Source organism: Amia ocellicauda, chromosome 17 (assembly GCF_036373705.1).
Source record: "Amia ocellicauda isolate fAmiCal2 chromosome 17, fAmiCal2.hap1, whole genome shotgun sequence".
NCBI classification, from domain to species: Eukaryota; Metazoa; Chordata; class Actinopteri; order Amiiformes; family Amiidae; genus Amia; species Amia ocellicauda.
Genome location: NC_089866.1, coordinates 14,869,615 through 15,007,891, shown reverse-complemented (window position 1 = coordinate 15,007,891; position 138,277 = coordinate 14,869,615). Strand labels below are relative to the sequence as shown.

Here is a 138,277-nt window from a genome sequence, read left to right as displayed (position 1 = left end):
CTAAACTATTGTCACCCCCCCCCCCCTAATTTATATACAATTTAATCATGTGCAGTATTTCTAATTAAAAAAAAAAAAAAGTATAAGATGAATTGCCTGGTAGATTTTGGGTCGTAGTCTGTCCTACTGTGGTAGAACAGTGAGGGTTGGATCTGACAATCGTGGTTTAATGCACTGGGGCAGAATATTTTTTTCGTTATAAAGACCCTTTTATACGGAAAGGACTCGAGCATTTCAGATGGTGAAGCCCAAATGCCACATTGGATGAAACGGTGTAATTTCCACGTGTAACTAAATTAAATTCATACAAACGCACAAAATAAAGCTCTGTAAATATAGATGTGTTCGTTTTAGAACTGTTTTTCCACAGCCCATCCCAGCTTGGTCTTGTCTCGTGTTGGTTCGTCCATCTCCCCCCCCCCCCCCCCCCAATTTGCCAAACTGTTGTGCCCACTCTGGGTCACAGCACTGTCGAACTGGACTGGACCGGGCCGAGCTGCGGTGTGGTGTGAATCGTGTGCGTAAAGGACCTGACGTTTTGTACATGCAAACCTTAAGTGCCTGGAGATGGATTTCCCTCCACTTTTCTAACCTTGTTTAACCACTCCCTATGGGAAACATCTCTTAAGATCAGTAAGGTGGATTCCTGGTGGGCTGACTGTTGTCGTTCGTTGCTCTGCATCTCTAGGTCTTTGTTTTGGACAATGTGCACCTACAAGTTTACTGTGGTGGGTTTTAGTTTTAAATTTTCACTGTGCAGCACCAAGCCCTGCTCTCAGAGGGGCCACAGGGTGGCAGTGTTGCTGGGGCCCTGTAAACATTGAAATATTTAGCCAAGGGTTCCAGTTGGTATGTTTTGAGATCCGGAGAAGCCAACAAAAATGGGACCATGCGAAGGAAGAGCAAAAACAGTTCTTGTAGCCAAAGTGAAATGCTGTGTTCACAGAAATAGTTATGTTATGCCAACCACAGTGATTTTAAAAGCATGTGAAGTGTCAAGAGTAACATGTTGCCGCTAGAAAATTTGGGTTCTGCAGATCTAGGAGCATAGACTGCGGGCTTTACGGTTTAAATAAGTGTTTTCCTTGAACAATGTCTTCGAAGTGATGTGGATGTATTTGCATACAACCCTCAAATGTTGGTTACCCTTATTGCAATTGGAAAGCAAGTTGCCAGTATTGTGCTGCTCTGCGCCTGGTCCTGTTCTCCAGCGAACTTGTGTATTTTCAATTTGCGAAACTCCACTGAAAATAAACCTGGCGATTGGTTTACACAATTGCACTAAACCATCAGCTTAGACCTATTAGTATTAGGATTATGTCCTCTTTATTTTGTATCTTTTGTACTAATTTATTTGTAATGCAAGATTCCAATGTACTGCAGCTCATAATAGGAAACTAAACTCGGCAGAAGTGCGTGCATGAGGCAAGATCCCCCTGGGGCTGCGGCTTGCTCCTGGAGAGCCCAGGTCTTGCACACCATCTATAATCACCAGCGTTTAATCACCTTTTGGGGAAAATTGTTTTTTTTGGGGATCAACTGCTTGATTATGAGCAGCACTGCTTATTTTCCATGCACAGCAACAGTTTCCTTATTACTATTGCATGGTTTCAAACTGGATCTTGCCAATGTGGGGTTTACAGGGATGTTTTAATTTTTAGATTTTTGTAGTCTTAAGAGTGTAGAGTCTTCCCATTGTATATAGGAGGGGGTATGTTGGACATATCAAACAGATATGTCCTCACTGAAAAGACTGCTGACCTCCATTATGCAAGAATCTAAAACCACTAGAAATGCACAGATTGAAATACTCAGCCCTCACCCCTTCCCTCTTTTTGATGGGGAAAAGGGATGTCTTCATCTTCAGTTTTCATGTTCTGCAGTTTATTCTCTTTCAGTACCAGGACTGTGGCTGTAATCAAGCTACCCTGTTTTGCACTTGTACAATAAAATGGGAGTATTCTTGCCAAATTGAAGGGTGTGGTAGTTTTCCTTTTTTTTTTTTTTTTTTTGTGTAATTGTATTGTATGTGTAAACCGGTTTTGTGTCCCACTGCCACTCCCGCCCCCTCTTGTTCAAAATAAACTACACTTGATGTGCCTTCAGTCTGCTGTGCATTTTGTGTGAGCGTGGCCCAGTGCAGTTGTGTGTGGAGAGGGTTGCAGCAGTAACTGGTTGTTACTACGTGCCTGCATTCTAAAGTCTCTTGTTCCTTGTGTTTACAACCCTAGTTTCCAGACCTCATTTTGCAGTTGGTCTATTACTTCCATATTAAATCTGGTGTTTTCCTGACTTCAAATGGCAAACAAGTCCAGCGCTACAAGTTTACATTGCAGTGATAGGGTGGGGGGTGCTGAAGGGATGCTCAAATCAGATGTCTGCAACAATCTTTCATTTAGTTCAGGTTTAATGTGAAATGGATTGACTGTTTATGGAAGAATAAAAGCTGTACCCAGGCAGCCACTGCAGATCGACACTACTGTTCTGCACGCTGCCAGTGGCAGACCCATCCTCTCATCTTCCCATCTTTCACTCTTTTGGGTTCGCTAAAACCAAACTTTAATTCCTTCTTATAAAACTGAGAAGTGAAACCTGCCAATGCATCCACATGATTATTAATACCGTGTTGGGACATGGACGGCTCCAGTATAACCCCAACATCTCCACGACTGCACAATTTGATGCAGCAGCAATTGCTGTTGTGGGGCCAAAACATGAAAATACACCAAGCCCTTCTCAAAGCTACTTTTCAATTAAGTATGGTCAAGCCTAGCCATAAGATTGTGCAATGCAGAGAGAGAGAGGGGAATAAACTCCAAAAGCAGTATTTGATTGCAGGTTTATTTTAAAAAGTACAAATGTGTAATATATATATAAAATAAAAACATTGGTCAAATTATGTCATTCATATTCTGAGGTAGGAGACTTAACTGGCAAGTCCCTTGAATCACCAGCTACCCAATGCAATACCATCTCAGTGTTAAAACAAACGCTACATCCAGACTCCCCAGAGAGCCATGCAGCAGGAGAGCGGAGCCACTCTCTCCCTTCAGACCATCCTGCAACCATGGCATCCATCCTCTGCTCCCCGCTGTCTGCAACAGGGTTGTTTTCTTCCTATTCAGGTGGCTGATTTGTGAAAGGCGCTATATTAACAATTGACAGTTGGATTTTGGGAGCAGATGTGTGTCCAGAGAGATGCAGTTTCGAAGCTCAAGTAGAACGAACTGTCTATCTTTTTACATAAACAGTATGGACAAGCAGCCCATGCATCCTCCCAGGCTCCACTGCTGATATCAGCTCAAAGGCAGCAGTCTTGGAGACGAGCTTCTTTAAGAGGTACAGGGGGGACAAGCTGTTTTTGCAGTGGTTTGGACTGGATATTCAGGGGAAATGTGTGGGGGGTGGTGAGGAGAGGACCTGCCCCTGCCAGAGCAGAGATCACAGGACTGCAGCCAAGAGCTGAGGGTACAAAACCACCCCCATTGACTTCCGCTCCCATTTTGATTTGATTGTTTTCTTTAAAATTGGCAGTTATTCATGATTTTCCCCACTTCCACGTTCCAATGTCACAAAGCTCCACACTGTGCCTGTCCTTCACCCCCCTTTCCTGTCCTCACCCTCACCATACCAATTAAGGTACTCACATAAGGTAGACTCACCAGGAAAAAGATAATATTTATATATAAAAGATTATTATTATTATTTTTTTAAATCAGGAGGATATATAAACCACATTTCTGGTTATTTGACTTGAGAAAAACCTGAGGGAACAGGGGCATTGGGATTTGGGGTGTGATTCCATCGCCTTTTATAAATTTCGTGTGCACTTCTCAGTTTTAATAAACAACTCTTTAAAAAAAATAAAAAATAGAGGAATGTAGTTTAAGAATTGGCAGTTTTGTAGTTCTCATTTTTTTTTTTAAAGGCACTTTTCTACATTTGGAGAAACAGAATACTAAGATTAGTAGGACAAAATATGGAACTATATACAGGTCTCTCAACAATATACCAGTCACCAGTAAGAACGTCTTTGGTTTAAGTTTTTGGTCTTATTTCTGCTCTATTCAGTATTTGCGAGCCAGAACTGGTCGACCCGGTCCTGCAGATCCACATTGTCCCTGGGTTCTGTGCTGAGCAATTTGGCCATTCCAGTTAAAAGGTTAGGGGGCTCAGCTGGAACACAACACAAAATCTCCAAATCTCCGCTCTCCAAATACAAGACAAAACACAAAAGATCACTATTGTGTCCTGCTCTAAATGTCCTCATCCAAGTCCTTGTATACATCGTCCATGCTGTCACAGCTCTCCGTCTCACTGCCGCTGTTAACCTGATGCCCTCTCCGCTGGCTCAGGTGCTTCTCACAGTGCTTCAGGAAGACGCCCAGCATGCAGAAAGTGCGTCTGCAGACTAGGCAGTGAAACAGCCGCCTCCTGTCCACACAGCCTGCCCCAAAACCCCGCTCCTCTCGCCGTTTCTTCTCCTCCTCCTCCTCCCGCTGCAGTCGTGGTCGCCGTGGCATCCCTCGGGAGACCCCCACCCCCAGCGAGCACACGCTGCATAGCAACAGCCCTCCCCTGCCCCCACTGCCCTTCCCCAACCTGTGGGGCTCTTGTGCCGGGGCGGGAGACTGTTCTGAGCTCCTCTGCGATAGCAAGAGGTGAATCTCCTCCTTCTCCTCTTTCTCCTCCTCTGCCTTGGTTTCTTCACTCCCCCATTTCTCTTCGTTCAAGGTCTCCTCCTCCCCTTTCTTTCCCTTCACCTCTTCCCCCTCCCCCCTTCTAATCCCACTCTTCTTTGGTGGGTTCAGGTGGATCTTCCTGTGCATATACAGGTTGGGGAGGTGGCGGTAGGCCTTGGGACAGAGGTCGCAGGCAAAGAGCTGGTCCTCCACTCCAGGCAGCTGCACCCTCGGTTTGCAACCTCCTATAGTGCAGTGCTGCAACAGCAGGGAGCGGTTGCTGAAGGGGGTCCTGCAGGTCAGGCAGGTTCGGGCCTCCCAGCACTGCTTGGCACGTTCCTGCTGCTGGGGGTGATGCACACGGCTGTGGGTGTAGCGCGAGGCAGGGTGCAGGAACGTCTTGCTGCAGTAAAAGCAAGGGAATGACTTTCTCTTCTTGGCAACAGCCACCTCCACCTCCTCCTCCTTTCTCCTCTTCCCCTCCTTCACCCTCTTCTCGGCCCTGCTGGACACACTTTTCCCCCTTTTCCGCTGGTGCTGCTCACGGTGCTGGTACAGAGCGGACGCGTGCTGGAACACCTGGTCACAAGAGCGGCAGGGGAAGCGTTTTGTTGTTGCACAGGTCTTTGTGGTCCTCTCAGGCTTCGCGGTCCTCTGCTCCTGCACCTCCTTCTCCTCTTTTTTCGTCTCCAACACCTCTTCCTTGCAGAGCCCCAACTGTTGCCGGCACTCCCTCGTCCTGTGCTGGAAGATGCTTAAGGGGTTTCTAAACCCCTTGGGGCACTGGGCACAGGTCTTGCTTGCTTTCCCATCCTCCCTCTTTCCCTCTCCCTCACTCCGGACCACGCCATGTCTCAGTGTCACGTGCTCCCTGAGCCCACGGGACGACGCAAAGGCCCCTTGGCAATGTTGGCAACTGTACAGACCCTCCCTCTGTGGCTGCACTTTGGACAACACCCTCTCCTTCTTGCTAGCAGCCCTCTTACTGCCCAGCTCCCTGCACTTGTGTCGTGAGAGGCTGGAGGGGGTATAGAAAACCTGGGGGCAGGACCGGCAGGGGTAAGTACCCCTCTCTCCCACCTCTTGCAACAGCCAATACCCTGACGTCTTCCTCTCCTTTTCCTTCTTGGGTACCGGGGCGTGAGACTGGCGCAGGTGGGAAGACAGGCCAGAGCTGGTCTTGAACTGCTTGGGGCAGCAGCTGCACTGATGGAAGCCGGTGGCTGGGGCTTGGTGGGGTGTGGGAGCTGCAGGAGGAGAAAGAGAAGGAGCGGGTGTGAGAGGAGGGGGAAGGAATGCGACAGCAGCAGCGGAAGGAGACACCGAGGCACTGCCGTGGAGTGGGGAAGAGTCGGGTGGCGGCGGGGGCAGGGCAATAGGGGAGGGAGTGGCCTGCGGTGTTGACATTGTCGGGGCGACCGTCTCGGTCACCGCCTCCGATTCGGGATTCACTGTCCTCTTCCTCTGCCGCCGCCCCCCTGCTCCGCACCCGGCCTGCTGGTGCCACAGCAGCACAGCCTTCTCTGAGAAAGCCTGGCCACAGCGTGCGCAGGCATAGGGCCCCTCGTCCGTGTGCCGCCACTGGGGCCCAGACAGCCGCTCCCCCCCCGGCCTGTAGCGCCTCTCCCTCCGTGGGGGCTGGAGCCGGGGCCGCACTCCCTGGGCCAGCCTGGCTCTCCCTGCTCGCCGGCTCTCCGCAGGCAGATTCTGGGGGTCCTCGGGGTTGGCGTGGAGCAGCAGCAGGTGGGCGGCCAGGCTGGGGGCGCTGGGGAAGCTCTCCCCGCAGATCTGGCAGTCCAGAGCACCCCAGTGGACCCTCTGGTGCACCTGCAGGCTGGAGAGCAGGGCGAAGCGGCGGCCACACGTGCAGCAGCGGTGGGGCTTGCTCAGGCCGTGCGCCCTCTGCTGGTGGCCCAGGAGCTGCGCCAGCACTGGGAATGCCCGCCCACAGTCTTCGCATGGGAACGCACCACTCGAACCCAAGGCTGCCCCCGCAGACGCCACAGCACCACCCCCACTGCCCCTTGCCGGCCCCCCCAGTTTGGCCCGCTGGGAGAAGGCGGAGGAGTCCGAGCTGCGGGAGGTCAGGTCAGGCTTCAGAGGACAGCCCTGCGTGCGCCCCCCTACTCCGGCATCCATGGTCACTGTGCAAGGAAGCACAACATAAGGGGTCGGTAAGGGGGTGCTACTCCCTCCAACACCACTACTCCTAGATCTTCCAAGTACTACCACTGCTTTACTACTACTACTAGGTTAGTGGGAGGCTATTAACTGAAATATTAAAAAATAAAGAACACAACACAACCACAAGGTTTTGAAATGGTAGTCATGGTTCTGTAGGTTTGCTCATTCAAACAACAATATGTATCATTCATCAGCTAGCAGCAGAGCCAAGATTAACAAAAACAAACCCCACCATATACACTAAAGGTGCGTGTGTGGAGTGTGGGAGAGCGTGCGTACACGTACACGTACACGTACACGTACAGACACACACACAGTCGCTCTTCCTACTCCGGGAGGACCCGCACCCCCCGCGACTGAATGACCAACTTTGGAGAGAGAAGGAAGAGCCGCCGTGCCTGCCTGTGCACTCGCTCCCTGCTTTGCCTTCACTTACCCCGCACTTCACCCCAGCACCCAGCTCCCCCTCTCTTCGTTTTGTTGTATTTTAATCGATGGAAATAAGGCGTTACAGCCGCTACAGTCGTACCAAACACAGCTGCTTTACTCATACATTGTACAGTTTAAATCACGTAAGTCGACACAACGATGCAGATCCCCGGATTCTGTGGATTGAATAACATTTGGACACGAAACCGCCAGTAAAGTCATGCAATACATACATTATTACCATTAGTACTAGTATTACAACTCCATATTACTATAGTATAATCTCTTTTAGACTCAACTGCATGAAATCCAAAGTTAAGTGAACGAATTTTCTTACTCTTTTTAAGCGACACTCTCGGATCAAAACTCAAAGATACTGCTTACATGCAAGTTTGCTTCAGAGCATGAAGTTGTGTGCTTTTCCCCCTGGATCCCGCACTTCGTCTCAGTCTCTGCCCGGGCTAAACACACACAACAACCATGTGTCTCCAAAACTACTAGAGCAGCCAAACAAGCCTTCTGTATTATATAGCGACTACACTTCCCACAATGCAACGCGGGGAACCGCGCGTTCTGCTCCATGAAGACAGGGCGATATATTCAAAAACAATATATGTATTATTTTGTTCTAACATGGACAATTACACTACAAATAAATAAGCCAGCGACAATGCAAGAACAATCACATATTCGTGATATTGAGACTACGTCCTTAAAATATTATAAGAAAGAAACCTAATTTTTACAAACCTTTGTTATTATTACTACACGAACAGGACCTGGAGACGTGTGCCCTCCGCCTTCTGATTGGCCTGCAAGTGTTTCCGGTTTAAATTTGATTTTACGGAGGCGGCTGGATGGGGATTTGTTTCAGTGTTTAATTGTATTGACTTATTTTATTTTAAAAACTTGTAGGTAGAATAATTCACAGTAAGTACACACTGACACACTGATATTACTCGTATCATTATGTTGTTTAATACTATTATTTTACTTTGATTAACTTGGATATTATGGTCTTCTGATGTCAACATCCTGTGCAACCTTTCGCACAGACAGAAGTGTCTTATTTGGGCGTTTGTTTCTGTGCAATACCTTAATATCATTTTGAAAATGTGCTGGCTGCTATTAATCCTATATATTATTACTCATTATAATGTAAATAGTCGTGTGGGTAAGAAACACATGATGTAAGAATTCAATGAAACGGAAGTTTATACGAATCATGTTGACTGGCGATGTTCTTGTGATTCAGCTCGGTGGTGTCAATCGATCGGCATCACGAAGCGCTTTACAACAAGTCAACTTACTATTGTCGGCTGCGGTAGTAAAATAAATAGATGATCATGCTGCAATAGATTTACTGTAGAGTTATGGTAGACTGGTCCAGTTACAGTATGGAGTGGCAGTAAAGTGTGGTAGAGTAGTCATATTCTAATAGTGCATTGTGTTGAAAGTAGAAGAGAGAAATATCTGAACTGTTTGCTTCCCTCCCTCTAGTTCTCACAGGAGGCAGTCTGTCTTGGTCCCCCTTCTCTGTCACGGTCCCTGTCTCTGATGGAGAGCATGGAGGAGTTTGACCGGGAGTGTCCCATGGTGAAGTCATTCTGCCAGCTGCTGTCCACCCAGGAGTTCGAGCAGCAGGGGGCATCGTACACACAGCGGGCACTGGCTGAGCTGTTCTCCACCATGGAGCGCCAGCCTGAGCTGTGTGAGCGTGTCATCCGCAAGAGGAAACAGGCCGAGCTGGAGTGCGGGCGCCTGGGTGGGGTCATCAAGGTACAGGTACTGACTGACTGATACGCTGACTGACTGATGCTTTGTCTGACTGCAGGGGTCACTGACTGACCCTGAAGTGACCCTGCGACAGACTGACTGTCACTGTCTGTACGTGAGTGACTGTGGGTTAAAATGTGAGACTGACTGGACTGTCCTGTTAGTATTCAAATTCAAGTATCTGTCCCAAATCGTTTGCAAGGGATTAGTTTAAAATTCCTCTGTGTGAGACTCTATGAGCAACACATTTACACAGAAGTCAGGTAATTAAATGTGCTATTGGACAGACAGACAGACAGACAGACAGACAGAAAGACATACAGACTTCTGAGCTGAAGATCCAGTTCCTGCTTGTGGGCCTCTGACTGGATCGGTAGGTTTGACCTATACGAACCCTGCCGGGCCGTGCATCATCCTAGCAGGGGGGGAGCTGTAGTGTTGTGGGGCACAGCTGAAGATCTCCTAACCCCCCCTCCCCCCGCAGGCCAAGTTCTTCTCGGCGGTCGAGGGTCAGATGAACCGCTGTAACACAGTGGATGCCAAAGAGCTGAGGGAACGTGTGGGGCAGCTGCGGCAGGAGATGGAGAAGGTGCACCGATACGCACAAGGTGACTAGAGGGAGCTTGGGACGGGGGGGGTTTACACTTCCAACTGCAGCATAATTGTTTTTTGCAGTCAGTCCAGATTGCAATTTGTGATTCATGTTTTAGATTTTCAGTTTGTTCCCAGTACACTATTTTAGACATTTGTTTAGTTGCAATGCACTGCACATTCAGCGCTGTGTGGAGAAGTGATGAGGGCTAGGCAGGGGTAGTGTTGAGCGTAGGTATTTTTCCCAGAATGCACTAGGGGCATCCGCAACTGTGTAAATGGGCTGTACTATAAGTTCCTTCAGATAAGTGTCAGGCACACAAGTTATTATAATAATTTTATAGGCAGCTCCATGAACCCACACATACAAAAACACTTTCTCATGGCTTTGTTTATTCTTTTGATTTTGGTCTCTTTATTTTCCACAAAGAAGCGAAAAGTGACAACAAGAGATCCTCCAAGCGTCTGGAGGAGAGGAGGCACAGAAACCTGCTGGGGGTGTTGACTGAGGGAGGGGCCTCACTCCCTTCCTCACCAGCTGGAGCGCCCCCAGCTGCCCCTCCTCCTCCTCCTCCTCCTCCTCCTCCTCCAGCCCCCCCCCTGCCCAATGCTCTTGTTCAGACTCCCCTGAGAGACCGGACCAACGTGCAGCAGGTGAGACAGCGTCTCGTCTCCGCCTGTTTGCAGCTGTGGTTTGTGTTGATCGTTTGCAGTGTCATCTCACTGGCCCATTGAGTTGTTGTTGTTAATGGTTTTCCCCCCTTGGTTTGGCTTTGGTCCACTCCGTATTTGCATGCATTTGGCTGTGGAAATTGGGGCAGAACCCAGGAATCCGACAACACTAAACGATTTCATTTTACTTCTACACGCTCTTGACAACTCTTTGGCAACTGAAAACGATCCTTCTCCCTCTCTCTCCCTTTGCAGCCTCACTTTCAGGTGGCTGCGACCCCTGACCTCCTGGCCAGTTACGGCCTCTCCCGACTGAACCGCGGACACGACAGGTGAGAGAGTCGTCCGGGACTTGTGTGGTGTTTGGTGTGTGTCTGTGTGTATCTTGTTTATGTTCCTTAACTTAACTGTCTTGGACTCGGGTTTCCCTCCAATAGCGAGAGAAACCTTTGTCCAGCAGGGGGCTTTTTGAGCTGTATCTGACAGTCTTTCTTTTTTCCTTGCAGGGAGCTGATCCATCAGGCCAGACCAGACGAGACGGGGAGGTGCCGGTTGACAGAGCTGCAGAGTCCTGGGTCCTTGGAGCGGTCCGGAGGCCGAGGCGAGTGGAGATTGGGACGGACCGGGAGCGACAGGGGACCTAGCCAGAGGGGTCGGAGGACTCCTCACGGAGTGGGTCCCATCCAGAAGCCCGGCCGACCATCTACCCGGAGCCCGGCCTGACCAGGACTGCTCCCCGCTGACGTCATCAGCCAGGATCCAGGAGAGGCCTCGGATTCCAGGGACCGACCAGGCCGATCGGCAACGTCCCTGAGGGAGGCCTCCTGCAGCCAGGGCCCGGACTTCTCCCCGCAAGGCCCGCTCCCTGCAAGAGCCCCGGAGGTGGAAGCTGCTCCCCAGCCAGGTGGACTTGCCCCGACCTCCGGATTGAGAGCCTCCCGACCCTTCTCCAAGGTAGGAAAGTGCAGCATGGCCCAGCGAACCGCCGGTGTGAGGCGCCATAATGCGGTGCGCTTCAGCCGTGAGGCTGGAGCCGAGACCGCGGCCCTCACCCGGCTGGAGTTCAGCAGGTCCGTGCTGCAGAGGGGCCTGGGCTTTGCCCCTTCTGAGCTGAACTGTGTGGTAAAACTGCCTGGACCTAGGGACGTGTTCGAGGTGAGCTTTAAGAACCCTCAAGTGCTGGAGAGTTTTTGGAACCTGTATAGGAAAAAAAAAGACAGCATGCCCCTGAATGACTTTGTGGTCGACGCCCTGACAGATAGAGAGATTAAAATTGTAACTATTCAGTTTTACAATGAAGCAGTGGCAGAGTATGACGTAGAAGTATGGCTGAGGAGACACTGTGAGATCCTGTCTGAAAGTAGGAGAGTTAATGATGAGGATGGGGTCTGGACCGGTGCTCGGCGGTGGCAGGTGCGCCTGCAGGTGGAAGTGGCCGCCATCGGCGGAGTACGCCATCTACCAAGCACCGTGGTTTTAGGAGCAAATAGGGGGCTTGTCTTTTATCATGGCATGCCCAAATTATGTAGGAACTGCGGGGCCCTGGGTCATTTAGCCGCAGCCTGTACCGTTGTTAAGTGCAAGGTCTGCGGCGGGGAACATCAGACCAGGGCCTGCAAGCAGGAGAGGGCCTGCAACCTGTGCGGTGGGGGAGGGCACCTCTTTAGGAATTGTCCCTCCTCCTATGCAAATAGGGCGCGGGCCCTCGGGGGTGGTGGAGAGAGAGAAAATCAAGTGGAGGCTCCTCCAAAGGTTATACCCCAAGATGGGGGTAGAGAGGAAACAATCCTCAGGAGCCTCATAGGCTCCCTCTCTGACTCTGGGTCAGAAGTGGAGGCAGAGGGAGAGTGGACAGTGGTAGCGGGGAAGAGAAGGAGGGCTGAGAAGAGGAGCATGGGTAGGGGGGGTATGATGAAAAAGAGGATTCATTCTGCAGATTCTCCCCCCCCTGCCGGCTCCTCCCCCGCTCCAGAGTCCCCTCCCTCAAATTTTTATACGCCCCACTCTGACTCCGGAGAGGAGAGTGGTGGGCCTTCTCCACTGCCCCGAGTGGGCAGCCTGGTAGATGAGAGGCCCCCTAGAAATAACATTCCTCCTGCCCCACAACTGAGACTCTCCCAGGGGAGGGGTCAGGTATGCCCTCCCGGCAGTAGTGGGAGAGCCGCAGGCCCTCAGGAGACGAGAGTCGGCGCCAGTGTCCTTTCCCAGAAAGACATCAGGGACGTGATGGCAAGGTCACTGGCGCTGGGGGAGGAGGCCTGCGGCGGCAGACAGCCGGGAAGGGAGAGACCACCCCCTCCCCCACCATTAGTTAAAAGAACGACTAGCGGGGTCTATACAGTTTTCTCCCCAGTTGTACATAAAGCCTCTGCCCTGCCATCTGTTCGTCGGGCCTCGGCCTCAAAGGAACCAGGGAGAACCTCCAGCACCACGGGCCCTGAGCCCAGTGGAGTTTTGCCCGCCTTACCGGGTGGCGGGAGCCGAGCCCCCCCCATAGTCTTCCTAGAGGATCAAGCGGTGAGGCAAATGATTGAAATGATGGGTGCTAGCGCTAAGCTAGGTGAGGGAGAAGAGAGGAGTGGGGAAGAGAAAGGTTTCTTTACATGATTGTTACGGAGCGGGTAATTGCCCTCACAGCCATTATGGCATTAACCATTATTTCAATTAATGTGAGGAGCATTGCTGAGGTGAAAAAGAGGACCGATGTTTTAAACTCTCTGGCTGGAATGAAGGCGGATATTATCTGTTTGCAGGAGTGCGGCATCCCGTTCCAAAAAGAATACAAAGATCTCCGGGACACTTGGACCCTAGGAGAATCCTTCTGGTCGGGGTCCAATGTGTCCCGAGCGGACGGGATTGCCGTACTCCTGAAAAACCCCTTCTTAATAGTTAAAACATTCAAGGTTATAGAGGCGGGCAGACTGGCCAGCCTCGATTTTAAATACAAGGGGGCTGTATTGAGGCTGGTCAATGTCTATGCCCCCACCAGCCAGAGAGAGAGAGTCCTCTTTCTCCCTCAGCTACGCCCGCTCCTGATCGGCACCTTGCCAGTTATCATTTCAGGTGATTTCAACTGTGCTCTGAGGGATGTAGACCGGAGTAAGCCCCGCAACGATAGATCCAGCAGGGACCTCGCTGCGTTCGTGGAGGACTTTGAACTCTGCGACGCAGGTCGGGACCTGGTCCCCTTGTTCACCTGGGTGAGTTCTTCTGGCTCCTCCTTCTCCAGGATAGATCTCGTCCTCCTCAGCAAGCCACTGGAGAGGACCGCCATGTCTTCGGAGGCGGTCTTCTTTTCAGACCACAGGCTCCTGACGACAGAGGTGCTCATTCCGAGCACACGGGAGTCGGGGCCTGGGGTCTGGAAGCTCAACACCTCTCTGCTCGATGACCCTCGTGTGATTAAGACCTTTAGCAGACGCCTCGAGGAGTGGAGGACCCTGAAGGACCTTTTTGATTCTCCCATAGAGTGGTGGGAGATGATGAAGAAAAGAACCAAGGGCTACTTCATTCAGCTGGGGAAACGGAAAGCTCGCGAGAGGCGGGCGAGATATTCCCATCTAAACGCCCGCCTCCAGCGCCTGAGTCTATTACAGCTCAGAGGCTTCGACCTAGCTGAGGAGGTGGCCCGGGTCAAACTGAGTCTCTCCGCCCTCTATCGGGAGGAGCAAGAAAAGATCAAGGTCCTTTCCAGGGTCCGCATCATGGAGGACGATGAGAAATGCAGCCGCTTCTTCTTCAAGAAAACGAAGGAGAGGCGGCCTGCAATGTCCTCCATGATCGACTCCTCGGGGCAAGAGGTGGAGGGCAGAGAGGCTGTTGAGACAGTGGTGCGGGATTTCTACAGGGAGTTGTACGACCAGAAGGTGGTGGATCAAAATCTGATCCATCACTTTCTGTCCCTGTTGGAGTCCCGCAATGAGGGGGACGAGGAGGAGGAGGAGGATCCAGAGATCACCACCACTGAACTCTCCCAGGTGATAAAGAGTCTTAACTCTGGAAGGACACCGGGTCCCGATGGGATCCCTGCTGAGTTCTATAAGATCTTTTGGGAGGTGCTTAAGGAAGATCTGGGCCAGGTCCTGGGGTCGATGTACAGAGAGGGCAGATTGGCCCCTTCGATGAAGAAAAGTATCCTCTCCCTTCTTCACAAGAAGGGAGACCCAAAAGATCTGAGGAACTGGCGGCCAGTCAGCCTCCTGTGCACCGACTACAAGATACTGGCCAAAGCACTGACGCTCCGGCTGCAGCGGCCACTCCCTCAAGTCGTGGGTCCCGACCAGGTCTGTGGTGCCCGGGGGAGATCGGCGGCCGACAACGCCATGCTGCTCAGGGATGTCGTGGCCTACTCGAACGAGAGAGGGCTTCCCCTGGTCCTAATCAGCTTGGACCAGGAGAAAGCCTTCGACAGAGTGGGCCACGAATACCTGCAGCTCGTTATGGAGAGGATGGGTCTCGCTCTTGGCCTGAGGAAGTGGGTGAAGATCATCTACAGCGGCCTAAGCAGCAGGGTCCTTGTGAACCGCCACCTGACCGAACCATTTCCGGTCAGGTCGGGGGTCCGGCAGGGTTGTCCCCTGTCGGCCCTGCTGTACGTCCTCTGCTTGGAGCCGTTCATGCAGGCGATCCGCCGGGACGTCCGGGTGACAGGTTTCCATCTCCCGGGTTCCGGCGGAGAGCAACTGAAGGCCCTGGCCTATATGGACGACGTGGCCGTGGTCTGCACGGACGCTCCGTCCGTGGCCAGGGTCGAGGAACTGCTGGACGGCTTCTGCAGGGCGACGGGGGCCGCTGTGAACAAGGCCAAGAGCGAGGTCTACCTCTCCAGGGCATGGCCTGTCGGCCGGGGCCCGCCGACCGTGTTCCCTGTGAAGCCGTTTATCAAGGTTCTGGGGATCACGATCGACGGGACCAACACGGGCACCCGGAGCTGGGAGGAGGCCATAGCAAAGGTCCAAAGGAAGATCCACGGCTGGAGCACAAGGACCTTGACGATGGCTGGTAAGGTGCTGGTCGTAAAGGCCATCCTCTTCCCGATACTCCTCTACGTAGGAATGATCTTCCCCCCAGACAAGGTTATCGCAAAACTAGTGACCCGAATTATATTTCGGTTTGTCTGGGGGAGCAAAATGGAGAGGCTGAAAAGAGTGCAGATGGTGAAGGGTACCCTGGATGGAGGCAGGGGGGTCCCGGACGTTGTGCGGCTGATAAAGGCGCAGGGGCTGGCCTATGTGGTTAAGAACATCCAGGCTGCTGGCAAGAAAGTGAGTTTCATGAACCGCTTTTATTTTGCCAGCAGCCTGAGACCATTCGGCCTCTGCGCCATGGACAACACCAGGCCGCACTCGTGGGATCCCCCGCCGTTCTACAGGGCGCTCCGAGCCTTTGCGCTCGAAGTAGGCCTCCATAAAGTCGTGCTGGCCTCCTGGGATTATAAGACCATCTGTAGTCAGATGAGATCTGCCCAGGAGACCAGCCGGATAGAAGATTTCCCTCCCGAAACCTGCCGGTTTATCTGGGCTAACGCTACGCACGTTTGCCTCACGAACACGCAGAAAGATGTCTCCTGGATGGCTGTGAGTCGGTGTCTCCCCACCCGAGTGTTCATGCACAGAAGGGGCATAGCTCCTTATGACACCTGCCCCTATAAGGGTTGCTTGGGGAAGGAGACGGAGGCTCACATTTTTAGTGAGTGCCCCTCCGCCCACAGGGTCTGGCTCCTGTTTTCTCCGTTCCTCCACAGGTTCGCCGTTCCTGCGCGGGCGACCGCCCAGCAGATCCTATACGGTCCGGCAAGGGGAATTTCAACATCAACCCTGAGGTGCTGGTGGCGTGTCGTCTGCGCAGTGAAGCAGGCACTGTGGGAGGGACGGAACATCTGTTTGTTTAATAAGCAGGAGCTGGACCCGATCGTCATCGCGCGGAGGGGCATGGTGTTTGTAAAAGACTACGTCAATCTGGAGGTCCATCAGAGGGGCAAGGAGGAAGCCTTTAAGAACTGGCGTATACAAGATCTGGGGGAGCTCAGGATCCCATGATGGGACCCACCTCCGGGGACGGTTAGTTCCCCCTGCTGGAGCCCGAGTCCAAGATCTTTTAAAGATCTTTTAAAGATTTTATGAATGATTGTTTTTAAAAGAAGATTTTAAATAACAAATCTTAATTGTTTTTAAAGACTTAGTTGTTTTTAAATCACAATTGTTTAGGGTTTCTGGTATAGTTTTGTTATATTTTGTTGTCAGATACATTGACCGTTTTGGGTTTAATTTAAAATGCATTGGACTTTTTTTGTTTGTTTTTTATTTTTTCCTTTTTAATTGTTTTTTTATTTTGTCTAATGCATTTTCAGTTATTTTCAATGTATCTGACTCTTTTGTTGGTGTGCAATTTTTTGCTTTTATCACGTTTTGTTTATTTGATTTGAGCACGTTTATTTTAAAGTTAATTGTTTTAGTTTTGTTAAAATCACAAAGATTTTAAAATTTTTAAGTGATTTTAAGGATTGATATGTCAATGTTTTTAATCATAAGTATTAAAAATCGAATTGTTTTTATTGATGAAAAGAAAATACTAAATCCAATAAAATAGTATTAACTTAACTGTTTTTAAAGATTTAGTTGTTTTTAAATCACTAATTGTTTAGGGGTTTTTTGGTTTAGTTTTGTTATATTCTTTTGTCAAATACATTGTCCGTTTTGGATTTAATTTTAAATGCATTGGACCTTTTTTGTTTGTTTTTTATTTTTACCTTTTTAATTGTTTCTTTATTTTGTCCAATGCATTTTCAGTTATTTTCAATGTATTTGACTTTTATGTTGGTGAGCAGTTTTGCTTTAATCACGTTTGTTTTGTTGTTTTGTGCACATGTTTATTTGAAGTTAATTATTTTGTTTTTTGTTAAATCACAAAGATTTAATTTTTTTTAAGTGATTTTAAGAATTGATTTTAAAAGTTTTTAATCACAAGTATTAAAAATTTGAATTGTTTTTATATGAAAATGTAAAATACTATACACAATAAAACAGTATCTTGTTTATGTTCCTGTGGTTGTAGTATAGTTTCTGTGTGGTGTGCTGTCTGAAGGCCTCGCTGTGCTCTTGTGTTAATGATCTGTTTGTAATCCAACATTAGAGCAGATGTACTGGATATGTATTTATTAATTAATTTACTTGTTGCATATGAAGAGCAGCTGTTCTGCTGGGTTCTGTTTTAAATTATTGCAAGAGTTGCATTCTTTACCAGCTACATACAGTATATTTATACAATATTTAATTGTATGTATTTTTTACTTACTTATTTACTAACTACTAACTGGCTTGTGTGTTTGGCTTGTACTGAACATCTGTCCTGCATCTTCTGCAGCTGGGCAGATTCTCACAGCCCCTGCGTCTCTGTCCCTCCCCTCAACATCCAGCAGGAGTTGTTGGCCTGTGACCCCCTGTCCAGGCTGAAGGCGACTGGGATCGTGAGGTACAGTGCCACACTACATGCAGGGAGAAATTACAATTAATGTGCACCCCTGTGTGAAGGGAGGAGTTTGATGTTTTGGGCAGGGCGGTGACCAACTGATGTAATGTACCCAGGCTCAACCCACTTCACTGGCACCCACTGGCAACCCACTTGTAGCCAATCTTGAATTCTTCCAGGAACGTATCTGATTTAAATAAATTAGTGTCTCTGCCCATTTCTATTTATTGCTCTATTTATCTATCTATCTACATCTTGTGTGGCTTTTAAAAAAAAAAATCAGTTGCGCACCTATGCAGGCCTGATTCAGATTGTGAAGCAGTATGTTTGTGCTGGAAATGGGCAAATAGTGACTTGGACCAAATAACAAAGACCCAGTTGTTTTCTATGTTATTTGTTGATTTTATCCCCACCCCCCATCTCTTTGCCACATTGAACTGAGAATACCTTTGAAAAACAGCATTTTTCATGTGCTGTTTTTTTTTTTTTTTTTTTTTCTTGGCGGTAGTTTTTTTTACCGCTACGCATGTTGTGAATTTGCATGCCAGCAGAATGAGCTCATAACCCACTCTGAGGTAGGCCGGGTACAAAGGCCCGTTACATAATGAACTGGACGGGACCCAATGGTTTGTTTTTTTCCTGTGCAGCACTCTGCTGAGACCACGTGTCAGCGGGATGACTTGGTCCTGTAAAAATAAACACATCAGGGAAGTCAATTGAATAAGAGCACAAAATCCTGTAAATGGATTATAAAAAAAAAACCGATTACTCTATTGTTGCCAGTTTCTCACTGATTCTAGATTAGGGTCAGCAATGAAAGTACAGTGGGTCTGAATCTTTTCAATCAAATTTGATCATTTTGTTCTGCTTGCATTCAGATCTCCAGGCGGCACTCCCGTGGCCACACCCAGCAGGAGACGTCCAATCCGGGGCCAGGACAGCTCCCCCGCCTCCGCCTTCAATACGGCGCTGCTCTCCAAGTTCCGGAATGCCCAGAGCCCCTGCCCCCCGGGCCCCGACTCCCCCCGCTGCAGCTACAGCGACAGCGACAGTGAGGGCTCTGGGTTTGCAACTCCTAACTGCTCTCCCTCTCCCTCTTGAAACCATCTGTGTCTCACCCTCTCCCTCCTTCATTTCCTGCTGATTTTCGTGTTCTCTCTCTGACTCTCCCACACTTTGTCTGTCTTATGACTTTCTGCTTTTGAAAACTCCACTATGTACTGAGAGGGCGCTCTCTGACACTTTAGAAATGTACTTCTATGCAAAAAAGTTTTACCAAACTATACTGTTAGGCTAGCAAACGTTCTACTGTTATGTACCAAATTGTTTTCTCTTAAATTGTGTATTATTTTGTAAGATTATTTTTTAGCCAAATAATAAAAAAAAATGTTTTTGGAAAATTGACATGGAAATGAAATGTATAGTCAGGTGTATTGGTGCCCTGTATTAGTATCTGTTAGCGCTCAGTCCACCTGCAACATGTGTAACTGCTGGACAATGGCTAGAAGTAATATTATTCATATTTTATCTTAAAACCAAAGACTCGAATGAAGTGCAAAGAGGTGAGGTGTATTGGGGGATTCCAGCTGCTCTACAGTAACTCACCTGACAATTGACTGCAAAATGAACTCTGTTGGTTGTTAGTGAAGCCAGGAGTCTGACCTGCGGTGGCCAGAGTCCAAAGGAGGGGGGGGACTCAGTTTAACTTGGCCAGTCTGCAATGGTGATTCTGCACAGCGTGTGTCCTGTGCTGTGACCCATATTTCAGCGGCAGGATACCACAGCTCCTGGCTCTCGGAGCTTCCCAGGTTGTTTCCCTACACAAGAAAACTTTATTTTATAGTTTCCTACTTACTTCTATAACTTCAATTAAAATGATGATACACAACATAAACGGAGTGAACGTGTTTGCATGATTTCATTTATAGCGTCTCCCACCTTCCCCACGCCCCTGTGAAGTCACTGCAAAATGTGACGCTGCTGGTTTAGGAAGCGATAGAGAGAAATGCTCACCACTCGGTACAAAAATAAAAACTATTTTATTGCAAATATACAAGTGTATTAGTGTTAAAACCGTCTCAAATAGGAGGGGCCTGGGTGACACTCAGTGAGATGGGGCAAAGTCACTGAACTGCTCTCCAAAGTGCAACTGTCTGTCCTTTCTGCGCTGCTGTCTGTCAGGGGGATTGCAGGTGGGCGGCTGTGTCTGTGCTCGGGTCAAAGGGGCAGGAGAGTAGGCAGCACCTCCCCGCAGCGGCCGCTGACCCTCACGGCGGCCAGGTGGTCTGCCCTGGTGGGGCCGATGTTGAGGATGGCGATGGGGATTTTGGCTTCACTGGCTGCAAGCAGGAACCTGTAGCCAGAGTACACCTGAGGAGCCAGGATACAGATGGACAAGCACACTGTCAAGACAACTGAGCATACACCTCCTTTCCCAACCTGTTTTTACAATCAGAGGCCCAGGGCTGAGGAAGCACTGCCACCAGGCCTCCAGTCCTGGGAATCCAGCTGATAGAAGCAGGGAGAGTCGATTCTATTAACTGGCTCTATTAAGACCATTAACTTTGAATTAAAAGTTAACTGGTTATAGTAAGTCCAGGAACAGGTGATTTAGCGTGTTCAAGTAAGATGAAAACCACCAGACACTGGGGCTCCCCCACTACAGAAACCCCTCCTTTCCCCCACCGGCCCGACCCGTTTCCCCCCTCACACCTGCAGCGAGGACCCAGCCACCAGGATGGCATCAGACTCGGCCAGCCTCTGGTGGACCAGCTCCACAGTGTTGCGGTCCACGGTGTCACCGAAAAACGTTACGTGGGGCTTGAGCATGCCGCCGCAGGCCTCGCAGCCCGGCACACAGAAGCTGCGCACCTCCTCGTCCCGCAGGAGCACGTCCCCATCTGGCGCCACCACTCCCGCCTCTGCCGCCCAGCCCGGGTTCAACGCCGCCATCCGGGTCTGCAGGGCCTCTCGCGGGGAGAGCAGTCCGCAGCCCAGACATACCACCCTGCAGAGGACAGACCGACAGACCCAGGCAGGGATGTGAACATGCGTGTGTCTGGAAGCATAATGCAGCTGCTATGAGGCTGTGAGAAATGTTTCTCATCCCTCTCCCTTCGTCCCCTCTCTCTCTCAATCTCGATCCCTCTTTCCCACCTGTGTGCGCAGCCGTGCAGCTCCGTGAGCCTCCGCTGCCCGGCCCGGGAGTGCAGCGCGTCCACGTTCTGAGTCACCAGCCAGTGCAGCCGCCCCTGCCGTTCCCAGCTGCTCAGCGCCAGGTGGGCCGCATTGGGCCGGTGCACTGAGAACTGGGGCCAGCCTGTGAAGTTCCGGGCCCAGTACCGCTGCCGGGCCGCCTGACTGCGCAGGAAATCGGCGTGCTGGACAGGCCGGCGGTCGGTGCGTGCGTACAGGCCCACCGTCTCTGAGCGGTAGTCCGGGATCCCTGATTCGGTGGACAGCCCGGCGCCAGTGAGGACCAGGAGTTGACGGGACTGGCCCACGAAGGCCTGCAGGCTCTCCAGTGCGGCCGAGGCGGGGGGGCCACTGGCCGGGACAAAGTTCAGCGGGGGGGGCGGTGCCACAGAAGAGGAGCTGCAGAGACGGTGGGGTGAGGCCAGGCAAGGGTGGAGGCTGGAGATACCCCCACTTGTCACTCGCGGCCAAGGTGGGAGCCTCATCTACAGCGCAGACCGAGAGAGGCAGAGACACAGACACATGGACAAGATTTAGATCAAGACACACATTTCAGGTGAGGAGCTGACAACACCCCCATTGAGATTGAGAGCCAGCCAGCAGATACACGGGGACACTGCTGCCTGCCACTGTCGTCACATATGTCAGTGTGAGACACCCCGGGTACTGGCGAGCAGCAGCGTTCAGAGGGCAGCCTTACCCATCATAAGGGGCACAATCTGGTGGCACACAAAAAATACTGCCTCTCACAAGCCCTGGCGCTGTTGGGTTCTTCCAGCTCCATAATTAGATAATTGGATTATAATGACTGCTGGCACCCAACACACCACACACACAGTAGTACCAAGACGTTGGGGGGCCTCCAGATGCTGAGACGAGTACTGAGAGTGGGATGGTAGGATCTCACTGAGAGGCAGGTGGCGAAAGCAAGGACTCGTTCAACCGCTTTTCACACGCTAGACTACTCTTGACCGATTTATAATAAACAAGCAAGGGACTGCGCCTGCGCAATAGATTACACAGCTGCTGGTGTTAACGCGAGCAATCGTGCATGTAGATAGAATTATATATCGACATACAGTCACCCACTGTTACTGGCAGTGTGACAGACTTCAGAGTCACTGCTATGTAATAATGTAGTTGACTGCACTGTGCTGTGCTGTTTTGGTTGACCTTACTTACGCAACCGGTTACATACATTTAGAGTTGAAGACCACGGCCCAAAGTAAGACAGTATATCATGCGCTAACATACCTTATTAATTTGCTATGCTGCACATGTACTGCATGACGTACGTCCTAGTTCTTGGAAACAGTCGTGTCTGGGTCTGGGTCTCAGTGCTGAAGAGCTCAGGGACAGACCAAATAGGAAGCTGAACCCGTCTGTCAATTGCATGCCGGGAATTGCAGTTCGGAAAATGTGCGTGTGTGCCGTGCAAGACCTGTGACCTGCCGCTCGGCGTCCCAGCAGTGATTTACCCAAAGACACTATCTATACGATCTGTGAGCTCGTTGGTTACACACGTGCAGGACCGGAGTTTATTCTCACCCAAGATGGCGGACTGAAATCTCATTGTCACGCACAGGAAAGTCCTCTGCGAATGTTAGATTTCTACGGTTCTTTTTTTTTTTTTTTTTTTTTGAAAGATCGGAAAAGGAAGTGCAGTCGACGTCACGTATCCAAAATGTCTGCGCCCGGTGTAACAATGCGATCATGGGAAGTGGGAGCCTGAGAAGTTAGTTGAAATTCAGCACAGTTTGGATTAGATTACATTGATATTCAGGTAAACCGGTATTTGCTATTATTATTGTTATTATTTCAAATTCGCAACCCGCCAGTCAGGTGTTCACGTCTGATGCATGTTTCTAAGAAGCGCTTAGTTTGCTTTGATATTTTTATACAAAGTGTGGCACTACAAAGCGCCTGCGATCATATTATTTCTGTGCCACACAGACACGCAGTCCCAACACGCCTGAACAGAGACATGTGGAATAGACTATATAGGTACATAATTACCTCTTAAAGACGCGATTACTAACGAAAGACGTTTTTGTTAATTGCGTCTTTACTGTCAAGTGAATAAACGCAGTGTGGGCTTTAAAATCCCGTGTTGGCATTTTGTCCCCCTGGCACTGTCTGAAGAGCCTCGTACGTTTAGTCATGTATTCGTTCATTGCTAATTTCCAGATGCTTAATTTTTGACAATTGAATAAGCCTTTTTATCTCTCTCTCACATATATATAGACAAACAAACTTATTGGAACAATAATACAAATAGACAAACGTGACTAAAATGAGTTAGTCTGTACAAACATAACTTCTTCAAAATTAGATCGTTCCTTGGGGTTTTACCATCTTTCACTTTTTTTTTTTTTACAGCAGATGGCAGACTATTATACAAATGTATAAGAACCAAAAATATATTTATAAACTTCTGTCTATCTGTCTAACTGCTTGCTTGCCAGATGGACACAGGCTGACTGAATTTGCACACTGCACGCAGCCCCGGGTGGTTGGATTGTGGGTGTCAGGGCTGCAGCACTCATTCTCTCTCTCTCTCAGCATGCCGGTGGTGTGCAGCGGTTGTGAAGGGAGGCCGGCGGTGCTGAAGCGACCCAAGACAGGCCACTCCCTGTGCCGGGCCTGCTTCTTCTGGGCCTTCGAGGAGGAGGTGCACCAGACCGTGTTGTCGGCCCGGCTTTTCCGACCTGGCGAGCGGGTGGGCATCGGCGCCTCGGGGGGCAAGGACTCGACCGTCCTGGCGCATGTGATGAAGGTGCTGAATGAGCGCTACAGCTACGGCCTGGAGCTGGTGCTGCTCTCTGTGGACGAGGGCATCACCGGTTACCGCGATGACTCCCTGGAGACGGTGCGGAGGAACCAGCAGCAGTACAGCTTGCCCCTGGAGGTGGTGTCCTACCAGCAGCTGTACGGCTGGACCATGGATGACATTGTGCGCCAGGTGGGGCGGAAGAACAACTGCACCTTCTGCGGGGTGTTCCGCCGACAGGCGCTGGACCGCGGTGCCATGATGCTCAAGGTGGACAAGATCTGCACAGGTGCACTGAAGGGGGTGGTGTGGGCAAGGGTGGAAGAGGCTAAGTCAGCCCCCCCCTCACCGAGGAAGTAGATTACTATTTATAAACTCACTTGCTTCTGTCTAACCCTGCCCCCTTCCCCCACACAGGTCACAACGCGGATGACGTTGCAGAGACGGTGCTGATGAACGTGCTGCGTGGTGACATCGCCCGTCTGCGTCGCTGCACCGCCATCATGACGGGCGGCGGGGGTGAGGAGGGGGTGGGGGATGGAGGAGTCATCCCCCGCTGCAAGCCGTTGAAGTACGCCTACGAGAAGGAGATCGTGCTGTACGCCTACTTCAACAAGCTGGACTACTTCTCCACCGAGTGTATCTACTCTCCCAATGCTTACAGGGGCCACGCCCGCGCCTTCCTCAAGGACCTGGAGGCGGTGCGGCCCAGCTCCATCGTGGACGTCATCCACTCGGGGGAGAACCTGTGCGTGGGGGTTGGCGTGCGCATGCCAGTGCAGGGCAACTGCACACGCTGCGGCTACATCTCCAGCCAGAAGCTGTGCAAGGCATGTGTGCTACTGGAGGGCCTGAACCGTGGACTGCCCAAGCTGGGCATTGGCAAGCACCAGCGCCTGCATGACAAGATCCTGGCGCAGGAGCCACTCAGTGAGAAGGAGGAGAGGAAGCTGAGGGCTGTGGACTTCTGAGTTCTCATTTCTGGACTTAACAATTCTAAAAAAAATACATACTTTTTTAGTGCATGCAGGGCTTCTTCTGCAGTGACTCCCAGCCCTGGTCCTGGGGACCCTGTTGTCCTGCTCTTCTCTGTTCTAGCCCTGTGATTACAAAATCAAACTTTTAGCTGAGCTTTTTAATCATTTTCAAACCATGGGGGGGAATATGACATGATGTAAGGCACATGGATTCTCAAAAGCTAAGTTAAACTATTTAAAAAGTCAAATTAAAGCAATTGATTAGCTCTATTAAATAAAAAAGCAGTAGGACAGTGGGGCTCTGGGCTGAGAAGTGCTGTCCTACAGCTCTAGCTCACAGTCTGTACCTGTATGCTGCTTCTCTCTGCTTTACAGCTTGCAACTGTGATCACCTGCACAGCACAGAGCCCCTGCAGCGCTGCCTGGGACAATATGGGATTTTGTTGGTTTGTTCTCAACGCTGAGTGGTCTTGCTGTCCATTGTGATGTTTTCCACTGCTCTTAATTATTACTTTTGTTTTATTTTAATTTTATTTTTTAATACCATTCTACAAGATTTAACATCCAGCTCTTCTTAGTCGCCCCAGAGAAAGGCATTGGTGTAAACAAACCAATAAATACCTAAAATACCAGTAACGACACATTTGATATTTGAGCACCTTTTTTTTTGGGGGGGGGGGTGTTGAACGTCCAGCACATACATGCAACAAACAGAGGATTGTTCAGGTCACTTCGTGTTTGCCCATTTCACCACCCCGCCCCAACGGTTTCCTTTAAACGTCTCCCCTATTTTCATGCTTCAGTGTTGACAGCTGGGCCCTGGCGCTTCTGCCCCTCACAGCCACTGTTGGGTCACCCGTGACACTAACCCACCCTGCCGCGCTGGCTGCGCTCTTCTATTTTGAGGCGCAACTAAAGACGCTGCAACCCAGCAGAGGCATCAGAACTGCTTTGCACCGTAAATCGTGATTGTGATACACGCATAAGTATCTTTGCAAACAGAAAATATGGTTAATGGGCTGCGGTGGGGGGGGGGTGTGTGCGTAACATGCATTTTCAGAGAAAGAAACACGGACACTGTTGTTTTATGTAACCCTCCTTCTAGTGCATGTCCATATTGTTAGATTTGCCCCGCTAGAGGTCCCTCGTACTGTTCCAGCTATCCCCCACGTTTGCTTTTGCAGCAGTGCCCCCCCATCCATGAGTTACTTTAGCTGGAGCTGGCGGTGACGAGCCGCGCGTCCCCGCCCCCGCCTCGGCAGCGTGCTGCGCGTCCCCAGCACTTAGAGAAACTTCTGCGCCTGAAGACGCGCAGCGACACGGGGCTCCAACCGCAGAAAACAGCGCCTCGGACAGCCGCCCCCCAACACCGGCCCGCCTGATCCTGCCCAGCCCAGCGCGGGAGCCATGGATGACCTGGGTGAGTGTGCGGCGCGTTTGGTTGCGGGGCGGCTGCGTGTCCCGTCGCCGTCCTGCGGGGAGGCGACCCGACACGCGTGAGACGGGAAAGCTGGCGGCTGCTGTCGCCGGCGGAGCCCAGCGCGGAGAAATCGCCTCTTTGCTTTTCGTGACTGACCGCCGCAGAGCAGGAGAGGCTGCAGGCCGCTGCGGAAGCCTGGGTTTAGAGTTGGGGAGGTAGCCGGTGGGGAGAGCAGCGGGGAGGGGGTCGGGCAGCAGCGCTGGGGGGTTAAAGTGGGAGCACCAGATTTCCCCTGCTGCTCGCACTGCAGCCACCCACCCAACACGGCTCTCTCACCGAGTCGTCTGGCCTTTTCCCGTTTTCCGTGGACAACGACGGCTCCCGTTTTCCCTGCTGTGCTTTTTGAGTTATGTCAAGAAAAGGAATAAAAATAAAAATAAAACAACTTTAAAAGTGAACTTTTTTTTCTCTCTTCCCAATCCCAACTTCACTCCAGAGTCCCTCCGTGCGCCTCGTCCGGGCTGCGGCGCGTTTGTTATTAATGAGGGTTTAAACCTGTCACTTTATACCCTGTGGTAGTAATGCCGTCCAGCCTTATTGTGATCATTTAAACAGCGAGTCCGTGTGATTCCCGCCTCTAATGCATGTTTTACAGCCCATTCAACTACAGCACATTTCATAAATAATAGATGCACAGGGACTTTCGCCCGAAGGCATAGTTTTTTCCTAAAGCAGGCTTGAACATGTTCACTGGGTGCTGGTGGGGGATATGTGTGTGTTTTAATCCAGTAAAGTGTTTTACATGGAGTACACACGGTAACTTTGAATAGTTTAAAAATCGTGAGGGCGACCCGATATAGACTGAGCTGTGTGCTGTATGTCACAAAGGGCGCATTGATCACCAGAAAACTGCTTATAAAACATGCCGCAGACTTCAGCAGCCTGCTTGTGTGTGTGTGTGTGTGTGTATTAGCGGTTTAAAAACGAGACGAGCACGTCTTGCATGGCCGGTGCTGCTGCTCCTGGTTCCCCGTGTTGTGGAGTCTGTGCGACGGCACGGTTAAAGTATGTGGCCCGGGGCTGCGACTTTGTGCTCGGTGTCTGAGGCGCGGAGGGAGGGGGTTTATATGAAGGCAGTTTTGTGCTTTCGGATCTTATTGATGTTTATTTTATCACCAGGTGTTACTCCGCAAAGTCATCTGCTATATAATAATTAATAACGATCATGTTTATAAGTTAAGAATTGCTAAGCTTGCAAGATGCACGGTGATATTTACAGAAACGTATTAAATACAAAACGAAGTTAACTTTTTTTGATGATTTTTTTTTTTTGCCAGTTAAAAAGGGGGGATGGGGCAGGTAAACGAGAATTTCTCCAAATGGTTCCCCGTTCTTGTTTGCGCATTTTACTGCACTTTACATATAACTTAGACTGCACTTTATTATGTCTACTGCACTTACTAATAAGTGCCTTATGTATAATAGTTCACTTTTTAGGCTTCTGGTTTAATGTTGTATTCTGCATTTGCTTACTTTTACTGTTAGCCATGCAAACATTACAGAGGCTGGCCTAGTGGAAGTGCATAGCGCGGGTGTGGTGGTGCTGAGTGGGTCTGCACGTACTTTTGTGTAGTAGATGTGTTGATTCAAAGCAACAGTCCAACGAACAACCAAACACGCATTCATATTAATTAACCATTTGGCTTAAGGGGGGACAGCCGTTGAACTTGAGTCTTACAGGCTGTTGTGCCATTTGTACTTGCATGGCAAAAACTCTCATCCCTGATTATTACAGGTCTGGCAAACATTTTAGTGGACTTCCTTGTCCATGCGTTACACCACACAACTGTATTGGTTTAGGGAAGTCAATAGACAATAGCCCGTGTGTGGCGTCTGCAGGTTCAGACATATTTCTATAAACCTTGTTTGTACTCATTAAAATAAATGCATGTTTAAAGTAATTAAATTAACACATGGACAGCACTGCTGGTAGTATTGTATCTGTGTACACAAGGACTTTACACTACGGGATCCAGATTGTGCTCTGGGAGACAGCTGTGTTAGGCACTGTGAAAGCCGGTGTGCGCACTGGGCTGTGCGGCAGGCTCAGTGTTAATGTGGTAATTGCGAATGGCAGGCAGTCATATGTGCAGTTTTAAAACAGTATAGGTCACCTCAGCCCACCCCCCTCCAGACTCCCCAGCCCAGAAATAGAAGGTAATAAAGTTTGCAGGCTGTTAAGTGTGGTGCGGGGGGTGGAATCTTCAGCCGACATTCGTGCTAGAATTGGAAACGTGGAAAGGGGGTGCTGACTGAGTGCAGAGCCTGGCTGCCATGTTAAAATGAGCCACCAAAAAAAAATCCTCTGTGACAACATCTGAGATCAGTGCTGGTGTTTGTGCCTGCTCTTTTTATGCTGTGTGTTCTGTATTTACTGCCTGTCTAAGCTGCCTGTGTTTAGAGAGGGAGGTACCAGCTACCTTTTAAGACCCCCACCTCTCCCTCTACCCATATCTCTCCCCTTAAACTCCCTCCCTTTCCCTCTCTCTCCTCCACTCCTCTTTCTCTGCAATAGAGGGAGGGATTTCAGAGTTCTAACGCATCTGGCCAGCTGTGTGCATCAAAGCAAATCAGTGGCCTCCACACGCCTGCATTCCTAAACGATTTGAGCTGTATCTCTGTGTGTATCATCATATGGGATCAGTCTGTGAAAGTAGTGCAAAATAAATGAACATGACTACACTGGAATTCAATAAATGCATGCACATGTGCATAAAGATAGGTCCAGCTTATTGTACAATTAACTGTAAAAGTGCAGTATTGTCCTGCTCTGTGCTCCCCTGGGAAATCCGTCACACTGACGCTTTTAAAAGGCAAAAACTTCTTCTCAACTACTCTCTGTGCACAGCAACTGGCCCTCCCTCCCATACACATTTCTGTCAGTCTTGCCATAGAAAGTTTTTTTTTTTTTTTTTTATTGGAGCGTTTTCCTCCATCACTTTATTTTTTCTCTCTCCTGGGCTGGGGCATCACTAGAGATGCCTGGAATAAAGGATGTCTTTGACGAAACCTCCATTTCTTTCTTTCTCTCTCCTTCCAGTCCCCTTCCATCTCTGGCCCCCTCTCGTGCAGCCCCTGCCGAGTGCTGCTGTCCTGCCATGTTTGATGCTATAGTGGCTCTGACTGGAAGTGACATCTTAATGTTGCGTGGCTAGACTGACGCGTTGTTTGAACCTAATGTGGTTTAATGACCTGCACTGTCAGGAGATGGGTTTCTGCACTGGCACGTGCACGCACACCACGGTTGTGTTACAGATACATAAATGGATCAAAGCTTAATGCAGCCTTTCGACCTGGTCCAGGGAGGGATCCAGTATAGGACTCCTTGTGTATATTCATTTAATTCAATTCCCTGAGGGGGTGGGGGTGGGAGAGGGTGATTTTTCAAGTCTTGGCTTAAGAGAAACAAACCAGTGCAACCGTACTGGTGGATGCTGCAGCTCCAAACTGGTTGGAGTGAGACAGACAATGATCAACAGGCAGGGAACTGTACAGTAAATTTAAACGATGATAAGCAGCTGCAGTGCTCCTCCAGCAGCGCTCCCCCTTGCCATGACTCGGTATGTTGTGCCGGGACTTTATTTTTAGCGGGGAGGTGTTGTTTTGAAGGCACAGAAACATCCGCTCTTTGTTGTGTTTAGAGCAGCCATGATTAGAAAGTAGAACTGAGGAGAGACAGAGTAGGGCCTGACAGATGTATTGGAGCACCAATATTATCGGCCGATTATTGGCATTTTTACAGAAATATCTGTATCGGCACATTCTTGCTTTGTTTTTAAACTATCATAAAATCCTTCATCAGGCTTCCGACAATAAATATATACATGTTTATTTTGTTGTACAGTCATTACTGTAATTATTTACCATTATTTTTTAACATGGTTATGGTGCTTTAGTTTTCGCTGGAAGCTTCTGACTCCACAGTGATTCTCGTGCGCTGCGGCGCCGCACACACACTACACTTCTGAGCGCCGTAGTGAAACGTGGCTGATAAACCAATAAATGTGTTTTTACTAAAATCCTCATAACCAATACAAAGTGATTTTGAAAGCTGTGCTGCATTTGAATATCCATCAATTTCTCTGACGGGGAGAGAGTTGATGGATCCATGCTAGAAAATGTCTGCATGCATGCATGTTATGTTATGCATGCTAAAAAAAAAAAAAAAAACGGCATAATCGGTAATTGGGAAATTTAGCTTCCTGATTATCGGTATAGATAATAGAACAAGTGAATCGCTTCTCTTTTTGATATTTAGGTGTTCTTTCCATCCTCTTTGAATCTGTTCAGTTTGCTCATAAACTTAGTAAATTCTTCTCTTTTCTGGCAGACTGAGGTCTTCGTTTCAATTTTATTACCCTCCCTCAGGGTCCCACCACCACCACCACCAAAGAGGGCAGAGAGTGTTGAAGTGAAGCTTCAGTACAATACAAAGAAAGTGTCTGTGTGGTTATTTCTATCTTGTAGCAACTTGTTCTAATTGTAATATTCACTTCAGTTTCTGCTCACACTTCTATACCCCCAACCCCACCAATCTATCACAAGGACTTGCTGACCTCGGTGCACAACTTGCCAACCTTCTGCCAACAGTCAGGCTCCATAGACACCGACCCTGAACAGGCGCCCTGGACTGAACACAACCGCCAACAATGAAGATAGAGAGAGATATCGGAAATATAAACGGCAGTGTCTCTCGCAGCTCTAACCTGGAGTGACCTTGTCCATTTGTACTCGATTTGTAAGGGTGTAAGTTAGCATAGCCAGCCTGCCCCATGTGTCCTTCAACCAGGCCGGTGCACTGGGAATTTAGAACACTTTGGTGAAGCCAGTTAAATATCTGTGCCGTATATGGAGCACCGGGTTCTCAAGTGTTAAGCAGCCTGTGACCACCGTGCAGTGTTTCGGCCCAGAAAGCACCAGAAATGGTTCCTAAGCCAGACAATAACAATGGGTGGATTGATATTCATTGAGCGGGCTGCAGGATTCGTTATTCGGAGTGACAGAGCCAGTGAGAGCATGTTCAGTTGTGTCCACCTTGCCCTGCTGCTGTGGCGTTGTGTCCAGGAGGCTGTGCTGGACGGCCATGAGCTGGCAGAGAGCCGCACAGAGCCAAGTTTAATTAGGGACTTGTACTGGAAGCTTTGATCTTGATGAACATCCCCTCAGAAACCAGGCTTTCTGTGTGTGTGAGTTTTTGCACAGCAGAATATTACTGCTTCGCAGAGCGTTACCCTTCACACACCCGCACTGCACCCAGCGCACATAATTACATTTAAAATCTGCTGTCCGCTCACGTCACTGCTCTGCTCTCCCTACTGTCTCCCTCCCCCCCTCTCTCAGTACCCCTGCTGTATGGGATCTCTCGTCCCCCGGGCTGGCACGTCCCTGCTAGCTGGGGGCGAGTCAGTCGTTTTTCACACCGCTTAAGAACGCAGTTCAAAACTTCCTTTTCAGGGCAGAGTTTCTTCTGTAGTTTCCTGTAGCGTCTCTCTCTCTCTCTGCACAGTTCTGGACTTCACACCTTATTATTTCCAGTTAAACTGTGTTTTGTATCTCTGTCTCTCACTGTGTCTTTGACTAACTCTCTGTAAATGTTTTAGTCCTCCTTTTGGTGACATGTCTTTTGACATGTCACTGCCCTGCCGAGAGTTTGATTGAGCAAAGACCGTGACCCTAAATGACTTGAAATAATGGGCCATCAAATTCTCATTTTAGTTTTAGTTTTTGTTTCTTTTTCCAACTCCCCTAAGAAGTTTGATGAATGCGTGCAGTTAGTGTGGGGAGCAGTGGTTTAAAAGTACACAAGTACAAAGAATCCGTCGATAAATTACAACAACCACCACACTTTTTTTTTTTTTTTTTTTTTAATCTAATTGGCGAGTAAGGGCCTTGAAAATAGCTCCTTCACTCCGGCTGGCTGGCTGGCAGGCAGACTATAATTAACCTGAAGATGGAGTGACACCGGGGTGTGAGAGTGAGATAAGTGCTGTGTCTTTTGAAAGTGCAAATGCAGCACTCTGCAGGACTGGGAGCAGCCGCTCACTGGGCCACTTGTATGCACAGTTTATTGTGTGCACAGCCTATGCACACAGACAGCAGGGGCCAGAGTACAGCCTCATGCAGTGTGTGTGTGTGTGTGTGTGTGTGAGAGCTCTTGGTAGGCCTTGGCAGAGTGATGTTTCCACAGGGCAGTGAAGGGAGCCCATTCACTTCACCCCCTTCTCTCCTGCTGCTCATTCATAGCCTTTTTTTTTTTTTTTTTCCCTCTCTTCCTTACTTTGAATTCCCCCCTTCCCCCCTGTCTGTCTGCACCCTTTCTGGCAGCAGCAGGGTCCAGCTTAGCGGTCAGAGTTTGACTGAATCGACTCTGAAGAGCTCTATTCACTTTCTAATAAAGGGCTTTATAGTGTTCTGGGCTATTTTTTTGACAGGGCTGGCTCCAGTCTGGGCCCTATACTATACTATAGTCCACACAGTGCTGGCTCCAGTTTTTGCCCTATATGGACCATACATCATATCCAAAGTTCAGGGGGGAAGAGTGGAATAAAAAGAAGGCGGCCGTTGAGCTGACCCACTCACAGGGCCCTGCTGTAAAAATAAATGCATACCAGTGACGAGCAGTCCTGTGTTCCAGTGTCACAGCTCTGGGTGTTGGGGCTAAAAATAATTGCAAGCCAAAAAAAAAAAAATACAGCAACAGTTTTGGCATTTTAGTTTCCTCTTTCCTCCTGGCTTCTGCTTTCTCAGAGGGGCTGCTGTGGATTGGCAGAGCAGAGTGCCAGCTCTAGTCTTGCAAATCCAGGCGTGGACGACATGTTGGGGATGTGCTCTCACGTTCCCACTACTAACGTGGTGGTCAGACCTAGGGTCACTGCAGGAAGTCCCCAGCACTGCAGCAGCTCTCGCCCTGACACCGCTTCTGCTTTCTACTGCGTGAGGAAGTGATGGGGAGCATGCACTGTGATGAGAGAGAGAGAGGGATGGAGAGGATGATGGAGAGATTATACATGGAGAGAGAAAAGGAGTTAGTCAGAAAAATAAATGCATTTCTAAAGATCAGAGAAAAGCAGAAAGCTGACTTGTTGGACAGTTACGCACACACCCTCTCCTGTGTATTAAGACAGTTTAGCTGTAGTTGTTTTTTGTTCTGGGAGAGAGATGCTGCCCCTTCTCTGCCAGCTGTGAGGATGAGCAGCCAGCTGTTATTGTGCATTCTGGGGAGACAGGGACGAGAAGAGCATAGAGGCTGAGATGGATACAAGGAGAGAGGGAGGAGATGAGAAAGCAGAGGCAGAGCGGTGATGGCATCGCTTTAATTTCTGCTCTTCACTTGTGCACAAAGTTGGGCCGTGGTTCTCTGCACTATTGGCAGTAGAAGTGTTTATTGGTCAGTATTCACTCTGGTGCACTTGCAGCTCCTGCGCATATCTTTTCCTTATAAGTGCCGGCTTGCTCGTGCAGAGAAAGGCGTTACTCGGGGAGGTGGAGCACGCTCTGGGGCCTCCCAACTTGTCTTCTCGCATGTGCTCCTGTTTCCGAGGAAAAACTAAATCTAAAGTTTCCAAATTGATCTGCTGCCTTTAGACTTAGAGTCAGGGGACTTTGTGCTTATTTTTCTTCTCTGAGTGATTTTATCTGGTGGAGATATTTGTTTGTTATAGGGAGGGAGTTGGAGGAGAGGGAGGTGAGCTGCTTGGGAGGCAAGAGTGTGAAAGAAGGGAGAAATACAGACTTGGAGAGGGAGGTAGGAGAGAGAAGGAAAACGGAAGGAAGTTAGAAATAGTTCTGTTTCTGGCTTCCTGGCCCCCTATCCTAAACCAGTAAGAAAACGGATCAACTAAAAGACCCCAAAACTGCGATGCTGCCCAATGTTGGGCTCGTACACAGACAGTCTCCCAGACCTGGAGTCAGTGCCACCCCCTCACTGAGGCCTGCATTTTATTTGTCAAACAGCATATTGTCCTCAGCATTGGACACAGTGGAGTACCGTACAATAATGTATTTCATCCACCTTGTATGTCTATCTGTCTGTGTGATGTTATGCAAGAGAGACAAGAAGCTGCAAATGGATACAATCTCCTACACATATAGTGTGACACTTGTACACTTTAACACATAGTCTCATACTCTGTCACACATGCGCACACAGTGTCACACTCTTGATGCACATGCAGACACGCATTGTGACTTGAATGTTCTTCCATCATTCAGTGCAGAAATTCCAAACTTTATGCAGCCGCGATGTTGCAGTAGTGCCACACGGGCCAGCCGGCTGACAGGCTCCTGGATGTCCCGCTGCCATACCATGTAGTTCTCTTCAGTTTGTTGTTAGTTGATAAATTAATGTATTTATTTTATATTAACCTCTTAATTCCAGGCATGTGAGTGTGAGGTTCAGAGTTAATCTCTCCAATTGTTTCTCCCAGTTGAATGTGTTCAGTGTTAATAACTAATAGCTGTAGTGGTGTCTGTGCTGCACTGCACTGCGCTGCCCTGAGCTGTGCTGCGCTGCACTGCGCTGCGCTCTGTGGTTATGGGCTCTTGCTGGTCACAAGGGGTGTTGTGAGTGTCTCTGGTCAGGTGAGGGTGCACACAAGCTAACTGCTGCATCTGAATTCGTCCAAAAGGTTCCAAAGGTGAAAATTATTTTAGCAGAAGCCAGTATCTCTTCATGAGCAATATTGTTCTAACATAATTATTCAGTCTACACGCAGGTCTTGCATATGGTGTTTCTATATGTTTTAGATCTATCTATGTAGTTGTGAAGTTGTCCGATCATCATATTTTCAGTACAAAATAGTTTTTTTCTGTTCGTGTTGTTCTGCTGATGAAATGAAGACCATACCCCTCCTATAGATCAGGGAGAGTCTGCCCCAGAAGCAGCCTGTGTATTGCATCACACACTCGCTGCTGCAGTCTGAAGGGCTACCGTACTGAATGACAGGCTGGGCCTTTACGCCTGGCCTGCTATACTGTGTGTGTGTGTGTGTGTGTGTGTGTGTGTGTGTGTTTTTAAACAAAGCGAGGCAAAGTACAAAACCGTTTAGTATTGATTTTCTGTGTGTACTACTCTTCGCTCTCATCTCTACTTCCTGCCTCACAGATGCACATCTAATAGACATTATCTTTTATCTATTATATTTTAATTGTTTTTCTTTCTGCTCTTTTCACTTTTTTTCTTTTTAAGGAACGGTACTGTGAACTTGTACATTGGGTCAGTTACAAATATTAAAATATGAAATACAGCAAAGCAATCGCTTATTGTTTTCTGGACGGATTTTGACACAAGTAATAAAATTGAACCATGCTACAGAATAGAAAATGGACGCGGTGTCGTTCCAGAAGTGTGGTTCTTGTTGTGGTCCTGTTTCTGGTTGGATGATGGTAGTGTGAAAAGCAGCCCCTGTGTGTGTTGCTGGATTCTTGGTTTCCAATTTGTGAGAGTTTTTTTTTTTTTTTGTATTATTATATATTCCTGAGAGGAGATTAAAGCATCTCTGAGGGATTAGAGTTGAGGATGGAATGCATACCTGTCTCAGTGTGTGTCTGAGTCTGTGTGGAAAGCTGAGAGAGAGAGACACACACACAGGGGAGAGGACTGACCCAGAGAGGGAGCAGATTGTGCACTTGGGCATGGTGATTAATTCCCAGGAAATTGAGATGGAAGGAAATACTGGGAAACGCTGGGAGATTTAATCCCAGGAGCACATTGAGGCATAGCAGATATCCATGTGGCCAGCTGGGGTCTGACAAGGTCTTTGCAGAAGAGAAACCTGTGAGATGGGCCCATGGGGGTCACAAAGGACACAGACACATGATGATGCACATTGTGGTGCTTGGGAGGAAAGTAAAACCAATAGCCAACACTTTTAACTAATATATATTTCCTGTAACTGTACTCCGTCACAGGCTGGGGTCTTTAGGATCTAGTTCTTCAGGTGCCTGTCTGCCTGCTAGAGAGAGAGAGAGAAAGAGAGGGGGAGGTTTGGAGAATGTGATGGAGGAAGAGAGGATTTGAGAATAAAGGACGAGACTTAAATGGATTAAAAGGAACAAAAAGAGAAGTCTGTGTTCTGCACATAAATCACAAATGTCACCATCATCCTCCGTCTGCCCCCTCCCTCCCATCCAACATTTACCCCACTCAAAAGCAACCTAACCCCGATCACTGTGATCCCACTTCAACACAACAACAATCTATAAAAACACAGTAACAAGTAGTGCAATACACACATTTCAAAAAGAGGCAATACTACCATTAAAACCCAATAAAACAGAAGGCAACCATACAACAATCTCACACAGCACTTGTGTTTCCAATATAAATTCAAACTAATTAAAGCAGTTGGCTTTTGTGGTAAGTGGCACTGAGGGCCTCCCCCATCTGCAGAAATGGGGACCAAAGAGACAGACACACAAGGTGAAAGACGGTTGGGAGGGGAGAGAGGCTGAATGTGAAATTTAAATAAATTCAGGTCGGAGATGAAGGGAGGAAAACTATGAGATTCCTAGAACAGATTTTCTTTAGGTGTTTTGCAGCTGCCTGTGCCTGGGTAGTGCTTGAGCATTGAGCCAGGGTGCACTTCATGACAACTCATCTGTTTTTGTTTTTTTTACCCTGTTCAGTTTCCTCTGATTGTGTGTTCTTGGCTCACTCCTAAAAAACTTAAGATATAAACCAATGAGAGAAACATGTATAATTCGAGACAAATGTGAGGGACTCCAGTTCCACACACTGCAGTTATCCATCACTCCATCTATCACTCCATTGCTTCATCTGTCACTCCATCATCAGTGTGCACGTGAGAGCACACAGCAGGAGAGGAGAGAACATATCTGGGTATCCAGGGCTGAATGTCAGCCTCCTCTCCAGCAGCTTTCATTAGCACCGGTCTGTAGGTACCGGTTCAGTCGAAGGTCTCGTTATCGCTGGCGGCTGTGCTGGTGTCCCTTAATCTTTCTTTGCGAAAGGGCAGCTAAACTGCAAACTGAGGAATTTGGTTACTTCACTTTTTAGTTGTTGATAAAACATTCAGATCTGGAGAGGTGCCTGTGTAATTGAGGGAGGAAGTGTGGAGAGGAAGCAGCAAGGGTCAGTGTGTCACAGATTTCAGCCTCTGTGATTCACAGAGGAAGGTGTGGTATCCATGTGCTTCCCCTTGCTCACTTCCTGCTCTTTCTGCAGCCTCCAGCTTTTAATGCTTTTTTTAATGGTTTTGTTAAAGTAACACAAACGATTAGGGCCTATCTAGAAAGCCAGCTGAGCAGCCAGCTGAGCACCCACCAGAGCAGGATGTAATAAGAATTCATTTTTATTGATTTATATGTTTTATACACCTTCATTTACCCCCAGAGAGCAGGGCAATATGTGCATATTTTGTTTACATGCACAGAAGAGATCTGGTTGTGGGCAATCTGGTGTATGGAGATTTTAAATGGGGAGAACTCCACAGGGGGGGACAGTCCTCCACACCAGAAATGTGCTGGACATGCCCTCCTCTCTGAAACGACCAGTCACTTGACGCAGATCCCGGGAAGCCCATTCAACAAAGGGCAAGCCACGGTGCTCTGTAGCTGGTCAAGGGGGGTGGGGTATTTGTCCCAGAAGCAAACGAGTTTAGTCTGTCTGCGTCTGTTGTCTAACACTTGCTGGCCACACCCTGATACGGACCTTACAGTCTTCTGATGGATCAGTTCCAAGAGACAACATTGGCATAGAACATGAATGTGCAAATTAAATGGTTCGATGAATAAAAACGTGGAATAATTTTTTTTTAATCGCCCTGTATTTTAGAAGTGCTGCAGCCCGTCAGTCTGCTGTCCGACATACATAGCAGTGCGGCCAGAGTCTGCCTGGAGCTGTGGTTGTCTCTCTCTCTGAGCTATCTTGTTTTAAATTTCTCCGTCTTCCTCTGTGAATGAGCTCTTTCTCTGGTGATGGAGCTTGGGTGCCAGTGCGGCCCTGCTGTGGTCAGTTCAGAGTGGGTGTCATGTACAGACCTGGCCTGCAGTCCGCGAGTCAGTGTGTGCGGGGGAGACTTTCAGTGGGTTCAGATTTGCATAGCCAGTGTGAATGGGGTGAGTGTGAGTGGGTGGGTGGTGTGTGCGTTTATTAATTTTGGCAGCAAGGACAGTTTAAGAGTTTCAGCTCTGAAGTCACTTATCCGACACACAGCTCACTGGGTATTTATAGTGTCCTGCTAAAACCTGAGCTGTCCATTGCCTCTCTCTCTCCTCTCTGTCCCCCTGCCACACTTCCACTTCCTCTTCTCTGTTTCTGAATCTTTGCCCCCCACCCCCACAGTCTGACAGTAAAAATACTCTGTCCAGAAGCCCCCCCTTGCTCCCCTTGCCCTGCTGGCCCCCAGGTCCCTGGTATAGAGTTACTGTGTTGGCAGGGCAGGGCTAGTCACTTTCTAAAAGGGTCTGTGTGTCATAGTGGCTCCTGCCCCTGCTGCTAATGCACAGAACTGAGCAGTGCCCTTCATATGAGCACTGTTTCAAATTGTGGCCAGTTGGTTCAGTTTAAAATCACCCCCCTGCCCCTCTCAGCATGTCCAGGAAGCTAAGAATTTAAAGGGAAATGAAAAAAGGGGGTGTCCGCTCTCTCTGGTGAAAAAAAGTCTGAAATGTTTCATGTTTGAGAGGTTGATTTATTTTATTGGTCCATATCAGCTAGGGGAGCAGTTGTTAGTGCAGCAACTGTAACAGCAGCAGTTTCCTAGTTTTAGATGTAGCTGTAGAAGTTTTGTAGCAGTAGAGATTACCTGTAGCTGTAGCAGTAGCAGTAGTTGTAGCTCTAGCTGTACAAGGAGCAGCCCTGGGCCGGGAGGCGAGTGGAGAGCGGGGGAATGTGTGGAGTCAGCTTGCAGAGGTGCGCTGTATCGACCAGCGCTGGGACACAGTGAGGGAGCCTGCATTATAGCTTGTTTTCACACTGTGTATTGATTGGGAAGGGTAGGTGGTGGGGGGTGGCAGCAGTTGGGAATGTCTCCACATCTCCCGCAATCAGCTGAATCATTACCATTCCTCTCTTTTTTTTTATTATTTTCATTTGTAAAATGTGCTTTTCATAAGGGCCAGGGGTTAAGGAGACACTTTGTTTTAGGAGGTTTCTGGTTCGAGACCCGACTCCGGTACCTCCCTTCTTCTGAGCAAGACTTTTGCCCGGGGGGAGGGGATTGCTCATAATTTACCAGCCATGTCACCTGGCTCATCCCAGAGGATAGATACGAGTTTGCAGTTGCTTTGGTTTTGCGGTTTTGTGTTTTGTGTTTGTCGAGATCCACATGGTCTCTCTGGCCCTGTGCCCTCTCACGACCCTGCACCACCCATTCACACCCCCAGATACTGTGTGTGCGGCAATATATTAACAGTGAGAGGGAGGGAGACCAGGAGAGGAAAGACGTTGAGGGAGAGAAGGTGAAAGAGAAGACTGAGATGAGTGGACAAATGGGGAAGGAGATGGAGACAGTAAGAGTCAGAGAGGGTGATGATGAAAAGACAATGGGAGAATTTTGTTTAAAGCTGTTAAAATTTCTCCATTACCACGGCCCTGCAGCACGAAGGATTGGAGAGTGGGTAACTCGCAGGCCAACACTGAGAGGAACATACACAATAAACAAACGAACCCAGCAGCAATCCAGTCCTGTAAATCTGTATTGATTTAGAAGTGTCTGTTGCTGTAATGAATGGGCTCCTGGAGAGGAAGCCTGCTAAAGTACAAGTCAATTAAGGTTTGATGCTACATGAGCAATCGCTTAGGATGGACTCATTATTGAGGCTGGCGGACAGTTACGTGGGATTGGAATTGGTTGCTCGCTTAAAATGGCATTATTGCCCTGTGTCTATTAAGTGTGCCACTTCATCTGCAGAGAAATAATCTACTTTGTGTTTATGTATGTACTTCCTGGCCTGACGTTCTATTTTTTTTTGTGAGCGGATATCGCTGTTGACTGTATCTGTCTGCGCATCTCTCTCCTGTCGGTCCCTTTTTTGTGATGCGAGGTGACGAGTGGCTTCTTCACTGTATTTTAAGTTAGACACAACACTACCCTCCCCACCCCCACTTCTTTCTCCTTCAGCAACCCTCCCTTCTGTCTCCTACTGTCACTATTCATCCGTTCTCTTTCTCTCCTTCTCACTCTCTGTATCCCTGAGGGCAGCATGTTTTGGCATGCCAGGAATTCCCGGAAAGCCTCTGAGGTGGGGGGACGGGGGGAGGTGTTACCAGGTTCCCATCAGATAGCGGGATGGTGGGAGGGAGGGCGGTGGTGCGCAGAGGAGAGATGCAGGAGATAGGGAGCAGGAATGTGCCGGCAGGATTCCTGATCTCCCCCCATATTCAAATTAAAATTGCTTTGTTGGCATGACCAGAAAAAGTATTGCCAAAGCATTAGTGATACATACATACAGTTTCACATCTCTTCCCCTCCCTCCCTCTGCCTGCTGTTCCTGTCTTTCTCCTTCTCCCCACAGCCCCTTTGAACAACACAAGCAGCAGCGGTGCACAGACCACACAAAATGAGTGTGCGTGTGTGAGAGAGACTATGCATGTGTATATGTTGTGTGTGTGAAAATATGTTCAAATGTGTTTTTAAATATGTAAAATCTGTGTTGTCCTGTGCTGTTTACATGTTTACAGACTGCAGAGCATGGTCCTGTGTAACACTGGTGTGTTTTCACCTCCACTGTGGAGCTGTCATGATGTGTGTGTGTATGTGTGTATTAGTAGATGTGAGCCCTCTGTGCAGTTGTGAGCTGATGTGCATATGGCTTTCCCCCTCCCCCTCCCTCTGTGCGTCTCCACAGAAGTAATTAACATTGCAGCTACCAGCATCAATCCACTTTTCAAAACAGGATCTTCTCCAGCTTAACTCTCTCTGTGTGCCTGTCTCCTCTCTCGCTATCGGCTCAATGCTGCCCTCTTCAGCTCGGCTTCTAGAGAGCAGATTTGTATGAGCTGACCCTGTTCCCTTGGCCAGAGAGGCAGCTTTATTTGTATTTATGTATTAAACTAATCTCAGAAAACTACAAGCTTAATCACCCTGCCCTTCGCTGGGGCATTTAAAGCGTTGACTTCAAGACCACCCTTCACAACTGAAATTAAAACTAATGAAATGAAATGTACTTTGTGGTAAAGAGTGCCTAACATTGTGTAACAGCTGCGCTGTGTTGGCAGACGACAATAACACACTGACTTCGGTGGTTGGCTGTGGGTCTGGCTGTGTCCTCCTCCTCCTCGAGATAAAAGCATTTGTAGTAGTCATGCCCCCAGTGCATGGAACGGTACCATTTTATACTTAAATCCAATTCAACTGTGATCGGAAGTAAATCTGCCAAGTTTTGTATGCTGGAAGCTTTTTATTTTAATATAACTATTTTTTTTCTGTGGTGCTTTGCAACTTGCCAGGAGTTGCAGTGGCCAGCTGGGGGCGCTGTGCACTCGGTAATGGGTTCCTCCTCTCTGTGGGGTTGGCTGTTCGAGCTTGCTGTGGCTCACGGAGGAGCAGCCCAAGCTCTGAACAAAACCTCCAGCAGTCCTAGAGACCTAGGAGTTTGTGGACTCCTCACATTCCCCATCCAAACAATGTGGGGAAGCAATAAAAAAGGCAAACAGAATGCTAGGGCAGGGATGGCGAACCTTTTTTGAATGGAGTGCCCGAAGTCTGGTTTGTATATTTTGGTAAGTGCCAAAGGGTGCCAATTGTAAATTAGGGATATAAAAGTTTTTACAGGGGCTAAACTGCATTTTTTTTTAACCAATATTTTTTGTTGTGGTTGTATTTAAGTTATTAAGCAATCATGCCAAAAAAACAAACCAAAATACAGAAAAACTTAAAAACTATGGACAGATAGAACCATAACACCCACCCACCACCTGAGTCTACTGCCAACCACCCCCCACCTTGAACCCACCCCCTTATCCCTCTGTAGTCTGGAGAGCAAGTGCAGCTCCAGTCTACTAATGGGAGACTGCTGCAGAATATGAAGCTGAATGAAGCGACGCACATTCTTCCCAAAAAAGATTATAAATCTACCCCCAAAACAAAGTTCCACAGATTCTCCCATTGCCCTGCAGTTACATACAATTTGTAGAAGTTTAATTTGGCTGCATTAGTAACCCTTCCATATTGTTTTGTTTTCTTTGCACTTGCACTCAATCATTACCAATGCTCATTTTTCAATGTATATTTACTTAATATCTACTGCTTTTACATTTTGCAAATTACTAAAACTAGTAGATTAATGTACATTGTGTGACACTTATGTTTTAAGACAAAAATAATGCAGTGGTATCAATCTTCCGTGAGTATGAGTATGCACAAATGTACAAATTAAAGGCATAATTTATTTATTGAGAATTTACACCTTTCTTTTGCCAACTTTGTTTTTAAATTGTCAGTGTTAAATATGAATTGTGGCCATTTCCATTTGATACAGGAGATAATCTAAACAAAATGCTTTCCCCCTGTGTGTTCAAGAGACCCAACCATTGCTGACCACAATTAATCACAACAGGACAGACTTAGTTTTTGACATCTTCCTCCTGCTCCCAGAGTGCCGCACAGCAGCATAAACAGTCATCATAACATTAGCATCTCGTTCATGAAGTGCAAATATTCGCAGTTCTGTGCGGATTTGCGCAGCTACACCGATGGGAGCTGAGGATTCTGCAGTTCTGCGCATAACTGCGAAAATCTGCACACAAGAACCCAACCTAAACCATGAATATTCAGACAATAACATGAGCGCTGCTCAATTACCTGGGGGCGGTGCCGTCAAATATACTGACTGGTTGACAATTGAGGGGCGGGCTGGCAAAAACAAAAACAAAAAATGCAGATATGGCTCTGCATGCCACAGGTTTGCCAACCCTGTGCTAGGATATATTGTCAAAAGTGTAGAATTGAGAACAAGGGCAGTGATGTTCAGACTGTACAATGCACTAGTTAGAGCTCATCTGGATACTGTGGACAGCTCTGGGCTCCACACTTCAAGAAAGATATCGCTGCTCTAGAGGCAGTTCAGAGGAGAGCAAGCAGACTTATTCCAGGTCTAAAGGGAATGTCCTACTGAGAGACTGAGGGAACTGAACCTTTTCACCCTGGAACAGAGGAGACTACGTGGGGACTTGATCCAAGTCTTCAAAATCATGAAAGGCATTGATCTCCAGGGACACATGGACCTGGGGACACAAATGGAAATTGGGCTTCAAGGCATTCAAAACAGAAAACGGGAGACACTTCTTCACACAGAGGTCATACAACCTGGAACAAACTCCCCAGCGATGTGGTTGAGACAATTTGGGAACATTCAAAATAGACTGGATAGGATCCTTGGATCACTAAATTATTAATGGAGACCAAACGAGCACGATGGGTTATATGGCCTCCTCTAGTTTGTAAACTTTGTTCTTATGTCTGACCTCCTACATTCAATGCTCATGCAATTCTGCTACATCCAAGATGGACAGGCGGACGGACACAGACTTCCTGAAAGTCCAACACACACTCGTATCTAAGCAGCAACTATTACATTAATTAAAATATGTAAAACTGATTATTTTATTTATAGGTTTAAAACCGTGAGAAGGAGTGAGACAGACTGTGGCAAAGAGGTACACTACTTTGGTGTCACTTAGACATTTTCATGGTGTTACAGTAGACATTGTTAATGTTGAAATTACTATTGTAGCTGGAAACGGCTGAATTGTAATGGAATATCTACATAGGTGTACAGAGGCCCATTATCAGCAACCATCAGTCCTGTGGCAAAATGGCCAGAAACAAAGAACTTTCTTCTGAAACTCGTCCGTCTATTCTTGTTCCGAGAAATGAAGGCTATTTCATGCGAGAAATTGCCAAGAAACTCGTACAACGCTGTGTACTACTCCCTTCACAGAACAACACAAACTGGCTCTAACCAGAATAGAAAGAGGAGTGGGAGGCCCCGGTGCACACCTGAGCAAGAGGACAAATACATTAGAGTGTCCAGTTTGAGAAACAGACGCCTCGCAGGTCCTCAACTGGCAGCTTCATTAAATAGTACCGCAAAACGCCAGTCTCAACGTCAACAGTGAAGAGGCGACTCCGGGATGCTGGCCTTCTAGGCAGAGTTGCAAAGAAATAGCCATATCTCAGACTGGCCAATAAAAAGAAAAGATGCTGTGGTGGTGGTAAAGTGGGAGATTTGTACAGGGTAAAAAGGATCTTGAAGAAGGAAGGCTATCACTACATTTTGCAAAGACATGCCATACCCTGTGGACAGTGCTTGATTGGGGCCAATTTCCTCCTACAACAGGACAGTGACCCAAAGCACAGCTCCAAACTATGCAAGAACTATTTAGGGAAGAAGCATCAGCTGGTATTCTGTCTATAATGGAGTGGCCAGCACAGTCATCGGATCTCGACCCTATCGAGCTGTTGTGGGAGTAGCTTGACTGTATGCAAGAAGTGCCCATCAAGCCAATCCAACTTGTGGGAGGTGCTTCAGGAAGCATAGAGTGAGATCTCTTCAGTTTGAAGGACACTATCATTTCAATTAAAAATCATTATTTCTAACCTTGTCAGTGATTATATTTCCTATTCAAACTCATTTCATGTATGTTTTCATGGAAAAAATTGACATTTCTAAGCGACCACAAACTTTTGAACAGTAGTGTAGGTGAGTAGGTACAGAGAGGGAGGTGTGGAGAGAGAAGTGGGGCAGGGAGGGAAGGAGGGTGAGAGAGTAAGTAGGAGGCAAGAGAGGCCAGGGGGAGGGGCCTGGCGTAGTGTTCACACTTGTGTTGTTGCCATGCCTTCTGGAGCTGAAGTTAATAGTCACTGAGCTGGCTGCTCACGGTCTTGCTCAACTTTGCAAAGATAGTAACTGTGGAAATTAGTCAGTTTTATCAGCTTTTTTTTTTATCTGAGCATCTCATTCTTATCATAAAATACGATGTATATATATAAAAATATATAATGTATAATTATAGTATTTTATCTCCATCAAGATTGGGTTTCAGGTTTCAGTTTCCTTCGCTAGGCATAGTGAACAGAGCTGAAGAGTCCCCTCCCCCTTTCTGTCCTCAATTTCCACACACACACACACATACAAACTCATATTACTGACCACACATCCTGCAGTACAAACAAATACATACTAATTTTAAATTTACACTGTGTGTATGCCCACTGTGTGTAACATAATTATGTTGAGTACATTGTTTCTATGAGAATCTGTGTACTTGTGCTCAGATCTTAGCACTAACTGTTAAAGCAAGAAAGGGAGGGAGGGAGGGAGAGCGAGCGAGCGAGAGAGAGATGGTTAATGTCAGGAGACTCCTCCTCAGCACTTGCACTACTATCCTCCTCTGCCACTCCTTGTTTGCGCCGAGTTCACTCTGCGTCTGCACAGCTGCTGGACTGCACTGCACTGGCTCCAAACACTGCGTGAGTACTGCACTATACTACACTATACTGCACTGCTCAGGTAAGACATGAACACAAGACACTGCCCTGAAAACGAGAGAAGGGAAACTTCCCCCTTACTGCCTTCTGCACTCTCTCCCCCTCTCTCTTTAGGCCTGTCAGTGAGGTCTGTAAATTGTTGATTATAAAAAGATTAAATGAGTTTCTGGCAGAGGCACTTGTTGCTGGTTGACAACACCCCAGAGCAGCATTCTTGTTTTAATTTTTACAGTTTCTCTTTTTTTGCGGGAGTCGTTTTTGATTTAAGTCAGAATTAGCACAATCATGCTTGGGTGTCACCGGAGTTCTGTCTCGGCAAGCGTTTCTCTCCTGCTTCGTTCCTGATGAATCTGGGCGTCTATTTTTGCTCTCCCATCCTCCCTTTGAGCAGCTGTGGCTAGATGAGCCACAATGGTGTGTGTTGTGTGTGTGTGCATTATCTGTATTACCTTCTTGGTGGCTGTGACCTGGGTCCTGATCCACTTTTGGCACATCCCAGTTTCTGGTTGGCGTCTAGCCTGGGTCAAGAGTAACACCTGTCTCGGGAGGGTTGGTCCACCAGACAGCCAGCAGCCACTGACCCCAACAGAGTGCAAGAGTGGTGAGAGGTCCTGCGCACTGTGGACTTCCTGCAGAGTCCAAAGACCTGACACGGTTATTGTCACTGTGGTGTTGGGCCCGGACATTGTGTCATAGCCGGGCTTGGAGCCGTTCGCACGGGGAGAGGGTCCTGCTGTGGCAGGGGAGAGGGCGAGCTTGAGTCACTGTGTTTCTCAACACTTTGCGAAATACATCTTCAGTATTGACAAACCTCCGTTCTCAGGAAAGCAGAGTTTCCTTTAAGAACCTGTATAGTATTGTACTGAGTCATACAGCAGGTAGTGTGTGTGTGTGTGTGTGTGTGTGTGTGTGTGTAGGGATATGTGAGAGAGATGCAGGCGTGTGACTCAGGCAGGCAGTCCTATAGTGACTGGAGAGCTGCAGGTAATAACACAGACGGCTACAGGAATCCCTGTCCTCAAGCTACAGCCTGCTATGCTGGTATGTGGTGTGAGCAAGCAAGGGGGGCTGGGCGGGACTCTGTACTTCTCTGAGGCTGTGCCAGAGCTGCTGGGTTGTTTTGCTGCTGTAAGCGTTTGTTCGTTGAGCGTCAGTGTTGGATAATTCTCTGTGCTGAGACCACAGGGTTGCAGAGGAGTTTGGGCAGCCATTGCACAGTGGTTCAGTATGGTCTTATCGATGTTCTAGTTGCTGCTCCAGTTGTTATCATTGTTGCTGCCCTCTGGTCAGAAGTCTAGAGGCCCACTGACTGTGCGTCTCTCTCTCTCTCTCTCTCTCTCCCCAGATGCCCTGCTAGCTGACCTTGAGTCGACGACCTCGCACATCTCGAAGCGGCCTGTGTTCCTGTCCGAGGAGGCCCCCTACTCGTACCCCACTGGGGGGCCCACTTACCAGGACATTGCCCCGCCCCCTGTACCCCCCCCGCCCTCCGTGGAGGCGCTCAACGGCACCGTACTTGACCCCGCTGATGCCTGGCCCTCGCAGCCCCCCCCCGCCTCCCACTACTCCCCCTCGCAGGTCAGTCACTGTTGAGCTGTGCAGGAGCTGTCCCTGTTGAGCTGTGTTGTACCTGTAGATATACCTCTAATTAACCCCCCGTGTTGTGTTGTAGTGTGGCAGTAACTGTAACACTACCTTAGTGCAGCTGTGTAGAAGGAAGTGTGACGATCAAATAGTCTCCTGATCTACACTCACTCTGTCCTCACTGTCCTCAGTCTTACAGCTCCATAGTGAAGGGAGTGTCCTCAGGGTCCCAGGACAGCAGCAGCAGCCCCCCCCCATCTCACAGCGAAGAGGACCACGTCTACAGGTAACTGGAGCAGTGGGGTTGGCAGAAGAGACTTTGTGTAGCCTGTGTATGTGTGTGTGTGTCTTTATTTGTTAATTTGTTTATTTATGTATGAATTATGTAATGACTGTCTCAGTGACTGGGGTGGGGTGCCGTCTGAAAAACGAGGAGAGGGAAGAGTGTGTCTCTCTCGCTCTGTCTGTTTCTCTCTTCCTGTTTTTCTCTGCCCTTCAGTCTCTACTTCTGTCTTTCTCTCTCTCCCACTATGGCTCTCTCAACTCTTTCAGTCTCCTCTCTCCCTCTCCTATCAGTTGCCCAGTTCTGCAGGCCTAAGTGTAACCTGTCACTGCAGTGGCTGCCCAGAGTCTCTGGTTTCTTGTACGCTCAGTTATTGTGGTGAGATATTCCTGTGCTGACGCAGCACCAGATCTGTGTCTCGGTTCCCTTTATATCTCTGTGTCTGTCCTCGTGGTGGTCCGTGGCATCGGTGTTGTGCTGTTCTGTTCGTGTGCCATCTGTTGTGCTGCACAAAACCCCCTCCCCCGCATGCTAATTAATGCCGTGGCGCTAATGCAGTCCGGCCCGGTGTGGACTGCGGGTTATAATTGACTCCTGACGGGCTCCTTTTTCACTGGCTGTGGGCCTCTGTCTGTCGGCACTCTCTCTCACCCTCTTTCCTTCTCTCTGCAGTTTTCCTAACAAGCAGAAGCCAGGTGACTCGGTGGCAGCGATGAGCTCGTCTCTGGGCAGTAACCTGTCGGAGCTGGACCGGCTGCTGCTGGAGCTCAATGCAGTACAGCACAGTGCACCCTCCTTCCCCACCACAGGTACTACACCCCCCCCCCCCCCTGCCGTGTGTGTGTGTTGTGTGAAGTTTGTACCGTGTTGGCTGTACAAACAGCTGTTCCTTCTCTCCCTCCCCATAGTGTGGAGGAGGACAGACAGGCTGGGATTCAGTTTAGCAAGTTGCTTCCACTTCCCTGCAGGCCGTTCTTGCACAATTACAATTGTAATCGCTGTTAAGTCCCAAGATGCTAAAACTCAATCCTTCAATTTCACCAGAGGCAGAGGAGGAAGAAGGGGAGGGGGACAGTTTAAGCACACACCCAGACGTGCACACGTCGACCTTGTGCCGATACAGACAAGCACACAGCTGCACCAACACGCACCGAAGAGTCAAATGCTTAGACGCCAATACACACACGCACTGCATGCACACACCAGCACACGGAGATTCAGACGCACAATGAACACGTGATAAAACACACAGGACGGCACGCTACCTTAACACGCACACACACACACACATTTGTGCGCGCTCTCTCTCTCAGCTAAAAACTGGCGCAGACTTGCCCATGTGTGTCTGTCCACTCCCAGTATGGATGGTGACATTAGTAACAATGCAGTTTTGACTGCCTATCCCTCCACTGCTGATCTCTGGCCCTCAGGGCTACAGTTAACGGGAACGTGGGTCAAACTCTGTGAGAACTGCAGCCCACAGAGTTATTTTCGATCTGATTCTGTGTCTGTGGCTTTCACAGCTTCCTTCATCCGCTCTGCTAGTTTGCTTCATGCTCCAGCTGGCCGGCCTACAGTTTAAATTACACAAGTTACTGCTGATTGAAAAATAAATGCTGCAAAGAAAAACAGTTGATTTTCATTCTCTCCACTGGAACTTGTACTTGAATCTGTGGTCCCCGAGACCCCTGTTGCCACCTAATAAGTCAGCAGGGCGAGTGCCTGGTTTGAGCATGTGCTGTGTGTGTGACTGTGCGGGCAGTGAGGTTGCGCGCTGTGCCAGCGGGAGTGGTGTTGCTGCAGCATGGTGACAACAGGGTTAATGGTTAAGGAAGTCAGGCAAGAGCCAAAGTGGATAAGGGAGGTTTAGAGTGTGATAAGGAGGGGGAGAGAGTGAGAGAGATGTTTACAGGAGTGACTTGCTCAGTTCCTGCTGCTGCTCCCCCCAGACAGGGAGTGCCCCGTACAGAGTGACTGGGCAGGTCTGGAGTGGAGGTGTGAGTGGTGGGGGTTGCACTAAACCAGGCTGTTACTCAGCCAGTCATCACATCACTGTACGTCAGCCTGCGGTGGGAGGGGGGATTAGGCCCAGGAGTCGTGCAGTGGTTACCAAGGTGTGGCGCGAGTTGAGCAGGGTGACAGCTGCTACACTCACGGCCGGTTTCTTGTTTATATGTCTCTGTCAGTCATCAGAACTTCTGACCATTCTGGCTGTGGGGCTCAAATCCCCCCTCCCTGGAATAGAATGGCATGGAGCAGAATAGTATAGAATATAATATAATGGGATAGATTGCAGTGGGACAGGATGAAATGCAGTGGAACAGATGGAATGGGATGAGAGAGGTTGGGATGGTATGACGTCTCATTGAGAAGAGCAGAAGGCAGTGGCACAGCAGGGAACTGGAGCCACAGCTTTCTGACGCTGCGCTTCCCCTCTCTGCCTGCAGAGGACTCCGTGCCCGCCGTGCCCTCCTGCAGCACCACCCACTATGCCGGCCAGGAGAACGGGGGCGGCTCGCTGGGTAAGGCCGGCCCCCCAACCAAGGACAAGCCCAAACGCAGCGGGGGGAGGGGCATTGAGGACGTACGGCCCAGCGTGGAGAGCCTGCTGGATGAGCTGGAGAGCTCCGTGCCCAACCCCACGTAAGGACAAATAATTTAATGTTTTGCTTTTGAGTTTTGGAATGATGTATTTGTTTCATATAATCAGTTAATTACACATCTCACCTCCGCCCTTCACCAAATCCTAAAACTGTCCTGAATGTGCTGGATCTTTGGCACGAGCCCTCGCTCACCTCTTGTCTGTGCGTCTTATCTGCAGGCCCACCACCTCGGTGGTGCATTCTGAGGTGACGGATGGACAGAGGGACACCCCCACACAGCAGCAGGCACGGATATCAGCATCTTCGGCCACACGCGAGCTGGACGAGCTCATGGCCTCACTGTCTGACTTCAAGGTGCAGAGCAACGTGAGTCCCCAGCCAAGGAGTGGGCAGAACACACAGACACACTCAGTGGTGTATTTAGTCGGGGGGAGGGCATGACAATTACAAAAACAATTCGTGATTCTTTTGCAGGTCGGAGCTCCCCACTCAGGATTCAAACAGTGCACCTCAGCAGTTCTTCTGAGTGCTGCAGTACAGTGTTATGTCCGCTATGCCTAATAGGCGGATCTCCTGATGCGTAAAGCTTAATACTGAGGGTTGTTTAACATTCCAGTCACGACGGGAATGGGATCGATCATTCAGTGTGTTAAAACTACTGAAAACATATTTCTGCTCCACTGTGACTGAAGAAAGACTTTATGGGCTAGTGCACCTGTACATAAATTAGGACCTCAAACTAATTTACAGAGATGTTATTGATGAATTCGGGTGTCGCAACAAGAGACTTGTATTCACAAAAAAAACTCCTAAATCAGCAGTGGAAACGGCTGATTCCAATGAAGACGCATATTTCTAGCAAGCACACAAATCGAACGTGCATCCTCATCCGTTTCAATAACTGAGCTCCACCGAAATAGATCTCTGATAAGCACCAGACAATGGTTGATATGTTTTTTTGCCGTATGTGTCCCATAGTGATGTGCAAAGCTATGTTTGAGTCACAATCTGCCTGATTTCATGAATAGTTGACGTACTTTTTAAGTTGAAAAACTTCCCCCTGGCATCTGTCTTGTGGCTTGTTTAATTCTGGACACACCTTCTCAAGAAATTCAGCAATAAATTCCCTTCTTTCCAGAATATCATTTATTCATAAATCACTTACTGGAACTGTAGTAGTTTATATTCGTTTATAATAGTTTATAATACTAGTGTTTATTTTAGTGTGTGTTTAAGAAATGAGTGCTAAAAATGGTACACATGCACAAAGTCAGACACACGCACACACACAGGTCAGAAGCCAGACCAGCTGGTGCGCACACAGGTCGTTTGCAGTCTCCTGAGGACTATTTGTGTGTCAGCCCTGCTGCATTCACAGCATTGGGGCTGAGAGCAGTCCTGCAAACGGTGTGTGTTTTCTCTTCCCTGCAGTGTGCATTCTGTCGGTCTTCTTTCTTTCCCTCTGTTTTCCTTACACCCTCTCCCTTCCTGTCTTTTCTTTTTTCCCTTTTTTCCCCCCCTCCTCCTCCTCCTCCTCTTTCGTTCCTGCACTCAGCCCAGCTCTGTGGGGTCTCTGAACTCTGACTCATTTCTGGACACCACTGACCTCCTGCTGACCAACAGTCTGGGGGTCACCACAGCTGCCCCTGCTTCCCCCTCCTCTTCCCCCAAGCCCCTCTCTGCCATCATGCCCCCTCCCCCAAGAGACTCCCCTCTGCCTCGCACCCCCAGCCCCCTGGCACCCCTCCACATTGACGAGGAAGGGATTGCAGCCGGCGCTCCCAAAACGACACCCAAGGTCACCACCCCAACCTGCCTGACCTCCAACCTTCCTCTCACGGGGCTGCCCTGGCTGGTGACAGCCATGTCCCCACAATCCCGGTCTCAGTTAGCGACTCTGGCACCTGAGAGCCGTGACCCCAGTGACCCAGAAGTGATCATCGACGTCTCGGCCACCATGCTGAGCTCGCGTCTGGACTCCCTGGTGGTACTCTCTGAGGCGCCTTCCTCCACCCTGGCTCCCCTCTGCCCCGCCACCACTGACGATCCGAAGGGGAAGTCTGTGGATAAGAAGAGGCCTGATTCCCCCCCTCCTTCACCGGAGCCCTCCCTGGATGAGGCTCTGGACAGGCTGCTGGCCATGAGCTGTGAGCCTGAGAGAGTGGGGGAGGGGGGGGAGCTGAAGGAACCGCTGCAGGAAGTACTGGAGGAGACGGTGGTGGCTGTGGAGCGGTCAGCAGTGTGCCCGGACACTAGGAGAGTTCAGAAAGACCAACCGGAGGAGAGAGAGAAGGAGAGCGAGAGGGAGGAAGTGGCAGTGTGGGTTAGGACGGGCCAGCCCTCTGAGCCTAGGCTGGAGATCCTGGAAAATGGCAACGCTGGGATGGAGATCGGGAGCTGGCACCCCAGGATGCCGCCCCATGGCCAGGAGCTGCTCTGGGGTGACACCTGCACCCCCCCCAGAGAACAGGCCTCCCCCACGGGCACCGACTCCCCCCTGGACCTGCCTCTGCTGGAGACCCCCGTAATGGAGAGAGTCTCTGCATCTGGACAGGCAGGCCCCACTCCCCCTCCCCCCACCACAGACCCCAGCGTGACAAATCATGGCTGGATTTATAAATGCCTATATATAGGATTGCTTCCCCCCACCCAAAATTTAATAACAGACATGGTTTAATAATTTGTGAGGCGTTATTTAATCATTATAATTGTTAGTTAATTGGGGTGCATTCAAAAACTTGTAGCCATTGCCACAGTGTGCTATGGCACAACTGACTAAACAATCAGTTCATAAATAATTACATAGAACACAAACAGACCAAGGTGTACGTGAACAGATCCAGCAGCAGGCTTGTCCCTGGGTGCCTGGGGCAGAGTTAATCCTTTCTTGCACGTTTGAGGCCCTCCTTGTTGATTGGCATATGTGCCACACCCAGTCAGAGCTTTCACCTGCTCACTGATTGCCCATTACTCGCTGGTGCCCCATCTCTTATTCTGTATGATCTGCATTATTGAAGGACAGTGGCTTGATACAATAAACTGGCCTTTGCGCTCCGCGGGGCAGTGGGTAATGTTGGATGTGGCCTAGGCCACAAGCTTTCAGTCTCGGCCAAGCGCGCACTGGATGGAGAGGAGGAGGGGCCTGGGATCAATTGGTGTGACTGAGTGTCTGATTTGATTGGTTTATTTTAACCTGCATGGCTTGCAGCATCCATGGTGTTGGGGAGCCCCCTGCGTTTGTTTGAGAACATTTTTCTAACTGCAGTTTGTTGTGAATTGGTCACAGCACTCTCGATCCAGTTGGGGAAGAGGTTGGTGTCCCTTTTTTGTCTTGCTCCGCTTTATCGCAGCGGAGCTGTAAAGCATCCCCCAGAACAGCACCCTCCTGGCACTGCAGTACCACTGTCTGTGTCCCCAATCAGGAGAGAGAGAGCGCTATAGGAGAGGAAGGAGAGAGATGGTGAGGCAGCTAGAGAATAAGAGGGAGAGATTTTACAATTGAAAAATAATGGGTTTTAAATAATTATATTATAATAATTAAGATTCAAACCTTTATTTAACCAGGTATGGACATTGAGAAAAAAAATCTAATTTAAAATGCCAATAAGAGTTTTTTGTACTAACAAGGGAGCAGTCACTTGTACAAAAGTAGCATGTGCTTCGCTGCCCTGCACTGCTGGGAAGGGCATTCTGGACTGGAACGGACTGGAGATAACTGGAACAGATTACGTTGCAATTAAGTGGAATTGACTGGGCTCTGGTCCTGTCCACTGGAGTAGAATAGACATTAATGGCATGAACTGGCCTAGAGTGGACCGGACTGTGGCTGCTGTGAAGTACACTGGAACGCAATGCAGAGAGTTCTTGGCGTGACTTGGATTGATCTATCTGTGAGTGTGCATGTGTGCACATGTCTTCTGACCACAGTCTCTCTTCCTCTGATACTGACTGGTGCCTTTTACTGTACCTTTCCTGTGGTGGTATGTGCTTGTGATTGTGCGTGTTTGGCGTGCTCAGATCAAGTCCGTCATCAAGCGCACCAAGGAGACAACCAACGTTCACCCCATGATCCGGGATGGTCAGCAACGCAGGAAGCTGGGCCCGATCATCTTCCACAAGACCCGCTCACAGGACCGGCTGATCGAGGAGCTGCAGGGCCGTCTGGGCATCGCCAGCCGCCCTGAGCGGTGGACAGACCGGCAGGATGACTGGCTGACCGAGGGCGTGATCGTCATGTCCAAACCCGCACGCTTGGGGCAGGAGTGTGGGGGTGTTGAGGTCGACAAGGTAGAAAGGAGAAGAAGGCTTTCGGGTGTGGGGGCCCTGGGAGTTGAACATTTTTATTTTTTTGTACTTTGAGAGATGTGCACGAAGGAAACCTAGGAGAATTGTGGTTCTCAGGTTTTGATTTAATTAATGAAATTGATGTATTTTAAGACGGGTTGAAGATGCATGTGTTTCTTCTGGTAAGATGTCCCCCCTCTGGGTGTCTTGAGTCATGTATATCTCATTAGTGCAGGAGCCTCACTGTGCAGTTGTGGCTAGTAACTGTGGCTGTTTTTATTTTTTCCTCTTTGTTTGGTATCGGCAGAGTATTTATACTCGCAGTACAGTTAATACGCAGTCTGAAAAACTGCTAACCAGAGAATTCTCTTGACTTTCATTTTCTCTCCTGCTACCCTTCTCCCTCTCTTCCTTTTCATCCCTCCCTCTCTCTGTCTCTCTCTTCCTCAGATTATAATCCCTCCAGAGTCGCCCATCCCTCAGAGGAAGGTCTTTCCCCCCTCTCATTCCCCCCCAGCACCCCGCCGTCCCCCCACCAAAGCCGAGGAGTCCAGGAAGCCCCCCCCCGCCACCGCCAAACCCCAGTCCCCCCTGCCCTTGCCCCTGCCCCCTCCCCCGCCGCCTCCCCTCCCACATCAGCCCCCGCCGCTCCAGGCCCCCTACCCGCCCCCCCTGCCTCCCTGCCCTCCTCCTGTCCGCTGGAACCCCCCCAGGGACAAATACCAGAACCTGCCCTCCTATCCTTCCTATCTGTACCCCCCCCAGCCTGCCCAGCACCCTCCCTTCCTCCACCCAGTCACCCCAGCCCTGCAGCCAGCCCCCCAACCACCCCCCCAGCCCCTGCGCCCCCCCACGCCAAAGGCTGTGGTGTCTATAGCCTGTCAGACTGATGAGGACCCCTTCTTTCCGCCAATGCAGGCATGGAACAATCCTTTTTCTTTTTTTCCCTTGTTCCCCTCCCCCCATCTTTTTATTTCTGTAGTTCTTGTGTCACACTTTCACACCAGCACACTCTAACTGCCCGGCCTGTGTTTACTGAGTGAGAGCCCTGGGTGGCGTTTTGTTTTATATATTTATTTATAAACCTAGGGTTAATCCTAATAACCATTCCAGCCAATTAAGCAATTAAGATCCAAAGGGAGGAGAGACAACCAGTATTCCCTTCTGGTTCTCCCCTCCAGTATTGGAAGTGACCCTTCAATACACCTCAGCATCCCTACCCCTTCTGCAGCCCCTGGGTTGATGACTATGCCCTTCCCTCCACAGAGGCTCGCACCGTCCCCTGTCCTCTGGCACGACCACACTCTCTCCACCTGCCAGCCCCCCACCCCGCCCCTGGGTGACAAGGCAAGAGGCCCCTCCCTCTTCTTCCTCAGCATGCGACTGCCGTTTGCCAATCACAAGATAATGGCCAGAGTTGCTCCTGATCGTACATGCGTGTGCACATGCACGTATGCACGTATGCATGTGTGTGTGTGTCTGTGCAAATAGTCTGTGTTTTAAATCATCGCAGAAGCTTGGAGGCCATACTGAAGCTCCCCCCAGAGGCTGTTGCGTTGGGTTGTGTTGCATAGCAGGTTGTGCACACTGCATTGCCTGTACAGCTAAAGCAGTTCATTTGTTTGATTTGAATGATCTCTTTGTTTCTTTCATCTCCCAGGTTGCAGGTCTGGGCCTATGTGCTGTTTTTTTTTTTTTAATAATCCCGTGTGTCTCGGCATCAAATAAACCTCAGGAAAGCAACACTGTGTGCTTGATTGACAAGACTAGAGGGACGGTGCTTTTCTTGTGGTGGCCCGCGTTGCCGTGTTTTATGGTGTTTGGGTTTGTGTGCTCGGGGGATTTTAACATCCCTTTCATGGTGTGAGGAGATGTTCTTGGGCAGTTTGGTTAAGAGAACCGTGAAACTTTATTTATTCTATTGATGCCTCTTTCTTCTGCAGCCCATGATTTTCTGTCGATTCCTGGAAATTAGGGTTTTGCTGAAAATGCTGAAAACTAAGAGAATTCACAACTCTAGTTGTTGGGAGCAGCGACTTCAGGATCTGTTTGTTGGTTTGTTTGTAGATTTGGTGCAGCAGAACGTCTCCTGAATCCTCTCTTACCTGATGCACTCTTGCCTGACACATCTCTCCCTCCATCTTTCTCTTTTCCCCCTCTCTCTTTCACTCCCTCTCCCTCTCAGATCATGGCTCAGGGGAAGGGTGCAGGAGGAGGAGGGGGATCCCCGACCGGAGCCCCCAAACCTGGGAACAAGCTGGACAACATGCTGGGCAGCTTGCAGTCCGACCTGAACCGGCTGGGAGTCCAGACAGTGGCCAAGGGTGTCTGCGGGGCCTGCAAGAAACCCATCGCTGGACAGGTCAGCTGCCCGGAGACTGCAAAGGCTCCAAAGCATTACAAAAGGAGATAAAAATGATTTAATAGAAACTATAATAATAAGAACCATGTATGCAGGAATGGGAAATATTTATTTTAAAAAAATGACAGTTATGTTTTATCTTTCCCTTTCTTTTTCTCTTTCTCTCCATCTGTCTGTCTTTCTCTCTCCCCCACAGGTGGTGACGGCAATGGGCAGGACGTGGCACCCCGAGCACTTTGTGTGCACACACTGCCAGGAGGAGATCGGCTCCAGGAACTTCTTTGAGCGTGACGGGCAGCCCTACTGCGAGCGGGACTACCACAACCTGTTCTCCCCCCGATGCCACTATTGCAACGGGCCCATACTGGATGTGAGTGTTGGGGGTGGGGTTCTCTCTCTCTCTCTCTCTCTCTCACTTGTGGATGAATTGCAGCTAAATTAACTCAGTGAGTCATTGTTTATTATGATTTTAAATTCTACTCTAGCACACAATATGATATCATTGTTCTTTACAACGAAAAGGTTATAAAAAAATAATACATTCTTAGAGCACAATGTCTTTCAGTGGCTATTGTTTAAGTGTTCTGGAATCCAGGAGCAGTGGAAAACATGAGCTAATCCCAGCATCCCACTCCCTCACACTCCCTAACCTCCCCACCCGGCACAGACCCAGTGTAGGACCCTGCTCCCCCTAGAGGTAGCGCAGTGCTATAACTACGTAGAGAGGCCATTGATACCAGTGGGGAAATATACAGAGCACTATGGATATATGATGTGTGACATGATCGAGGGAAATCAACCTGTTTTGTTTTAAAGTTTTGCACTCTGTACGCTCTTTAAAACTCCCCTCTCTCTATCTCTGTCCCGCTTTCCTCTCCCCCCCCCCCCCCCCCCTTTCCCTCCCTGCACCCTGCTCTGTTGCCCCCCACCACCCCCTCTCTGAGCATGCCATGTTGACCAGCACCTCTGTTGATTCTGTTTGTGCAGAAAGTGGTGACGGCCCTGGACCGGACCTGGCACCCTGAGCACTTCTTCTGCGCCCAGTGTGGGGCGTTCTTTGGCCCAGAAGGTAACCCAACTCCCGGTCCAGCGTTCCACTGCCAGCCCTGTGAGGGTTAAGCTCTGTTGCCAGTTGCAGGTGGCTCACACCCGTTACAGACATAGCCACCCTGGGCTCCTTTTTATAACTGAGATTGAACTAATTTCAGTTTAGTTAGTATCAGGTTCATTTTTTTTGGTTCGAGTTTAGTAGGTTTGGTTTGAGTTTAGTTTTAAGTTTAGTTGCAGGAGAGTGCGAGCCAGTATCCTTGTTGCGTGACCTGAAATGGGCAGATCAGGCCCTCTAGGCACGGGCAGCATAACTGCAATGCTTGAGTGCATGTGAGGATCAGGCAGTGAGTGGGATGTTCCGCCCCCTGCAGGTTTCCATGAGAAGGATGGGAAGGCCTACTGTAGGAAGGACTACTTCGACATGTTCGCCCCCAAGTGCGGTGGCTGCGCCCGCGCCATCCTGGAGAACTACATCTCGGCCCTGAACGCGCTGTGGCACCCAGAGTGCTTTGTCTGCCGGGTGAGTAGAAGGGGAGAGGAGGAGGAGGGGAGAAGAAGGGTAGATAGGAGAATGAGGGGACGGGAGTAGAGGGGGAGCAGAAGGGTCCCTGGTGGAGAAGTGGGGTCAAGGACATGAGTTTCAAAAGTGAGAGGAAATTGTAGACATTAGAATGAGAGAGGGGAAATGCAGAAATACAAGAAAAAGCAACTGACTCTTTTGTCCCTTTCTCCTCTCCTCAACTTGTCTCCCCATGCTCCTTTTCACTTCTCTCTCTCTCGTCCCTGTCTTGTCCCCTCTCTCCTCTCCTCCCCCAGGAGTGCTTCACCCCTTTCGTGAACGGCAGCTTCTTCGAGCACGATGGGCAGCCCTACTGCGAGGTGCACTACCATGAGCGCCGCGGCTCGCTCTGCTCCGGATGCCAGAAGCCCATTACAGGCCGCTGCATCACCGCCATGGCACGCAAGTTCCACCCCGAGCACTTCGTCTGTGCCTTCTGCCTCAAGCAGCTCAACAAGGGCACCTTCAAGGAGCAGAACGACAAGCCCTACTGCCAGAGTTGCTTCGTCAAACTCTTCAGCTAGAGCAGAGAGGAGGATGGGCAGGGGGCAAAGGAGGGAGGAGGGGACTTGCAGACATGCCAGGACAAGAGAGGAGGAGGAGACAGGCAGGAAGGAGGAGCAAGAGGGGGAGGGGGGAGGCAGACAGGTGGGGACAAGATTGATAGGCAGGGAGGAGGAGGATGGGAATAGGGGAAGGGGTTGGATGAGAAAGGAGGAGGGGAGGAGAGCCACTAGAAGACCAGGCCATTCACTACAAACGCCAATCCACACAACTCCAGCACACAACCAACGACACCTCCTACCCCCCCTCCCCAGCCTGATACTGATCCCGCCTCTGCAGCCTGTCTGTCTCCGTCTGTCTAAGGTGAAGGGAGGAGCTGTCCGTCTCTGCATGCAGTCTACATTCAATGCCACACACTCGGAGACATGCACTCACCGACACACACCCACACATATTCAGAGAGATGCACACCCACATACACACACCGACTCACACCAGCACAAGAGAGAGACGCACGAATACATACACACTCAGACACTTGGTGTCTCTATTTTTTTATAGTGAGATTTATTTTTACAACACAGACCAGAGCTCAAATTTCTGTCAGCCAAGTGGTGTCTGTCTCTCTCTCTCTGTCTCTATCTCTGTTTGTCTCTCACACGAAAATCAAAGGTGCATTTTTACAGCTTGGTAAAGTATATATCGGGACAATATTTTTGTAAACTTTTTCTATAGATTTTTTTTTTTCTTAAATTAAAAATACAAAACCTAAAATCACATCTACAAATACATATATAGATAGATTGATAGATAAATATACAGATAGAGGTTTGGATCCAAATATATATACAAATATAAAGATCTGTAGGAGTGGCTGACCAGTGTTTTTGGAAAAGTTCTGACCACAAGCCAGAGGCTGTGCTTGTCAAGACATTTTTAATCCAACATATCTAAATATCTCATTCTGTGCTACCCCCCCCTCCTCCCCCAGAGAGAGAGTTCTCAAACCCCATACAGTTGCAGCCTATATATATTTATGTTGAGTTTGATTTTCGTTTTAGTTTAAAGTTTATCTTTAGGGTTGTGGGCATCATTTGGTTTTGTTGTGGGGGGTGATTTGTCTTTTTCAATATCACAAATGGGGCAGGGCTTATATCTGGATTGACAGCCCTGACCACCTACTTGACCTGATATCACTAGCAATAATAGTGTAAGGTGAATTTTTTTTTTTTTTTTTTTAATTATTTTTATTTTAAAGTAATTTTATCTTTGGAATAAAAATATCAATTCTGGTCTCTTTCACCATCTCTTTCTCTTCCTCTGTTTTGCTCTCTCTCCCTCTTTATTATATTATTAATTACTGTTAAGCATCTATTTCATACAAGAACTCCCTAAGTGTGGGCATGTTTCTTTAACCTCTGGTGTTTTTTTTTTTTTACATAGAACGTACAGCTGGGGAATGTGTAACACACATGCAGGGTCCTGCCGTTTTAAAATGAGCAGTCCAGTCGCTAGAAGCACCATGTGTATGCTTTGCCAACACCAAGCACAAAATTAAGTAGGCATTAACAGCTCAGCATTTGGAAAAACCTCAGGCCTGTGCATCATGTGGGGCTGGACACAGACGCTCAGAGATAAACATTTTTTGGAGGATTTGTTATTTGGGAAGGGTCAGGAGGGGCTTAGGGTAAGCGATGCTCATTGTAATATTTCGGCGCTCTGTGTGTGTGTGTGTGTCGGAGATTTTAATCGGAGAACCACTTTTTTTTTTTCTACTGTGCTGTCTAACAAGCTGTTTTTAACATTTAAAGAATCAGTCCTATCGTCCGCTGTGATGTAATATGGAAGACTGGTCTCTTAACCTTCTGAAGGGATGGTCGTCGTGGAGACGCCTGTGACATCACTGTATGACACTGAGGGCACTACTCTGTCCAGGCGTCTCCTAGGTAACTGACAGGAGGCTGGGGAGATTCTAGAACTGCTGTTTTTGTTTTTGTTTTTTAACTCTATACAAAATATTTCTGGCTTTGCCTGTCTGTAAAGATTTTGTTGCCATTGCTTATAAAAATGGCCATTTGATTCATTGTGGATAATTGTATCTTTATAACGCAAGTCTTAAGAATTGAGTTGATGATTTGCTTTTTTTTCCTTTTTATTTAGTTTCACTTTTTTTTTTTTAAGTGGGAATTCATGGAAAGGGCTTTATGTGATGTGATGCAGTGTGAGTTATGGGGGGGGGCAAGATTTCCTGTAGAAATTAGGATTCATTTAAACACAAAGATTGGGAGTGAGACTAGGTATTACACTCTCTGCTGCCACTCTGCCAGGCAGGTCTGGGAGGGAGCCTCAGCCAGTTAACTGGTTCCCTCCCTGAAATCACGGTCGGTCTCCAGCACACTGGAGCCCTTGTGCTTGATCTCCAAGAGGAGGAGTGAAAACGGAACCGCATTTCCACAAGATATTGGACTGTTTTTTGTTTTTTGTTTTTTAGCTCAGAAAGGTTTTGACACCATCAGGTCAAAGTTATATTTAACAATTTTATTTCAGCCAAGTTTGGCTTTTTTTTTTTGGTTTTGGCACTTGCGATAAATACAGTGTTTCATACAATGGACTATGAAAGTCAAGTGTTACATTTTCATACCCATCTCACTGGAAGCTCAAACCAAGACTAGTTGGAAACAGATTTTCACCCAGATGATGCAGATAGGGTTAATTATTTTGGACAAATAATAAACTTTATGTAACTAAAACTGCAACTCAGCCTTTTCAATACAGGAAATGTTACATGCTGTAAATAAAGCTGTTATAGTTTTTTTTTGTTTTCCTTTACTTTTAAAAATCTAATCAGTGCTTGTGCCAAAATATATCAATGCAAAAATAAGTCTTTAACACTGTTGAGCAGTTCAGTTTGCTGGTCAGGCTGCGTCTGCCTGCTGCAAGCGGATTGGTCAGGCTATTGTGATGTCATTGGAACATGGTGTAAGCCCCTCCCCCCTCCATTTGGTTAATTTCAGGTTCTGCTGGAAGAGCAGTGTATATCAGGGGATGGGATTGGTTGGCTCCTGTTCCAAAGAGGGTGGAGTCTGTGGAAAGGGGGAGGAGCTGCCCTGTTCCATTTTTTTATTTTATTTTTTCCTTCTTTTTTGTGTTGTGTTTTTCTGTCCCATATGAGCCCTCGGGTTACAGTTACTGTTGTCTGGCTCATCCCAGCTGTGCACCTCAATGACGAGTCATTTCTGACCATTAATTGTGCTTTTCTAGTGCCAAATCACCAATTAGATGTATTTATCACATACATGGAACTAAATTCTATTCATAGAGGTGAGTGAGTGGACTGTATTTGATGGGGGGTTGGGGCAGGGAATGCAAGAAACTCACTGTAAATGGGACAGGATTTTGCTCACTCTCTTTGGCTCTGGAGGAGGTTAGAATTTATTTCAAATGTGTATCTACATGTATAACTATACACACAATATATGACCCTCATTGTAGCACCCAGTCTGTGGGCAGTGACACTGGCAGTCAGTTATGCTGGGTGGGTGTAATCCAATTTCCTGTTCTGAGGCCTTACTCTTCTCCAGGGTTGGGGCTTCAGAGCACAGTCTCTGCAGGCCCATGTTTGTCAACCCTGTCTGCAAGTTCTTGGGGTCCCTCTGTTTCCCAGTCCTCTGCCCTGAGCCCTTAATTGGTTAATTAAACCTGTTATCCACTTCACCACTGTAGCCCTTTCCCCTTCCCGTGTCTGATGCAGGTGATGCTTTAAAGAGACCTATAGATAAATCGATCTATACATGTATTTCAAAACCTGTTGGACTGTGAACATCACGGGCTGGATTGGAAGAACACTCGTGTAGGGCTTTTTGTTTGGCACCTTTGTCTCGGTTATTGTTGACCCTACTGTACTGGACTGGTGGAGGTGCTATCAAAGCTTTACGGTGTAACCAGCGTTTACATCGCGTCACATCAAATTAATCTCCTTGTTTTACCAAAGGGAACCATTATAAAACAGACTAGACAGTTTCATTTGATTTTCATCATGTTTTGGTTCATTTTTCTCTGAAAGTGAAGTTCATTGTTAATCCATTTGACTGTGTTCTGGTTCTTTTCTCATCTCCTGCAGATGATGTAATGGCTTTCTTTGTATTATTTAGTTTTTTGTTAATTGTTTGTCTGTGAAGCTGATTGCCGATGCTTTTAAGTTTATGTGATTATGCCAATAATAAAAAAAAAAAACAATGTTACTACCAAAGGTGTGATTTGTCTATTTATTGTTGTTGTTGTTGTTGTAGGGACAATTTTATTTTATTTGGTACATTTTAAAACAGCCACAGGTACACATTACATGTATTGCTTCCAGGATACAGATCTGGCATGTATAATAACAAATGCATTAGACAGTGAAGAAGCAGCCAGCATCACTGTAGCACAAACACGCTTGTTTACCTGAAACTACTGGAGAACATGTGAGCGCAGCCTCTCTGCGTCCCACAGGAGAGGGGTCTTCAAGAGGAGCATGTTTCTCTTTCGGTAGGGGGACACAACATATTTATAAAGGCGAGTCTTTATATAAAATAATCATATGCTTTTATTCGGACACCCTGTCCATTATGAGGCTGATTGACATGACGGGACTAGCCAGCGTGCACCCTAGTCAACATTTCAAATCAGATTCAGCATTGTTTGCGCTTGATTCTTAACTGATATCCAAAAATATGAATTTTAAAGCAGATCACAAATTCAGATAATGCCATTGCCAAACCAGAAGGCGCCAGACAATCCCAGACACTGACGGACATACACTGCCAGTGGTGATGTTAGCTTGTACGCAAGTTTACTATATATGGACCAAAGATGAGGCTGCGACACTGCCGACCACCACGACCGTACAGTGCAGCGCAAGCAGAGTCGTCGCCCAGATCATCTTTGTTGGTGGGACATAATAATATAATTTGGGTATTACATGCCTTTCATTTATCAATGTTTTTAATGTTATGCAAGTTGTAGGGGGGGAAAGACAACCAGGCTATGTATTTTACTTTTTTAATTTCATTTACACGTATTAAAATTAAATTCATGAATAATATTACAGGTGAGGTTATATAGAGTACTAGCAACAAGCGTATCCAACGTTATTTATTTAATTATGCAATTTTATTATTATTATTATTATTATTAGTTTTAATAGTTTAATTCAAGCCAGAAAAATTGACTACAAACCTAATTGGACGCACTACAAGATCTCGTTTCTGATATAATTTCCAGTGGCGTTCCTTCCGTTTCCTGCTTTGGAAGCCTCCAAGATGATCGACACAGAAGTCACCCAATCACCTGCCACCTCTCTGCTTCATCTCTCTCTCTGATTGGCTTCCTGGCCTCGTATAAATACTCTGCTCACAGACGTAACTTCCTCTTTCTTTCACGGAGTCCTGACCGTGAGGTAAAGTATGATTCGGCGCGTACAGTCTCCGAACACATAAATAGCGATTTAACTGTCACAGTCCTGCCTGGATGCGCCCATCGGCTGTGCGATTGTACCGTCTCAGTCGGCGTGTGAGATTTGTGTGGATGAAGATGTCCGGGTGGTCCCCGCCGAGCGGTTTCCTCGGGTGGGGTGGTCGGGGCCTAGTGAGACGCCACGCCGCTGCACGTCTCCGTGTGCGGATGCTGGGGAGCCTGTATTGTGAGATCGCTCTTATATTTGTCTTTCCATTGCGCTGTACAGTATTGTAGGTCGTTGCGCTGGTTGAGACTATTTTCCCTGTGTATAGTAATGTATTCGCTTTAGATTTCCCTCCAAAAAGAGCCTTTAATATGCATGTGAGGTACTATAAAGGCCCTGAGAAAATGTGTATATAAGTTAATGTATCCTGCAGTTAAGCCTGTATGTATAGAATTGAGAAACTCTACCACTTGTATAAAATTTAATGCGGTTTATGTCGTCCTGTTGTGGATTTAACACGCGGACCCAGTTAATCAAAACGTGACGTGATTGCTTTCGGTTGTCTTCATGAACAGAATCAAAACATTTTCTACACGTCACAATGCAGTTTATGATTGCTGAAGAGACTGCGTACATCTAGAAATGACGTAATTGAGGGCTCGGGTCGCAATCTACTTTATACTGAAGTTTGATTAGCACTCACTGACCTGTTCTGAAGAGCTATAATACAGGTCTGAGTTCACTGTATCCTATCTCTTATTAACTGCAATTTGGGACAATTATACTTAATTGTGTATCCAATGAATATGGTGTGTACTGAAGCTACTGGTGCAAGAGGACTCTACAGCTGCTTTATAAGGCTTTCTGTCCTGCTTCGTTTCAGCTGACCTCTCAATTGAATTGAAATATGCGTTTTGACTTCAGTTGTCAAAAAGTTGGGGGAGTGTTTGAAATGTCATTTTAAAAATGTTAAAGCATTTTTGGATCAATTAATTGCTGAAGAATCTTCCTCATACCCTCCCTGTGAGGAAGACGCAGGTTAAGTTCCAGTGCAGCCGTGCGGTGCTGTCCTGGCGTTCCCCCTGCGCAGAGCCACTCGTTTCCTACTATCCCTGTCACTCTTGCTCTCCACGGGCGGCAGGGACGCTGGTCTCGCACACTGACACACTCTTGGAGGAATAACTTTTATCTGAATGCCAGATAACCAACACTTTTTCTCTCCCTACCTGCAGTTGACACCTTGTCTTTAAACCAGCTGTGCAGCGATCCTTGGAAGCACTGTCAAGATGCCCAGGGAAGACAGGGCTACGTGGAAGTCCAACTATTTTATGAAAATCATCGTAAGTCCTGTCTTTTGGAGAACCACAATTTTAAATTCAAGATTAAGGTCAGATGAGACCAGCAGATTAAAGGAAGGGTGTAAACCCCCCAGAATAGGCTGTCACTGATGCACAGAACTTGACTGCACACTCCTTGGGGTAAAATTTACTAAACTTTAGTAGGATGTGGTAGTTTGCAGGCTTTGACTTTTGGTTCCATTTTGATTATAGTAAAGCCTAATTTCACATTTGACTAATGAGATTAAACCTGGACATCTGTAGAAGGTGTATTTTTAACCAGTAAAGTGCTCCCTCTCCTGTGGAAGTATGCATTTAAAAGCCAGAAAATTGAAGGAAATCTGTGTAATAAGTTGGAAGTTGACTTTGACCAAATGGGCGCAGGTTAAGTTCCAGTGCAGCCGTGCGGTGCTGTCCTGGCGTTCCCCCTGCGCAGAGCCACTCGTTTCCTACTATCCCTGTCACTCTTGCTCTCCACGGGCGGCAGGGACGCTGGTCTCGCACAAGTCCCTATCCTGCGCTCCTTGGGGTGTCTGTCAAGCAGCTCTTAGCCCTCTAATACTCCCTCATGGGTTCCTCAAGAGTAGCACAACCCAGATTGTAGAACTGTCATTACTATTAGTTAGTAGATGCCTTCCTAATCTAGGGTGATGCAATGTGTAGTCTATACCATCAATTAAACTCGTAGATGCAATTTAAATTGTACATGATGTTGGTGGCATGAAAACATAGATGTTTATAGTCTACCCCCCCCTCTATAGCAACTGCTGGATGACTACCCAAAGTGCTTCATTGTGGGTGCGGACAATGTGGGATCCAAGCAGATGCAGACGATCCGTCTGTCCCTGCGGGGAAAGGCCGTGGTGCTGATGGGCAAGAACACCATGATGCGCAAAGCCATCCGTGGACACCTGGAGAACAACCCCGCTCTGGAGAAGTGAGTATTGCATTGTGTGGACTCCAGGGTTCTGTACTTCTGTCAGTTTGACTCCAGTTAAGACTGAACACGCTCTTGCATTTCCCTGCTCTTGCATGATTGCTGCTCACACCGGTGCTGTGTGGAGACGTCCGTGAGGAAGACGCAGGTTAAGTTCCAGTGCAGCTGTGTGGTGCTGTCCTGGCGTTCCCCCTGCGCAGAGCCACTCGTTTCCTACTATCCCTGTCACTCTTGCTCTCCACGGGCGGCAGGGACGCTGGTCTCGCACACTGCCCCTCGAGCCCACTTCTGCCCTGTAGGAGATTGTCTTTGGCGCGGCCTCCCTAATTTCCCCTCCCTTTGCCCCAGGCTGCTGCCACACATCCGTGGGAACGTGGGCTTCGTGTTCACCAAGGAGGATCTGACCGAGATCAGGGACATGCTGCTGGCCAACAAGGTGAGTGTGCAGGTTAAGCTCCAAGTTCTCCCTCTCTTGGGAGTATTTAAAAGCCTGTAATGCTAAGGAAATCTGAAACTGGCGCTGATGCCAGGCTAAGTGTGCAGTTTGCGTGGGGTGAAACTTTTAACGACAATGGGCGCAGGTTAAGTTCCAGTGCAGCCGTGCGGTGCTGTCCTGGCGTTCCCCCTGCGCAGAGCCACTCGTTTCCTACTATCCCTGTCACTCTTGCTCTCCACGGGCGGCAGGGACGCTGGTCTCGCACACTTCCAAAGGAATAGTCTGAATGTCAAATGTCTTTTGCTGAAGAATAACTTGTCTCTGGATGCCTGGTAACCCCACTCTCTCTCCCAAACACCCTCCAGGTGCCAGCAGCGGCGCGTGCAGGTGCCATCGCTCCCTGTGAGGTGACTGTGCCGGCGCAGAACACTGGGCTGGGCCCCGAGAAAACCTCCTTCTTCCAGGCCCTTGGTATCACCACCAAGATCTCCAGGGGTACCATTGAAATCCTGGTGAGGCATTCTGGGAGAATGGAATATTCTGTTCACTTCTGATATCTTATTAGCACGAGTCACATTAGCAATATTGACAACATGGAGTACCTTGAGAAACTGGGAGAGGATTCAAATTCAATCGGAGCACAGTACTGCATAGAATATGTTCATTTTACCCAAACGCATACCTATAAATGGTAAAACCAGAGAAACGGATTATTTTGCAGTGGTCTCAAGAGCTGTATATGCTGTTAAACTAGAATGGTTTAATGCTGGCTGTGACTATTAATTTCCAACAATACAAAGTATCATAAGTAAATGTATATAATTGTAGCAATGAAAGTTGCATTTTAGAAACTTTAATCCAGCTCATGTGTAGTTAGGCTAAATTTAGCCAGGCTCATGCAGTCGGTACCTCTGGATCTTGAGTATTTAAAAGCCTGTACTGCTAAGGGAATCTGAAACTGGTGCAGTCTGTTGGTGGGGTGAGGCACTTGAGCTGGTGTTGGGAGCCAACTGATTAACGACAATGGGCGCAGGTTAAGTTCCAGTGCAGCCGTGCGGTGCTGTCCTGGCGTTCCCCCTGCGCAGAGCCACTCGTTTCCTACTATCCCTGTCACTCTTGCTCTCCACGGGCGGCAGGGACGCTGGTCTCGCACACTCTTCCAGAGGAATAGTCTCAGTGTCAAATGTCTCTGGATGCCTGGTAACCCCACTCTCTCTAGCTTCTGTAGCCACCTTTAACCCCCCTCTCTCGTCCCTCAGAGCGACGTGCAGCTGATCAAGACTGGAGACAAGGTGGGCGCCAGCGAGGCCACGCTGCTCAATATGCTGAACATCTCGCCCTTCTCCTTCGGCCTGATCATCCAGCAGGTGTATGACAACGGCAGCGTCTACAGCCCTGAGGTTCTGGACATCACTGAGGACACCCTGCACCAGCGCTTCCTGGAGGTACAGAGTGGGGGACTGAGGGAGGTTGTGGGTGTGAAAGTGGACAGGCAAGGAGAGTAGGATGTGTGAGATCTATGGCCGAGGGTGTCGACCCTGAGGTATTCTCCTCATACAGATGGGTTCTCAACGCCGCAGTTCTCCTGTGAAAGGTGTTGTGAAATGGGCTGCCTGCTTCATTGACCGATCGGCCTGCCTCTGTAACCCTGTGGGTGCTGGTCTCTTGCAGGGCGTGAGGAACGTGGCCAGTGTGTGCCTGGAGATCGGGTACCCCACTGTGGCCTCCCTCCCCCACTCCATCATCAACGGCTACAAGAGAGTCCTGGCCATCGCGATGGAGACAGACTACTCCTTCCCCCTGGCTGATAAGGTGAGACGCCCCAGCGTACCCCTGAACAGTCTCCACAGCCCCGAACACTGAGGCTCAGACTGAACTCTATAAATGTACTGTAGCTCTCGGGTCCAGGGCTGCAGACCCTACTGTACTGTCTCTCCAGCAAATTGGCACCTTGGTGCTATGCAGTGTACTGACCTCTCTGTCCCCCCCAGGTCAAAGCTTTCCTGGCTGACCCCACAGCCTTTGCTGTCGCCGCCCCAGTGGCTGCAGCTGAAACTGCAGCTGCCACCCCCGCTGCCAAGGAGGAGGTGAAGGAGGAGTCCGAGGAGTCTGACGACGACATGGGCTTCGGGCTGTTCGACTAGGGACCCCTGTGAGAAACGGCAATCAATAAAGTCACCCAAATACCCCAGTCACTGTGTGCGTCTCCTAATTTACACCCCCAGCGTCCCTCAGTTCTGCCACTCTGGTCTGCCCAACTGCACTCCCTTAATGTGGATTTCATTGCAGGAGAGGACTTTGTGTTTTTTATTCTTTCTGCTTTACATGATTGGAAACTGTAATAAATACACTACTGTAAGAAAACGTTTCCATGTGCAACAATAACAAATATTTGCTCTTTATTATTATTATGGTAATCAAGATATGTGCTAGTAGATATGTATTTTAAATGCCATAACTTGACACCCTTATTACTCTTACTACAGATTTGTAACTGCAAACAACACTTTTTGCCGTATTAATTTACTTATTAGACGCCCTTAACCAGGGCAAGTTACAGTTGAAACAAAATACACACGTTTCGCGATTAATCGTACAGTAACAGCAGCTACAATAAATCAGATAAGTTAACTAAAGTGTGCACGTAAAGGCGTTTATGGACAAATTAACGCCTTTTACACTATGGAAACCCAGATCTGCTGTATTGATTGATTTATTCATTCAATTAACTTGTAAATGGACACGTTAACTGAATCGTGTTCGCCTTCACACTGATTGTCTCTGCGGGGCTGTTCTACAACAGACTGCACCCCATTCACAAAACACAGCCTGAAACACCGGCCAGTTGTTCATACAATATTAATAACATCGGCTGCTACCGATCCGATTATTATCCTGAACAGTTTATTTTTAACTAGTCAGGTCACTGCGCCGGTCCTGTGTAATCCAAGTTTTAATGAACATTAACTGTAAGCAGATAGTTAACCGGCCACAAAACCCGGACGCCCAGACGCCAGTGGAAACGGGGCATTAGTCTGGAAAAGTCCTGTGAAATTGAGGCATGAAGAGTTTTTAGCAGGTGGCTTGATCCAATCAAGTATAACAGATGCTTGATAACATGACATAGACGTGCATAAATATACTACACGATGGATAAAATATTAGGGGAGATACAGAAACCCAAGTGTGGAAGAATATGCAAGTCTCCACTTAGCTAACGTTATTTAACGCAGAAACCTTCAAGGAAAATATGGTACAGTATTATATTATTGATATTCAAGAACTTAGTGAAAATGCGGGAGCTCTTATGAGAAACAATGACTGGGTTCAGTAAAGTAACGGGGCTGCTGGAAACTGCTTCAGCGTCGAAATTAAATCACTTTGTACAGGTGGAAGTGTCTTGCAAACGTGCCAGATCGTTTGTTCGGTTGTATTCTGGGGATGTAAAATAGCTTATACACAATCAACCTACAAGCGTAAAGACACATACATGTCAATAAAAACAAACAAACAAAAAAGTGAGCCAGGCCAGCACTGAGGCGGGAGCCCATTTCTGCAAACACACGCGTTCCACGTGGTGCTCACTGGAGCGACCCGGAAGTGATTGCCCGAGAATTCCTTCCTGGTTCGAGACCGGCAAGATGGCAGCGGACACGCAGGTCTGATTGTGTTGAGTTTGACGAAAAATATAGCTGTTACGGGCTTCGTGTTGTGGCGGCTCGGGGTGTGGGGGGCAAGGGGCGAAGTTAACGGGTTACAACGATATGGCATGAATGGTGTTCAAAAGAAAGTGCGAGTTTTCCTTAGAGAGAGAGAGAGAGAGCGAGAGGAGGAGGAGGCGGCGGGGGGAGGATAGCTAACAAACTACCCCAGTGCTGATCGTACACTGTAGCAGGGTGACTAAACACTAATACTCATGGCCATTATAACAAATACAACCTGGAGGTGGCCTCGGTCCTAACCGCCACCTCGCCCCTCGTTTTAAACGTGCCAGTGTTAGACTCGCAGTGCCGCACACGCTCGAAACGTGGACGCCGGAGCCCGAAGTTGTCGAGTCCCGGCGGTGTCGTGTCCCCCGATACCGGCCCCGGGTGTGTGCGCGACAGCGGCGACTGACCAGCCCCTGCAAACAGGCAGACATGCTTTACTTGACAAGAGTCGCAATACTACTTTTCTTGTCCAAGAATATCATAGTTTTTCAAAGAATATCGTAACTTACACAACGCCACTGTGGAGAGGTCTAGAGACTCAAGGGCCTTCCGGTACTGACCCGGTCCAGTAGTGACACCGTTATGTTTAATGTTGTATTTAAAAATGGACGGCGTGAGGCGGCGACGCAGTTAAAATCACACGGCGTGTATAGTCTGCCCAGTGTGCCCACTCCCTCCGCTGCTCACCCCCCCACACACTCTCACACTCACTCTCACACACACACACTCTCACACACACACTCTCACTCTCACTCTCACACACTCTCACTCTCACACTCACACACACACTCTCACACACACACACTCACTCTCACACACACTCTCACACACACACTCTCACTCTCACACACTCACACTCACTCTCACACTCTCACTCACACTCTCACACACACACACTCTCACTCTCACACACACACTCACACTCTCACACACACTCTCACTCACACTCTCACTCTCACACTCACTCTCACACACACACTCTCACACTCACTCTCACACACTCTCACACACACACTCTCACACTCACACTCACTCTCACACACTCTCACACACACGCACACACTCACATGATGTGTAACAGACCCGGTCGGTTAAAGGACCATTTGAACGGCTTGTCGCTTGTTTGTATCGCAAACCCGTTACAATAAGGGCTGGGTGAACACACGACCAGGTGTGTCGTCTCTGGTTTGGATTTCTGATTTTTGAAATTCAACACCAGCGTGACCCCGGTGCTGCAAGATGTCCTCAAATGTCACCTCTGCCGTGCCAGTCCGCAAACGAGTATTAGTGCCCAGTGTGACAGCGGCTGAGCGCTCTCCTGCCCTGTCAGCCCAGCTCAGTGTCTTAGGCTGCAACTGAAACTTACCACTCAATCCTCAGCCCTCCTTTCTCTCTCTTCAGTATGTATTATCGTCTTGTGTTCCCTGCTGCATGATGTGTAACGTGTGTATAAATATACACAGAACACAAATATTAATGCAACAATTTCAATTTCAATTCAGTTTCAATTCTTAGAAGGAAATCAGTCAATTTAAATGCATTCTCAATCTATGGATTTCAAGTCTCAAGTTTTTAGGGAACATGCAATCAGCATGCTGACTGCAGGAAGGTCCACCAGAGTTGGGTCAAGACCCTGGTGAGGACGACAAGCTGCCGATGAGCTTCCCTGAGACGGTTTCTGACAGTTTGTGTAGAAATTATTCGGTTGTGCAAACCCACCCACCGTGTTTTCAGCTGTCCCGGTGGCTGGTCTCGGATGATCCCAAAGGTGAAGAAGCCGGATGTGGAGGTCCTGGGCTGGCATGGTACACGTGTCTGTAGTTGTGAGGCCGGTTGGACGTACTGCTGGTACAGAAATGAACATTCAGTTCTCTAGCAACACACAGGTCTGGTGGACATTCCTGCAGCCAATTGCACGCTTCCTCAAAACTCAAAACATCTGTGGCATTGTGTGACAAAACTGCATGTTTTAGAGTGGCCTTTTATTGTCCCCAGCACAAGGTGCACCTGTGTAATGATCCTGGTGTTTAATCAGCTTCTTGATCTGCCGCACCTGTCAGGTGGATGAATTGTCTTGGTAAAGGAGAAATGCTCACTAACATGGATGAAAATAAGTGAAAATTTTTGAAATTAGCTTTTTGTACTCATGGAACATTTCTGGGATCTTTCATTTCAGCTCCTGATACATGGGACTGACACTTTTACATGTTGTGTTTATAATTTTGTTCAGTACATATATATGTGTATGATACGGAATAAAGCCATCTCCCCTATAATGTAAATACTTGGGAACTGAACTCTCTCTCCCTTCCCTCCTCCCCCTCTCTGTGTGTTTGTGTGCGCACACCGGGCAGGTTGCGGACACCTTGAGGAGGTTTGCGGTGAAGGTGACGACGGCAAGCGTGAGAGAGAGACGGGCGGTCCTGGGGGAGCTGGAGCAATGTGTGGCCAGCACAGGTGAGGCACAGCGCAATATGTCCCGGCACCACTGCCCTTCCCACGCACTGCTGTTGTGTGTGGACAGTGTGGGGACTGTGTGTGCCAGCAGGGACAGCATGCATAGTGTGGAGACGGCAGGATCTGTGGGTGGACTGTGGGGAACGTTGTGGGACAGCTGTTGTGTAACCTTGTCCTGCTGTTTCTCCCTGCAGACCTGCCAGACACGGCTGTGAGGGGGCTGTGCAAACTCTTCTGTCTGACCCTCCACCGATACAGGTCAGCACCCCCCCACTCCCTCTCCTCCTCTGGGCCCCCACCCTTTTCATTTCTCTCTTCCCCAACCTGTACACTCTGTCCATGCGATTCGTCTTTCAGTCCATCAGGACATTGTGTCACTGTGTCTGTCTCTGCCTTCTGTTTGTTTCTGATTCTCTCTCTGTCTGCTTAAATGTAGTTTACACCACATAACTGAACTCTCTCTCACTCTCTCAGGGATGCGGCGTCCCGTCGGGCTCTTCATTCAGCCATTCGGAAGCTGGCGGAGTCGCAGCCCGATGCCATGGCAGCCAGCCTCCTGCACAGCCTGCAGGGCTGCGGTGTGATGAGCAAGACTGGGGTACCCAGGTAAGCGCTGCTCACCCCGGTACACTCCTGCCAGTCCTTTCAGAACCGATGTCTGTTCTGTGTCTGAATTTAATGATGATCCCCTCCTTTTCTCTTGCTCTCTCCCACTCTCCTTCCCCTCTGTCTCCTCTTTTCCTTCCCTCTCTCTCTCTCAGTAAGAGCACAGCTGCGGCCGCTTCTCTGGCCCTGTCCTGGACCTGCCTGCTGGTGCGCTGCGTGTTCCCCTGCACAGAGAGACGAGAAGGGCCCACCTGGAAGAGACTGGTCAGTCAGTCAGTGTGTCGCTCTATGTCAATGTGTCTGTGTCACAGTGTGTCAATCGGTGTGCTGGTCTCTATTTCTGTGTGCAGACTTGGTCACTGAATAATCTGTCACTCAGTCACTAGGAGTGCGAGTACGACATCATAATGATAATAACTATTCCCCCCCCATGCCCCTCTCAGCTGGAGGTGCAGAGTTTGCTGCTGTCCGAGGTGCTGGGTGGGGCACCCAAGAACGCCCTACGATCCGCCCTGAAGAGGCTCAACCAGCTGTGGAGAGAGGTGAGTGCAGAGGTGCTGCGTAGCTGTTGTCTCTTTTCATATGTTGTGATGTGATGGTGTTGTTTATTGTGGGGTTTAAGGCATGGTGTGGAGTAATGCTGGGCAAGTATGAGGCGTTGCGTGTTCCTTGCAAGTCACCTTGGATTAAAAACAAAAAGTTGTATGACTTAATTGTGGTTATAATAATTGTAATTATACTAATAATAGTAATTGTAAATAATAATACTGTTTTGTGTGTTGCTGCTGCTCCAGAACCCAGGTCTGGCAGATCAGTACCTGACCACACTGCTCAGCCTGGACCCAAACGCGAGCTCTCTGTGCCTGTTGGGCGCATGTGTGGAGTTCTGCACGGCCCAGAGAGACACCGCAACTGTGGACAAGCACAAGGTCAGCATCAGGGACGCGGTTTGTGAGTTTGTGTCACTCTGTCGCTCTCTCTACAGCTTTGCCTCTGTCTCTCTCTATCTCTCTCTTCATCACTTCTATTTGTCCTTTTTGGTTCCGTGTTTCCACTGTTAATTGTTGCTCTTGATGTTGTGATTGTGACGTTTATAGTGATTCATGGGCTGCTGGTTTGTGTCTGCAGAGTGCCCTGCTGGACTTGTACCTCAAGACAGTTCTGATGAGCAAAACCAAGCCTCAGAAACACATCCTGGTAAGTGGGCTGACGCACAGAACAACATCAGTCCCTCTGTCAGACCCTGTTTTCTGTCCCTGCACAGTAGACACACACACACACACACACGTCGTCTCAAGCAGCTTATTAATGAACGAGAATCTATCCTGACACCCCAGTCCTTGAGGGCTTAACAGATTCCTTCAGGTTTTTACCATTTAGCCCCTGATTAAGAGGGTGGAATGCCCCCCACAGCAACACAGAGCAAACATGACAAAACTTTAAAAAATTAACAAACCAGGAAAGGCCAGTGACGCTTGTGTTGTGTTGTTGTGTGTAGGATAAGTGTGGCGCGGTGCTGCGTCACGTCTCGCACCCGGAGTTCAAAGAGCAGCTGCTGCCGGCCCTGCAGAAATCCCTCCTGCGCAGCCCAGAGAACGCCATGGAGAGTGAGTCGCTGAGTGCAGTCTCGCTCTCTCACTTTATCTGTCTTGCTCTCTCTCTCGTTCTTTCCGTCTCTCACCCTCACTCTCCCTCCAGTATCGCAGCAGCTGATCTTGATTTTGATAAATTTATTCTCTCAACAGCCGTTTCCAGTCTACTGGCCTCCGTAACCCTTGACCTCAGCCAGTATGCAATGGACATAGGAAAAGGACTGGCCAGTAAGTTGATGTCGCGAGTGCCTTTTGTGTGATCGTGAGTCTGGCGAGCGCACACTGCCGTCTGACTGAATGTGACTCCTTGTGTACATTTGGATTGACTGGGGTGGATCGGAAGTGTCTTGTGTTTATGAATAATATATTGAGCATCTTGGCCAAATGATACGCTAAAATGTATTTTATTAATCAGATTAAAGTTGCATTCTGGGCTTGGCTCAGGGTTCGAGTCCCCAGTAAACTGAGGCTCTCTCTCAAGTGGAGGGTGTGTTTCTACTGGGTTAACTGGGAGTAGATTTTCATGGGCCTGGCCTGACATGCTGGGGTTAGCCAGGGCTGGGGTTCAGGCTGCTGTCGGCCCACACGGGGCATGAATGTTAATAGTGTAACACAGTGGGGTCTGGGTGAAGGTGGAGACCGGCTGTGCAGTATGCCGGTGTGTGCTTTGTTGTGCAGTGCAGTGTGATAGTGTTGTTGTGCTGTGCAGTGTGAAAGTGTGTTGTGCTGTGTTGCAGGTCAGCTGAAGTCGAACAGCCCGGTGCTGATGGAGCAGGCTGTGTTGGCGCTGCGGACTCTGGCCCAGCAGTGCAGCGACGCTACCGCTGTGCAGGAGCTCCTCACTCTACTCTTCAACATCCTGGGAGGTGAGACCCAACATGCAGTTTGACAAAACATACAACGCCATCCGTGACACCCAACAAGATGACACTCACCACAAGACACTCACACCTGTGCGCACTGACGACAGCGCAGCGCTCACTGTGCTTGGCTCTGGGCGGTACCCTGGCCTGTGTGTGTAACACTGTGTGTTCCTCTGTCCTCAGGCTCCGAGGGGAAGCTCAGTGTGGTGGCCCAGAAGATGAGCGTCCTCTCAGGTACTGACCCAGGCCCGGCTGTCACCCCGACACCTGATTGCCAGTGTGTCTCTTTGTATAACTGCTATGACAGCAGTCTGTTTGTCTCCTTCTCTCTCTCGCTCTCTCTCTGTCCGTCTTTCTCTCTTTCTGCTGTCCTGTGTGTCTCCCTGTTTAACTACTGTCTTGCATGTGTATGCAGGTATCGGTAGTCTGAGTCATCACGCGGCATCGGGCAGCTCCACCACGACACTCAGCACTCAGGCCATTGATCTCTTCATCCCCTTCCTGCAGCAAGAGGGTAAGAGTCTTCCAGTCTCCTGTCCTCCTTCTTGAATCCCTCTCTCACTCTCCCCATCTCTCCAAGTTTCTCTTCCACTTCTCTCTCATTCAAATAATTAAAACATGAATTAAGAAACAATTTTATTTGTTCACTAAAGCCTAATATCTCCAAAAGCCAAATTGAAATGCATAAAAAGCTTTCCAGGCATGACTAAAACTCCTCAGTGATTGCCAAAAGGCATCGACAAACATTAGCAGATAGAGAACATTCAATACAAGACCTGTACATGTATTAACATATGTGTATCATCTCCCACTCCTCTCTATCCTCCTCTCCCTCTCCAGTCCATGAGGGCACACTGGTCCATGCTGTGGGTGTGATGGCTCAGTGGAGCGGCCGTATGACCGTGCAGGTGCCCCCCTCCCTGCTCACCTGGCTGAAGAAAGCCTTTACTCTGAAGACCAGCACCTCCGCAGTGCGCCATGCCTACTTGCAAAGCATGCTGGGAGCTTTCAAAGGTCGGTGTCCTGGGAGAGGATGGGGGTCAGGGCAGTCTGCCTGTATTGCAGGTGGTTTGTGTGTCTGACCATATCTCTGTGTCTGCAACCGTGTCACTTTAGACTTTGTTGTCCGTCTGTCTGCATTGAGGGTGTGGACTGACGGAAAGAGTCCGTCTTTGACTCTCTCTGGCTGACGGTGACTCTATTGTTTTGTCTGTCTCTGTGTTCTCTTTGTCTTTATAAATGCAGGATTGGTCACCATGTCTGAATTCTCTCCCTCTCCCTATTTAGGAGACACGCTCTCCCAGGCACTGGAGCTGCTGCCCCTCCTGGTGCAGACGGTGGAAAAGGCGGCCGCCCAGCCGACCCAGCATTCCCTGCTCTGCGAGGCTGTGGCAGCTGCGGTGATGCTGTGTCGCCTCAGTCTTTTAGACTCCCACACCGGTGAGTGCGGTCTCTGGTCTCCGGTCTCTCCGCCTGTGCTGTGCGGCTGTCATGGTTGCAAGATCGATATTTGTGTTGACGTGCACTGACACCTGTCATGTGTTTCTCTGGTTGTGTGTCCCTCTCTGCTCCAGAGTCCAAGCTGCCTGGGTTCTGGCTGCTGGTCCTGGATGAGAAGAAACAGCTGTTCAGCTCTGAGAAGTTCCTGTCACAGGCGCCAGAGGAGGGTGAGACTGACTGACAAACTGACACTGTTCTGAACAGTGCTACTGCGTTTTTTACTTTGACTTTGCTGTTGTAGAGCTCAAGACTAATGCAATGTGGTTTTGTGTTTGTGTGTAATATTCTGTCCCTCTCAGCCTTGTGTACAGTGCTGCAGCTGAGTGAGCGTCTCTTCCTGGACCATCCCCACAGACTTACTGACAACAAGGCGCAGTACGTCTCTCTCCTTCTCTGTGTCTGAATACGTCTCTATGCCCGAGCACTCTGAGCACCCATTGATTACTTTGAATAATGACAGTGTCTGTGCCACTCTATCTGATCCTTTCACAGAATCTAAATATGCTTTCCTTTCTCCCGTTCTATCCCTCCTGCTTCCCCACTTTCTCTCTCCTTCTCTCAGGATGTTCCATCGCAGTGTGGTGAGTGTGCTGCTGTGCCGGGAGTGGCGTGTGCGCAGACAGGCTCAGCAGACAGTGCGCCGCCTGCTGGGGGCCCTGGGTGGAGCCAAACTGGCCCATGGCCTTCTGGGGGAACTGAACACCGTGCTGAACACACACAAGGTGAAGTGGAGCTGGCGAGAGGGGGTAGGGTAGGGTGCAGGGGAGAGTGAAAGGGACGGAGAGAAGGGGAAGTAAATTGCCCTCCTGTACTGTCTTAACACCAATTGCACCCCCCTCCATGCAGGTGCTGCCTCCCGAGGTACTGGTGACGGAGGTGGGGGAGCTGACAGAGCTGGGCCGCTCCTACATCCACCCCCGTGTCCTACGGGAGGCGCTGTGCGTGATCGCCACGGTGCCAGGGCTGGGTGACGATCCCTCCGAGGCGGAGCGGCTGGCCAATGACATAATCATTGCAGCGCACCACCCCTCTATAGGTCAGTGTGTGCGTGTCTGTCAGTGTAACTGTCTGTGGGTGGGGCTGTGTTTTGCTGTATGTTGTGTGGGTATATGTGATTGATCTTATTTATTTTTGTATTTAAAAAATGTTTAGTAATAGTGCAGGTATTAAAACTCTCTCTCTCTCTCTCTCTCTCTCACAGAGGTGGCTCGGCGAGGCCTGTGGCCAGTCATCCTGTCCTACATGCAGCTGGACGCAGGAGCGTTTGTGGACAGGAACGCAGAGTCCATCCTGTCCAGCCTGCTGCAAAAGCAAAGCTCCGAGCAGGTCAGAGCACTGGGCTGGCCCCTGGAACACGGGGGTCCTGGATTCCAAATTCCCATTCCCCTATTCTAGTCTGCAGTTATGGGATGGGTTCCGAATTCTGAGTTCCAATTCTTAGTGTTGTTGGTGCTGTTTGTCTCTGGCCACGCCCACAGACCCGTGTCCTATTCTTTTGTAGTTCACTTTAACGTCAATCACATAAGATGTAGTGTTATTATATCAGTTTGAAACATTGACACCTGTCTGTCTCCCCCGCAGGCTGCAGCTGCGATGAATGCAGTGGGTGCACTCTCTGTGCTCTCCCCGGGCAAGCTGCTCCCACGTGTGTTCGAGCGGATCATGGAGGTGCTGCAGCGGCCGGCACTGTGTCAGGTGACCCGCGAAGAGTACGCCATCATGAACACGCCCGACGGAGAGCTGTACGACAAGAGCATCCTGCAGAGGTATGCACTCCTCCCTCTCTGTTCATTCTGTGTGTCCAATGTGTGTGCATGTGTGTAATTATATCCCCCCCCTGCAGTGCCCAGCAGGAGAGCACGAAGAAAGGAAACCTGAAGCGGGAGAACAAGGCGTACTCCTTCAAAGAGCAGATCATAGAGCTGGAGCTGAAGGAGGTGAGAGGGATGGAGAGGAGAAGAGCGAGGGTGTTTGACAGAGAGGGAGGGGTTCTGTGTGTGTGTGTTTGTGCTGACGGTCAGTGTGTCGTCCTCACAGGAGATGAAAAGAAAGAAGGGCATCAAGGAGGAGCTACAGCTGAGCAGCAAGCAGAAGGAGATGCTGCAGGCCCAGCTGGAGAGGGAGACAGCCGTCCGCAAGAGGCTGCGGGAGGTGGGCCGGCTCGCTGCTACGCACTCGCTCACGAACTACGCACTGACACACTTACACACAGACGCAAACCAAAACTCAAAGATCCTCACACATGACGTGCACACACCCACATCCTGTACAGATACAAAACCTGTCACTTATGTTTCTCACTCTTTCACTCTGCAGTTGGATGAGGAGCTGCAGTCTGCGCTCAGCCTCTTGGGGGCAGTGTTGAGCAGGAAGCCGCCTCAGCTGGCCCAGCACCTGCCCACCATGCTGCGCTGCTTCTTGCCCCTGCTGAGCTCCCCCCTGGCAGCGCCCCGGGTTCAACAGCCCCTCCTGCACCTGGGGAACTGCCTCCTGCCCCCTGAGCTGCATGGCCTGGGTGAGTGTCATCACCCTCCTATGTTCTTTCTTTCAGTCTATTTATTGTAAGTTAATTGTTTTAGTTTTTTTTTTAAATCACAAAGATTTTAAAAATTAAGTGATTTTAAGAATTGATATTTTAAATGATTTTAATCATAAGTATTAAAAAAATATTGAATTGTTATAATTTTAAGAAATGTAAAATACTTTAACCTAATAAACAGTATTTCAGTCTCCTTATTTTCTCTGTCACTCTCCCTCTCCTTTCTCTCCCTCCCTCCCTTTATTTGTTTTATGATTTATCTGATGCATTTTCAGTTAATTTCAATGTATTTGACCTTTTTTGTTGGTTTGGCAGTTTGCCATTTATCACAAGTTTGTTTTATTGATTTACGCACATGTTTATTTGAGTTCATGTATTTTGTTTAAGTTAATCACATTAAGTGATTTTAGGAATTTATTTAAAAAAAATTTAATCATAAGTTTTAAAATTTTGAATATTTTACATTTTCAATATAAAAACCACAAAATCCAATAAAACAGTATCCCTCCCTTTATTTCTTTAATTCAATTTTTTCTCATTCATTCTTCTATTCCAGTGAGCTATTCTCTGTCCTCTCTCCTTCCAGTTTCTGCTTTCCCTCCATTTTCTTTTACTCTACATCGCGGCATCTCTCTCTTGTTTTATAGTGGTCTGTATGTTTACCCTTCTCTCCCTCTCCCCCCCGCACAGGCCAGCTGTTGGGTCACGTGACCCTGCGTTTGCTCCACCCGGCCTGTGAGCTGGACGAGGCGTGGTGTCAGGAGGAGCTGGGCGTGGCATCGTGCCGCGCTGTGGAGCTGCTGCACACACACACTGTGCCACACAGAGAGGGGCGTACAGACCGCGGTGAGTGGAGGGAAGGTGGGCAGGGGCTGGGGTGGGAGGTTGAGGGACGATAGTTTATTATCGCCATGTGGTATTATCCCTGTTTTTTTCTATTGATTTATAAATATACTAATAATTTTGATGCGGTCGAGATCATTGTGAGATCTGTGGTGTCACTGTGCCTTTGCCCCCCCCCCCAGAGGTGCACCCTCTCTCAGGGCCAGCGTTCTCCTTCTGCTTCCCCTTCCTGCGTGCCATGCTGAAGGACACCCCTAACGACAGCGAGGAGGCGGAGTCTGTGCTAGTCAAGGCGCTGCAGGTGGTGCAGGAGCACGCCCAGCTCCGGAGCGTTCACCTCGGCAACGAGCACCCGGACGTGCCACTCGACGAGGTGACTGATGCACACCGACGCACTGATAATCCCCCACGCACTCTACTCCCTGCACACAGACGCCTCTCTCATCCTCCCTCACTCCTCTCTCTCCTCTCTCACTCACAGAATGGTCCAGAACTCCTGCCCCGGGTTGACATGCTGGTTCTGCTGACCAGGGTGATTGGGACCGGTGCCCCCCGGCTGCAGGTACTGTAACTGCCCCGCAACTCACAATCCAAATTAAAGCAGAATCCAGTACCTGATTTATTTTGTGAGAACCCGTCAGTGTCTTTCAGTGTGTGCATTTCTCTCTGATCTCTCCGTCTCTCTGTCTCAGGTGCTGGCGTCCCAGTGTCTGACCACGCTCTGTGCCAGTGCAGGTGGGGGGCGGGGCTGTGCGGCAGCCGAGCAGCCAGAGATCGATGTTCTGCTGGAGGGGCTGCTGTCGCCCTGCTTCGCTGTGAGGGACGCCGTGCTCAGGGTGAGTGTGGCGGTTGTCATTGTCTCTCAGTGCTTATGAGTGCGTCTGTGTCTCTCTCTTTGTGCGTCTGTCTGTGTGCCTTTCTCTCAGTAGTGGTGTGTGTCTTTGTAAAGTAACTCTCTCTCTCTCTCTTTGTCAGGGCCTGTTGGAGCTGGAGATGGTGCTACCCACAGACAGTGAGGATGCGGACGGACTGAGTGTGCTCCGCCGCCTGTGGGTGGCTCGCTTCGATGTGGAGGAGGAGGGCAGGCAGCTGGCAGACAGGTCAGACACACATCCTCCCTACTTCTCTCTCTGTCTCTCTCTCTCTCTCTTTCCCTCATTCTCCCTTTATAAAAATAATCTCCCTTCCTTTAACCCTCTCTCGCTCTCTCTCTCTCGCACCCTACTCCATGCTTTAACCCCCTCTCCCCTGCTCCCCCAGGCTGTGGCAGTCGCTGTGTTTGGAGGTGGTCCCAGAGCTGTGCACTCTGTTGATTGGTGACGTGACGCAGGCGGAGGGGGCGGTGCGGGCGGCGGGGGCAGACGCCCTGTCCAGCGCGGTGAGCCAGTACAGAGACCGGGCGCCTGCAGTGATGGGCCAGCTGGTGGAGCTGTACCAGGAGAAACTCTATGTAAGTGTGGGGCCAGTGTGTGCGTGTCTATCTGTCTGCAGAGGTCCGTTATATTCATAGTATGACATTTTTGTGATCTCTCTCTCTCTCTCTCTAATTCACTCTCCCTCTTTCTCCCCCTCTCCACAGCGCCCACCCCCAGTCCTGGACGCTCTGGGCAGGGTGATCTCAGAGTCCCCGCCAGACCAGTGGGAGGCCAGGTGAGGACTGTGGTCACAGACATTGTCCACTCACTGACACCTCGCTCTCTCTGTCACTCCCTCCTCTGATGATTCTTTTCCTTCTGTCCTATTTTTTTCCTCCCTCATTTTCAATTGAAATAAATTAGAATAGAATAGCATGACTCCGTTATATCAGTGTTGCCAACACAGTGACAGACAGGAACAGGAGATCTTAGCAGACAGTGACAGACGTATTGGCATGAATTGAATATGAATTGCACAATGCAAGGTGTAATGGACCCCCCCCTCTCCAGGTGTGGTATAGCCCTGGCCCTGAACAGGCTGTCTCAGTACCTGGACGGCTCCCAGGTGACGCCCCTGTTCCTGTTCTTCGTTCCTGACGCACTGAATGACCGGCACCCAGAGGTGCGTCGCGCTATGCTGGACGCAGCGCTGTCCGCCCTCAACACCCACGGCAAGGTAAGCCCCCCCACACACCCCAACTCACACACACATTGGAGTAGGCAAGACAATACCCCTCCCTTACCCCAGTACAGTGAGACCATTTAATCTGTGCCAGTGATGCAGCCCCCCATCTTCCCCTTCCTCTGTGCCCCCCAAGGACAACGTGAGCTCGCTGCTGCCGGTGTTTGAGGAGTTCCTGCGTGGCGCCCCCCAGGACGCCAGCTACGACGCTGTGCGGCAGAGTGTGGTCGTGCTCATGGGCTCGCTGGCCAAGCATCTGGACCGCAGCGACCCCAAGGTCAAACCCATCGTGGCCAAGCTCATCACCACCCTGTCCACCCCCTCGCAGCAGGTGAGCGCACTGGACTGACTCGGGGGCGGACTCTCCTATTTACCTGTGTGTGTGTGTCTCTCGCTCTCTTTATGAATAGTAACCTCTTTCCCTCTCTCCCTCTCTCTCCACTCCAGGTCCAGGAGTCGGTGGCCAGCTGCCTGCCCCCGCTGGTCCCGGCCATAAAGGAGGACGCAGGAGGGATGGTGCGTAAGCTGCTGCAGCTGCTGCTGGAGAGCGACAAGTACGCTGAGCGCAAGGGAGCCGCCTACGGGCTGGCCGGCCTGGTCAAGGGCCTGGGCATCCTGTCCCTGAAGCAACAGGACATCATGTCCACCCTGACCGACGCCATCCAGGATAAGAAGAACTTCCGACGCAGAGAAGGTCAGTTGGGTGGTTAGGAGGAGGGGAGGGCGGACTGTGTGTCTGTAGGTGGGTGTGTGTGTGTAGTGTGTGCAGGAGCTGACGCGGTGCTGTTGTGCTGTGCGCAGGTGCCCTGTTTGCGTTCGAGATGCTGTGTAACATGCTGGGGAAGCTGTTCGAACCGTATGTGGTCCACGTGCTGCCACACCTGCTGCTCTGCTTCGGGGACGGCAACCAGTACGTCCGAGAGGTGAGTGAGATAAGAACATAGTTTACAAACGAGAGGATGCCATTCGACCCATCGTACTCGTTTGGTGTCCATTAATAACTAACAATCAGTCAGTCTTTCTGCCAGTCAGTGAGTGTGACCATCCCTCTCTCCCCAGGCGGCAGATGACTGTGCCAAGGCTGTGATGCGAAACCTCAGTGCCCATGGGGTGAAGCTCGTGTTGCCCTCATTGCTGATGGCACTGGAGGAGGAGTCCTGGAGGACCAAGGCAGGTGGGTGTCACTGCAACAGCAAACGAGTCCAGAACTGCCGTCTGTCTGTCTCTGTATTTCACTGATCACATCGGTGGAGTTTTAAAAGTCTTTTTGTTTTTTCTTTCTCTCCTGCCCCTCCAAACTCTCTCTCCTTCTTTACATCACACCTCACCTTTTGCCCCCTCTCTCTCCTCTCACCATCTACCGCCCCTGTCCCTTCCACTCCTGCTACCTCTCCAACTCTACCCCCCGCCCCAGGCTCAGTGGAGCTCCTGGGTGCCATGGCCTTCTGTGCCCCCAAGCAGCTGTCCTCCTGCCTGCCCAGCATCGTGCCCAAGCTGACGGAGGTGCTGACCGACTCCCACGTCAAGGTGCAGAAGGCCGGCCAGCAGGCCCTGCGCCAGATCGGCTCCGTCATCCGCAACCCTGAGATCCTGGGTGAGACGCCCACATCAGACCTGTCATTATGACCAGGACCCTGTGATACGAATGACCGATATGTGGTTTAAGGAATCCAAGTCATGCAAAACGCTGACCAGTGATCGATTTGCATATTTCTCCCCAGCGATCACACCCATCCTGTTGGACGCGCTGACCGAGCCATCGCGGAAGACCCACCGCTGCCTGCAGACGCTGCTGGACACTAAGTTCGTCCACTTCATAGACGCGCCATCCCTTGCCCTCATCATGCCCATTGTGCAGCGTGCCTTCATGGACCGCTCCACTGACACCCGCAAGATGGCTGCCCAGATCATCGGCAACATGTACTCTCTCACTGACCAGAAGGTCAGTCTGAGCCTCCCACCACAGTTGATGCTGCAATGTGAGCCACTGTCCCTGCTGTGGCTTCAACGCTGACTGTTGCATTGTTGTGTTGCAGGATCTCTCCCCCTACCTACCCAGCGTCATTCCTGGACTCAAGGCCTCACTGCTGGATCCTGTGCCTGAGGTCAGTGTCCGTCTCTCTGTCTGTCGCTGCCTTTGTCCATCTTTGTCTGTCTGTCAGTATCTTTCTGTATGTGTGTCCATCTCTCTCTCTCGGTGTGTGTCTCTCTCTCTGTGTCTCTGTGCATGTCACTCTCTCTGTGTGTCTCAGTGCTGCCTCTTTGCCCCCACAGGTGCGCACAGTCTCCGCCAAGGCGCTGGGTGCCATGGTGAAGGGCATGGGCGAGTCCTGCTTCGACGATCTGCTTCCCTGGCTGATGGAGACGCTGGCGTCTGAGCAGAGCTCTGTGGATCGCTCTGGGGCCGCCCAAGGTGATTGCCCCCACACACACGCACACACACAAACTCTTCTGCCACCTATAGTTCCCCACAGGTGCCACCAGGGTGTGCTGTGACCCCAACTCTCACTGTGATGTCACCCTGGGATTTTTTTCCCCCTCTGCAATAGGACAAAGCAATGACAGCTGTAGTAACATATATTTTCCCATCTCTCTCTCCCTCCCTCTCCTCTTCCCTCTCTCCTCCCAGGCCTGGCGGAGGTGATGGCTGGTCTGGGGGTGGAGAAGTTGGACAGGCTGATGCCCGAGGTGGTGCAGACAGCCAGCCGGCTGGACATCGCATCCCACGTGCGGGACGGCTACATTATGATGTTCATCTACCTGCCGCTCACCTTTGGGGACCAGTTCACACCTTACGTCGGTCCCATCATCCCCTGCATCCTCAAGGTGTGTCTCTTTCTGTGCCTCTGTCTCTCTCTGTGTCTTTCTGTCTTCTCTGGGTGTCTCCCTTTCTCTCCTGTTCCATATCCTTTTCTATCTGCAATATTTTTTCTCCCTCCATCACAGATTAAAATTGCCTTATTGGCATGACCAGTATTAAGTCCTCTCTGTCTTGTCAAATGACTGGTTGTTTTCATGCACATCTACTCTCGTCTCTCTCTCCCAGGCACTGGCAGATGAGAATGAGTATGTGCGTGACACAGCGCTGCGGGCGGGGCAGCGCATCATCAGCCAGTACGCCGAGACGGCCATCGCCCTGCTGCTGCCCGAGCTGGAGCAAGGCCTGTTCCACGACATGTGGAGGATCAGGTACACACACACACTGCCACGGCAACATACAGACGCTGACACAGGAAAATGCCCACGCACATCTTTGACACACTCACACCAGCACACACACACACATCCCTGCCTGGGGTACCCACAGTAACACGTCTACACAATAGAGATGCAGACACGCCAACTGAGACAGAATGACGCACAGATGGACAGTCACGCGGTGCTCCCCCACTCCATCTCTCTCGCAGGTTCAGCTCAGTTCAGTTGCTAGGTGACCTGCTGTTCCACATCTCCGGGGTAACGGGGAAGATGACCACAGAGACCGCCTCCGAGGACGACAACTTTGGGACGGCCCAGTCCAACAAGGTACCGTCCACTACTGCACACACACACACACTACTGCACACATGAATCCAAAATCAAACCAAAATATGTGACTTAATTGAAAGAGTGGCAGTGGGCTGGACACACTGCTAGAAGAACAGATCAAAGATGGACAGTGGAAGCTATCGAATGGATCATAAGAGATGAAAAAAGGCAGCTGTTCACACTCGCATCCCCTCTCCCCCCGTCTCCCAGGCGATCATCGGGGCGCTGGGCCCGGAGCGGCGGAACCGGGTGCTCTCCGGCCTCTACATGGGCCGCTCAGACACGCAGCTGGTGGTGCGCCAGGCCTCACTGCACGTGTGGAAGATCGTGGTGTCCAACACACCGCGCACGCTGCGCGAGATCCTGCCCACCCTGTTCAGCCTGCTGCTCGGCTTCCTGGCCAGCACCTGCTCCGACAAGAGGACGGTACGTTGCCACAACACGCGTGTGCAATAAATGAAATGAACACTACATGCAACTGAAAAGGCAGCAGCAACAACAAAATTAGACCTAAATTTGCACAAGTTTATATAATAAATCTCCCTCTCCCCGTCTGTGTCTCTCCCTCACCCTCTCAGATCGCGGCGCGGACGCTGGGGGATCTGGTGCGGAAGCTGGGAGAGAAAATCCTCCCGGAGATCATCCCCATCCTGGAGGAGGGTCTGCGCTCGGAGCACAGTGACCAGCGCCAGGGCGTCTGCATCGGCCTCAGCGAGATCATGAAGTCCACCAGCAAAGACGCGGTCAGTCACATACAATCATCAGAGCTGTAATAATAATAATAATATGCATATAATGTATAACGACGATCTTTATCCGCCCTGCTCCCCAGGTGATGGTGTTCTCGGAGTCCCTGGTGCCCACGGTGCGGCGGGCGCTGTGCGACCCACTGGAGGAGGTGCGTGAGGCGGCGGCCCTGACCTTCGAACAGCTCCACGCCACCATCGGACACCAAGCGCTGGACGATATCCTGCCCGCCCTGCTGCAGCAGCTGGTGAGGGGGCAGTGTGTGTGTGTGTGTGTGTGTGTGTGCACGTCTGTCTCTCTGTATGGCTGTCTGTGCGAGTCTCTGTCTGGGTGAGTGGACAGTAATGTGCAGCTGTGTGTGTGTGTTGTGCAGGACGATGAGGAGACAGCAGAGTTCGCTCTGGATGGTCTGAAGCAGGTGATGGCAGTGAAGAGCCGCTCAGTGCTGCCCTACCTGGTGCCCAAGGTGAGACGCCTGTACACCTGAATCACTAACCACTGCACACCTGTACAGACTCCACACCTGCATGCACTGCATACCTGAAACCCTGTACACACCTGTAACAGTACACACCTTGCACTCTGCCCACCTGAAAATACCTGTCCAGCTGTGTACCCACAATTACCTGCACACCTGACCCACAGTACACCTTTTAACACAGTTAACAGGTCAAACCCCATCCCCCTCCATCTCTCTCTCTCTCCCCCTCCAGCTCACGGCCCCTCCTGTGAACACGCGTGTGCTAGCATTCCTCTCCGCAGTGGCGGGAGACGCCCTGACACGCCACCTGGGAGTCATCCTGCCGGCACTGATGTCATCACTGAGAGACAAGCTGGGCAGCGAGGAGGGAGAACAGGTAACGCAGGACAGCAAGCACACCTGTGCACCTGATTTAGGTTGTCTCGGCGTTGTCACTAATGTTTTTTCTTTCTCTCTTTGTCTGCATCTCTCTCTCCTCCCTCCACTCCCCTTCCTCCTCTCTCTCTCCCTTTCCAATCTGCAGGAGCTGTCCAGCTGTCTGACGGTGTTGCTGTCGGTGGAGGAGGAGGCAGGGCAGCGGGTGGTGCTGGACGAGCTGCTGGACTTCAGCCGCTCGTCCGAGCCGGGGCTGCGCCTGTCCGCCGTGTCGCTGCTGAGCGGTTTCTTCTCGTGCACGCGGCACGAGCACAGCGCCCACACCCGCAACCTGCTGTCCGGCCTGCTGCGCCTGCTGAACGACCCCTGCCCGCAGGTCCTGCACCACAGCTGGGACACGCTCAACACCATCATCAAGGTGAGCAGAGAGCGAGGGAGGGAGTTGCCGAGGTGGCCGGAGGGAGACAGAGAAAGAGGGTGGAGGGGGGAAGCACCATGGTAAAGGAGGGAGGGAGAGAGGAGTGATGGGGAGGCATGGTGGGGAAGGCAGGTGAGCTTGTTGTGAGAGGAGGGATGGAGGAGCAATGTGGCAAGAGGGGAGTTGGGATAGGGGGTGTGGTTATGGCAAATGATATAAGGGGCATGGAGGGAGGGGAGAGAGACAGGCGTGTGTTTGTGTGTACGGTCTGACTCCACTCTACACCCTTTCTGCAGCGGCTGGACGCAGGCAGTCAGCTGGCCCTCATCGACAACCTGCACCACGACCTCAAGCTGGTGGCCACGGAGGTCAAGGGTCAGAACCTGCCTGGCTTCTGCCTGCCCAAGAAGGTGAGACAGGAAACTGATGAATCTCTGTGCGTCTGCGTCTCTATACACACGGGCGCACACTCACCCGTGTTGACACCCTGTGTCCCTCTGCATCCAGGGAGTGACCTGTGTCCTGCCAGTGCTGCGTGAGGGCGTGCTGACTGGGGCGCCAGAGCAGAAGGAGGAGGCGGCGCGCGCGCTGGGATTGGTCATCAAGCTGACCTCGGCCGAAGCCCTGCGGCCCTCCGTGGTGAACATCACCGGCCCCCTGATTCGCATCCTGGGGGATCGCTTCAGCTGGAGCGTGAAGACCGCCCTGCTGGAGACCCTCACCCTGCTACTGTCTAAGGTCTGGACAAGTCTACTCCTTTTTCCCCCCTTTTTTTTTTTTGTAGGAATGTGTTAATTCCGCAGACTTTGTCTCCGAAAATGTGGAATAAAGACACTGCCAGGCTGCTAAATGCAACCCCGACCTGTTGTGTCGGCACACGGTGTGAAAAGGCAGTCTGGCAATGCACTGCAGTGTTGAAAAGCTTGTTGATGTACGCAGCTGTAATGGACAGACATTTCAAAGCACTTTCATGTTGCATAAGAGGATATATTTTAGGTTTATGTTGTTTTGAAATACTCGTTATTTGTTTTATAATTGTATAAGTCTGCATTTTGAGTTCTACACCAGTTTAGTTTATTGCATAGTTTATTGCATAGTTTATTAGGTTTTTTTCTTGTTTATGTATATATGCTCAACTGAAGAAACTGAACTGATGCTAAAGAAGAGAAAGTGAAAGTTTTACCTTTATTTGTAAATATCTGTAAATAGGACTTTGAAACTAGAGGTGCAGTAGTTTAGACATTTCCTCAGACAACGAGACATTGTGTTCTTTGACAGAGAATCAAACAGGAATTAAAGTGAATGATTTAAGCAGGAATGTACCTACCCCCCCCCCATTTAAAAATGCTATATTGGCCTGACTTCCCTTGCCCCCCCTCCAGGTTGGGATTGCCCTGAAGCCCTTCCTGCCGCAGCTGCAGACCACCTTCCTGAAGGCGCTGCAGGACTCCAGCCGGGCGGTGCGGCTCCGGGCAGCTGAGGCGTTGGGCCAGCTGGTCACCATCCACAGCAAGGTGGACCCCCTGTTCACAGAGCAGCTCTCCGCCATCCGCAACACAGACGACCCTGGAGTCAGGTACTGAGGGAGGGCAGGAGCGGGGCAGGGGAGAGGCAGTGGAGAATGGAGGGAACTGCATCTCAATTTCTCCCTCTCCCTCTCTCCTCCTCCCGCTTCTTCCTCTGCCCTCCACCTCTCTCAGGGAGACTATGCTACAGGCTCTGCGGTTTGTGATCCAGGGAGCCGGGGGGAAGGTTGACCCCGCAATCCGGAAGAACATCACCACTGTGCTGCTTGGCATGCTGGGACACGATGAGGTGAGCACTGGGGGGAGGCAGGAGAAAGAGAGGAAAAGAGCAGGGGCAAGAAGGGGAGAGAGTTGGATGAGATGCAATGAGTGAGAGAGAGATGGCGGGCGGGAGGAGGAAAGAGAGTGGGAGTTGAGAACAGAGAGAGTGAAATAGAGAGAGAGAGCGTGTGCGTGTGGTAGAGTCTGAGCTCAACCTGTGACCCAGTCAGCCTCGTCTCTAGGCTCCGACAGGAAGAGCAGCAGGAAGTGGCTTTTCAATCGGGGACGGTTTTTACATGTATTTTTTTTCAATGCTCTTATCTGATGAGAACCTAACTGACTGCTCAGCCAGCGCCATCCAAGATTTTATTTGTATTATTAATGTTTGTTTCTATCATAGTTTGTGACTAGAGCTCCCCTCAACTCCCTGAGCTAAACTGAATGAATCGTTTTTTTTTCTTTTAAATGGTCATTATTTATGGTTCCACATGTCAAGGTCTTGTGGAAACTGGCAGTTTGGTTTGTGTGATTTAGTTTTATTATTTGAAAGTGCTTCCAAAATGATGATTTTAAAAATAATTAATGTAGGCAGGAGTCTCTATAGCTGGTCCTGTAATAACCTCCCTTAAACCCTCAATACAGCACAGTGCTATTCAGAGCACCGTCGCTAGTGAATACAGGTGAACTACACTACTACAGTTTCATTACTTAATATTTGCACATCCCTGTCTCTCCCTGCATGTGTGTGTGTGTGTGTATCTCTCTCTCCCTGTGTATCCTGCAGGACGCGACACGGATGTCGGCAGCTGGGTGTGTGGGAGAGGTTTGTGCCTTCCTGTCTGACGAGGAGCTGAAGACTATCCTGCAGCAGCACATCCTGGGTGAGTGAAGCAGAGCACTGAACTACAGCACAGCTCTCAAAATCATAATGTACTTTTTAATTTTTAAATAAAGTTTTTAATTTAAGTTTTAATAAGCGATACAGGTGAAGGCAGGAATGTTCTTACGGTAACATTTATGTGGTTTCGAGAGCGTGAGTCTGAATAATTGATATAAATTTAGTAGTTGAAGGAAAGAGTGACCAAATTAGGGTTACATTTTGGTCTGGGTTTGGCTCAGGGTTTGAGTCCCGAGGCAGGTTGGGGTTCAGGGGGTGGGACTGTTAATGGTATATCGCAGTGGGGGTCTGGGCTGGTGTTTGGGCTTAATTAGGGATTAAGAATACAGGTGAAGGTGGAGACGGGCTGACTGCCTTATTCAGATTGATTTAGAGGATTATTTTGAGTGATTGAACCACATTTTGCTCTGATGTTTTGTGTTAAAATCTTATTCCCCCCTCCAGCGGACGTGTCGGGGGTGGACTGGATGGTGCGTCACGGCCGCGGCGTGGCTCTGTCCGTGGCAGTGAAGCGCTGCGCGGGGCGGCTGTGCGCGGGGGAGCAGGGCGCCACTGTCACAGAGGCCATCATGAGCAACGCCACTGCGGACAGGGTACGAGAGATGGGGAGGCGGAGAGGGAACAGGAGAGGGATTGGGGGAATGAAGGATTGGGGGAATGAGGGAGATGGGTGAAAGGATAGTGGGTAGTGACATTTTTTATTTCTCTTTCTCCACCCCCCCATCCAGATCCCCATTGCCGTCAGTGGAATCAGAGCGATGGGCTTCCTGATGAAGCACCAGATCGAGACGGAGGGCGGGGGCAGCGTGCCGCCCAGGGTCATCACACAGTTCGTCAAGGTGAGAGAGCGGAGAGGTTGGGGGTGGGGGAGCCTCGAGTGAAGAGGAGGAGTGAAGGCGTTGGGTGGTGAAGTACAGTATAGTGGACGATATCCTGTCTTTCCACATCGGTATTCCTTACATGTGTATTTTGCCTCTCCTCCCCGCCTGCGCAGTGTCTGCAGAACCCCTCCAGTGATATCCGGTTGGTGGCGGAGCGGGTGCTGTGGTGGGTCTTCCGGGACCCCGCCACCCCCCCGCTGGAGCCGGCGCTGGTCAAGCCGCTGCTGAAGGCCCTGCTGGACAACACCAAGGACAAGAACACGAGTGTGCGGGCCCAGAGCGAGCACTGCATCGTCAGCCTGCTCCAGCTCCGACAGGGGGACCAGGGCATGACGGTGAGACACGGGGCAGGGGGGCCCAGAGCGAGCACTGCATCTTCAGACTGGGAAAGGGGGAGGGAGAGAGCACCGCTGAGACCTGTAGAGACGCACTGACTTGTCCCCCCGTTTCCCCGACAGAGCGTGACGGCCATCCTGGACACGGCCAGTACGGACCTGCTGGCGGAGTGCTGTCGTCGCTCTCTGCGCCGCATCGCCGGGCAGCCTGACAGCACGGAGGAGATCGACGACACCATCCTCACCTGAGAGACACACAGAGACCCTGTCAGTCACACACACACTGACACACACACTGACTCTCACTGCAACACACTGAGGCACACATGCATTCATATACACAACACACAAACCAGAAAACTCACACACACTGATGAAAAATCATATACAGTTCCTGCCCATCTGTACAACCCTGAGGCAGAGAGAGAGAGAGAGGGGGGGGTGGGGGGGCTTGTGAGAGTGATGGAATAAAGTTGGGATGCAAATTAAGTTTTAAAACGTTTTTCCTTCTCCTCCTCCTCTTGGTCCCCCACCCCCTGACCCAAAATGTAAAAGGCAACCAAATCAGGGAATTATTCAACACCTGATTTTATTTTATTTTAAGAGTTTCATGAAAACCGGCGATGGAATATATTCAATAAACACTCCCATCTTCTCATGAAACGTGTAGTGGCCGGAGTGAAGTTTAACGGGAAGAAAGGTGTGAAGAGTCCCCAGTGTGAGAATTGCTGTGCAGATGTTGGCATAGCATTGAAATGAGACTTGCATTTCATGTTCCCAACATTTTCTGTGTGCTTTTTGTTTTTGTTTCTTTATTAGTCCAGCAGAACGGTTAGATGCACTGACCGGACTTCACTGTTAGACGTACACTGAAGTTAAGTTTGAGGAGCTAAATAAAATATTCTTCCTCGACTTTTATTTTTTGTTTTATTTTCTCTCATTTTCAGAGTGTGTGTTATCTGTAATCTCCCCAGTGAAAACTCCCCCTGGTTTCAGAAATGACTCTCCCTTCATCTGTTCAGCCTGGGCAGCGTGAGGAAAGGGAAATGCAGACCAGCTGTTATTCCCCTCATGCGACATAATTTATCATGGCAACTGTCTTGACTGCAGTCCACTACATTGCAAGCAAAATGGTAAATAAATCCATCATAACTGGAATGGCTGCAGGGATAGTGACAAACAATCAGTACTAACAGAACAAGAGGGACTTGGTTCAATAACAGCAGAGACACTGACACTCAAAACTGGCTGCTTTGGCCAAGGAGACTCCCGTTCCTTGATGCATAGCACAGCAGGGGTCTCCGCCCTGGTATGGCAGGTCTCCCTGTGTTTGTTCAGGGTGGGCCTCAGGCAGTCCTCGTACATGGCTGATTTCTGCAGGGTTTTTTCACAAGTCTTTGCTCTTAAATCTTGTATTTTCCGATTGTATAGTAAATATTACAAGTTTGACTGGGGAGTTTTCTTCCTTGCAACATGACTTGGTTGTAAAAGCTGTTTGAGATAAGGCATCATTAACCTGATCAAAGTCTCATTTATTATTAAATGCAGGATTCTCTCCCATCCTGTCGCCCTCTGGCGGTGGCGGAGGGGTAACGCTTCCTTTTTTCTTCGTTTCCACTCCTGCGCCTGCGCAGTGGAGCCGGTTTCTGTGCAGGGCTGGGTGCAGAGACACTTCCAGAGACGGTGAAGCGGAGTTTCCGGCTGTTTGTTACCCAGGGAGAGGATTGCTGACGCCGCCAAACCCCGACGAAAAACGCCGCTGGTTGGGGGGGGGACACTCGCAGGCCGGGGCAGAGGAATATCACAAGTGGGGGGGTCAGGGTTTGGCAAAGACACCGGGACCGAGACAGCAGCGGACAGCCAGCGGAAGAGGAGAACGGGCAGCGGCGAAAAAAGGCGGGGGGAACCGACCGAGCGCCGGCATGGCCAGGGACTACGATTACCTCTTTAAGTTGCTGATCATCGGCGACAGCGGTAAGGAAAGCCCGGGGATGCGAGACGGGAAACAGGCCTCGCCCGTTTTTAAGGTGCAGACAGGGGAAGCGGGGTCTTCGGGCTGCAGCCGGTGGTGTGGGGACCTGTGTGATGGCCTTCCCGGAGCCGGTGTGCCGGTGTTTGACATCAGCGGCTCGGTATTACCGATTGGGACAGGAGGAGGAGGTGGTGGGGGGTATGTCCCGGGCTGTCAGTCGCTGGGCGGGGAGTTTCAGTGTAAAGGCTGGGTGTTGGACTGGGAGCAGGCCGGATGTGCGGGCTGTGGGCTGTTTGGGTGCAGATACAGATGCCGAGTGGGGTCCGCTGCTCTGGTCGCCATTGTGTCTCACAGGCAGCCCGGGCGGCGCTGCACCTCTCCCCGCCAACATTACCCTTTCACCTGCACGATCACAGCTGTTTAAGTGTGCGGGTTTGTGCAATTGAATGCTTAATTGGAAAAACTCTTTAGCAAAGAAACCAATAAAAAAAATCTGACCTGTAAAAATGATTTTAATCGCGAATTATTCTAACGTTGTAGTTAGAAATTACATATAGCAATATGTAATAAAGGTGTCTGTTATATTATATATTTATATTCACACCTGTATGATACACAGATGTGGTAGGTTTTATAGTATATAACCGTTAGAATCAAACTATCACATTGTCAGTGTGATTGTGATGGACGCATGGGAGATGCAATCCGTCTCTTACACTGACAGTTTTGTAATTTGTCTTCTAATCTGAGGCAGCGCATCAGGTGTTTGCGATCATATAGCGCCATGCACGGAGTAAGACAGTTGATTTTAGCTGCTTAAGGGCTAAATCCCTTGGTTTGTACTGTAGTTGCAGCAAAACCAATACATCCTGCAATGGCAACAAGGTGTGCGGAGTCTGTGTGCAGCTGCAGGTGGTTATACTTGTATTTTAGTGGATGGATTTTCAATTCTGCTTCTCCAATATCCCACATGCAGACTGTTGTCAGTGCAGATGCAGTTGGGGACTCGGGAAATTATTTTCTGTAATGTGGGCTTAATTATAAGGCAGAGGTGTGTGTGCAGTGACAGAACAGTGTACTTGCTTAATATTTTGCAAGTGGGCAGACAAGCATTGTTTTTCTTCTCAAAATGAAAAAGACATGCGTCTGTTGTTCACCCTCTGTAAAATAAAATTACATCTTTACTGTGAGAAATTGCCAATGCACAGCACTCCCAGCACGTCTCCTCCTTTGCCCCCACTCCCCCAGTGAGAAGCCTGTCTGTGGCGTTAGAATCCGGGGGCAGAATGAAAAAAACATCCTCAGTAAGGCAGTGTGAACGGCCAAGAGCAGCTTTTGCTTCTGTGATTCTGTGATTCTGTGATTCTGGACACAGGACCTGTATCAGTCAGCCTAGACATTTCTGTGCTGCAGCGCGGCACGAAGCTGCTCTGTATCTGCAGCGCGTTTGGCGAGACTCCTGTGAAGTCTCCATAGGCCACTTCTCGTCCTCATTGGTTTCCTTTTAAACTAGCTTGCACACTTTCAGGTCTGAGGTTTGAGGCAGGATGTATTTTCTCAGCAGGGCTGATGGCAACTTCACAGCGTGTGTCTCTGTGAGGGAGTCAGGAGCTGCTGGAGCTGCCAGGTTGATCGTAGCACAGTTAGCACGGCTGTTTGCTGCCCTGGCCCAGGAGTTGCGCTCTGTTTGCAGTTGTTCTTTTTGTTGTGGTTCCAACAGAGCTTCAGTTTACTTAATTTGCACCTTAATATATGGTTGATAATTAGACATTTTTATTACTTAATCAGTTTAGAGACTGTTCAGGTAAGGGGTTTAGTTAAGCACCTGAGAGACTCGCCTGGAGCATTAAAAAGCAGTGTGTGTGTGTCTGTGTATATAATTGTCAGAGGGGTAGGTGGTTCAGTTCTTGGCAGTGCAGAATGGCAGTTTGATCCCAAACCCAGCATGGTCACACTCTTCCCCAGGACCCAGCGGTGTGGGGGTACTGCAGCTGTTCCTCGGAGCCGCGGGGCTCTGCTAGCGAACCCGACTGTAGGCTGCTGGACAGTTTGTTTGTACTTCCTCTGAGTGAGTTGTGCACAGCCAGGTGGAGTGTGTGGACCCCTCCATCTTTCTCCTTCAACAGCACAGTCTGCACGATGGCCTGGAGTCCAGGTCTTTACTTGTCCATCCATTTCAGTTTAAAATAAAACCAATCTGTACAGCAGTTCATTGTTTATTGACTAGCAGTAGGAGACAGTCCTCCACGCCAAAAACACTTTGGGTATGCCCTCCTCTCTGTGGAAAGACCTGTACCATCCAGATAATGAAATTCCACCGTTACAACCGACAATGTTTCTGAGAGAGAGAGCCATGAGTATCTGTCAGAGGTGATCTCGCCTGTTTCAGTCTTCGTGTTGTGTCCATGTCTCATTATGTGTGTGAGGTGCGAGTGTGTGAAGAGATAATCGCCTCTTTTGACCCTCTATATTTTAAGCTACTGCTTCTGCAGCCACTGCTGCTACTGCAGATACTGTTACTGCCCAAGGTGTATTTCACACACACAGTCTTTCTCTCTCTGATCCTGTAACCCATATAAATGAGGTGTAGGCTGAGTGAAAGGAAGAAAGAATCACTAACTTGTGTTGGAAATTAGTGCAGAAAATGTATTTATCTTTCCACATTTGCATTTTTTAATTGTGCAGAACATCTTATCTGCTTGACGTACTGTGCCACACACACGCAAACACACCTAAACACGCACTGTTTCCGTGGAGACCTGGCTCAGTGGCCTAAAGGGATGTTTCCTGGCTGCTCTGAGTCAGTTGATCCCGCGGTCACTCGTCGGCTGCCTCTCTCCCTCTCCCCTCCCGGCAGCCAGACTCTGCCGATGGAGTGACAGCCTGCCCTCCACGCCTCTCTGATGCTTCTGTTTGCAAGCTGGAGGGAGGCTGTAACATTCCTCTACCACTTTCTTACAAGTTGGAGACATGTCCCTATGAATGTCTATGTGCCTGTGCCTTTGTGTGTCTGTTTCTCTGCGTCTGTTGAAGAGCAGGTTAAGCAGATGCATTTATTTATATTTATGTGGTGCACTACGTTGCATTTAAAGAATTGAAAATCGGTGTGGACATCGACCTTGCAGGACGATGTGTGATTTTCTGATGTTACCATGACAACCCCAGATTCAGTTTTCCAGGTGATGTGTAGGTACTGTAGACCGTTCTCACCCGCAGCTCTGCCCTGCTGCCCCCCAGCCATAAGTGACACTGGGAGCAGGTGGGTGCGCGTGTGTAGGCCCCGTGTCCTGTCAGCTAGGTGTTCCCAGTGCGACCTTTCCAGTCACTGTACAGTCCGTCTCTCTGTGTGCCTTTGCATGCCTGTCTGTCCGTCTGTGTCTCTGTCTGTCTAAGTCTGTCTCGCTGTGTAAATAATGGGGAGGGGGGTTGAATGGCAGGTGAGTTTGGCTGTGGGCAGCGTGGGCTGATATTGATGCATGAACCAGATCTGTGTTTTACACTTCTTAAGTGTCCCTGCCTCAGCCGGCAAGGCCCTGTGTGTGTGGGAGTGTGACTGGTTATGCAGTGTGTGTGCTGGGAGGTGTGTATGTGGTGTTGTTGAACCTGAGCCTGCATGGGGGGGTGGAAATGGATATGCAGTGTGTATGGGTACAAGTGCTCTTGGTTTAGCAGTCTGTGTGACTGCAATACTCTTGGCGTGCAATCATCATTTTATATTTGTTGGTTTATGTTTGTATTTATTTATATATATATATATATATATATAATTTCAGATTTTTCATCTTAATTCTGTGGAGATATCTTGCTGTTAAATCTGCTCCCACACACTGATCCCATTTTCAGTGCTAAACCATCTCCTCTGACTGTCTGTTATTTAAACTGATGTCGTGATTTCTGCTGGCTTGCTGTATTATTTTTTTTCCCCCCTTTCTTTATTATAGAATGTTAAGTTTATTATAGATTTAAAAGTACGAGTGGCTGTGAATTTGATCAGTTTTGTCCATCGCAATCATGGTCTTCTAAAAATGGACTTCACCAGTTAAAGAAATTAATTAAAACCAAAGGGATCCCTGTATTGACCAAGAATAAAAATCGCCCCCACACTCGCCACTCGCTCTCTGATGTAGTTCGTAATGCGTCATGTTTGGGACAGTGTTGGCTGCAGTGACCTTCTGCTGGCGAGTCCCATCCCTCCAAGCCAATCGATGTCTCACCGTTCAGAGTTGGAAATGTATTGATCCGAATGTGTAGGACTGCTGTGCTGTGGCCAAGGCTGAGCGATACCTGCTGTGGGTCCTCTTGTGTTTGAAGGGCATGGAAGGGGGTTTGCAGGGAGGTATGAAGAAGCCACAATGAGCTAAGTGGGGACAAAGTCAGGACTCTTTTACTTTCCATTTTGTTCTTTTTTTTTTAAATGCCTGGTTGTGCCTTCTCTGACTTCTGCCTGTCTCTCCCTCTCTCTACAGGTGTGGGGAAGAGCAGTCTTTTATTGCGATTTGCAGACAACACCTTTTCAGGTAAGAACTCAATTCTCGTTTTGATTAATTTGTATCTGTTTATTCGTCTGTCTGTCTTTCTCGTTTCTTCTTTTCGGCAGCAAATGGTGGGGGGTTGGGGGCTCAGACGGCAAGGGGCCGTATATAAGGGGGCTTTCAATTGAAGAAATCCTAATCACTCACTGTAGCTGGTTGTTCCTCATCCCTGGCCCCTCTGCCAGCCCCAGCTCTGGCCACTCGCGTCAGGTCGATACAGAAATAAAACTATTCGTAGACGCTCTCCTCTGTGTGTACTTCCTGTTTGTCATTCAAGCCGTCTTGTCAGCCAGTGTAACCAGTGTGTTCACACTTCCTGCTGTCTCATCACAATTCTCCTTTGTCACAGTTGTAATAATAATAGTGTTTGTTTTAAACACATTATTTAATTTAGTGTTTGTTTTTGTTTTTGAGTGCGCGGTGGCAATTCTTCATTCTGCTGTTCTACAACGATACCTTTTTTCCTAACTAATTCTGTTGAGGACAGCTGCAGGCAGCCACGCTCCCCAAGAGCTGTGAGCGGAGCGGGGTGCTGTAGAGAGCTAACTACCTCACAGCCGATTGGTCTCAGGATGTCAGTCCGCTGCTTCCTGTGTAGTGTTTTGTTTATGTTTAGTCAATCAATAGAAAATAAAGTGTGATGATTAGAAGTGAAACTCACTCAATTTACTTCAGATGAGCCCTATGGGTAGGACCTGTAACTCTTTCTCTCGCCCCTGTCCCATGCCTCCCTCCCTCCCTCCCTCTCTCTCTGCAGGCAGCTACATCACCACCATCGGCGTGGACTTCAAGATCCGGACGGTTGAGATCAACGGGGAGAAGGTGAAGCTGCAGATCTGGGACACTGCAGGGCAGGAGCGTTTCCGCACAATCACGTCCACGTGAGTTCCACTTGGGGGCACCACACTGTGCTGGCTGGGGAGGTGGTGGTGATAGGAGGGCAGGAGTCAGGGAAGGATTAGCCCCATGAAAGTTAAAGAACAATATGGAAAACCACAAGTAAGGAGAGTAATAGGAAACATAATGAACTAATTAGATAGTCAGAAGAAGAAAAAGTGTCTTCTCCCTTTCTCACAAAAATCTAAACAAAAGAGGCGATGGAGTTGATGGGAGACTCTTGTGTGACTTCCTTTCTTGTTCCTGTACAAGTTTAAGAGCACAAAAAGAAAGGGGGGAAAAATCCAATCCTCTACAAAACCATGGGAAGAGCATGATAGAGAGGCTGGGGGGGCAGATGGAGAAGAGGGAGACAGTTATAGTGTGTGATGCGGCCTGGCGGGGGAATCGCGTGCATACATCGCATCGCCAGGGAGAGAGCCTGTCAGGCAAGGAAGGGGAACCGAAGCCAGAAGTCATTTCCACTTCTGTCCTCGGCACCGTCCCCAGCAAACACCAGGGCACAGGCAAGCTGTCTTCTCACTCACACTCACACTCTCACACGCACACACACGCACACACACCACAAGCCATGAATATGGAGCAAAGGCCAGATACATGTACTGGAAATGGATGCTAGCAACCAGCTTTCTTGTGAGTGTGAGAGAGTGACTGTATATATGGATGTATACATACTGAGTCAGAGCTTTATTGACTGACTGACTTATGTATTTTATTAGTTTTTATTTAGATTCACACTTTTTTTTTTTAGAAGATTTCATCATCGCAACACTTTGAATAGACCCCCCCACCTTAAAGACATTTACATACACACACTCACACACAGAAGTGTCTTTTGTAGTGGCTAGAGAACAGTGGTTTTGCTGGTCAACTCGAGTCTCGTCTTCGTTCCTCTTGGAGGAGGGGGGGGCAGTCTGCAGCATAAAAACATGTCTGATGTATTAAAAAGACAATGGAAGGGATCTCCGGGGGGTGGCCTGACCTTCCTGCCCTGTGGCCGGCCAATGGCCCCCAGCTCAGGCACGTGCCCTGTCTGTGAGGTGCAGCAGGGGCATGATGTGGATTCATAACAGCCTTGGTTATTTCAGCAATTTGATTATTTTTAATTTAATTACCCCCCTTCCCCGTGTGTGGAATTTTTCCAGTTCAGTCACCCTCGTTCTTCAGTGGGAAGTGTGGAGACTGACTCACAGCCCCATCTGCAGGCAGCTTGCTTGGCCAGGCTGCTGCGGCTCTCATTAGTTACCGATTCTGTCATTTCGTCAAACCATAATTCACAATTAATATGTTGCCCAGTCAAAGTTCCTTCTAAAACCAATATATATGTTTGTTTTTTTAAACCGCTGGAGGTTTAAAGTCAAATATAAAATGATATTGGTCACTTGAGCTGTCCAACAGTGGTGAGGAAGTAAATCCTTAGTTCCATTAAGCTGGCTTGGTTGGTTGATTGTGGGCCTAACAGTGGGGGCCTGTGCATCTTTTCCAGCCCAATGCAGCAACAGTGTGGGGTCCTGCTCAGCTTTTGCTTTTTGTTTGTTTATTTTTTTCAGTTTCAATTCCGCCAGTGACCCTGAATGGAATCGGAGCTTATGGTAGTGACAGCTAGTGTGTCACAGTGGCATGGTCACTGTGTAGCTGGCCTGTGTGGCAGGGACAGTGAGTGTGTGCCGTGGTCACTGTGTAACTGGGCTGTGTGGCAGTGGGGATGTTGGTGCTGTTCCTCAGGCCTGCAATCAGACTAGAAGAGCTGTGGTTTCACAGTGAGCCAAGACGGGCTGGGCCGTGCGAGTCCGGGACGCGTGGCTGTGCTGCTTAACACATTAAAGCCTGTGAGCTCTGCGGCTCTGTGTTCAGTCATTGTTGTAGTGCAATGTTTTTGTTGGTTGTGTTGTTGTTGTCCAGTGAGCTGTTTCTCTCTGTGAAATGAGCTTGCTCAATTCAATTCACTTTCCTTCTTTTGTATTTTTTTTTTATGTGGTGGGGAGGGTGTGCATGCGTGTGTGTGCATATATATTTTTGAGTGGGTGGTTCTGTATGTGTATGTGTGTGTGTGTGCGCACACTCTTATTTAAACATTTACTGAGAAATATTGTGAAGGTATGTAGCCCTTGACTCCCTGTGGCTGTTCGTGCAGCCCGTAGCTCTCTCCCTCTAAAAAAAACTGTAAAAATGGTGTTGTATGAGAGTATTAATGTGTTGGATGAGTGTTGAAGTGTGTGTGTGAGAGGCTATTTCCACAAACACATCCTGTGCTACAGGGACCTGCCCAGCTCTGCTGTAGGGGGCGGGGCCTGTGGAGGGCAGCTGTAATCACACTGTACTGCACAGGGCTGGGCCTGTGGCTGCCTCCTTCCATTGTCTCTCTCTCTTTCTCTTTCTGTGTTTGTTTCATTCTCTGCGTCATTAAAGCCCAATTGCCAGGCTTGAACAGGAAGCTTACTGTGTGATGATGTCACTTTCTCACCACAGACAGGAAGTAGTTCAGTGTGTCTGGGAGAGGGGGAGGGGCTGTCTTGTCTGATTGATGTCCGTTGTCTGCATCGTCCCCTTCACCATTCTTCTGTTTTCTCTCTCTCTCTCTCTCTCTCTCTCTCTCTCTCTCTCTCTCCCCTCCTCCATTTTTATGACATCTTTCACTATTTCAACACTCAGTTCTGTCCCCCTCTCTCTACCTTGTGTAGCTGTAGTATCTTATTTTGCTGAGTGTAGTGTGGTGTACTACAGTCTGGCGTATGTTGTGTAGCCATGCAGGTATATAGCCCTGACTGCCATTTTAATACCCTTTGCCTCCACTGGGTAGAAAACACCCATCTTTCTGCCCCCGCATCTGCTCAGGCCCTGCAAGCTCCCGGGCTCGACCAGACTCGGCTGTGGTTTGTGTGGCTCCTCCCTTTTGTGCCAGGTGTTTGTGTCTATGGGGCGAAGTGAAGTTGCTGAGCTTGAGAGATATAAAGCACTATTTTGCTTCCCTTCCCTCTGTTTCTCTCCCTCTCTTCTCTCTGTTTCTCTTTCACTCAGATTGACTTCAGTTTCTCTTGCACTCTTCCTCCCTCCCAACGCCACCCCCCCCTTTGTGGTTTTGCAGATTAGCTCGCATTGTTTTCTCTCTCCCTCCCTCTGATTTGTGGTTCGGGAGATTAGCGGAGTATTGGAGGGCCCATTGTTTCCCTGATCTGAATACAATAAGTCACATGCTTGAGGCTAGAGGGAGAGCAGCTGTGAATAGGGCTCTTCCTAGTGGCGACGGGGGGTACAGCAAGCTGCCAGTGCTGCAGCAATACGCACAATAAATACAATGCCCACTATAGGTGTCCAACTGAAAACAATATGGAAGCAAAATAGTGTTGTTGTATTCTGTGCTGCGTGTTCTAGAACCCGTGCTGTGTGTCCTGCTGCAGGTACTACAGAGGGACGCATGGGGTGATAGTGGTGTACGACGTCACGAGCGCAGAGTCCTTCGTCAACGTCAAGCGATGGCTCCACGAGATCAACCAGAACTGTGACGATGTGTGTCGGATATTAGGTCAGTCCACTGCCAACCCCCCCCATCCTATCATTTCCTCTCCTCATTCTCTCTCTCTCTCTCTCTCTCTCTCTCTTTCCTCACCCTCGTTCTCTAACTCTCTCTCTCCCTCCATCTCTTTCTCTCAGTGGGCAATAAGAACGACGACCCCGGGTCCAAGGTAGTGGAGACGAACGATGCGCAGAAGTTTGCGGAACAGATGGGGATCCACCTCTTCGAGACGAGTGCGAAAGAGAACGTCAATGTGGAGGAGGTGAGTGGCAGAGAGGAGAGGAGGGTGGGGTGGCAGTGGCAGGGAAGGATGGAGTCAGGGAAGGGAGAGGATAGGGAAGGGAGGGATGGGGAGGGGTGAAGTGGGTCTGTGTCAGGGGTCTCTGGAGGGTGCAGTGAACCAGCACACCCTCCTGCACAATCAATCCCACGTTATTTATACTCATCCATTTGAATCGTTCTTTTGTATGTCGCTCTCTGGGGGACCCGCAGCGTTTGCGTTGCAGTGTGTGTGTGATTGTGGTCGTACTGTACCGTGCGCACGACTAACTGTTGCTGCTTTGTGTGTGTCTGGTCTCGTTCTCTCCTGTGTGCGTCTCGGCAGATGTTCAACTGCATCACGGAGCTGGTCCTGAAGGCCAAGAAGGAGGTCATGGCCAAGCAGCAGCAGCAGCAGCAGAACGACGTGGTGAAGCTCACCAAGAACAGTAAACGGAAGAAAAAGTGCTGCTAACGCACAGGCTCAGAGAAACGGCGCCAAGCAGGAACACGGCAACAGGAATAGGACTCCAAAACAAAACGACAACAACACGAAAAAAACAACAACCCGGAAATAACGAAAAATGATGATAAAAATATAAAATGAAAAAAATATATATAAAAAAAAAAAAAACGACAAAAAAAATCAAAAACAGTGTCCCTTTTGGACAATTGAATCAAGGATTTAAACTGAAGAGAGGAAGAAACAAAACACAAGGTGATAATGTACAGATTTTATTAGACGTTGGAAGGAGTTTTATTTGAGAATTCTTCGCTTCTATCTTTCGTGTTATTTAAAGAGGGGCTCCTGGTTTATTTTATTTTTTACATTTTTCTTCTGTCGAGGATCAGAAAGCAGGCAGCCGCCCCCCCAGTGTTCAGATATCGGTAACCGTTCCTTTTCTTTGGATCAATTTAACTTCTTTTTTTTTCGGCTGCTGCTTCTTACCTCCATTTGGTTGGTGGTCTCTTCCTCCTCCTCCTCCTCCTCCTCCTCCTCCTGTCAGGGCTGGATATTATGGAAGATTTCCCAGCATCCCCACTCAGGGGCAACACACACTTTTACATATTTTTTGTTTTGTTTTGTTGGGTTGTTTTACAGGGAAGCAGACCAGGGAGTGAGGGAGGAAGGGAGGGTGGGAGGGACTGGGCTGGTCCAGGGCAGGGTGTGTGGGGGGGTGTAGGAGTAGGGTGTGAGTGGAGGGGAGGGGCCTGTGCTCTGTGTACATTTCACACACGCTGTTCACAACCTTCAGACCTGTCTCTGCTCCTTTGCTGTAGTCCAACTCCAACAAATCATGAACTTTTTAGAGTATTCTTTTTATATATAAATATATATAAGAAATAAATAATAATAAAAAATTACATTGATGTTCTTAATGAAAATATCTGTGGACTAATATATTGTTAGGAAAAAACGTCTTCCCTTTGCCTCACAACCTCCTCTCCCTGACCCCTGACCCCTGACCCAAGCCTAGTGAAAAGGAAATTACTTCCTGGCACCTCTCCCTCTCCCCCCCCTTCCCAACACTTTCATTTCAAGGAAAACAGGAATAAGACAACAGTTTAGTTTAGTAACTTTAGCCTGTGTAAGCTCCATGTGACCCTCTGACCTCTGGTGTTTATTATAGTGCCTTTGTGTCATTAATTGGCTACAATTATTCACTTTTAACTTGTTAAAGAATGGATCTCCAGCTCCATGTCCTGGACATCTACAGTACAGCAAGGTCTGCAGCTCTGGGCCTGGAGAGACACAGTACACTGCGTTAATTACTGTGCTGTGCTTTCATTGACTGCCTATTGCACCCTGCCCGGACGCAGCCGCCCGCACTCCCTCTCCAGCATGACTGTGGGATCTGAGCCATAAGGGAGAGCCTTGCTTGTTCCCCAGAGAGGCTGACTGGCTGATTAGGCTTACATCTCCCCTCCCTACATGGAGCAATCTCCATCAGCGGTGCAGCTCTCCGCAGGGAGGGGAGCCTGGTGTGTTGCGTCTAACAGCAGGGAGAGGGAGCTCCGTTGTTTCTTTGACTCCGATTGGCAGCTCTGTCAGGATCCGGGAGAGGCCTGTGGTGTGGGGGGGTGGCCTGTGTTTCGCCTGGCGAGAAGGCACAGAGTGGCAAAGGCAGGGGGGTGCAGAGTAGGAGCAGACTATTGGTGTACTCTGTGGCTATGGGAGTAAAGTGACCATATTGGTTTTGGTAATTCTATTGTTATTATTAATTAGTTTTTTTTTTTTTGTTTTTGTTTTTTACAAATGATGATACACACACCCCCCCCCACGCACACACAAACCGTTTAATACAAAACATAAATAGAGAGAGAGATTTTTTCACACTCCAGCTGATTGGCGCTGCCCCCCGGCCCCGCTCTGTGCTGATTGGTGTTTTCTGTCTTGCTCCTGAGCATTTGTTTGTGGAGGTTGTGGGCCGGGGGGGGGGTGGAAGAGGATTTTGCACGGTGATTCACTGGGTCTGAAAGCCCCACCTACCCCACACCCCCCTTCTGCCTGACCCTCCGGGGGGGGATGGGGACGATGACATAAGTCTACGCCACCCCCCCTACAACTTCCCCTGCAGACTCCGCGCTCCAGTGCAACGACACGGGCAACAAGTGGGACGACCCTTCCTATTCCCCCTGACAGAAAATGCATCACCGCCCGGGCGCAGGATGACTCCAGGGTTCCCAGCAAGGGCTGGCCAGGGGGAAGCGGGGGGCTCCTGGCAAAGCTTTCACATCTTGCTCACCCTCACCCCCTTCCCTCTGGTGCCCTTGTCTGTGCATCAGCCTGTATTGCCCCCACCAACAGAAAGCACTGCGGTTAAAAGGCCAGCGTTATCGATATCCTCCTGGGGTTTAAACCTGTGGGACCAAAAACCCAGAAAACAGAAATTCCCACCCCAGGCTCGTCCCCCACCTCCAGTGATTCGGGGCTTTGAACCTACGTGGAACTTGAAACACAGAAAATACAAATCTGGGATGAAATGTCTGAGCAGGCCAGGCCTTATTGGGGGGGGGACTGCGTCACGGTGCTGGCACTCCAGCAGAGACGAGAGGGAGAGACAGTGACGTGGAAGCGAGGTTCTGGTGGTCAGAGCGGTGGAACGGGATGGTTTACGTGTCAGTATGTGCTGGTCTGTAGAGGGTCTGGAATCACTTGTAAATATTCAGTATTGGACCTTATGCCAAAAAGGCACAGAATTACAGAGCAAAACAAGAATGAGAAAACAACTCAATGGGGAAACTGCAAAGTTTTAAAAAATATTTTTGTGTGTAAAATATATACATATATATATGTATGCATGTGTATGTATGTGTATATATATATATATATATATATATATAATAAAAAGATTGAACCTGTTTTCTCTTTAAACTGTGGTTCGCTGTACACTGGAGATCTAAGATGTATTACTCATTTTCCCTAAATGAATTTAATCCATAATAAACATTTTAAAAGAATTAACATTTGATACAGACTGACAGGAGTTCCTTAATTTTATTTTTTTGTGTCTCTCTTTTGTAACATTTTATCTGCTGGGAAACATGTCTGTGAGTTATGAGTGGAATCTGTGTTGTTGCTGCTTGGAAAACATCAGAAAACAGGATAATATTCACTTGTTTGTAATTTAGTTGAGTTTTGATCTGATAGGAGTTTCGTCACTGTTGTAGACCGGTAGATGAGGATCGTGGTTGGGTGTCAGGCGGTGTTACAGGGTCCAGCATGTGAACATGCAGTTACCTACTGTACCATTAAATTAGCTTAATTGAAACTTTAATTGCAATTTGGGATTCTGACCCTGAATTCAAGGGAGGGGAGGGCAGAGGAAGTGGGGTTTGACATTTTGTGAAGGATTTGAAGTCCAATTTAAAACTTGTCAACTTAATAGCTCTTGTGTCACAAGCAGTGTGTGGAAGGCCACGTCTGTGTCCAGCGCCCCGCTGTCCTGCTGTCGTCTTCAGCAGAGCTCTCAGTTACTTCATTGAACTGATAATTTGCTTAATTTGACTTTTTAAGTTGCTTTGCTTGCGAAACTCCAGTGCCAAACATCACTTTATATTTAACTTGAAATCTCCAGGCCCTTTCAAATGAGTATAATAGCTCTGATTGGGGGTGGATTATTAGTTCCCCAGAACAATGTGGAAGTGGACCAGGGCTGAGAAACACTAGGGTTCGATTAGGAAACTGTTTTAGTTTTAGTTTTAGTTGTTAAATATATATATATATATATATATATATATATAATTAAAAATGCAACAGATGCCAGGAGCTGCTACAGGGCCTGGGCTGATCATTTGGAAACTGAAGAAACTCGTGTGTGTGCTACTGAATTATTATTATAATTTTTTGCCAGCAACAACAGGCCAAACCAAAAACGGGCCTGGCTGTTGAAATACTCGATGCTCTTCAAATGCTGTTTTACCCTGTTCATCGAGGTGACCCCCCCCACTCTCCCGTCACAGAGCCCAGAATGGTAGTGCAGGGTAGTTTACAACTATATTATTAAAAATACAACACATTTTTTTTTTTTTTTTTTTTAATACTAAAAATAAGCATTTTCCATATACAGATACATATAAAACAGTGCACTATACATTGATGGGTATTTTTTTGTTTGAATCTCCTGTGATTTTTTTTATATACAGAAATAATACATATCCCTTTATCAAACTCATCTCAATATACATAATTTGCCATTCTATACTGTCATTTGTATATATAGATATATACATATACACATATATGTATATATAAAACCAGTATGCCCACAGTATTGTCTTGCAATATTTTCCATTCACTCAAGTGGATTCAGTCGATATTCCCTTATTATAATCCCAGATCCATTTCCCCTGCCCACTGGACTATCCGTCAGAGCTCAGCGGGATCTGCTCGATCTTGCTGGCTCTTCTGCTATGAATTTTCATCTGGACCGTTTGGTTCAAACATAGCTATGGGGTCAGAGGGTCCGAGGGTTGTTGTTTTAAACTGCATGAATGTCGGGGCCATTTCAGTATTTATTTTTTTCCTTCTTAGGCACTCTGGCCCCCTCATCTCTCTAAATTGTTTTCTGTTTTGTTCTGATTCGCTCTATCCCATTTCCTCTTTCCACCCCTTCTCCCCCTTTCATTGTCAATCTCACACACACTCTCCCTCTATCTGTCCTGGCCCACTCACTTCATCTGTCCCTCCACTTCCTTGTCCATTCCCCCTGTCCCTCCCTTCACTTCACCCTCTTCCTCTCCTGGTGAAAGTGATGGGGTCGGTTTAGCGGCAAGAGGCACATTCCCAGCCCTTGTGACACACCTGAGTGGCTGGACAGTGCTGCTGCAGGGAGGGGCCAGTGGAAGGAGAAGCAGAGACAAATAGAGGTACCACTACGGTGTCCTGACAGGGACAAATCAGAACACGTCAGATGTCTGCAGGGTGGTCTTGAAATGATGAAATAATATGTGGAAAAAAGGGTCTTAGGGACACCGTGGACGCATTTCCTATCTGTTTGTCAGTTGGTTTTTCACATTCTTTTGGTTGTGTCTCTTCAGCCCCGGTTGAGTTGGGGGAAGTCACTACATTTGTTTGATTAAAGTTTGTGAGTGTGAGACTGTGGCTGTGAGTGTGTCATTTACAGTTTCAGGTGACACCTGACCAGCGCAAAACTGAGGTGCCGAGCCGGACACCTGATGGGCTCTAGTTACCACAGACAGAACAGGAAACGATCAATAATCTATAATCATTAACCAATTATCATTCAATATCTGCATGCTTTTCTGTTGGAGTGATGAAATGAGGATGCATATGTATTTGTGTTCTGCTCTCTCTCTGTCTCTCTCTCAATGGCTTATCCCACAAATCAAAGTTCAGACTCTGCTGTTTTGCTTCCCCAGGACAGGAAAATCCATTTTATTTACCTTAGAGAGGGAGAAAAAAGAAAAGGAAAATGGATTGAAAACTCTTTGCTGTGTCTCAGGTGAGGGAAGTTTAGAAAGCTGGGGCACAAATGTGGTTCCTTAGGCCGATCTCTCCTCTCCTCCACTTTCTCCTCTCCCTTCTCCTTGCCTTCCCTCCCTCCCTCTCTCTCCCTCTGAGGAGTGAAAACTTGGTCTTAACTAAAACGAAAACAAAGTTCAACAAGGAAGTGCCTGTGGATGGGGAGTTTTTTTGTTCGAGGACCCAGTTTTTTCTACCCCACATCAAACCCACTAATGAAATGGCAAAAGGGGTGGTATACAGAAATAAATATATATATTAAAGTCCTAATGTTATCTCTTCTGAGCCCTAGGCAACAGTTTGATTTACACTGCAGTGTTGTTTGTTTTTTGTTACTCATGAACTTTTCACAGATTTATAAGATGTGCATGCTTATCTGTGAGTCAAAATTAATAGAAAGCGAATTCAAATAAAATAATAAAATAACATCAATAATAGCAATAGTGCTCTCTTTATTACACTGCCCAGTGTGTCTGTGGCTCAGAGAGAGAGACAGACAGACAGACAGATTGAGAGACAGACAGACAGACAGACAGACAGAGAGAGAGAGCTCTTGTTGACACTACTGTGTTCAGTGCAGCAGATACCAGACCCTCTCAGGCAATACCTGATTTTCTAACCAAAAAAACTAAAATGGAAGCCAGTGCAGGTGCACTTTTGGGAGCCCCTGCATTTAATTTGCTGGGTTTTTTGTCCCCCCCTCCCCAACCCACCTAGGGCCCCATTCACATGATGCAGCTACCCCCCCACAAGTTGCACACAACACAACACTGCTGCATTTCTCCACCTCATCAGTGTATGTTGTGTCTCTGCACAGCGCATAGTTCCCCTCCATGCAGAGCTTTCTGTGGAATGCTTGTGTTTTTAGCATATACAGTATATGTGTATATTCTGGGGGCCAGGCTGCAGACACACTTCCCTGTTCCACCAGCTCAGTGTAGACGGGCTGGACTGGGATCAAGCCCTGGTTCTGATACAAGACCCAATATCCTATAGCAAAACTCAGACCCTCAGACCTGGTCTCTTACCCCAGAGTTCGATTTCATGTAAACATTCACTTAATAATAATGAATAATCATCAATTATAGCAATAATAATAAAAAAGAAATAGATACATATGTATATTATTTGTTTATAAAATTCACTTTTTTCTTATTCAAATATTATATTTATAAATATATTATTTTTCTCCAAAACTTTAAAAAAACAAAACAAACAAACATCCTTTGGGTTCATCCTTGCCAACATGAGTCTTGAGCAAATTCAAGATACAATCTACACAGCAGTATTCACTGCCATGGCCGCCATCGGACAACCTGCTGTCGAACTACAGGCAGCGACAGGGCACCTCGGGGTCCTCTGGGCCGGGTGGGGGCCAGGCCTGCTCTCACAACAGCAGTACAGGCTGTGCACTGATGTCCAGAGAACAGCAGAGTTTGTGAAAACAAAACAATGTGTTGTAGTTTTCTTTTGTACTTTGAGGTTATTACATCCTTCATTCATTGAGAGGCTGACCAAAAGCACCAGCAGGTGAGAGGTTAAAGCACACTTCCCCTGCTGCCGCGTACCTAGGGTGCCAGCTTGAACCCCCTGCGGCTGCTGGCTGATGTGAGAGCAGAGCATTTCCGGCCACAGCCCTGAGGAAGCCCCCACACTGTAGCGTTGCCCCACTGGCTCCTACCGGCTCCTCCTCCAGCCTGGGAGTTCAGTGACCTCACCATGGGCGCTGCAGGGCCCGAAACCCCCAACACTATTGTTCAGCTGAGGGGGACCACAAGGTGCCCTGGGTTAATTTATTTGTATTTTTTTCAGTGAAGTTTCCAGTGACGCAAGCATTGCCTTGCACACCTACCCCCCCCCCCACAACACTCCCCTTCCCACTGCAGGGACTCCACACCACCAGTTCGTAAAATTCTTAATTGATAATGTAATTCAGTTAAATCAATTTAGGGGCTTGTGTGGAAGGCCTGCCCTGGAACAGATCAGGTCCTCCCCGGTCTTCTCCTGCCCTGTGTTTGAGAGATGCCCAGGCCGCAGCTCACCCCAGCAAAGCTCAGGTGTTTTTGTTCTGTTTATTAAAACCCTTCAGCAGCAGAATAGCTCGTTCTGTCGCTTCAGGAGTCAGACAGACTGGGTCCCACCATACAACTGCTTTTCTTTTCTTAAACTGATTCACATCACCAGCAAGAACTGACAGGACGCCGGGCTGATCTGTCCTCATATTGCCACATGGAGCTGACCCGCCTGTCCCCTCCTTGTTGCTTTCAAAATAACTGAAATTGATAAATAAACTTGTGCAATTAGAACACTGCTTAGATTTAACTTCCATCATAAAGCAATTAAAGGAAAAAACTGGGTAGAAAAATCTGACCCCCGACTCGTGACTGACTTGATCACACTGGTATACAGAATATCTCCTGTAATTTGGTGTTCAAACATTTAAAAAAGTGTCGATGTGCGTTGCGGAATAATTTTAATAAACAGCACCCGAGTTTCCTTGGTCAAGCAGCTGACACTTGAGTCCCCCTGTGCTCCGCAGCAGAGCCAGTCAAGTACAGTACCCAGAGTGCACTGCAGGGCAGGACACAGACCAGACGTAACCAGCTCCCACCTGCACAGCTGCACAACACCGTTTCCCCACCGAGGAAATCCCCATCGGCCGGCTGCCAGCGCCCACGGAAGCCAGACAGGCAGTGTCCCAGAACAGGCCCTGTCACGGGTGGGGCTGGACACTATGGTATTTGACTGGTTTCTTAGCGAGATCAGAGACGGAGGAGCGCTGGGGCTCAACAGCCAAAGCTTTGATTTCAACCAAAGCAAATCTCTCATGCTTTGTTTTTTTCTTGCTCTGGTACAAAATTTGCCACATCTACATTTTCATTTTTTTGTAAACCGAAACTCAAATCTATCTCTAATCGTGTACCCTAATGGTGAGTTAATTTCCATTTTACACATTTCTGTGCTGTCTACCTTTTTCTGTGTCTCTATTGTGTGTGTGACTCTGTGTCTGTCTTGTGTGTGTGACTCTGTGTGTCTGTACTTGTCTGTGTCCATCTAAGTCTCTGTGTCCGTCTGTCTGTCTCTGTGTCTGTGTCCATCTGTGTACGTCTGTGTGTCCACAATGTGTCGGGTCATCTTTGCGTGTGTCCTGCCTGTGTGCCCCTGCTGTGTCCCATCCCATCGTCTCCCAGGACGGAGGGATGAGAGATGCTCAGTTCTTTTTGAAGAAGGAGAAGAGGCTCTTGTCGTCCGCATGGCGGTCATGCCGGCCGCCAGACGGGCGGGAGGGGCGGCTGCGTCGTGCCGCCCCCCCCGAGAACGAGTATGGTGGCTCGCGACATTCCTCCTGGTGTTTGTCCATCAGCTGCTGATCGATCACTCTGTGCATGTCATCCTGAGAAAGAGAGGACAGGAGGGGGGGTGAGTGTTGGCAGGGAAGAGGGGTTGGTAGGGCAGAGGTTGAAGAGGAAGAGAGATGTTAATGGTTGAGAGAAGGAGAGGAAGAACAAAAATTGGTGTTAAAAAAAGATGTGAAAGGGGAGAGGGCTGAGATGGAGGAAGAAGAGAGAGAGAGAGTGAAGGGGAGAGGGGGATGAGAGGAGATGTGGGAGGGAGCGGGGAACTGTCTGGGAGAGGCGGCGTGCAAAGCTGGTTTCCGTCCTGAGTCGGTGGAAGACGATGGAGTTGAGGTAGAGGAGTAGGTGCCAGGAGGTACAGCTCACTGGCAGTGAGGGCAGCACGACTGCGGGGTTAAAGTGGGGCGTGGTCAGGTACAGGTAGGTAACTGGAGAGCCCTAATACCAAGGGATGGGGCCGGGCTGGTGTGGGAATACTGTCTCTGTTGACTGACTCACTGACACACTGACTGCCTGAAACACTGACTGACTGAGACACTGACACACTGACTGACTGACTGACTGACTGAGACACTGACTGATTGCTGATGGTTCAGAATGGCATTGACCGGCGTGGTATAGTGCAGCTCCGGGCCCGGGAGGGATGCTGGGTGGCAGCGTGCTTTGTGTTGCAGCTGGGCTCTGGCAGGGGAGTGTGGCAGAGTATGACATGGTTTGGGCTGGGTGGGGTTGGCATGGTGATGGCAGTGGGTGTTGGTATGGGTCTGAGATGGCACAGTGAGGCTCACCTCGGAGGCAGGAGGGGGGGCTCCACGGGGCAGGGTGGTACAGGAGTGGAGAAAGGCCACTAGATGAGAAACCACAGGAGCCAAACAGTAAAGAGCCCTGAGGAGGCGAACTGCAGCCGAGAGGAGGGAGAGAGAGAGGGGCGAGGGGGGGGGGGGTGAGATCAGACACACACACGGCAGCAACTGCAGCAACAGCAGGGCAGAGACGGGAGGAGGGGGCAGGCTAATGCATTCATACACAGACACTGAGACACACTCACAGAGAGACACGGAGAGATGCACACAGGGTAGGAGAGAGTGGGACATTGGCACACGTACAGACATGCATGCACACACATACACACAAGTGCATATGTAACGGGGCTCATCTGATATACTGGCTGGAGTTGCTGCAGTACGGAGCAGATCGATTCTTGAGCGGGGAGCTCGGACCGCACCGGCTACACACACACACACACACACAGAGACACAGACAGACAGACAGACACACACAAAAGTTCATGCATACACAAATGTACACACATAAAGGTATATACATACACACATATAAACTCATACGCACACGTAAATGCATAGACACACCTTCACATATACACAGATGCACACACGCACACACATGCACAAATGTGGTTAACCAGGACATGGCAGAGAAGGAAGAGGCGATCAGTTGATAACTGACTTCTTAGGTTGGGTCAATAATAATGACCTCAGTCATTCAGACAGTGAGGGTGGATTGACAACCATGAAGCCCCTGTGATCCTGCCAGGCCTGCACCACCTGTGGCTGACTCCTGGGTGACCCCGGGGCCGTGCCCTTTGACCCACCTGCCACGCCTCGAGTTGCTGCGAGAGGTTCAGTTTCTGTTGGATGGCGTCCAGCAGCTGGCTGTTCAGAGACATGATGTCAATTTTGCACTTGGCCAGCTCCATCTCCACTGCATTCTTCCTATGGTGGGGGAGTAGGGAAAAGGGAGAAAAAAGGATGGAGTGGGGGAGGGAGAGTGGGAAGGGGTATGGAAGAGAGAAAAAGAGGGGATGGAAGAAGAGGGAGGGTGTATGGAAGAGAGAGAGAGAGAGACTAATACTGTCACTTCTGCTTCCTGTTTGCTCTCTGTACATGACCCTCTTTGGTCGCACGTGGCAGTTTGTCCCTGTAAGGCATGTTTTTGGTCACTTATGACACTTGTTCTCTTATGAAACGTTTCCTTTTCTTTTCTTGTCTTGTCCTTATTGTGCTCTCATTTGCATATAACAATGGAATTATGTTAAATAGTCTTGTCTAATTTATATGTGCATGTATTAATTTATCTTACTGATCTGTGCTTGCAGTCAGGTCAAGGCTGATCAGTCATATATTGATTGTTGTGATCATTCAGTTCTGATTGATCAATGCATTATTCACAGTGGAACAGCTAGGCGGCTGCCTGTCCTTGATCAGGTGTGTGTGTGTGGGGGTCGGTGTCTGTCTGTCTGTGTTCTGCACCTGTGAGTCTGTGTGTGTGTGTCAGCGTCTGTGCAGCTGCAGTAGCAGTGTGGCGCAAGGAAGGGGCATACTTGGCGATGGCATCGTCTCTGTCTCGAATGGCGTTCTGCAGCTGCTCGCTGGGCTCCTGCACCTCTGACATGGCCTTCAGCCGCTCCCTGTCCTCCTTCACTGCGGCCATCTCCACTGACAGCAGTGTCACCTGAGACGGGGAGGGGAAGGGACAGACACAGAGCAAAGGACAGACAGAGACACTTGTTACACACACTGATTTATAAGTAGCTGTATAACAGAGAGAGCTGCTGATGAGTGCACCACACACACAGGCAAACAGTATGTGTGTGTGTGAGCGAGCAGTGTGTGTGTTTGTGAGCAGTGTGTTTTGTAGTATATGAGCTGTGGGTGTGTGTTTGTGTGTGTGTGACCTGTACGTAGTGTGTTGTGCAGTGTGCTCACCTGGTTGTGCAGCTGCAGTGCCTCCTCTTGGCTTGCATGAATCCTGCTCTGCTCAGCCTCCAGCAGCTCTCTCTGCTCCCTCATCTCTTCACTCAGTTTCCGCACCTGCTCTTCCAGGGCCTCCTCGTCACTGCGCCGAGAGCCCTGCACACACACACACACACACACAGTGAGACAGTGAAGCAGAGGGATATATACAGAGTCAGAGAAGAGAGAGAGAGAGAGAGAGAGAGAGAGAGAGAGAGAGAGAAGTTGTGTCAGACTCAGATGGCTGGTGTCAGGGTGTTTGTGGTGCAATGAGTCATGGGCAGTATATGCCATTGTGTCTGTAAATGCATGTGTAACAGGCACCATGGCGAGTGTCTTATTGTCTCAATGTGTGTCACAGCATGTGTCTGTCTGTATCCCTGTGCCTGTTTCTGTGTCCCAGCATGTCTCTGTCTCTCCAGCTCAGCGTGCATCTTTGTCTCCGCGTGTCTCAGTGAGTGTAGTCCCCTGCCTGCCTGCCTGTCTGCGCTACATGTCTGTGCTGCGAGTCCGCGCACCGTAGACTCGTTGCCGTCCAGCAGGTTCTGCGTGAGTCTGCGCAGCTCGTGCAGCGCGGTGTGCAGGCTGCCTGTGGGGATGTCCTTCGCCGAGGACGTCTCTGAGGACTCGTCCATCGAGGAGTCCGTGGACAGGGCCGAGTCTGTGATGTCGTTGCCCCTCAGGTGGGAGCACAAGGACCGCACCTGGCAGTACGCCTCCCACAGCTGTAGCCTCAGCTAGAGAGAGGACCGAGAGAGACAGAAGGGGAGATGGAGAGAGAAAGAGAGAGGTGGACAGGGATAGAAAGGTGATGTTACAGATAGTAACAAAAGGGAAATCTATAACAAGTAAAGTGTAGTACTGGGCAGTACAATAAGAGCTGTCTGTAGTGCAGTAGAATATAGTTTAATACACTGTAGTACAGTACACTACACTACACACGCAGTGTAAAGTGCAGTGCAGGGCAGTACCTGCTCTCTCTCCTGCTCCAGCTCCTCCTGCTCCATGCTCTGCTCGATCTCAGACAGCAGGGACACGTGGTCTGCGCCCAACCCGTGCAGGCTGCGCTCTTCGTGCAGCTCCTCTATCCGCGCGCTCAGCTGCCGGTGAGACACGCGTACCTCCTGCAGCTCCAGCTGACTCTGCCGCAGCTGCGCGACACACGCACACGCAGCGGGTTACACCAACACAACACAGCGTGCATACACAGCTCAACACACAGCAGGGCAGGGCAGTGTAGTGATTGACAGGCTGACGTTACAGAACATCAGAGAGTAACACAGCGCTCTCAACAGGGGTTACCTTACAACACTGCAACATGGAGACAGGGGCAGGCCTAGCACAAAAACCTGTGTGACACAATGCACACAACATACACCATAGTAGGAATATATAACACAACACATGTAACAGTTATAAAATTTGCATAACGTTTGTGAGTTGAATATAGTGTACAGCTGTCAGTAGGGGCTACTGCACAAAAAGCAGGAATACAAATTAAATAGGCCTAACGATGACAGTCCCCCATTTTATTGTGTTCACATAATGGCAAATATTTCAAACATGTCAGTAAGTCCCTGGGATTCCCGCAAGGTCTTTAAAAAAACAAAAAACATATAAAACAAAACGCGCCCTTGTTGAAAAGATAAAAAGCAAAAACACTGGCTGCTTTCAGTGTGATTAAGTCCCGTGAATGAGGGTAGACAGTTATCTGTATGCAGTCAGGCAGAGCTCTCTAATTATGCATGTTCTCTTTCTCAGCACCACTTATCATTTTACGTTTCTGCCCCTTTACTGAATGCATAACAGAGCAAGCGAACAGGTGATCCAGTCGAGGACCGCTACATTTTTCAGCAGTCTTTTGAGAAGTTCATTCACATACACGTACGTATCGGTATATATTCATGGGTATTAGAAATGATCCACCTCATTATTCTGAAAATGCCTCCGCCAGTTCCAATGTATTATAACTGAGTTAAAGCGGCGATGGCGGATGCGAGGTGTGAGATTCCGACGCGGTGACGTCACCAGCCTCTGACGACGCAGGTCAGTAAACTGCAGTAATAGCGGCGCTTATTCACCAAGGTCCAGGTAAAATTATTATTATTATTATTTCTTGGCACTACCACTTTCATATAAGCAACACCTAATGGCACAACACTATCAATAAGCAAATCGATAAACGAAGTAATGTAGCTATAGACACTCTCAAAGTAGTTTTGTTCATACCCTTGTTATTTATTTTATTTTAATTTCACTCACTAGGAAATACAGGGCCGTGCGCAGGGCTGTGGTCGCAGTAAGACCCGCCACCAAAAGTCTCTCTTTCCATTCTGCAGAAACACAAATTCACAAAGTCTCTATATAGGGCAGACTCACTATCGCGCGATACAACTCTGTAAATAACTTTTTCCCCTCCATAATATGTTTCTGAAAGGCGCCGTCCACACAAACAAAACAACAATACCAATGCTAAGCTCAACCACAGCCTAATAAGTAATAAGACCAACGGCGCCGCGCGCACCTGCACGTCCTTGTCGTGACACCGGCGCTCGAGCAGCCGCGCGCGCTCCCGCAGCTCGTCCGCGGCGCCCTGCAGCAGCTCGTTCTCCTCCGCCACGGCGCAGGCGCGGCGCTCCAGCTGCCTCTTTCTCTCGGACAGCATCTTGATCTGCCGGGGAAGAGAGGAGAGGGAGAGGGAGAGAGAGAGAGAGAGAGAGAGACGGGCTGGGTGTGTGTGTGTGAGAGAGAGAGAGAGACGGGTGCAGATATACAGCGGGAGAGAGGAGGGGCGGCCCGCTGTCTCCAGTCGGCGTCTGCCCGTACCAGGCGAGCTGAACTTTTAGACAGACAGCCCGCCTCCCCCGCTTTCCCTGGCTCCAGTGGAGGTCGGGGGGGGGTGGGGGGTGGAGATGTGATAAATTAATTAAAAAACTTTAAAGAAATACGACTATTCTGGCCTGAGGAATGTGTGCAAGCTGGCAACGCGGGGGAGCCGCTCTCTCGCAGGCTGCTCTGTGCGCAGGAATGTCTTAACTTTCTGTCTCTGTTTACACATACAGTGCCTATAGAAAGTCCACACCCCTTTCATACTTTTCACATTTTGTTACTTATATCCTGGAATTAAAATGCATTCGTTTTTCCCCCATTTATCAATACATGCATGTATCATAAATAACATAAATATAGGTTACCTTGTAATAGCAATCCTAAATTAGCTCAGATGTAAGTGGCCTCCACCTGTGTTACATTGTTGCATAGTTTAAATGCATGAAAATCTGAGGCACTGACACAACAAAATGTGAAAAAAGTTCAAGGGGGTGTAGACTTACTATAGGCACTGTATAGACAAAAATAAAGACAGATATAGATACACATATGTGTCTGTGCCCACAAAAAGAACTTGATTAAAATAATTCACAAAAGAGCTGTTGTTATTATTATTATTATTATTATTATTATTATTATTATTATTATATTGCACCTTGTCTATGAATACTCAAATTCAAAAATGTTAGTACACAATGACTAAACCACACAATGATCAACCCAGAAATGTGTCATATGGGATGACTGTTGTTCGCAGCCTCATTTTAAGCCCATATAGTATACACACATTGTTTTATCACTATCAGAAGCCTCTCAATCGATTACTCCATTAACCTAGTTATCTGATCGATGACACCTAAATAATGTTGTTTTGAGGGCTTCCACAGTTGATACATTAAAGTAATATTTTAATATGTTTTATACTCCAAATCTGTTTTTTTCTTTTTCTTTTTCTGTGACCTACATTTAGTAACCCACTTCCAAGTGTTTTGAGTTTGGTTGGTTCAATCATTTATTAGAATGGACCTTTAATAAACTTTGTGACTGTATACTGAAAAGCGCCTTTCACTCCAGGATAAAGAAAAAAATAAAACACATGGAAAAAATACAAAAATAAGGTTTTTTTTTGGTCTCTCGTATGAGACTTTTCACATAAAACGACCCACCTGACCACGAGGGCAGCCATCCTGTCGGAAGGTGCTATTTTTAGGATTTTATTTCATTTGTTTACTTATTTATCACAGACCTGAGATGATTTTAGCTTTTATTTATTGATTGCCTTGCTTTTATCTGTTTTTCCTTGCATGATTCTGTGCCAGCAAAATGCATTTTCCTTTTAATATTAAAAAGGAGAGTCGTGGGTCCTCTACACATTACTCGAGGGTCCCACTTTCATTACTTCCTCCATTTCATAAGTCGGTCTAATTATGTCACTAACTGGACAGATTTAATTGAACTCATCTCCACAAGGACCTCATTGTACTTCAGAGACCTCGATTCCCATTCTTGTTTTAAATTATCCAATGTAACCTTCAAAAGAAGGCAAAGAAGATAAAAAATACCAGCAGAGCAATAAATGACAACGATTAAGTAATTCACTAATTGAAATCTATGCTTCTTTATAAGATATGGTTAAATAATTCAGGAAACGAGTGAAATTACTAAAAGGTGCCACAGTAAGCACTTTGGACTTTGGAGACTAGTGAAATAATTTAGATACTCTGAACGACACCTGCTTACTTTGGTCTAGATACAAATGACAGTTTTTGGTCACGTGAAATATTTTAATACTATATGGGATTTATTTGACACTTTTTTGCTCCCATATAACACTTTGTGGTTGCGCATGACAGTTTTTGGTTGCATATTATAATTCTTGTTCCTATATGAGACTTTTGGCTGTCCTGTACAAACACTTTGAGATGGCAGCTAAAGGGATTTTCCACCAGTCTTAATTACAGAGGCAAGTTAAGCTCCTTGCAGAAGGAGCCAACAACATAGCTCTTCTCTAATAGGAGCTGAAAGGGGCTGTATAATACTGGCTTAAGCAGAGGGAAGGAGGGGGAGGGAGTGAGTAAGCAAGCTTTCGTAGTTTTTTTTTTTTTAACTAAAAATACCAGGCTTGACGCCTAGGGAAAATCCAGACTTGGAAAGATTGTAGTCCTGACACTAAATATAGAAAGTGCTGTTTTTCCCCCTTGTACTCTCCATTGGATCACACCACGTCTCCTGTTGTCCTGATCAGGAATGTCTGAAGTCCAGCCCCCTCAGGGCTGCAGCACCTTGGGTTTGTGTTCTGTGAGCAGGTACTTAATTACTTAATTGACTGGTACTACCAGTCATTGACTGGTACTGTCTCTCTCAAGGCTATAGTCACATTTCTTGTTTTTCTTTTAAAATGAGATGCAGAGCAACACATTGTGTGAGTTTTACGCCTTGTGATAATACAGCACCAGCTCTGTAGTGTATTATTCAAAGTTTAGAATGGCTTTAGAGTATTATTATTACACACAGAGAGAGAGAGAAGAAGGGAGGACACAGTGAGGGAGACAGAGCGAGGGAGCAAGAGAGAGACAGAAAAGACTTCAGACAGTCAGAGATTGAGGGAGACAGATAAAGAGAGAGGAGGAGGGGGTTGTGGTGGAGATGGAGGACATTCCTTTGTCGGTCACAGCAATAGCAAAAATACTGTCAGTCTGTCTCTGCATCTCACTTGCTAGAGGGCCAGAGACATCCCAAAAAATGTAATAATTACAATAATCATATTAATAATTGTAATAATAAGAAGAAGAAGAGACAATAGCTTGTTCTGGGAGCAGCGTTCACTGCTCTCCACTGCACCTCTCCCTCTCCCTCTCCCCCTCTCTCTGTGTGAGGCCCTGCAGTGGGCATTCCAGCCGCCTTTCACTCAATCTCTCGACTCAGTGTCGGGAATCCACACAGCAGGCCAGACCAATGCTCGGAGGTATGAAGTCAGTTGGGGGGGATTAAAACATGGAATTTTTTAATTTCTTTGGTGGGGAAAATCCAAATTCTGCTAGGTAATGTTGCACTTCCTGTCCACGTTGTCAAAATCCTGTTACTATGTAATAAATAAATTAGTTAATAGTTTAATTTAATTTAATTATTTATGATCCCTCTGTTTAATGTAGTTCTTTCTATCTAGGACTGCGTGGACATACGCTCTAGAACACAACACTCCAGAGGAAAGAAGACAAGACAGCAGAAGAGAAAGAAAAGGAAAATTAATGAAAGGAAGGAACAGAGGAGTGAGGAGATGGAGTGAAGAGAGAGAACAGAGAGGCAGGTTAGCTCACACAGCCGGAGCACCATGAGGAGACAGTGGATATCTGAGGAGGGTCTGACACACTGGGACAGAGGAACACGTGCAAAGACACACACACACTCACACAGATACATACACACATACACCACATTTAGTTACACACAGACACAGTCACAGACAAGACGAATGGAAACAGAGAGAGTGACTGGCCCCTACTCTGACACTCAGCTTGAGTCTGTGCCACTGTACCCCCCAGTCTGCTGCACCCACCCAGTGCCTCTGCAGCAGCTGCCCCAGCTGATGCCACAGCTTCCCCAGCACTGTAGTCTGCTCAGGTAAGCAACACACGAAAGACACCTGCTATGGCTCTGTGAATGGTGACTTGACTGATGATGGGCATGCAGATGGGCTAATAGGCAGGCAGATCTACTTACTTCTAGCCCCTGCTGCTCCAGTCCGGGGAGAGAGGGACACAGCATATGAAGAGTGGGAGGGGGGCAGGAGTTTCAGGGGAACAGAGGAGGAAGAGAAGAGGATTATGGGAGCTGAATTTGAATAAAAGAACAACCCACAACAAGGTTTAAATTAATTAATTAATACCACCTCGGCCAGTCCAGGAGTGGCTGGAGCATTTCTGGTGTTTCACTTCTGCCACTCTGAGCCCTTGATTGGTTAATTGGACTTGTTATGCACTTAAATGAAAATAGTGTGTGTTACCAGTTGCAGCACAGAGACAACAGAAGGAGACTGCTGGGGCCGTGCAGAGGGTTGATAATGTACTTTCTTAGTTGGTTGGTTGGTTTGTGTGTTTATGTGTGTGGTGTTTGTTTATGTGTGTGTTTGTGTGGTATTTGTTTTCAATACTGTGACAGTTTGACATAACTTGTTGCTCATCTGGCTCTTGATGTTGTAACACCACTGTTGCAGAGAACAGTCTCTGTGTAGAGTCAATGCTCAGCCCCCCTGCCTGTTACTAAATTTCCAGGATAAATCCTCCCCCATCCAATTTTTGGATTATCTCAGTGTGAGTTGACCCTGTTGACTCTGGTCTGTGTTTTGCAGCAGCCACGCAGCGTCTCCCCCCTTGGGGTCAGGCGGGGGAGGGGAGCATGTAGCCCTCTGACCACACCTGTGTGACCCACATCACTATAACATTCCCCACCAACGTCTAACCCACACACACACCCCTGTGCTTCACACACTTACCTCGGCCTGCAGGCTCTCTAGCCGTGACATGTGCTGATTGGTGGATACACTCTTCTCCCGAAACTCATCCCTGAGAGAGTACACCTGGATGGACAACTGCCTCTCCACCTCTGCAGCCTGTGGATTGATGGACAGACAGTTAGACTGTACTTGTCATTATGACCTTTGACCCCTCACCTCCTTGTACTCAAACACTTGTTCTCTGTGGCATTTATGTATGAGTCACACACTCCCACACTCACGCACTGCCCCAGTCTGCCCCCCCTTCCTCCTCTGCTGCTAGCCTCTTGCTCTGGTAATGCATTTATGATCTCTGTTTTGGGAACAAGGTCGTACATTTCCACATATCCACACGTCAAGACAATCCCCTCCACAGCACAGCTCTGACTTGTGTGGGAATCTGTGGACATCTCCACTTCCCATCTGCAGGAGTCCACACACACACAGTTTTTTTTTTTCTACTTCGCTCTCTCCCTCTTTCTCTCTCCTTCTTCCCCCCTTCCAGCACTACAGTGTTTTGCACAATCTGCATTCCCTGTTTCGTTTGGCTGTCTCACTTCCCCCACAATCCCCACAGAAATCTCCCCAAACACACATCGAAGGGGCCTGCTTATGCGCTGGATTTCTGTGAACTTTCTGGGCTAGAAGAGAGCGCCCTGCCTCCTTTCTACTGTAGCTTGCTGGAGGCCTGGCGCCTGATGCAGGCAGAGAGGGCCTGGGGGGACCGCTCCTTACACTCTCTTCTGGAGGAGCCCCTGCTGCACAACCCCCATCTGCGCATAGCCTGTGATGGCCTGACTGGCCTGCCTGCCAGAATGACTGCTAAAGGCATTACTCAACTGTGTAATCTGTTGGACAGGGATCATCAGGGTTGGTGTAATGCGGACAGTTTTAAGTGATTTTAAGAACTGATATTTTAAACGATTTTAATCATAAGTATTAAAATTGAAATTGTTCTATTTTAAGAAATGTAAAAATACTAAACCTAATAAACAGTTTGGCCACAGTGCTGGGTCTGCGATTCCAGCGCTGTGCCACCAGAATACTGTTGGTGGAGCGCACAGCATTGCCAGCAGAGGAGAATTTGCTGCTGGAGCAGTTGTTTGAGGGGACAGTATTCCCGGACCCTTGTGACCCCTTCCCCACACAGCTGGTGAGCCCTGCTTTTAAATAGGGTCCCTCTCGTGTGCCCCTGCGGGACCACGCTGCTCTGTCCATGGACACGGCGCAGGGCATGGTGCACTTTTATATCAAGGGGTTTTAGGTTTTCCTTTTAAAAGACAACAACTGGTCATGAGCCAGTTGGCAAATGTTTTGAATGGGAAGGCTAAGATGGCCATCTACGTGAACAAGAAAAATAAGGTTGAGGGGAAGGCAGGACAGGACGTGGTGAAAATGTTTAGGGTGTAAATCAGGTGCCGAGTGAGGTCTGATTTTAGATTTTATCAGATGATGAACAACCTGGGGGGGTTTGAGATGCAGTGGTGTGTTGGGGGAGCTGTGTGTGATATTGATGATGGAGAGCTGGTTTTTGCCACTATAATGGAGCCTGGTTATTTAAATAATAAAGGCTTTGTTAAAAATCAATTTCTCTCTCTATCTGAATCTCTCTTACTCTGTCTCAGTGTTTTTCTCTCTTTCTCAATGTCAATATTAATAATAATAACAATAATTAATTGTGATCATCAGCATAAGACACAACATAGTCCTGAATAGTCATTCAGTCCTGAATGAAATCAAAACCTTGCCCTGCCTGCAAAATGCAAAGCCCAAGCCCATAACCCATCACCACTTTCTCATAATTCCACGCTTGTAGATAATGCCACCAGTGGGCATCAGCATGTACTCTGCAATGCGCAGGTAGGAAGAAGCTTCTGTGTGATCTGCCCTGGGCCTGCAGCTAGGCACACAACTGTGTTACTCAGAATGACTCAACCCCGGGAACGCGCCTCCGCCAGGAAGCGAAGGATGCTCTGGCAGGTGGGCACTGCAGTTCAACAGCGGTGTGTTCTTCAAGAGCAAAGGCACCGCAGGGGGTGAGGGGTATGCTGTACTGTACTGGAGAAAGCCCACCACTACAAATGAATGAAAGCTCAGTGACTTAGGAAGAGGTTTTAATAAAAAATAAAAATGAACACGTGTTGTAATTTTTTAAGTTTGAATAAACAGATCAACAGCTGATTACCATCTGACCAACCACAGCACAGATCTCCCTGAAGCCCCTCCTACATTCAAAATTCCAGTTCTCATTCCTTATTCCTTATTCCTTCACCAATATGGTGCCCCCTGGGATTGCATCACTCTCAAGTCCATTGCAACATCAATAAACTTAGTCCCCTTAACTCCCTGCCTCTCTCTCTCTCGCCATCTCTTTGTCTCTCACTGGAGGAAGACTCCTTGAATCTGTTTAAACTGGAACTGAAAGCTTTCCCAGTTGAGCTGGGCTGGCTTGGGCGAGGGAGAAAAAGAGAAAGGGAGAGTTCCATGGCTTGGCTGTTCCAAGTCAGCCCATTGGCTCAGTCTGTGGAGGTGGGCGGCTGGCCATTTCCGATTGGTTGGTTGTGCACAACCTGGATGCTCTGGGGCGAGGGCGATGCCCATGGCCATGATGGTTCCCATTAGGGATGCCAGCTCGCTCCTGATCTCTGGCACAGAGTGCCTGTAGCTGCCTGTGCGTGGATGTCACCCTGCGCAGCAAGGCAGCAGGGCTGGTGCGGTGGCTGGGCACCTCTGTAGCCTAGACTTCCTCCTGCAGGGGGCGCCATCTCCAGCACAGGCTCCCATCCCAGCTGAGGAAGTGGTGGTGGTGATAGAGATAGTGGGCAGGAATCCTATCTATACCTCCTGGGGACAGCTGAGCGCCTGGGTGATTTGCGCAGCTACTCTGGACGTCAAGGGATGCTGCCGGGGCAACGGGGTAGCCTCTTCCTTAGCACTCAAATTTCCACTGCCCCACGGCACCCCTGGCCAGAGCGGGCAACCTACCAGCCTCGCTGGGCTCTGTCAGACAGGGAAGAGAGTATTAACACCCGGGCAGCAGGCATGTTGGCCGAGCCGTGCAGACGCACCCCATGGAGCAGTTGTACCCTGCACAGCGTGTCAGTATTAAGGTTAAAATGTCAGTATAAAATAACATGGCCCTGCGATCAGGACTGCCACAGCACTTGGGTTTTAGTTTTTATTTAAGTTACATTTTGTCTCGTTTTAGATGCATCTATAATTGTTAAGGTGTCTCTTTTTGTGTGTTTTTCAGAAGCATCACAATTCAACAACAGGCTCAACAGGGATCTCACTGACAAGTTTGGCTAAAGATAAGCATCATACCTTCGGTCGTTCACTTGTTATATATATCTATATATACAGTGAGGGAAAAAAGTATTTGATCCCCTGCTGATTTTGTACGTTTTCCCACTGACAAAGAAATGATCAGTCTATAATTTTAATGGTAGGTGTATTTTAACAGTGAGAGACAGAATAACAACAAAAAAATCCAGAAAAATGCATTTCAAAAAAGTTATAAATTGATTTGCATGTTAATGAGGGAAATAAGTATTTGACCCCTTCGACTTAGTACTTGGTGGCAAAACCCTTGTTGGCAGTGGGCAAATGTACAAAATCAGCAGGGGATCAAATACTTTTTTCCCTCACTGTACATACACACTCACTGAAACACACACATTTATCTGAAATGGTGTCAGTCACTGAAGAAATCTGGTTTAACATTTCTTGTCTTCTGCCGCGTTGCGACTGCAGCCGGGCGAAGAGGAGCGGCGCTGCGGAGAGCGCTCAGCACAGATCTATTTTTGCATGGTTTTCTTGGCAAGGCTGCCACACAGGCTGGGAGTGAGTGCATCGCCAGCGTGGACGAATCCGCCGCTGCTTCACTTAACCCTGCGAGATGCTTGATGATCAGAATGATCAGCTCTTGAACCAGCGGGTCATCCATGCACACGCACATGCAGGTGCAGAAAATAGCCATGTACTAAACACTTTTTGAACAAGACTTTCTTTTTCCTCTAAGGCAAGACATCCTCTTGCCCCCCACAGCTGTGCAGGGTAGGAACTTCAGTTTGGGAGAGGTCAGACCCGCTGGGCGATGTCCTGCCAGGAGAGTTTCCTGACCGGTACCGGGCCTATGGCCTGGACATACAGCCTGCCTGCACTGCGCAGGACTTGCTCCGTCACTAACTGGATCTGCTCCAGAGTGAACTTGGGCTTCTGCATGCACTCTTTCCCTGTGCCCTCACTGTCCATCCCTCTCCCTCTCTATGTCCCTCTTGCTGTGTTTGTCCCTATCTGTGTCCCTCTCCTCATCCTTCTTGCTCTCCTCCCTCTTCTGTTGCTGCTGCTCCAACATGGCGGCTCCGGCTGGGTTTCTAGTTGTTTTGTTGATTTTATTATTGTTTGTTTATTTTTGCTATTCATTTTTTAAATTATTAATCCTGCCATCACTATTAATTTGTGGATGGCGTTCTCTATGCAGAGTCGGTGCAAAAAACACCATTAAAAAATAAAGGGTGTAAAAGCGATTTATGTATTGATATATTTTTATTCTTATTATTATCCTTGATCTTCTTGATCTGCTTCATGCACTCGTAACTTCCCAAGCTGCACAGTTCCTCCATCAGCTGATCAGTGGGGACATTAGTTTTTTCACGGGTCCAGCCTTCCTGACACACTGGCGTTGCACAACACTGTGCACTCAGAACAACCAACCAGGCCTGATTATTTCAATACAATAAAACAAACAAAAAACATGATAAGAAGCAACAGCAACATCACTATAGACATCTCCCCTCCCATCCATCCATGCTGCCACCCAGCCACACTGTGCGCTGCCCTGCGATCCTGTCTCCGTCCCCTCGCAGGAGCTGCTTAAGACAGTCTTAAAGTTTGCACCCCAAACTGCACCAGCTGCAAATCACATGACCGCATCCTGGCACAGTGGCTGCCGATTGGCAGGGGCTGCATGAGGCCACCTCTGGGCCACTCCTCCCTTGCAGCCTGGGCCCATGCTAAGAGAGCTGGGGGTCCCTCATTGGCATAGCTAAGACGTCACTTTGGGGAAGCTGACAGTGCTGCTAAGAACGTGCTATTGGTCTGAGGCAGAAGGAGCGGCAGCCTGTGAAACTGTAGTCACTGCAGGTTAACAATTGTTGCCGCAGCAACCACAGAGTTCTGGAAGATGGGAAAGAGACAGGGGATTGGTGGGGGGGGGTTGTCACTCTACATTCTACATTGTTCTAATGTAGTGAGAACGGGGGAGTCCAAGTTTACAAACACAAAGTAAGCAAAACAAAACAACCTGCAAAAGTTGGAGAGTTGGAGCATGCTCAGTTTTAATTAGGCGTACATGTGAAGGTCAGGATGGTCTAACTCATATAGTTTAGGTTGGATTGTTAATGTGAGTAGTTTAGCTCCATTTTCACATGGAGATAAATTTAGGGTTGCATTTTGGTCCAGGCTGGGTTCAGGGTTAGAGAGAGAGAGAGAGAGAGGGAGGGAGTGTGTTAGTGTTTTGTCTGTTGACATTTTCCCTGTGTTGCAGTGTGAAGCCCCACGCTGACTCAGACACTCTGAGATCAAACACCTGAGTGCTGTTCACTGATCACTGATCACTGTACTGAGCCCCACTGACAGCCCCCCCATAGCAGCCTGCTCACAGCACACTTCACACACTACACCAGCCCAGCCCAGTCCTGCCTCATCACAGCAGCCTATTGTACTGTCACTACAGTCCCCTATAGTAGCAGCACTATTCTACTGTACTGTCAATACAGCCGCCTACTGTAACAGCACTATTCTACTGTACTGTCAATACAGCCCCCTACTGTAACAGCACTATTCTACTGTACTGTCACTACAGCCCCCTACTGTAACAGCACTATTCTACTGTACTCTCAATACAGCCGCCTACTGTAACAGCACTATTCTACTGTACTCTCAATACAGCCGCCTACTGTAACAGCACTATTCTACTGTACTGTCACTACAGCCCCCTACTGTAACAGCACTATTCTACTGTACTCTCAATACAGCCGCCTACTGTAACAGCACTATTCTACTGTACTGTCAATACAGCCGCCTACTGTAACAGCACTATTCTACTGTACTGTCAATACAGCCGCCTACTGTAACAGCACTATTCTACTGTACTGTCAATACAGCCGCCTACTGTAACAGCACTATTCTACTGTACTGTCAATACAGCCGCCTACTGTAACAGCACTATTCTACTGTACTGTCACTACAGCCGCCTACTGTAACAGCACTATTCTACTGTACTGTCAATACAGCCGCCTACTGTAACAGCACTATTCTACTGTACTGTCACTACAGCCGCCTACTGTAACAGCACTATTCTACTGTACTGTCACTACAGCCGCCTACTGTAACAGCACTATTCTACTGTACTGTCACGACAGCCGCCTACTGTAACAGCACTATTCTACTGTACTGTCACTACAGCCGCCTACTGTAACAGCACTATTCTACTGTACTGTCACTACAGCCGCCTACTGTAACAGCACTATTCTACTGTACTGTCACTACAGCCGCCTACTGTAACAGCACTATTCTACTGTACTGTCACTACAGCCCCCTATTGGAACACACATTGTAACTGGCCCCATGGAGCAGGGAGAGGCTGCAAGTGTGTGTGTCCCCAGCTGTGCACCGCCACTACAGCCCCCTATTGAAACTACTGTGTGTGTGTGTGTCAGAGTGTGCGTGTGTTTAGGCAGTAAAGCAGAGAGTTAGTTGGCATGGCAACAACAGAATCTGACTGACTGGCACATGTGGGTTGCTATGGTAACTAGAGAATGATCAAAGAACAGGCTTCGGCATGAGCTGTGAGATCTGCACCTTCGCTCGGGGCGCCCCTCTGCCTCTCCCTCTCCCTCTCCCTCTCCCTCTGCCTCTCCCTCTCCCTTTCCCTCTCCCTCTGCCTCTCTCTCCCTTTACCAGTCTGAGCCCTGGTCTCGGTCCACTGTCACCATGGCAACTACACCAGATAGACCAGTCTCCTAGCAACCTACAAAACTATTTTGTGCTGGAATGCCCCAAAACTAAAAAAATAAATAAAACTAACAAGCAGAAAATGAAGCACACTACTACTGCACAAATATGAATGTTGTCCATAGTTTGATGAATAGATTTTAAAGTAGAAACTGTAAACTACAGTAAACTTCTCTCTCTTTCTCTCTTCCTCTCTCTACCACCCCCAGCTCGCGCCTGCAGCAGCCTTTGTGTAACTAAAGAGCCTTACAAGGGATTATCACTGATCCCCCTGCAGTGCCGCCCGGGCTCCTCCATTGCTGCGGCCAGCCACTCTCACCACTGCCAGGTCCCACCCGGACTGCAGGCCTGCCATGCACAGACACATCCAGAGGAACTGGCCTTGTTGGCTGTTCCGCTTTGGGATGTGTTTGGAAAAATTATGCACTGGGCCCCGGGGGACCTCAATGTGTCACGATCAGCATGTGTGCGGCGTGTTGACTGTGCTTGGTATTCGTGGTCCAAGGTGGTGAACCACAGTAAAGGCAGGCAGAGCCCCAGTAGGAAACTGCTGTCAGACAAGGGTGCAGCCATGGTCAAAGCGCATGTCAAAGTGCAACAGAAAAGTAAAAGCAAACTGGCAAAGGCCCGAGTGGCTCCTTAACACCCTGTGCGGCTGTAGAGGGAGAACACTCCCACTGCTGTGTGAAGCAGGGCTGCTGGGTTGCTGCAGAATCATACCCAGTGTCCGTTCAATGGCTCCGAGCTTGAGAACACGCTGTAACACCCTGTTTTCAGTGCTGGTCAAAGCACCGGTCCCCCTTACCCCACCACCTCCCGACCTTCTGAAATCTGATATCAAGTGAGTGAGGACAGGAAGTGCACCAGGAGGGGATGGTAAACAGCGTTGCATGAATGACAAAACACAGCTCTGGAGGCCCTGCTGGGACACGAATGGAGCTGCTCAGGTTGGTACCATTTTTGTGATGTGATTTCTAGCCAGCCGTGGGATAGCTGTGTGTGTGTGTGTGTGTGTGTGTGTGTGTGTGTGTGTGTGTGTGTGTGTGCATCCCCAGACTCCCTCTCCCCTCAGAAACACGGCCATACATGGTAAGCACGGCCATTTGTGCGGTTTAGCTGATGCAGGCTTATGCATGTGTCCCCTGCTGACTTTACCAGGCTTTTCCCTGACTGTGGCCTTCCTGTACCATGTCACCGTGCTTTCCTATGGAGTTCAGTGGCTTCACTAAGCTGTACTCACTTGCCCATGACTAAAGCCCAGCCTACCTCAGTCAGCAGGCCTCACAGATCGAGGTCATGGTAGAGGGAGTCCCTGGGTCCAGAGGTAGAAATCACAGTGAAGGCAGGTTTGGGCACCACCTTAAACCTGCAGTAAAACCCTGTAAACATTTAAACTCCTGTGGTTTTTCGTTTTCCATCTTTTCATGCAAAGACTAAAACATCCTGGTAATTTAATTCTGCGTGAGCTGGAGGAAGCTCTAGCCAGCGCAGAAATAGTCAGAGACCCAGACGCATACATGCACACACGCACACAAACACACACACACAAATACACTCACACACACACTCACACTCGTATGCACACACACACAGAGACACACGGCAGACCCACACGCGCATGCAAGTATGCACGCACACATACGCAAGCACGCACACACGCACACACATACACACACACGGACATACACACGGACACACACGGGGACACACACACGGGGATCTATTTTAATCTCAATAAGGCCAGCGCAGTTGCAAGGGGAATAAAAAGAGAGAGCAGACAGAACAGCAGATTAAAATGCAATCCCTGGGATAACACTGGGGCTGTGAAGCTCTGGCTGCGGTTTGGGTGCTGTGCGGCTGTGCTGTTGCCACCAGGATTATTTTATTGATTTATTTTTTACTTGTACAGCAATACCAGGCACCATCTAGCGCAGTGTACTACACAGCACATTTATGTACCTATGTATCTATCTATCTATCTATCTATCTATCTATCTATCTATCTATCTATCTATCTATCAGTTTCTTTAGTTACCCACTCCTTTAAAGAATTTTAAGTTTGCACATTTACTGGCCCTGCACTTTCTGCTTCAGAGGGGGTTGTTTTTTAACTTAACTTTTTGGAAAACCTGTTGCATATCTGACCCCAGAGCACAGGCCGCTCTGTGAGAGATGTGCCTTGCCAGAAATGCAACAACACTCCCTTAAGAATAACAAAAATTCTAATATTTGTCAGCTGTTCGGGGTTCTAATAAAGTAACCTGAAGAAGTGATCAGCTGGGGAGACGTGCACCACACAAAGACGCAGGCATTACACCGAAGAAACACGGAGCAGCACACCCTCGACCACCACTGACAGCCATCGCAGTGGCACCACACCCCCCTCGACCACCACCGACAGCCACCGCAGCTGCACCACACCCTGCTCGACCACCACCAACAGCCACCGCAGCTGCACCACACCCCCTTCGACCACCACCGACAGTCCCCGCAGCGCACCACACCCCCCTCAACCACCACAGACAACCACCGCAGTGGCACCATACCCCCCTCTACCACCACTGATAGCCACCGCAGCTACACCACACCCCCTTTAACCACCACTGACAACAAGCAGTGCAACACACCCATAGACCACCACCGACATCCACCACAATCGCACCACACCCACTTGACCACCACTGACAGTGTGATGCATCTACTCTACAGCACCCAACAGCTGGGCAGCTCGACACCTGACCATGTGACCCCCATGACTCTCCCCACAGGGCGGCGCAGTGCTGACCCGACTGAGCTGCTCCAGGAGGCGCTGGTTCTGCTCGGACAGCTCCCGCACTGCTCGGCTCTTCTCTCGATCGGCGTCGCGTAGCTGGGCCTGCTGCCGCTCCAGCTCCCCCTGTAGCTGCCGCACATCGGACTCCAGCTCTGCCACGCGCCCCTCCCACTCCCCCTCACGGCTCTCCAGGCGCCGCCGCAGCTCGTGTTTCTCCTGCTCCAGGTGCTGATAGAGAGAAGGAGAGACAGGTTAGTAGTTGTATAGGTTACTGGCACTGTAGTGAGACTGGGAGAGAGAGAGAGAGAGAGAGAGAGAGAGAGAGGATTGTATGGCAGTAGAGAGAGAGGGAGAGAAACAGTTTAGTGTAGGTATGGGTTACTGGAATCCCCTATAGCACTGCAGTGAGCGAGAGGGAGAGAAACAGGGTAGTGTAGATGTAGGGATGTTAGACTCAGCTTTGGGCACCGCTCTGAGCTACAGAGAGGGAGAGGCGGAGAGGGAGAAGGACAGGGAGAGGGATAGAGAGGGAATGAGAGGGAGAGAGAGAATAAGGAGGACAGAGACAGAGATAAAAAATATATAGGTCAAGGGGTGTTTGTCTCAGATGTGTTTCTGCAGTGATCCTGAGGTAAGGATAGAGAGAGGCAGGGGTAGAGAGGGACAGAGGGAAAGAGAAGGAAGGTGAGAGAGGGACAAAGAGAGAGAGAGGCACAGGGAGACAGAGACAGAGAGAGAGAGTTCATAGTGTTAGTAGAGTGGTTATCACAGGTACAGTGAGGTTACTGTACTTGGAGTGAGCGTCCCTGGGCCTAGACAGCCACTGCTGTCTCTTCTGTTTTTTTATCCCAACTCTGTACATTACCTCATGGACTGAGGGTTTGGGATTAATTAGATTGAGACAACACCCACAACCTGTCCCGCTGCACCATTTCATTTTAATTGTATTGTTTATTCCCCAATGTGGTGGAGCAGGGGCCGGCCTGGGTGCTGGGCCCCTGGCCAGGGCTGTGCAGGAGCTGGACAGGATATGTCCATCCTTTTGTTCCCTGCTACACCACCTCGGCCCTGTGATCTGATAATCCAGGCGGGATTATTCATGTGAACAGTAATGTGTGTGTATGTGAGAAGGGGGTGGGGGACAGGGATTTATTTATTTTACATCCAGAGAAAAAAAGAGAAGGATTTAATTCAATTATGGCAAAACAAACAGGCTGTAGGCAGGCTGTCCCATTGTTGCTGTGGCTGTCAACAGTCTGGGCCCTATACTATACTATACTATGCTCTAATATACTATACTATACTATAGTCCACACAGCTCTGACTTTTTCTCTCCTGGGGAGTTATGTGTGTCTCTCTCCTCTGTTTCTGATGGTATTGCCTCTCATGACCACAGTTTATAATGTACAATATAATGTTATTGCCCCCGTTTGTCCAGCTATACACATCAACAATTTGATTGATTTAAATATTTCATCAAGGCCAGCAGGGAATCCAGAGGACAAGGCTATTGATTTTCCCTACCGGAATGAACCAGGGGAATGGGAAATGTCTGGGGAAAGGCCTGATCATGAGATAGGGAAACCCAAGCAAATTCAAGTGCATAAGCCTAACAGGGTCGGGCGATGCAGTGTGCATGAGGCAGAACTCGTAGATGGTCTCCAGTATTGTTGGTTTGGTGATTTAATTGTTCTGATACCGTCACTGCCCGCATGCCAACAGTAGCAGAGACAGATGCACGGTAAAATGACCTGCCTACGAATATCGTAGATAAGGCAGCATCAGCCCAGCTACTGTCGATAGATCAGCCCTGCACAAAGCGTGACATTTTCTCGTGCAATCCAGCCGCGTCACGCTCGAGTGGCAGGAAGTGTGTGAGCGCCTGTGCGTGCGCGCGCGCCCGTGCTTCAGTGCAGCAGCTCTTAATGGTCACTGAGCATTCATTTCAAATTGCAGATCAGTGGTCACCGCTTAGCGCATCAAACGATAATGGAGAGCGAGGAGCTGGGGCGGGGGACAGGGGCCAAGGAGGCGAGATTTGGAGCTGCATCTGACTTGGGGTTTTGCTCTGTACGTAACTAAGTACATTAAAGTAATTCGCGTCACTTGACTCACCTCCAGTTTCTCGCTGAGATCCCTGTGCATGTTCTCATATTGCTTGCTCAAGTCCTGGTTCCGTTCGAGCAACGCTTTGCCAAGCCGAGCCGCCAGCACCAGATCCTTCTCCTTCTGCCGGATCAGTGACAGCAAGTCCGGGTCCTGCCCGTGCAGAGGCGCCTCCATGCCGGCCAGGTCGGCGCCATGCTCTCGCTCCCCCGCCAGCATGTCCAGCTCTTCCTCCAGAGCCAGACCCAAGCCTCCGGGCCCGGGGTACAACAGCGAGCGGCCGGCCAAGTCGTGCCTGAAGCCCCCCGAGTCCGCCGGTTTCAGGCCGTGCTCCTGGGGGTGTTCAGTGCAGTCGCTGTCCAGCTCGGAAGGTGCTGAAATAGCGGCAGTGGAGGAGAGCAGATCCAGGCAGAAAGCTGACATTGCCACCGGGCGGAGGCAACGGGAAAGGGACTCGAAATAATAATAATAACAGCAATAATAATGACTGTAATAAAGAAAATCGGGAGAAAGCAATCCCGGTGAGCGGTTGATTTATCCCAGCTGTCGGGGCTCCGCTGGCGCCCGGGCTCCTGCTCGAGTCAGTCCAGTCCGGCTGGCGATGCTCCCCATGCACGAGCTAGGAGCGACCCCCCATGTGTGTCGACCACCAAGAGGACCCCAAAATCTCCCCTCGCCTTCCGCTCTGCCTCTCCCCCCCACCCCCCACCCCCCCCGTCCCCCGAAGAAAACCACCCGGCCCTATTCCTCAATCCAGTGCAGAGAGAGAGAAAAATGTCATAATAATGAATATATATATATTTCACCCCTCTCTCCAGTCCTGTCGCTGTCTAGTGCGCGGTGGAAGACAACCTGTCGTTACCCTGCCTGCTGCTCCCTCTCCAGCGCTGGGTGAGGAGGAAGGTCCGTGCGCCCCGACGCTGTGGGGGCCCCGTTCCCCATGGCCGTTCTGTCGCCCTCCTTTGAGTGTTTCTATGTTCTGTTCTCTTATTTTGTAGTGTTCCTTCTTCTTTTAATGGTATTATTTACATGTATCTTATGTCTCTCCCTCGCCATACATCTTGCGGAGCGGCCGCCCCAGAGTCTCTTATCAGCAACAAACACTTTCTCGGTCAATGCGCGCCCCCGACGGCCCCACCTCCACTGTCTCTCTCCCTATTTCCCGTGCGCGCTCCCGAGCCCCTGACGTGAGCCGAGCTACCTGTTAGCGCTCGGCCTCCCATTGGCTGCGCACGATAACCCCATTCTGTGTGACCCGCTGCCTGACGTAGTAAACATATTATTTAGCAGTTACAAAGATGAATGGCACAATATTACCATTAAGTATGTCTTCGCTTCCTCCCTTACCTCTCCCCTGGCTGCAGACGAACGTGATGAATTATGTGTTTTTGTTGTATTTTATTTTCCTAGCTGTTGTGAGCATAATGAACGTGTCAAAATCACAAAACAAATAAAAGGAATTCATACAGAACATTATCCCCGTTTAATTGATTAATTGGAAGAGGGGGCAGAGGGTGTTTCTTCTTTTGTTTCGTTTCATTTTATGACTCATGCTCAACAAGGGATTGGAAAAAGTATGCAAAGCAATTGATACAGAATTCAATACAACTCAATACAACATAAGACAATTTAGTTAAATAGTGCATTGAGCTGTCTTGTCCTGTCCTCTCCTGTCCTGTGGTGTCTGGGTCCTCATCTGACTTCATTGCTCTGCAGTTCTGCGATTGTTAGGAAGCCTGAACAGAAAAGACAGCAGCAGGAGCAGCAAATCAGATTAGATCGACCAATCCTACAGCTCCTAATCCCCTGCTTCTCAGAATAACCCCCCTCCCCTCTTTCTCTCTCTTTTTCTCTCTAGCTGTTTTTCTCTCTCCCCCTCATTTATTTTTCTCTCTGTCTTTCTCTCACTGTCTCTCCCCCTCTCTCCCTGTCTGTCTCTCTAGCTGTTTCTCTCCCACTCCCTCTCTTGGCTTGCCAATAAGAGCAGTGGACAGTAAGTAGCAGCCATGGCAGTTCATACTGTGTGTAAAGAGGCTTATTTTAAACATACCCCCACCCCCCTGCTTCTGGCCCCCTCACCCCCAACCCCCACAACCAATTTACAAGCTCATTATTTGTGTTTTTTCTTGCGTTTTTATTTTTTAAAGCCTATTAACACTTGATTATGGCCTCTTTCTGTCTTTCTTCATTTGTCCTTCTCCCTCCTCTTTTCCTGGAATGCAGCACCCCGCCTGCCTGTCACTCTGCCTGCATGTACCGCACTAATCAGAAGTAAACAAACAAAAGAGTTAATACAGAAGTGGTGCAGGAGCGGATACAAAGGAAATAGGTCACTCCAGAGCTGCTAGAGAGTGCCCAGGCAGCTCACCCTGTGCCCGGACACTCTCTGCCAGTCATTTCTGAAAGGGGCTCAACTTGAATGCTAGCTTGTGCAATGTTAATGGTCTAAACAGTGTCATGAAAAAACATACAAACAACAACTCTGCCTCTTTGGAAAATCACTGTGCACATTTATGTGGTTGTGTGTTTGTTTTGCTGATCTATCCAAATTGTTTGTTTGGTTGGTTTAATTAAAAAGAGAAATTACTGTCTCTCGCACATTGATTGACATATGGGTTTGTGCTTCCATGAATATACCTTAGTGTGGTTGTCATTGTTGTCTTTGTGGTTGCTGTTGTTGTCCTTGTTCTTGTTGTTGTCGTCATTGTCGTCATGGTGGCCGTTTTGCTGTTGAATGGGATTAACAGGATGTGGTCAGGAGGCAGGCGGTGGACTTTAAACCGCAGAGTGGGTATTACAGTAAGAGGATTAGAGCAACAAAAGCTTAGTAACTAATTGCAATATGGTAATTTCGATCCCTGTTTAAGGTGCACGACTCCGGGGTGAAAGAGGAGAGTGGCTGCACATGGGTCTGAGGGCTCTGATGGCACACAGTGCTGATTACATCATCAGAAATTCAGACGAGCGCCTTAAAGATGTCATGATGTCATGCAGTGATGCTGTGTTTTGTTTCCACAACACCGAAAAGCACCTTCCTTTGGTCCATGCAGTACCGTATGCATGTTGACTCTTCCCTAGA

General features: G+C 48.9%; 10 protein-coding genes across 15 annotated transcripts in view; 7 read left to right on the top strand and 3 right to left on the bottom strand.

The window, feature by feature from the left end:
- scarb1 (scavenger receptor class B, member 1) overlaps positions 1-2,100 on the top strand; it is a 13,679-nt gene extending 11,579 nt beyond the window's left edge. For both annotated transcript variants that reach the window (XM_066688770.1, XM_066688769.1), the window contains one exon: positions 1-2,100. This exon is cut by the window's left edge and continues 317 nt beyond it. The gene's annotated coding sequence lies outside the window, so the exon portion shown is untranslated.
- Positions 2,101-3,891: 1,791 nt separating this feature from the next.
- On the bottom strand, positions 3,892-7,835 carry LOC136712289 (replication initiator 1). Of its 2 annotated transcripts, none has more exons than XM_066688766.1 (2): positions 7,633-7,835; positions 3,892-6,826 (listed from the first exon to the last, which is right to left on the bottom strand). In XM_066688766.1, coding segments are annotated over exons 1-2 (2,571 nt in total). In that variant the 5' UTR covers positions 7,634-7,835; the 3' UTR covers positions 3,892-4,256. The 2 variants fall into 2 exon arrangements, with proteins under 2 accessions (XP_066544863.1, XP_066544864.1); XM_066688767.1 differs by having other exon boundaries at positions 7,680-7,835.
- Positions 7,836-7,990: 155 nt separating this feature from the next.
- On the top strand, positions 7,991-19,201 carry LOC136713166 (formin-like protein 3). Of its 2 annotated transcripts, none has more exons than XM_066690174.1 (7): positions 7,991-8,225; positions 8,796-9,080; positions 9,556-9,679; positions 10,093-10,316; positions 10,590-10,666; positions 17,697-17,804; positions 18,680-19,201. In XM_066690174.1, the coding sequence occupies exons 2-7, from the start codon at positions 8,853-8,855 to the stop codon at positions 18,900-18,902; spliced, it is 984 nt and encodes a 327-aa protein (XP_066546271.1). In that variant the 5' UTR covers positions 7,991-8,225; positions 8,796-8,852; the 3' UTR covers positions 18,903-19,201. The 2 variants fall into 2 exon arrangements, with proteins under 2 accessions (XP_066546271.1, XP_066546272.1); XM_066690175.1 differs by having other exon boundaries at positions 8,007-8,225; positions 8,796-9,074.
- A 620-nt stretch (positions 19,202-19,821) lies between these two features.
- Positions 19,822-22,403, bottom strand: sirt4 (sirtuin 4). The gene is made up of 4 exons (XM_066690176.1): positions 22,251-22,403; positions 20,958-21,481; positions 20,514-20,808; positions 19,822-20,171 (listed from the first exon to the last, which is right to left on the bottom strand). The coding sequence occupies exons 2-4, from the start codon at positions 21,479-21,481 to the stop codon at positions 20,019-20,021; spliced, it is 972 nt and encodes a 323-aa protein (XP_066546273.1). The 5' UTR covers positions 22,251-22,403; the 3' UTR covers positions 19,822-20,018.
- An 18-nt stretch (positions 22,404-22,421) lies between these two features.
- ctu1 (cytosolic thiouridylase subunit 1 homolog (S. pombe)) lies at positions 22,422-25,384 on the top strand. Its single transcript, XM_066690173.1, has 3 exons — positions 22,422-22,779; positions 23,559-24,055; positions 24,184-25,384. The coding sequence occupies exons 2-3, from the start codon at positions 23,560-23,562 to the stop codon at positions 24,735-24,737; spliced, it is 1,050 nt and encodes a 349-aa protein (XP_066546270.1). The 5' UTR covers positions 22,422-22,779; position 23,559; the 3' UTR covers positions 24,738-25,384.
- Positions 25,385-46,571: 21,187 nt separating this feature from the next.
- Positions 46,572-63,155, top strand: pxnb (paxillin b). 2 transcript variants are annotated; one of them, XM_066690172.1, is made up of 11 exons: positions 46,572-46,718; positions 47,023-47,255; positions 47,453-47,547; positions 48,217-48,353; positions 49,992-50,187; positions 50,366-50,501; positions 56,617-56,793; positions 56,990-57,163; positions 57,781-57,862; positions 58,215-58,363; positions 58,660-63,155. In XM_066690172.1, the coding sequence occupies exons 1-11, from the start codon at positions 46,610-46,612 to the stop codon at positions 58,924-58,926; spliced, it is 1,755 nt and encodes a 584-aa protein (XP_066546269.1). In that variant the 5' UTR covers positions 46,572-46,609; the 3' UTR covers positions 58,927-63,155. The 2 variants fall into 2 exon arrangements, with proteins under 2 accessions (XP_066546269.1, XP_066546268.1); XM_066690171.1 differs by having other exon boundaries at positions 50,366-50,513.
- Positions 63,156-64,243: 1,088 nt separating this feature from the next.
- Positions 64,244-69,247, top strand: rplp0 (ribosomal protein, large, P0). The gene is made up of 8 exons (XM_066690170.1): positions 64,244-64,343; positions 65,579-65,686; positions 66,445-66,620; positions 66,969-67,056; positions 67,422-67,568; positions 68,316-68,501; positions 68,728-68,868; positions 69,048-69,247. The coding sequence occupies exons 2-8, from the start codon at positions 65,633-65,635 to the stop codon at positions 69,198-69,200; spliced, it is 945 nt and encodes a 314-aa protein (XP_066546267.1). The 5' UTR covers positions 64,244-64,343; positions 65,579-65,632; the 3' UTR covers positions 69,201-69,247.
- A 1,424-nt stretch (positions 69,248-70,671) lies between these two features.
- On the top strand, positions 70,672-93,625 carry gcn1 (GCN1 activator of EIF2AK4). 2 transcript variants are annotated; one of them, XM_066689186.1, is made up of 58 exons: positions 70,672-70,715; positions 73,121-73,223; positions 73,418-73,481; positions 73,698-73,829; positions 73,985-74,093; positions 74,273-74,371; positions 74,624-74,758; positions 74,958-75,026; positions 75,328-75,436; positions 75,575-75,649; positions 76,159-76,287; positions 76,468-76,518; positions 76,700-76,798; positions 77,125-77,298; positions 77,572-77,724; positions 77,859-77,951; positions 78,084-78,159; positions 78,347-78,506; positions 78,631-78,820; positions 78,986-79,110; positions 79,366-79,550; positions 79,628-79,721; positions 79,822-79,935; positions 80,101-80,299; positions 81,014-81,169; positions 81,349-81,539; positions 81,648-81,728; positions 81,859-82,002; positions 82,142-82,266; positions 82,427-82,616; positions 82,746-82,816; positions 83,092-83,257; positions 83,400-83,594; positions 83,711-83,957; positions 84,065-84,186; positions 84,323-84,437; positions 84,678-84,857; positions 84,985-85,205; positions 85,300-85,368; positions 85,538-85,676; positions 85,893-86,089; positions 86,310-86,452; positions 86,671-86,788; positions 87,002-87,217; positions 87,370-87,534; positions 87,624-87,785; positions 87,912-88,004; positions 88,252-88,395; positions 88,543-88,812; positions 89,109-89,222; positions 89,320-89,550; positions 90,195-90,388; positions 90,513-90,627; positions 91,384-91,480; positions 91,942-92,090; positions 92,226-92,336; positions 92,492-92,713; positions 92,837-93,625. In XM_066689186.1, exons 1-58 carry the CDS (start codon positions 70,698-70,700, stop codon positions 92,960-92,962), a joined length of 8,034 nt encoding a protein of 2,677 aa, XP_066545283.1. In that variant the 5' UTR covers positions 70,672-70,697; the 3' UTR covers positions 92,963-93,625. The 2 variants fall into 2 exon arrangements, with proteins under 2 accessions (XP_066545283.1, XP_066545282.1); XM_066689185.1 differs by lacking the exon at positions 70,672-70,715 and adding an exon at positions 72,608-72,652.
- A 730-nt stretch (positions 93,626-94,355) lies between these two features.
- On the top strand, positions 94,356-107,357 carry rab35b (RAB35, member RAS oncogene family b). Its single transcript, XM_066689187.1, has 6 exons — positions 94,356-94,687; positions 99,152-99,202; positions 99,975-100,098; positions 103,513-103,637; positions 103,766-103,890; positions 104,233-107,357. The coding sequence occupies exons 1-6, from the start codon at positions 94,636-94,638 to the stop codon at positions 104,359-104,361; spliced, it is 606 nt and encodes a 201-aa protein (XP_066545284.1). The 5' UTR covers positions 94,356-94,635; the 3' UTR covers positions 104,362-107,357.
- Positions 107,358-110,304: 2,947 nt separating this feature from the next.
- bicdl1 (BICD family like cargo adaptor 1) lies at positions 110,305-135,862 on the bottom strand. The gene is made up of 11 exons (XM_066689445.1): positions 135,208-135,862; positions 133,105-133,320; positions 123,303-123,419; positions 122,531-122,542; positions 118,506-118,652; positions 116,953-117,132; positions 116,500-116,718; positions 115,955-116,098; positions 115,570-115,700; positions 114,841-114,961; positions 110,305-113,266 (listed from the first exon to the last, which is right to left on the bottom strand). Exons 1-11 carry the CDS (start codon positions 135,619-135,621, stop codon positions 113,084-113,086), a joined length of 1,884 nt encoding a protein of 627 aa, XP_066545542.1. The 5' UTR covers positions 135,622-135,862; the 3' UTR covers positions 110,305-113,083.
- Between the last annotated feature and the right edge of the window lie 2,415 nt (positions 135,863-138,277).

What these genes read in the sequence shown, in the direction of transcription:
- LOC136713166 (XM_066690174.1), top strand. Translation starts at nt 8,853, where the DNA reads ATGGAGAGCATGGAGGAGTTTGACCGGGAGTGTCCCATGGTGAAGTCA. An exon ending in GGTGCACCGATACGCACAAG is followed by an intron (nt 9,680 to 10,092) that starts GTGACTAGAGGG and finishes TTTTCCACAAAG; the next exon opens with AAGCGAAAAGTGACAACAAG. An exon ending in CTGAACCGCGGACACGACAG is followed by an intron (nt 10,667 to 17,696) that starts GTGAGAGAGTCG and finishes CATCTTCTGCAG; the next exon opens with CTGGGCAGATTCTCACAGCC.
- sirt4 (XM_066690176.1), bottom strand. Translation starts at nt 21,481, where the DNA reads ATGAGGCTCCCACCTTGGCCGCGAGTGACAAGTGGGGGTATCTCCAGC. An exon ending in CTGCACGGCTGCGCACACAG is followed by an intron (nt 20,809 to 20,957) that starts GTGGGAAAGAGG and finishes TGTCCTCTGCAG; the next exon opens with GGTGGTATGTCTGGGCTGCG. An exon ending in TGGCTGGGTCCTCGCTGCAG is followed by an intron (nt 20,172 to 20,513) that starts GTGTGAGGGGGG and finishes CTGGCTCCTCAG; the next exon opens with GTGTACTCTGGCTACAGGTT.
- ctu1 (XM_066690173.1), top strand. Translation starts at nt 23,560, where the DNA reads ATGCCGGTGGTGTGCAGCGGTTGTGAAGGGAGGCCGGCGGTGCTGAAG. An exon ending in GGTGGACAAGATCTGCACAG is followed by an intron (nt 24,056 to 24,183) that starts GTGCACTGAAGG and finishes TCCCCCACACAG; the next exon opens with GTCACAACGCGGATGACGTT.
- pxnb (XM_066690171.1), top strand. Translation starts at nt 46,610, where the DNA reads ATGCAGGCGTGTGACTCAGGCAGGCAGTCCTATAGTGACTGGAGAGCT. An exon ending in ACCCTCCTTCCCCACCACAG is followed by an intron (nt 48,354 to 49,991) that starts GTACTACACCCC and finishes CTCTGCCTGCAG; the next exon opens with AGGACTCCGTGCCCGCCGTG. An exon ending in GGCGTTCTTTGGCCCAGAAG is followed by an intron (nt 57,863 to 58,214) that starts GTAACCCAACTC and finishes CGCCCCCTGCAG; the next exon opens with GTTTCCATGAGAAGGATGGG.
- rplp0 (XM_066690170.1), top strand. Translation starts at nt 65,633, where the DNA reads ATGCCCAGGGAAGACAGGGCTACGTGGAAGTCCAACTATTTTATGAAA. An exon ending in ACATGCTGCTGGCCAACAAG is followed by an intron (nt 67,057 to 67,421) that starts GTGAGTGTGCAG and finishes AACACCCTCCAG; the next exon opens with GTGCCAGCAGCGGCGCGTGC. An exon ending in GGGGTACCATTGAAATCCTG is followed by an intron (nt 67,569 to 68,315) that starts GTGAGGCATTCT and finishes CTCGTCCCTCAG; the next exon opens with AGCGACGTGCAGCTGATCAA.
- gcn1 (XM_066689185.1), top strand. Translation starts at nt 72,623, where the DNA reads ATGAACATTCAGTTCTCTAGCAACACACAG. An exon ending in CCCTCAACACCCACGGCAAG is followed by an intron (nt 83,258 to 83,399) that starts GTAAGCCCCCCC and finishes GTGCCCCCCAAG; the next exon opens with GACAACGTGAGCTCGCTGCT. An exon ending in TCATCACACAGTTCGTCAAG is followed by an intron (nt 92,337 to 92,491) that starts GTGAGAGAGCGG and finishes CCGCCTGCGCAG; the next exon opens with TGTCTGCAGAACCCCTCCAG.
- rab35b (XM_066689187.1), top strand. Translation starts at nt 94,636, where the DNA reads ATGGCCAGGGACTACGATTACCTCTTTAAGTTGCTGATCATCGGCGAC. An exon ending in GCTGATCATCGGCGACAGCG is followed by an intron (nt 94,688 to 99,151) that starts GTAAGGAAAGCC and finishes CTCTCTCTACAG; the next exon opens with GTGTGGGGAAGAGCAGTCTT. An exon ending in AGAACGTCAATGTGGAGGAG is followed by an intron (nt 103,891 to 104,232) that starts GTGAGTGGCAGA and finishes GCGTCTCGGCAG; the next exon opens with ATGTTCAACTGCATCACGGA.
- bicdl1 (XM_066689445.1), bottom strand. Translation starts at nt 135,621, where the DNA reads ATGTCAGCTTTCTGCCTGGATCTGCTCTCCTCCACTGCCGCTATTTCA. An exon ending in ATCTCAGCGAGAAACTGGAG is followed by an intron (nt 133,321 to 135,207) that starts GTGAGTCAAGTG and finishes TCTCTCTATCAG; the next exon opens with CACCTGGAGCAGGAGAAACA. An exon ending in AGCAACTCGAGGCGTGGCAG is followed by an intron (nt 113,267 to 114,840) that starts GTGGGTCAAAGG and finishes TCTCTTTCTCAG; the next exon opens with GATGACATGCACAGAGTGAT.